Raw genomic sequence first — 110,870 nt, forward strand, 5'->3', positions numbered from 1 at the left:
CATAGCAGCGTTGGTCTGTAGTTGATCGTTCCACCGCTCTAGTCCAAATATCTCAGGCACTATTGGAAGGCTTTCTGCGTGTTTTTATTTGTACAGACCTTCACGGTCCCCAGGTGATGAACTCTTTTACCTCTAGCGTCATGAAGCGGCGTATGTGAAACGTCTCAACAACCATTTATTTTCTCATTTAAATGAACAGCAGCCAAATGTGTTGTTAAACGTTACATCAATGGGTTAACGGCCCCGTTGTATAACCTCAGTTGTTAACTGGTTGCTCTGCTGGGAAAGTTGATTACTATTTAAATAAAAGACCTTCTCAATGATAAATTGGAGCAACTTGTTTGACTGTGCAAGCGCTTTGAGCGCTTTCTACCTCCAATACGTCACACACATGAAAAGTCTCTCTGTGAGGAAACTGGGAGCGTCTGCGAGGTCTGAATGTCTAGAACACGTTGTGCAATTTGCTCTGTGGTGTGGCAGCCCGCTTATCAAAACGCTACTTGCATCATGATTTCAACATTTGATTTTCTGGAGTGACACACAAGTCAGTGTGATTCATTACAGCAACTGCTGCACATTAATTACTCTAATGACTCTATTTTTCCTGCATTCGTATTGCAGAAGCATCTCATCCACAAAAGGTAGTCGAGCTTTCACAACACGCTCGGCCTGCTTTGACTTCTGACTCGCGATAGAGGTCCGTCTCTGGCGTCATCTGGCGGGTGAATGACAGGAGCAAACACGGCATTGTCGAAGGAAGGAAAGTCTCCTGGGAACCCTCGGCAGACTCACACACACGCACACACACACACACACACACACACACACACATTTACAAGCCTCCTCAGACACAGACAGGATTGTGCGCCGTTAGTTAGCATTCATTTCCCCCGCTGCCTGATTGTAGGCTCCGGGTGGCCTTTGTTCAGGTTGCGTGCTGTGCTTTTAGACGATACGTATTGTGACAGTTATTGTCAACGTAGCTGAGTGGAGTCTGGCAAAACGCCTGCTAAGGAGGAAATAATGTAAGGTTTTGTATCATGAGATGAACACAAATGCCACAAGGAACTAAAGGAGCCCCCTTTGTGCACTGCTTATATAATTAACGCACATTGGAGCAAAACAACCGCAGATTTGTCTTCGTGCTCACAGATCCAGTGTTCTCTGGTGAAATGAGGAGCGATGCTATTATGCAAGGTGTCATAGATGTAATGTTTATAATGACAGCTTAATCAAACCACAACCTCCCCACCGCCTCACCATCTCCGTGGTTGTAGTTTGCAGAGTTGGTCGTCCTGGGTGTCGTTTTTACACAAAGACGCTGGTCAATAGTCATTGCCTATATTTTCAATAAACATCAGTGAACTATTTGCCATTTTATAGCGACACACTTTGCTCAAACTACTGTAAAGTTAGAAAGAAGTTTTTCTAGTTGTATTTTCGATTGTCATAGCACAGTTGCTCTTTATCTGGTTTAAAAAAAATGGGTTACCACCCTCCACAAGATTCGGCGCCATGATAGTTGTGGCTAATGTTGACAGCGAGCTGTTGGCCTCCAGCAAAGGTCTCACTAGATTCCATCTCAACACACCCAGATGTTTCTCTTTTTTTAAATGGTTTTAAAGTCTTCTGCCCTTGACTTGTGAGGCTTCACTCACTTTTTTATACTTCTTTCCTACAGCAGTAATCTCTGTGAACATCCATCAAATACACCCATGTCTATTACATGACAGTAGAAGAGCCATTAAAAATATGGGTTCCGCCACCGGATTTCCAACATGACCACTGTTTTGCCGTTTTCTAGAACAAATTCAGCACTCGTTTTTCACCAAGGTGAGAAATTTGAGTTCTTCTGCAGGTAAAGGGTGCGATAATATTGTCTCGAGTGTTTCAAAACATTAATGACAGAAGAATCGACTCAACCAGACCATCATACTTGGCAGTCCCGACTTAAAGATTGAGAGAATGTTGGACCTGGATTGACAGAAGGAAAATGCACCTCGATGCCAGAATGGCTTAAAACAATGCAACAGCAAAATAAACGAATATCATACGGTCAATGTTAAATGAATCATTACGTAGCCAAAAACCTGATTGGATCCCCAGAAGAGGCTCCGGGATTAACTGCCAATCCACCACTTCACGTCAGCAAGAAAGGTTCAGTGAGAATAAACAAGAGTCCTTTCTAAGCCACTTGTTGCCAGCAACTTTTGCGCTGCCAGCCATTTCTCAGGAAACTCCAGCTTCAATGGGCAAATGTACACTCATGAATCCGCACAGCGGCGCTTTCACTGTTGCATTCTTGAACAAGATTGATACTTAGTTAGGAGGGGAGGCAAACGAGCCGCTTGGAGAAAAAACAAAACAAAACCCCCATCTGCATAATTGCATCATTAATGTGAATCCCTTTCAGGCCGAGGAATAGTGGCTGGTACCGGGTGCAGCTCCCAGTCAAGAAAAGGCTCCACACACAGCGGGTTGTTACGAGCCAGAGAATTGCCTGCTGCCTCATTAGTGCTCGATCCCCACAGCCCCCCCCCATCCCCCCCTGTATACGGACAAGGGGGGGGGGCTGTGGGGATCGCCTGTGAGGGGGTGTGGACGCCTGTGAGTGACAAACCCTTGGTGTCGGGTAGAGTGGAGCCATTCAGGTGAAAGTTATTACACTTTTCTTCCCACACTCAGCCGCATAACTCCGTTTTAGTGCCCCCCCCCCCCCACAGGGACACTCCAAGGCCGATTGTACCTCTTCCCGAGCAAAGACGCTACCGAACTTGTGCTTGAGGAACTGTTCCAAACTGGTGTCTCCCCCATAATGAGGACACTCTCCCGGCATTCCTGTGCAGAGAACGTAAGAAAGACTGTTTGAAGAGGATGAATGAGTGAGTAATTAGGAGTGTGAGGCCGATCTTGAATTGGCAATGGGACGACAAATGTGAAAGCCGGCTCTTTATTTTAGCACATAAGAGTAAACTAGTGAGTGGGCAGAACGGGACTCACAACAGGCAGAGCCAACTGCATTCAAGGCACAAAGCAAGCATGTGTGAAATGCATAATATTAAAGCTTCAGGGATGTTCTGATTGACACTAAGTGCAGTGAAAGGAACAGGTTGAAATTGAGCCAAATGTGCATAATCACGTTATCGCTCTGGGACTTTATTCTAGATATTTGGTGCATAAACATAGGGGGAAAAAGCTCCCCTATCTATGTTTCTGAGTAGGAAAGGTGCCTCAATAGATCTTTTTTTTCTTACCGCTGCTAAACCACGGTGTACAAATGCGTTGTTGTCACGGTGCACATTTGGGAAGGAAAAACACCTGCAGAGTGACATAGGAGCAAAGTTACCCACATTAAAGCGTTAATGTTTAAATAATTTAATTTAATTTTCCTTCAGCTTGTGGTTTTGGAAGCAGCAACACGAAGACGAATTGTCTTGATGCCCTAAAATGCACTCTTGAACTCATTGATCTGATGATACGGGGTTGTTGTGATGTTCGGTTCATTATTCATGGCTGATAAATAATCCAAAAAGTATCTCAATGGGTCACATGCAACGCAGTGTGTTTTTTCCGTTTTCATTTCACACGGTTTGCTTTTTTGATATAATGTGGCTTTCAGTTGTTCCGCAGTAAAAATGTGCCCGACCCGTCACGTTGATGTTGGTATGAAACGTGTGCGAGAGGAGAGGCTTGTAGTGCACAAATATATTCATAACGAACAACGACCACATGGCGATGTGGCCTCAAATTCCTGGAAAATCAAATTCACTAAATGGTTTGGCTGCGTCTTCTTCTGGCGTCAGCGATGAATGACACCAGAACCATGATTTAGTGCCACACATGTGTGGTTCAGAGATAAATCCCTGAAAAGTGTCTCGAACCGCTGTGTTTGAGATGAATATGTTACGCTCCTTTGTTTTTTTTAAAGTTTGTATTGTAAGAGTTAACATAATTGCATAATTTGGCTAAATCCAAAGTTTCTGTGGACCAGGTTTGTTTTGCATTAGTGTGTTACGCCTTCCAAGCCATAATAGCCTGCATTACACATTACAGGCACTCTGGAACCTTGGATTTGTGGTTCTTCAGCAACAGCTCACACTTGTTGAAAAGGGAAATAGTTGGCAATGTTTACGATGATTCATAATGAATATTTAAATATCGCATTATTTGGCTTCACAGCAATTGCATATTCTGTGTTTCAAATTGGTTCCTCAGTATAATTATCCATCCATCCATTGTCAAACCGCTTATCCTGCACACAGGGTCGCGGGGGGGCTGGAGTCCATCCCAGCCAACTTCGGGCGATAGACAGGGTACACCCTGGATTGGTCGCCAGCCAATCGCAGGGAGTATAATTATCATCATGACAATTACATTTACTTGATTTTGGACGGGTCTTTATAATGAATTAAATTTCTCCCTAAAAAGGTGCCAGTTTTTATGTTACTTCACCCGTTCAACTTTCTTTTTGTCGACCAAGTCTCACGCCACTGCTACGCAAAGCTCGACCGTAGAGACACATAAACACTGTGTTTGGATGTAGCTCATCCACCCACTGATCCACTCACCACCCTGACGAATATCCCGGTGAAGAAAGGAGGAAGATCCATCACGTCGGCGTCTCCAGGGTCGCAGCGCGGTTTGATGGGTGAGTGCCTCTCTGCACTGACAATCAGCTCTACTGTTTCATGTTTATATCAAATGGAGGAGCACGTCAAGCTGCATTTATTTTTTTTTCAAATGCTTTTCTTTCTTCGTTCAAAAGCCTCGGACGTCGGGTTCAAGCTGATTATAAAACCAGACCTGTATTTTCCTCCCCGTGTCAACCTTCAAGATTATTTGACAAAAGAATGATGAGCGGTGAAAGGAGCCATCCAGCGATGGGATGCACGTGATAAAAAACAGATGGTGAAGCACCTGATTCTTGGTGAAATCAGTTAGTATACAAGGGTGTTCTGGTATTGGGTGAAAGGTCACCAACACATTTTTTGCAATCAAAAGTTAAAAAGAAAAGCGTATTGTTAGGTACAATTAAGTAGTAAACAACAAATTACAATTTTTTTTTAGGCGACCAAAATGTTGTGTAAAGTGTAAATAAAAGTTCTGACAAAAACATGAACTACTCCGAGACGATGCTGTGGCTCATGAATTACAAGGAGGCCGTCCCCTGAAGCATATTCTGCTTTCTAATCTATTTGACTCTAAATGCAACGAGAAGCATCATGCTGCATTGACAACACGTAGTGATCAAGGCTTTAAACATGTTTCTACTGCGGTAATAAATCAAGATACTTCAATACAAGAAGTCACGAATCAGGAACATTTATTACCAAAATATGTCAGACGTACAAGAAATTTGACTTATCATCAGACAAGACAGATTTGTCTAAGGACAACTTAGTGCAAGAACGTCAATAGGAATAGGAATCTAAATTACAAATAAAAAGTTAAGAATAAAGTGCACCAGCGAACTTCTACTGGTCATTAGAAAGTAGCGGTGTGAAGATTTCAAAGAGTCAATGCTGCGGTGAGAAAACGGTTTCATCTCCTTCTTTGTATTCATTCCAAAATATGTTTGGCCTTTTTAAAATAGGGGGTATAATGTTTTTTTTACCTTTGTCCCTCTAATAAACAGAAGTCCCAAAACCATAACCATCATGCAACAATATCTACCCACCTTCTCTGAGCTGAGAGCAATAAACTATTTGGCAAAATATAAAGCCTCTATGAAACATAAACACAACCTAAACTCACATTTCTTGTGTACAAACGAGCTCTCAAGGATTCAACATTCGACCAGAAAAGTAAACAATAATTGCGTTTAAGTATGATGCCTAAAGTAGAGAGGCCTATCTTGTGATTGGGAGAGATGATTATACGGGGGGAAAATCTGTAAACATCTCCGCACACCAGCAGCGATCCATCTTGGATGAGCGCTGAAGTTTAAAACAAACTCATGCTCCATAAATCGACCCAAACAAAAACCTTCCCAGACAAACACGTGTTTTTCTTCGGCGCTCACTGTTCCCGCTCGTGACGCGACCTCGATGCGATCGCTTCACTTTGTCCTCGGATGAGCCGTTGACGTGGCGGCGTGAGCGGACGGACGCTCATTCAACATGTCACCGAATCATAAAGAACACCTTCTTTCTCTCCTTCATCTTTCCCAACGTCTCTCCCTGGATCTCGCGTGCCCACCATCACAATGTTTGTGTTTACCTTACAGATTTACACTGTAATCTTTTCTACTAAATGTGAACCATTTGAGTTGGATCGTGAACATGAGTTGGTTTGGCAGTGTTTTCTTTGCATAAAAGCAGACAGTATTGGCACATTGCATTCGCAGACAGCGCACGACGTTTATAAAACAATCAACTTGAGTCTGTTGTTACTCTCGTTTTACACTCGTGTGATTTGTGGAATTCAAAATCGCAGAATACGTTCTCTGACGAGGTTTTTAATGTCCCATAGATGTTTTTAAAATGCTCGAATGAGGAAAATTACAGCTACACCAAAATAGCAATTCGCCACTTACGCTTCGCACGGATCTTAGAGATCAAATCAATGTGTTAGAACCAAAGAAATGTGTATTTATAGCGTGCATTATCCTTTCCTCTGCCTATGTTCAAAGCTGACCCACAAAACTTTAGATTTAGGTGTGTCATGCTAGTAGTGGCTCATGTAGACTCCACCTTTTGCAGAAGCCAATATCGGACCCCTCGGTTTTTCCCAGTGGGAAGCCGTAATGTTATAATGAATAATAAAGTGTACGGAACAAGTCCCCTCCCCAAGGCGAGGCAAGGCAAATTTACATGTAAAGTACAAAAAAAATATAAAAATAGGTAAAAACACACATTCACAATACACAAGAATTAAAAGTTGCAGTGCAATTTATGAATGAAACGGTAAAAAAAAGCTACTTTATGCTAGAATCCACAGAAAGGCCCCCGCCCCCCTCTCCCCCCCTGAAGCGCTGTCACTCAAACCGATGCAAACAGACAGCCAGCAGCTCAGCGGAACAGGAACACAAATGTTAACAATGAACCGACCGCTTCAAACTACAAAAGATAAGAAGTAATAAGACGTAAAACGAATGTGAGTGATGTCTTTTTTCAAAACAATTTATTGTCTGTAACTCAGCTACACGAGTCAAGCCAAAAAATCACCGTCCGCCAGGAACACAGTAAATTCAGCAGCAGCAGTTTAAGCAGTTTTTTTTCCTGCTTTCTGTCTATGGCTTGTTTTTTCAAGTCATGATATGCAAAACAATACAATTGTGTATCCGTGGCAGGAGAGCAAATGTCTTTGTGAACCTTTAAATGTGACAGGTGCTTTCATTTCGTCACGCCGCCGCAAATAGGCTGTCTCAGGGAATGTCATGTGGCTAGAAGATGAGCGACTAAGTCAAACAACATCTTCTCTCTGCTGAAGCGCCGAGGTTACATATTTTTGTCATTAACAGCTGCTGGCAAAAATGTATTAAATATACATTTAAACACGTTTAAAATATAGTCTCCTCTTGAGGTTTAAAAATAATTCATAAAGTCATAGAAACTGGTTGGTGCACACTGAAATTCAGAGTTTAGTCAGTGATTTACATTTCCCAACTATATCGTTATATCAGAATAAATGCATGTCAAATAAAAGCTAAATTGTCTCCTTTGACTGGATGGAGACGAGGACGTCAAGGTCAGGAGAGATGAGATGCAACGGAAAAACACGCAGCTGCACACAGCTGGACAGTCGAATGACATGATTATTTTATTTGGAGGAGCTTGTGGAGGACCACAGGGAGGCTCGTTAGAAACATCTCAGCTGCTTCCAAGACGAGATCGATGCTGCACAAACTCACCTAGTGATGAAGCAAAGCATCCTCTTCACAATCACTTGTTTCAGATTTCGATTCTTCGTTTGACATTGATTCAGCATTTTAATCATTTTTCCTGAACAGCAAACAGTGTGGATTTGAGTTAGTTTGTATCAAAACCACTTGCTCACCGAACCATTCGTTTGTATTTTTATTTGGATATAAATGTATTATTTGTTGCCAAATTAATGGAATGACACAAGGTAAAAGTCTCCATTTGTCATTTTATGATTTCATTTAATTAGATGTAAGTTACTTTTACATTTATTGTCATCATCACACAAGGTACATGCTTTTTGGATTACCTGACTACCAGCCAAAGTTTCTATTGAATCTGTTTTTTTTTGCAGTTATTTTTCATGAAGTCTGTTACGGTGCAGGAGAGATTGTCTGTGTTTCGTAAACGTTGATCCCTGTTTTCTGTCGAGACTGAAGGCACAAGCAGACTCGACGTGTCAGAGGGATTTCACCATTTAAGCAATTGGAACAAAGTTTTGGTAACTAGCACATCAACTCGTACAAGCAGCTGTTTTAGTAGCTCCAATAGTTGTAGTAGTAATTGAAGTTGTTGAAGCCGTAGCTGTCGCGTAGTACGAGCGGTGATATTTATTGTAACGTTACATCATAAAATGACAACGTTGTGAAATGAAATATGAATGAATATCATAGTGTGCCATAAAAGCATAAGAAGCAATAAAATCTGAATAGTACGATATAAAACATCATAAAATGTCACAGCGTAGCTTGCAATAAAGAAAAATAATATAGTGGGTCATAAAAATTTTTTAAAATATTGTGCTGTAAAAAATGTAATAAAAATATCAGGTAATAATATGCAATAAGAGAGTAATACAATTAGGAAACAACTCTCCTCAAATATTCCCCAAAAGAGATAAAAACAGTTTATCTAGGAAACATTGGTTACATGAAGCATCACATCTTATTCTTATAAATTTGGTCCTTCAGGAAATGCATGCAAATCAGTCCCATCCGACCTGGCGCCCCCCACCATCCAGGGGTTACGTCCATGTTTCCTTTAGGGATACTCATTATGGTCACTCCAGACTTCCTGCGCTTGGAAACTTGAAGGGGGAGAGACGAGGGCAGAGCCTGGATGCAAAGTATAATCTCCGAGCATATTCTTCATTCCCGGTGAGTTGGCTGACCGGCCGATGTGGCAGCGGTTGGAGCTGTGAGGTTACAAAGCTGAGGGCTGAAATGAAGGTCTATTTTTCACCTGTACTTTTCAGCTCAATAAGCTGTGAATCACCAGCAGCTTTTCACACGTGGCGCCCAATATGGCCCCCAGATGTTCATGTGAAGGGTAATTTGCTGTTGATGTTGTATTAACGCAAGTGTTTAGTTGACCGTTATTAATTAACAGTTATTCATGACCCCCTCCCGGGAATATCAATAAAGCTCGCAGTCCGCTGGACATCGCTGTCCGGTCTGGAAAACAAGAGATGAGCCTCAGTCAAAAAAACGATTGTTGGATCCCTGTGATGCCAGATCTTTAACTCATTATTTATATGATCTTATTTGGTTGGAGTGACCAGTGCAGTTTCATATAACTGTTTTCCTTCTGTCCAGTAGTTTATTCAGTCCGAGCAGGGCCATGAATCACACAGTAAATCACAGGGAAAAAAGAGGGAGAAGTGGAGTCTTTGAACCACAGAGCCGTCCTGCCTCTGAACCGCCTCCATCCTTCCTCGCCGTTTCCTCCAGGTGTTCATGGCACAAAGAGCCGCTGTGTGAGTCAAACCATACTGCGTTGTTACAAAGCAGCGCTTTCCACAATAAAAGTCTTTGTCCAGGTGCCGCACGTTTTTGGTGGATTTAAAGAAAAAAGTTATAATAAATTTAAAAAAGGATCAATTTGAAATTCCCTGTTTAACCTCAGCAGGAACATCTTAGTTTCCTGTGGATAAAAAAAATCCAGAATCCACATTAGCAGCAGTTTTGAATCACTTTTTCATTGACCGTGCTGCTGCAAGGATTTGGTGCTTGTCCTTGGTTATGTGACAGCTCAATGTTGAATTTCATTGTAAAAATAATACGTTCCACCGCAACTTGCATTTTGATATCAAAGATGCTGAGGTTTGTGTGGCACCATATTAAAAGCCCCCCCCATCTTTGCTTCACATTGAGGTCATAAAATCAATGTGCTTCTTCCTTGCGGCTGTTTTGTTGCAGAGGAAAAGCTGAGTGGATCCCGCTGAGGTCCAAACGGTTACTGCATGTTTCTAACTAACTAAGCCCTCCGGATTGGATGTAATTTATGTATGAGCTGATTCACTGTCTTTTGAGACAAAATACATCCAATCCAAATTTTTCAATTCAGACCCAGAAGGTCTGAAACTAATCTGCTCCTGTAAGACTTGAAGCAGGATTCTGTCTTGCTTTTAAGACCTTGTTAAGTGGTTAAAAACTGAAAACAGAACTTTTTATGTGTACAAACTCTGCAAAAAAAGTGACTAAAACGTCCCAAATCTTTATTTCATCTTCACAACCCAACACTAGAAAGGAAAGGAAGGAAAGGAGGTTTAACACAATAGATGCAGTATTTATTGTGTGATCTGACAAGAACCTGGTAATTCTTCTGTTAATTTAGCAAATCAGGAGATAATCAACAAGTAATGACTTGGCTTTATACGCCCTTGGGGAGGTTGAGTGCATCTACATCTCTATTTAATTTCCTAATTAGGCCTACAGCACGACTACGGTGTCACAGTGTATTTAGTGTAAACTCAATTAACTCCATCTGTTCATCTTAGATACATGGAAAAAGTAGAAAGGGATTCATGCAAATTCCTTAACATCATTAAGCCTTCGCACATGTGTTGGACTCAGAAACAGAACTCCAGATAACTATAAGCAAGCCAGTAGACGATTATGTTCACAACGTACCAACAGAGGAGTTTCCAAAATGAAGAATAAAGTCAAATCCACACAAAAGTAAATGTTTCAAATGTTTCAAGACTGTTAAATCAGCTGTGCTAAATTTATCCCGGGGCGTCCCGTCCCGTCTCAGACTACAGCCATCTTTAAAATGAACCTTTATTTTTCTTTATCGGTTCTGATTCCAACGAGATTCCTCAATCTCACGATGGCTTCTGTGGTATTTGCTGCTCACACATGCACACACCCAAGGACACACACACACAGTCAAAAGGTGAAAACAACACCAGCCACAAGCTGTCACGGCTGGTATTAAGCACTGAGGCCGGTCATGATTTACATATTGGCCGAGGCTCATCATTAAAAGCCTTCAAAGGCCAGTAAAGCATTGTGGTTTAAGCTAATGAAGAAATATGAGTTGGTTCAAACCGACAGCCTGACGGCTGCAACAGCAGACAGTCAACCACCAGCCGCCCCGCTTCCATCTCATGCTCAGCATTAAGTAAAAAAAGGATTTTGCCATCTTCTGATTACTTCCAGAGCTGCTTTTTGCTCTTCTTCCCCCCGCGGAGTGAAACAACCCACCAAATCCACTCAGTTGACAAATGGTTACTGTCTGGTGGCTCTTGGGTAAAGGACAGAAAAATACGTGATCACTGCAGCAGCGGAATCAATCTCTGCACCAAACAGCGCTTGAATCCAAAACGAGTGTTTTTTTTATTTGAGAGGAATAACACATTCAACATGTGCGCTTTGCTTGGCAAAAAGTTTTCAAATGTACACGCCTGCATTATACTGCATACATGTGTCACAAACCTGGGGGATGTTTACGAGGCTTTTCCTCATCACTCTTACACTCTGAAGCATATGAACAACATTTTTGTTGCTGGTCTCAATGAAGACTTTGTTCGTTTTTTTCTCCTCTGTCTGGTTTGATGCACAACAGAAGCAGTTGCGCGTGCTTTTTCTGCTCGCGTGATGAAGGTCTCTGGCCTCGAGCTAGCGGCATCGCAGTGTACGGCGGAGCTTGACACAATCAAAAAGCATCAATTACAATCAGGCGCGTAATGAGGCCGCATTTAGGTTACTTGAACAGAGGCAGGTCTTGGCAAACAATGAGTCACAACTATGGGGCGCCGTTTGTAAAATGTTGCACGTTTCAAAATCCTGTGCAGTTTTTCCACATGTAGCATTATCATATGAACAAAAAAGCACGACAATATTCACATGTCACTTTTTCAAACATTTAGAGAGAAATTCATGTACATTCATGCAATAACTTTTCCAAGGCTAATGTTTGGCAGTAACAAAGTTGTTAAATAATATAAATGTTAAATCTAAATCTAAATGTAAATCCATCCATCCATTGTCAAACCGCTTATCCTGCACACAGGGTCGCAGGGGGGCTGGAGTCCATCCCAGCCAACTTCGGGCGATAGACAGGGTACACCCTGGATTGGTCGCCAGCCAATCGCAGGGCAGCACAGAGACACACAACCATTCACACTCACATTCACACAACTACGGGCAATTTAAAGTCCCCAATCAACCTGATCCCCAGAGCATGTCTTTGGACTGTGGGAGGAAGCCGGAGAACCCGGAGAGAACCCACGCAGACACGGGGAGAACATGCAGACTCCACACAGAAAGGCCACTGGGCGGAATCGAACCCAGGACCTTCTTGCTGTGAGGCAACAGTGCTAACCACCACGCCGCCCCCTAAATGTAAATGTTAAATCTAAATCTAAATGTTGAATGTTATATCTAAATGTTAAATGTAAATGTTAAATCTAAATGTAAATGTTAAATGTAGAGTCTACATTTAGCTCTACATTTAACATTTAAGACTTGACGACTGAACATTACAATAATTACGGTAATTCATGCCGCGGAAGGACAAGCTGTGCCCCCCTTGTGGCCCCCACACCCTGTGGTATGTGGCCCCCTTCCTAAAATAAGTTTGACACCCCTGCTCTATAACAAGAGCTAATTCATCCGGACTTGCCAGCTTGTCCTGCTGCGGCGTGAATTACCGTAATTATTGTCATATTCAGTCGTCAAGTCTTAAATGTAGAGCTAAATGTAGACTCTACATTTAACATTTACATTTAGATTTAACATTTAGATTTAGATTTAACATTTAGATATAATATTTAACATTTTGATTTAACATTTAGATTCAACATCTAACATTTACATTTAGATTCAACATTTAGATTTACATTTAGATTTAGATTTAACATTTATATTATTTAACAACTTTGTTACTGCCAAACATTATCCTTGGAAAAGTTATTGCATGTACATGAATTTCTCTCTAAATGTTTGAAAAAGTGACATGTGAATATTGTCGTGCTTTTTTGTTTATATGATAATGCTAAATGTGGAAAAACTGCGCAGGATTTTAGAACGTGCAACATTTTACAAACGGCGCCCCATACACAACCTGGTTGCGACTGGTAATTATTTTAACAGCACTGGACGTATTTCAGCCAAACAAACACTTCATTATTGCAACAAAACTAGAACCTCGGCCGCTATTGTACTTCATCAGCTAGATGTTTTTGCATTGAATGGATTGTGCGCGCTCGTCAGAGGGACCAGAGCCAACGGCGTTATCGGGAGTATGTCACGTAAGCCGAGTCCGAGGGAAAAAAATGTTGATGGTAAAAACAAATGCGTGAAAGACTGAATACAGAATTCAAAACCAATCAATGGCCTATAGCTGTGTGTGTGTTTCGTTGCCTCGGATACATTAATAACCTTTTCTTGTCAGAGGACAGATTTGTGTCAACGGCGTAATCTCCAATTCCACCGTCGCAAAATCATCGTGAAGGGAAAAACACACTGCTTTCATCAGTGTGAGCAGTCCCGGGGTTCTTCTGCAGCTCCAAACCGCAGCTTCCACAGACTTTCCAGTGGAATTCGTATCGGACCTGTCGGGGGGGGGGTGGCGAGGGGGGACTCGGGGGCCTCGGGGCTCGAACCCCGGCGCTGCGCGTCCTGAAGCCTATTTGCAAATGACCTCCTCCACCAGAGGCGAGGCTAGAATAACACACAGCGGCCTGCTCTCTGGCCGAGACCCGGCTACCGCAGAGAGAAGGTCCAAGATACGGGACCAAAGCGGGACAGGAGGGACGGGGGGGGTGGGGGTGTCAAACCTGGCTAACCAACCCCAACTGATACGAGACCTGTTGCTCCATCTACGCTCACCCATCGGTGTCTCATTTCTGTTATCATGGAAGTTTTTTTTTTTTAAAGAAGGAAGTGTCCAGAGTTGTTAGCTGCAGACTTTTTTACTGGTTTTTGACACGAGGGTGAAGCAGACTGAGGTGGAGCTGAGCACGGTGTTCCTGTTCGGGTTTTTTTTGCATGATGGATGGTGGCAGCGGCTGAGCGGGACAGGTTGCCACGTCTAATGGGTCTCCGAGGAACTTAATCAGCCTTTCCTTGCAGCACTGTGGATAAATAACAAGCCGGACAACTCCGCTGCATTGGGGGTCCCGAAAGAAAGAGCTCGACTGATGGCGCTCTGACAAAAAAAACAGCGTGAGATCCCTTCAGCGAGATAGTGATCTAAATCACCAGTGAAGGATGAGAAACCGAGACGCGTGCTCTTAAAAAGCGTCTATCTGTGTGAATCAAGCCGTGTGCTTTCCAGAAGTCTGCCGTGAAGGAAAGTGTACGGCTCGTCAGTTGTTTGTCGGGCCGCATGTACCGGCAGTAGGTGGCTCGCGCGGCAAAGTAATACTACAGTTTCCATTGAGCGCTGACAATACGATACGGCCTGTCTCTAAACAACACAACGCCACCAGGTTTGTGATATACATGCTCTCATGGAGGGAGATTAGCACATTCCCGTGGCAGCGGCTGCTTGAAACACGTGCCGGCAGCTGTCAGGGACGTGTTGATTGGGTGTTTAGGAACGTTCTGCAGCAGAGTATCAGTGCACTGAACAGTGTGGATCATGGACTCACTGTGTATGGGCTAAAAGTGAGAAATGCAATGTGCAGGGGTACTTAAAAGCTGTAAAGGAGTCAAAACTACTTGCAGCATATGCAGCTTCCTACTCAGGTAAAGTTAGTCCGTAGAGGATGTAATGTGCAGATGTTACAGGTGTTCTTCCTTAATAATGCAACCAGAAAAGAAATGGAAATGGTGGAAAGTAAAATTTAGAAATCAAAGGCGGATGTGGAGATAAACTGTGAATTGTAATCCAATTGTTATTGTAAATAAAACGTCTTTGTGGAATGACAATGAGGTCAAACGTGGTCCAACACTAATGGGATATTTGATAAATGATTAAATCTACTGTGTAAACTGCACATGAAACGAACCACACGTGTTCGAGTGGTTTGATTAAACCAAGCTGTTCCCTAAAATGTGCAATCCGTGGTTTTCTGTGTGTTAAAATCAGCCTCTGTGGGTCAAATGAATGATTCTTCTCTAACCTTATATTGCAAGGCATTGATGTTCTGGCCGCAGAAAGTGTTGCTCAACAGAGTTTCTGAGCAGGAACTGGATCGCATTAGAACCTCTCTATAAATAGTGTCCCGTAGAATCCATGTTGACCACGCGGTGGTCTAAATGAGAATCCAGCTGTCTGTTGTTTTGTACAGTTCGCTGCTGGATCTTCACATCTACTCTCCGTCTCTGTGACTAATCGATCCCGAGGCCGCAATACGCACACGCCGCACCTTCCCCCAAACACACACACACACACACACACACACACACACACACAGCAGAAGCACAATCTTGCATATACGTGATTCTACCAGTGCACTAATCTCTATCCAAGGCAGGAGGAAGAAAAAGTACATTCTGAAAATATGGAGCCGTTTCCTGAGATTGAATAAGTCCCAGCGGGCCAAAAAAAACACCAAACTGTGTGTTGAGAAGGTCTCAGGAGTTGGGCTGTTAATAGCGCTCAGTACGTCCTCTGGGGTGGCCATGTTGGGGAGACGGGGATCTGGGTTGTGTCTCAGACTCTTTTTTTTTTTTTTCTTCATGCTAACAGCACACACCTGCACAAGCACACGTGACGGACCGGACAAGATCACACACGTGACTGAGGCGGTGGCCGCTGCGTGCGGGATTTAAATCCGAGGAGTCCTTCACCAGCCGTTGGTCAGAGCCAATAACGGGCCGCCGAGGATTCCTACGTGTCAGCACTGACATTTGGGAGAGCGTTGGCACGGCAACTCCTAATTTCAGTTCTGTGAATCACATGCATCAGCAACTTCAGTTTCCATCTTTTCAAAACCAAACACATAATACACAGTGTGCTCTTGTCAGTGAGTTGGACTGAAGGGTAAAAACCCCAAAATAGAGAATGCTGCAGCGTTTAAGGGAAGATTTATGGCACGGAAGACAGCGAACCACCCAATATGTTCATTTCCTGTGGTGTGCCAGAGCGCTTTCTCTCTCTCTCTAGACAGGCACACACACACATTTAAATTATATGATATATATAACCATATAACAATTCTGGTTGGGTACTATTACACGTTTAAGTAATTCTAAAAGCATTTTTAAGAATCTGTTCTAAACTTAACGTGGCTGTAATTCATGAGGAGGCGTTATCGTGATTCTTTAAGGCTTCTATCTTATCTGCACAATGTTTAAACATATCATATCCCCCCCCAAAGTGTGTGAGCAGAATGCTAATTCCCTGTGTAACCACATTTCACAGTGGGGATTTAATGGGAGGTACAGAAGCTCAGTCCAGAGAAAATGTGTGCTCCAATTATTGCCACGCTTTTAAGTCACATTAAACTAATTTGCTGAGTTACCCAGTGGGTTTTGAGGTCATTGTCGACATATTCTAAATACATTTATAAAAGCATTACTCACAATTAACTGACATTACATTACACCTTAATTTGATAATTGTATGATAGGCACAATGGGTTTGTATAATGCCTATAATGCCTTATGAATGTATGTGCTGAGAAGTCTGATGAAAACATGCAAGATTCAATCTCTTTGCAAAGTTGTAGCGAACCCTTTGTATTTTAAAGAATTATCTTCTGTAACATTGGGCTGGTAGCAGATATTGCATTGGAACATAACCTGAAAAGACAATTTCCTTTCTGGACATCAAAACACTTCAATACTGCGAAGCAGTTTTATCGTAATGCCTCTTCTATCTAGTAATAACAGTGGATATTGGGTCCAGAGGGGGAGACTTGCCGGCATCACGCACAGCCGTCCACTCTGAAAGAAAGAAATATCTTCACGAAATTCCTTCAGATGACTTCCTTTGAGCTTTTCGATAGAAATACAAACTGGCTAAATTACATTATTTCATAAAGACTCACAAACAAATCGTAGATTGGTTTGAAGGCAGATGAGGACTGAGGAGACATTGGTAACATCACTAAACTCATGAGCTCATCCGGCCCAGTTTGTCTTAGGAAAGCTGGCACACGTGTGGGTCGACGGTGGCGCATGGAGTAGAGACACCCAACCTCTAACTGTAAAATGTAAAAACCATGGGTTAAAAAATAGTCACTTTGGATAAAAGCTCCATTCCATTCTTCACCCGTGTTGAAGACATCTCACGCTGCTTCTCAGATCGGCACTTTTAATCCATTTTTTAATTATCAGATGAATAACATTTCAGTGTCTCTCAGTGCGTTCAAAGCGTTCCTCTCCGGTCTCCATCGGCAACATGTAAACACGCTCTCTTGTCTTCTATAACAGCACCCTGTGCTCCTGTCGCAGCCACCATGTGCAGTGTGTTATAATATAATAATAAAGTCACATTGCCTCCGTGTAGCGTGACTACGCAGCCCGACAAGCCAGCAAGCTTCGCTGTTTCATCACCACAGCGAGCTGCGATCACGGGAGCAGACCTTTCCTCGTAGACACGCGAGAAACATCACACGGCAGCCCGCTTCGTTCTGCAGGGAAGCGACGCAGTTTCAACTGTGTGTGTGGTGAGGTGGGGGGGCAGCCATGTGTAGACACAGTGCTGCCCGCTCCATGTGGGAAAACTTAGGGGTCGTCTCTGTTGTTAAAAGATCAGAGGCGAAGGAGGAGATTCATTTGAGCTGATTTTATGACACATTTTAGCAAATTTGGAAGGAGGAAAACATTAAATGCCCCATAAAACCTGTTCCACAGCATGCAAGGCCGCCCCATTAAGTCTGCTGTCCCACAGGAATACAAAAGAGATCTGAGTCAGTACTGTACGTGTTGCTAGAATGGGAAGTTCGTCAGTGGCGTAGCTTAAATCTACTACAAAAAGATGCTGCACAGGACCCCAAACAAAAGGAAAACACCATCAATTTATTGTGGAAAAAGAAGCAACATTGTGAAGAAAAAAAGTATTTCCTGGCACATTGTTCATTTCTATATTACAAAAAAGGAGAAAAAGGCTACAAATCTCGATAATTTATACAAATACGACAACTTCCAAAAATAAATCTTTAATTTAGTAAACGCTCCGTGAACGAGTTTCTGCAATAACCCACCGCTTGAGATCCCTGAGCAGAGACACAGAGTGAAACACCTTATTCTTTTCTTTTTTTTTTACATCTTCACTCAAGCAATAACAATTATCAGTGTTTGTTCATAAACACCTAATATACACGGGGGAAGTCGGCGAGCTCTTTGACAAAGCGGTGTGTGTGTGTGTGTGTGTGTGTGTGTGTGTGTGAGGCGTGGTTATCTTACTGAACATTTCACTAGTGGACCATCAGTGTGCCTGCAACACGTGACAGATATACTCAACGTCTCTGTCCTCCATTAACGGCGTTATTCTGTCTTTACCAACAATGAGCAACTCAACTGTATTCGAAACTTATTGACCACATCCGCTAACTTCCCTCATTTTACATTTAAAAAAAACACAGGTCCAGCTGGTTCTGTTGCTAAGGTAACGCAGAGCAATAATTTACAAAGTTTAGATTAACACACACACACAAAGACCAGGAGGTTTGTGGCCAACGACAAATACTGTACATACTCATACGTTCATCACGCAAGGTGCCGTTTCACTTAGTGTATGTCGACAACAACAAAGAAACGAGACTTTAAAGAGTGAGTTTTGACAATATGGGAAATACCTCACGTGACAGACCAAACTTGCTCAGTGTCTGAGATTCCACTTTAAGTTTGGCGGATTTTATGCCGTGAGTGTTTCTGTGTACTATAGACAGTGTAGGTATATATTAGGATTCATCTATACAAACGCAATGCAATTAGTTTTATTCCAATAAAAACGTGTGCATCTAAACATTTCCCTTTGTCATACCGAGCGCTTTGCTGCGTGATGAAAAGGTCGGCATGGCTTTTGCATTTGATTAGAAAAAGGTCTGTCATCGGTTTCAGCTCCTCACGCTTGTTTGTTGTGAACTTCAGACGTGTGGAGAGATTTGAAGCAAACTACTCGACCGGCCGCTTTGTTTTGTTTCCGTAGCTTTTATTCCTGTTGCTCTGCTGTGTTACCACGGCGACACGGCGCCCCTTGCCAGTGCAGGACGACAAGCAGAAGTGGTAAAATCGCCACCTGAATGCTGCAGAAGATTCACACGTTTTGTAAGGCATTCCGACGTGAACAGAGTCACAGCTTTCTTGCCCAAACATTTTTTGTATTTGGCAAATTGCAGCCTTAGTGGAGCTTTTAGAGGCCAATATTGGACTGGCTACCAAATAAAAATTCCCTTTTATTCACCAAATATTCAGACATCTGCTGTAAGTGGTTTGCAGTGACGATGGTAATTTTCATATCTTCATGAGACGAGTGAGGAATCTCATGAGAAAAACAAAGTGATTTGTGGTAATTGGTCGGCGCTTTTAGTGATTTCATTTTGGTGACGCTGGGTGGTAAAACCAATTATTTTTTTCATTAGCAAGATGTAAAATGAGATCAAACCAACAAGCGTATTTAGCAAACCCCGTGAGTGCAGATTTTAAATCTTATTTCACACTGCTCACGGGAGAATTTAAAACCTTTGAGATAAGATTCTTGATTTGGGAAAAAACAACTCATTTATCCCAAAGCAAATTAACCTACTCTATGGTCTTGGTTCAAATCCCAGTGCTCTAGTTCTAAAAAATAAAAAATAAAAACAAGCAAGTGATTCCTCTGATCCGAAGAAAGTTCTTAAGAGTCCAAATACCACGCAGCGGCCTCCCAAACTGAGCGCCTGTGATGACAGCTGCCGGCCCCCGAGGTGTACGCAGAGCTCAGGAGCTATTAGAAGGTCCGAGCGCCACCGTCACGGTCTCTCCGAGCAAACTCTTCCACCTTCGAAGGACCCGGCGAGGCAACGGGGAGCGTGCGGTGCGGCTCACAGGCGGCGAGCGGGGAGCTCAGGGGCTCGTGGTCCTCAGGCCCTGCTTCTCCATTATGTTCCACAGCTTACGCAGGTTCGACTGGGTGATGGTGTCGTCCGGCTTCAGCTGAAGCGCTCGGAGGTAATTGGCTTCGGCCTCTTGCAGCTTCCCGTTGAGGTGGAGGATCGCCCCGAGGTTCATCAAGGCGGCGGGATACTGGAAGGGAAAACAGATTGGGGGCAGTTTAAGGCTTTGTTCCAAAGAAGCGTGGCGTTCTCTACCCTTTCCGGTATGAGAAGGGTGCACATTTTAAAAGTATTACATTTTACATCACAGGGCATGATTGGAAAACGAGGAATAATGCTAATTAAGTTTGACTTTTCAGTTCAGAGAATTTAATTTGACCAGAAATGTTTTATATATCTGAGCGACCTGCAGTTAATTCTAATCCGGGCAATGGACTGAAGCCATAAACACACAATCAAATATCAATACTATATATAGTCCATGTTTTACTTTTATTTAAAACAGTCCCTGTAAAAGCAAAAGGGAAGCTGTGCAGCAGACCCGCACGGATCACACACACACACACACTGTGCTGCAGTGTTTGGAGTCTGGTGACCACGCCGCCCTGCGTGTTGCCGTGTCTTTTTTTTCCCGGGGGCCACACATGTCAGAGAGATCAACCAGCCCTTTGAAGTTGGTCCCGATGAATATACGCCAAATTGCGAGGGGGGCGGTGCGGGTGAGTCATGAGGACATAAGTACGGGAAAAGTGTCCCGGGTGCAATCACGGCCAAGACCATGAAGCATCTGGGCCGAGGGAGGGGCCACATCTGACCTCCATGTTAGTAAAGTAAGAAATGTGGAAAAGATGTCTAATCCCGTAGAACCGCTATGGTTCTACTCATACATTTAGTTAATTGTCATTCCCAGAAAAGAAGAGGTGCTCAAATAAAAATAAAAATAGTTTATTGCAGAGTTTGAGTTTTTTCTCATGATTGCACATCAATGTCACATGGGATGGCACCTCGACACATGCTGAGAGCTCTACCACAAGCCCAGGCCTTCACTTCTCATGGTCGAGGAATAATCACAGTCAATCCAGGAGGAGCAACTCTTGCATGACAGATGAGTGTTTTGAACGTTTTGATAAACCATCCAACAGCAGTGAGCAAAGTAAGACCGTACTCACGTGCTTTGAGGTTAATTCAACTGATGAATAAATCAAGAGAGAATAAATCTGTTCTATTTCTCACACCACCCGTATGAAACACGGCCCTAATGTCATTACCAAAGTAAAAGGCTGGTAGAAAGTTACCAGTTAATAAAACGTGCTGCGTATTGTACAAACGACATTAATCCCCCTTGCGGTTCAATTATTTTTCACAGTAGCAGCCACGGTTCTGGACTTTCACGGTCGAGGAAAATTTAGGGTGTTTGCGCAATAAATTACCTCCTGTTTGAACCACAATATGAAGGTCAAACCACAAAACACCGCTGGGGGATCGATTTGCAAGTTCAGGGATTTTTACAACTCAGAATAAGCCAAAACATACAAGTGTTTATACTTCTGCACATACATGGAAGTGACAGTTAAGGGGCCACGCACCAACACCTATGTTGGAAGGTGGAAGCTTGTTATTTTTGTGGAGAAAGTAAAGATCTCAGAGTTACGGCAGTTGCAATTATCAATTATCTCAGTCAGTGATCTGGTTTCTGAAGTTTAGGTACATTATTATGAACTTGTTATTGTACATTATCATCACATTAGTATGGGGGCCCTTTTAGGAGAAATGTCTAAAAAAGGAAAATAAATGGAGGAGTTAAAGGACTTTATTCTGTCAGGATTCACTTTTCAGCGTCTCTGACAAAACCAGCATGAGATATTCTACTATCATCAGTGTCTCGACCCTAATTTCAGCTAATGAGCATCAACTAAATCCGTCTCCGCCGGCGGGTCTGTGTTATCTCAGCCGGACAAATGGGTAATTCCAGGTTAATTAAAAGCGGGACGTACGGGTGCTTCCCTTCTCATTTGAACTCAGTGTTGTGAGGGCAGCAATGTAGCCGTTTGCCTTCATCAAGGGTCAGTTTTAAGTTTGCTTTTACCGGGCGGGTTTGCTTCCCTCGGCCCGCCGACGGGGGGAAACAGACTAGAGGCGTTGGAGCCAGTACTCCTGCGCTTGCCGCTCCACTTTTCACCGCTACACAGTTAGTCTCTGCCTGTGCAAGTTCTTCTCCTCCGGAGACCAAGGAGTCATTTCCCGTTATTCATCACGTTAGCTGACTGGTTTACTGCCCCGACTGCGATGTGATCACCGTGCGTGCGTGAGCCAAACTAATCGATCGCAAAAGATTGAGCGTATACCTTGCAGATTGGCGCCAATGGGGAGCGAGCTGTTAATATTATACAGTTGGTCAAGAGGCTGGTGAGCACGTGTGCCCACGATTCTCAAAAATGGGCTGGAGATCCCTGGATGGAAAGTTAATTGACTCCTGCTTTTCCTCTCAGCGCAGCTCAAAGGGTCTTTACTTCTCTCTACTTTCACCATTCCTGAGTTAACTTTCCCTCCACAAGGCTCCCATCATTCCTCAACCCCCCCCCCAACATTATATAACAAAGACTTTTGTGATTTATAACCTTACTCCTGCATTCTTTGTCACCCTTGCAACACTTGCAACCCTCTGCAAAACGTTCCCATGTCAAAAGCTTTCATTTTCTTCCCCTCGTTTCCTGCTGCTCTGCAACCTCTCTGCCTGCCCACCTTTCCCTTAACTGGCATGTAAGCAGCAGCAGCACGGCCAGATGTGCAGCATTTGAGCCAGGACCATAAAGAAACACGTGCTATGAAGGTTGCGCGCCGGGCCTAACAACGCCCTCGAACATTATTGGACGATAAAGTACAGCCTCTCGTACCTTACTGCTTAAGTACCCAATACAAATGACAAAAATGTGTAGCAAAAGTGACCAAGCTTCTGTGTGGATGTGGCCGTCTATTTTGCGTGTTTGTCACGCGGCAGCCCCCGTTTCCTCACAATACCGCCACCCTTTGTAAAGGCAAATTTCCACAATTTTTAACTTTAAAGTTTTGACGAGCTTTGGTGATTGGAGAAAAAACGTGTGCAGTTACTTCGTAAAAGATCATCTGTGGAAACAATTAAAAAGTCATGGTTGTCACTCGTGTTTGAAACAATATGTGGGGGTTAATTAGATATTAAAAATACCCTATTTTGACACTGACAACCACGGAGGTGAGATAGCGGCTCATTTTCATGGTTCCAGTGAAAAAAAAACTTCATTGTGTGCCTCTGTTCTACTCAATGTTTGCATATGTTCTGCTGGGGTTTTGTAAACATTGTTTTCTGTGTGACATTGTCCAGATATATTTAGATCATCAATCCCGAACGTGATTTATTCAAATCACGACGCGGGAACAAACAGGCTGACCGCGTGGCAAACATATTTTTGCTCCCTATGGGGCCCATCGCCTAAACAACTCGACCCCTCCTGCTAAAGACTGCAGCCCATTCATCTTCAACACGTCGCAGCCCCCTGACCGAGTGTTGTTGTCATTATTCTTTTCAATCTACTTGCCCTTTGAAGCCGGTGATGGATTCTATACAAACAAACCTCGGAGCTTAGTGAGAAAAAAAAAAACGAACCCTCCCATTTTTTTTTGTTGTGACTCCCTGACAACGAAGGCCGTTGTCTTTCAGCAGCGATATTGGAAAAGCCACCCAGGCCGTAATTGCACAGCGTCCGTCGGGGGGGGGGGGGGTAAATGGTAACGGGGATGATCAGGCAGTTGTGGTTTTTACTCACATTGGGTCTCAGGCTCGCTGCTTGTCCGTAATACTTCTCGGCCGCCTCGTTTAGGCTGGCTTGTCTGCAAACGGGGGGGGGGAGGGAGGGAGAAAAAGAGAGAGAGAGAGAGGCAATCGTTACTCATCGTTATTGCTCCTGGCTCCGGCCGAGGCCTCGAACCCCGCGTGTCTAAAAAGCCACTCAGGGGTCACTGAGGAAACAACCGGAGGGAAGCGCATGAGGGATGAGGGTAGGTCCTACTTTGATAGAGTCTTTCACTTGATAAAATGTGTGCTGAGCACGGCAGGCACTTTGTGCCAGAATTGAACCTTGATGTCGGGATTCTGGCTTATTGGAACTTCTGGAAAAAAAAACTCACCAACAAACCGAGTCGGATCGGGAATCCTCACAGTAGTGTTGCGTTCGTAGCTGGGCGGGCGGGGGGGGGGAGAGCGTGGTTCGACAACGCACGCGCTTTGTGTTTCAGGACATGCAACTGCAGTCGGGACGGGGTGTCTTACATTATGCTTTTTTACCTTCTTTCATACTCCCCGGCTCTGCCTACTTAACAGGCTAATTTCGTTCTACGCAAACCTGTGGCTCCACTGTCACAAGGCCTTTCCTGTTATTAAGGCTCCGACACCTCAGAAATCACCCCGACCACGCTGCACAGCTGCAGGCTTTTCGCTGATGGTAACAATTGTCTCATTGCAGACAATTTAACGGAGTCAAGGACGGAGTCAGCGATGGCTGGCAGCGGGGCCCTTAAAGTCGGAGTGATCAAAGGAGGCGAGGCCGTTGGGACCACAGGTTCATTAAGCTGTCGAGGTCTATTAAGGGATCATCGTGCATATGGTTCCAGATAAAAAGGCAAAGCTTTTATTATAGGATTACCAGATCAGTGGCCAAAGTAAATACACAGTATTTATGTTTTGTTATAAAAGTCACCGTCAAATGTGTTCGGAACTGTTTCAATGATAAATGAGCAGACAGTCAAGTCTTCTGCAGTAAGATACAATATATTTTCTTATTTAAAAGAAATATATTTACAGAAATCATTTGTTTTAAGTTTACCAAGAGCTGTGAGTCAAGTGAACCTAGAAAATTCTATTTTACACTTTTGCACAATTGCTACCAAAGCAGCGTGATATTCCAACACCGGTGACGGGCCTGTTTCTTTAAGCCAAAGAGCGGGAAGCCATGAACGTCTGTACAGGATCCAACGGTAATCATTCAAATAGTTGCTGAGACGTTGTTATTGATATTGTCTGTGTGCAAAGTGAAGGCCCAAACGACACCGCCATGACTAAAACACAATTCCTCCTGTGTATTATTGATCTTGTGTGTTATAACATCATCCCACCGAACTGCATTTTTCCAGCCGGGGTCGAAAAAAGCTTTTTACATTCCAACGGAGGCCCAGACACCGACTCGAGTTACTCAACTGTCCTGAGATCTTAAATGTGTGTTTTACGCCTGACCGCAATCACATGTTTGTTTGCCAGTATAATATTCAGAAGTCACAACCTTTGGGAAAAAAAGGGAAAAGTATCTTATTGTATAATATCATTATCACATGATCGGAGGAGAAGTGGAGAGCGTTCACACATTGACCAAAGAGTGAGAGGGCAGACTGGGGAGGCCAAGTATGTAAACCACTGCTTCAAAACCAAAGGAAGGGACCGTGTGCGGAAAAACTGCTTTTGACCATACTTCAAATCAGCAACTCAAGTTTTATCATATTTTATTTGTGCTTAACCGGTGTCATCCCATCTGTTTTGAGGTATATTTTTTTATTTTAGCAATATTATCTCAGGGTATTACTGTATGTGTAGTGTGATGGAATTGTTATTTTTTTAAATTTGGGATGCATAAAAAGGCACAAATTGCCGTATCTAACATTATGACATGCAACTAACATGCAATAGTCTTTTAAATATGGTCCATTAACCTGCTGGAGTGCATCTTGTCTGTCTGCGGATCTACAGATTTGACGTTACAATACAAAGTCACTGTTGGCTTTCACATATCTGACACATTGAAGGGAAGGATAAACACATCTCCTTTAACCTCATCTCGCTTTCCTGACCAACATTCAATCTATAAACAGGAAGAAAGAAAAAAGCAAAAACATTGTTCAAAAGAGGCAGAAGGAAATTGTTAGTTTGAAACGGTCAGAAGACCAGCAGCGCCACGAAAGACGGAGAGCGTCTCCTTTTAATCTCTTTCCTCCCCCCCGTGTACATCCGCCGGTGCCCCCGCCGCCAAAGCGGAACTATAACGGTGAGGTTTTTACAGCAGCTGCTGCTGCAAAGCTCCTGAGTCAACGGAATTAGCAAAGACAAATCAACTGTTTGTCCAACTTCAGAGCGTGTGATATTCAAACAATCCGTCATTCATGCTGATTAAATTGGCTGTGATTTGCAAGCAAAAGTAGGCAGCCGGATGGCAGAGGGACGCAGCGGGTGGGTCTAATTTCAGAGCTGCTGATTGTTGGAATAGTAGAAAAACTAACAGACTAATATTTTGGGGAGTTTTAATTAGTTGCACAGCTATTTGAATGAGGTGTTTTACAATGAGTTAACAGGGCAATTAAGCCTTTATTTGTGCAACCATTTGAATTTCTCAAGACGTGGAAAACTTGCACACACGGGCAAACCAGCGTGGCTCCTCAGCAGGAGAAATGAGCTTTCTCTGATAATACAGCAGGGAACGGGGACTTATTTCTTCAGTAGACTCTACATTTCTAAATAGCAATGACACTTTAATGTAGCTGGGCCTTTCCCGCCTAATTCTCTGCAAGAAAGACAATGTGCACGAATCCCCAAACGTCAACTATTCCCAGAGGAGCAGAAGGCAATCTCGTCCCGTCAGCTGAACCCGCGCAACGAAACGGAAGCCGTCTCTCGAGCGCGAGGGCGCTAAGAGGAAGAGCGAGACGGAGCGAGAAGCGGGCACGTGGACTCGCCCGAGCTGCACAGCACGCTAAGACAAACCAGAAGCTCTCCGGTTGGCGGTGCAGCGAGAAGAGAGGATTACGCAGGCCGAGGCTGAGGAGCAGCGTAAAGCCCCCCGGATAAACCGTGCAGACAGTAGACCTCCCTCTCTCGCACGCGGCCTTCCTTTCTACTTTAACCACGAAAAAAAAAGAAAACCGCGGTCCTGCCGTCTCACGGATGAAGAATTGGGTCTGGAAATAGTCACAAACGCTCACCTGAGCATGTGGGCCGCACTGAAGACCACGTCGAACTCCCCGCTGTCGAGGCGAGCAGCTTTCTGCGCCATCTCCGCAGCTTCCAGCAGCCGCGACTCCTCCAACAAAAACTGACCTGGCAGAGCGGGAGAGAACAGCGCTACTGTTAGAACGGCTGCGGGATCCCCGCGGAGACACGAGAGGGATACGCAGTCTGCGGTCTACAAGTGTTGCCTTTGGCCCTGGTCGAGGAACAGCCTGGTCGGCCCCTGAAATAACATGCCAATGCTGCATATGAGTGCAACATATCATCACTCCTCGACCATCGCTCAGACTCATTTGTTCAAGTTAGCCCGAGCCTTCGCGGGTCGGGTTCTTTGGGTCGAAAATGCCCCTGGCGGGAAGGTTTGTGGCTCGTTGAGCGGAGCCCTGCGGACCAGCAGAGTGGGAGGGCATCGGGCAGGTCGGACTGCTCGGTGAGGGGGCAGGTTTGGAGAGGAATTAATACCATGTTGACTTTGTTTGGCCCGGCTACTGTACCGGGACGCTAAAACCACTATGGGAACCTCGGCATATTTTCCTCAATAACTGTGGATGAAACTGAAGCCGTGAGCACGGGCCTGAGGTGAGAGACGCATCCAAAGGGGAGATTTCAGAGAGTCAATCTATAAGTAGTAAAGGAAAGACAAACTGTATCAATACAGTTAAAGCTTTGTTTAAATAATTTGATTCTGTAATCTTAACAGTGTGACTTTGAAGGACATGTTGGACCCAGTAACGTCGCTGCAGACTGATCAGAGTAATAAGTACTGGAACGCCTGTGTAGCCATAAATAAATCAGCTTGCATAATGGGGATGCTCCACCTTTATTCGCATGTCATTTCTATCACGCTCTTTGCCGCTGAAATGAGTTTTTACACCGGAGGTGACAACTAGAGTACTTTGGGAAATGCAAAAATCAAGTCAGCTGGTGCCGTGCCAGCGAGCTGACATCTGCACCGGCTGTTCATCTGTTGTTCTCCAGCTGTCCATCATAACACAGACAGGGTTTTAAATAAAGAAAGTAAGTGACTTGTCGGCTTATTTGAAATCAATCTCACTAGTCAAGTCATGTGGGGGCACAAGGGCAAGACAAGGGATGCTGAAACTGTCACGTTCTATATTTTCATCGGGCCAAAGAGAACAATGTGAGGAAATGGACCCCCCCCCTCCCCCCGTTGGGATCCCGTGGTCACCACGTGCCGACTGACACACGGGCCGATAAGGGGGAAGAGAAGGCAAAGGGGTCACCCAAGTTTGTGCTCGACTCCGTGGTGTATGTGGCAAATATACATTTGAGGATGTCAAAAATAAAGGGAGGATGTGACAAATAAAAGGATCAACAATAACAACCCACCGTAATGCATGTAGCAGTTGCCTTTCGCCGGGTCGAGTCGGATGGCCTTCAGGAAGTACCTCTCCGCTTCCGCTTTCTGCCCCTGAGGAGAGAGACGGATTGAACGGCGTCAATATATTTTTTCGACTGCTCCTCAGATGTGCTCACTGTTAAAACCCCCGCGCGCTTTGCCCTTTCAAGCTCTAGTGCCGTCCGGCTGTGCACAGCGGCCGGGGCTCCTTCGTTACACACTTTTATCTGTGCAAATAACACTTCCTGAGCACAACCACACACTGACACATGACAGAGGAGGCGCAGGGAAATGAAGCGAGAGCAGAGGTAAGAGGCAGAGTACATCTACGGGGATCTTCAGGCACACGCACATGACTGAAGCCCCGTGGACGTGGAGAGCTCCCTCGGGTCCTCTAGACTGTGACACCGGGCCAATTGGGGCTCAAACGGGACGGAACAGATGGGCGATGGCGGTGCCAGCTGGGACGACGACACATCCCCGCTCTCAGTTGGGCGCCAGATGCCGTCTGATCAACAATTAACAACGCACACTCATCTATTAAAGGCTGATGTTTTAGCATTGACAGCGCGGCCAGCAGTGTCACTACAAGACGATGCCGTGGCATGAATAAAACATCAGGTATTGTGTTAAATCGGAGCCGTGTCGAGTCTATTAAGGCTAGAGGTTGTTTCTGGAAAAAAAAAAAGGTTTCGCATAAAACAGGATAAATAATGTTTAAGAACTCAGCGTGAAGTACAGCGAATGGCTTCAGTCTGATAGAAAGAACGAGCTAGAATACTTAGTCAAGTCACACATCATTTTCTAATCTAAATATACGTGTGGGGTTTCCCTTGATGCTACGGAGAATAAAGTGCATGTTTAATAGACGTGATGGTGTCCAAGCGTAGATCACAGCTCGAGGCTGAGCAGCATCCTCTCTGTGTATTTTTATACTCATATGCACAGATGTGGGAATGTGGATGTTCGAGGGCCAGCTGGTTTAATGATAACACCTTTGTCTTTGTCTGTTTATTAAACCCCAGAATGAAGCTTTCACACGCTGAGGTGAGTTGAGTGGTTGTAAGTGGTTTGAGGAGTTGCACTTTTTTTGCATTAAGGATATTAATGGGTGCCGAGGGTGAGATGCATCACAGTTAGGCCCCCAAACGTAAGTCGCTCTATTTTAATGAACAACTAAGTTGAGATCACATTGAGGACTTGAGGAGGGGGGGGGAAAAAAAAAATAATAATAATATGGAAAGTTACAAACAAAACAAAATCCCCATTTCAAACCACACTTTCCATTGACTTTATCCACTTCTCATAGTCTGCTCGTTGTGTGGACACGCAATCCTGCCTCCTGCAGCACACGTGCTGAGAAGATCGGAGCCTCAAACCTCCTGACGGCCTCAGAGGGTGAGTGGCAGACGCAGACGCGGGACGTGGCTCCGTCGACTCTGAGGCGATCGCGATTGACGCCTGCGTCGCATCAGCTGAGGAAACGGCGAGAAGACGACTGAAGGCAATATCTCAGGCGTCGGGGGTCGCCGCGTCCGTCTCTGACCTGCGGCCCGCGCCGAGGCCGGATCACATCGGTGGAGGTGTGGCAGGCGGGGGGTTATTAACTCACCCTCCCCTTCCTCCCGTCAACAAATCACAGCAACTTGTCACTCTCTGTGCCTCGGCAACCAGCTCAGCTCTGAACCTCAGAACACCCTGACAGTTTCTTCATCACTCACAGTGGTGCCACAATCAGAGGAGAGGAACAGGATGGGGGGGGGGGGGGGGGGACACTTCCTGCACTGGTTTTGATTACTTAAACGCTGCTGTCGCACAGAGGACGTGGCTGCAACAGGAGGAGGGAAACGTTGAAGAGGTTCCTAAAACTTTTAATCGATTAACTGCAAAGCTCTAAACTTGTGCAGAGAACTAAGTTCCCTTGGCATTGCTCATAACGCCTGCGTCGTTCACCACGGTCACGGACCGGCAGAGATTCTCTCCATTCTCCTCCAAAATCAATAGCCCTTCCTCGGATAAAATGAGTTACTGTTAACGGCCCGATGCGTCCGAGTCCAAGCACTCCTCCTCTGAAGAATCATGTTGCTCTTGCCGACTGTCGTCAGCGACAGCGTCTGGTTTGGGGTGCGTTTTGATATCCGATGGCGTTAGTATACAGGGGGAGGCAGTTCTTGACAGCTTAACTCGTGGTGTCAGCGGAGCGATTCTTTAGGCTGACCATTAGTCTGCCTACAGATGGCAAAATCAATCGAGCGTGGCGCAGGAGCTGAATTACATTTGAAAGACTTGGAAGACATCTTCACAAGGGACACGCCATGCAATGACATCGTTGAGCCACACAACGTATGATGCACACGAGGGGGAATCAACACAATTATCCAATGACAGGACACGTTTGACATTTAAGCTTTGCAGAGAGAAACTACTGTAATACAACAGTGTCCGTCTCACTATTTTCCGATACACAAACGGAGAGAAATGGTTAAATCTTGGATTTCCCAGCTAGATTAAGTAGGTCTTCCACATTCCACATGCAGTGTTGAAACACAAACCTCAGACTCTGTTTCCACCAGGGAAATGAAAAGGACAGGAAGACTCTAAACTCCGCCGCAGGCAACCGAACACACTGACTTTCCTTTGGGGCCCCAGAGTCAGAGAAGCGTAAGAGCTGAAGAGAAGGCCTCCACCCTTCCTCCGCCCTTCCTTTGACCTTCTGTGCAACTCTTCTTCTAATTTGTTTGTTTCTCTTCCTGCAATCTCTCGCTCTGCTCCAAATGCGCTTATCTAGCTCCAATCTCTGACCGACCGCCTGACCCGACCTCTCGTCAACCCGGCGACGACCAGCGCCGCTTCTTTCTTTCCGCGCAGACGGCATTTTGTTCTGGTTATTGAAACGCAGGTCGGCTCCGCCGTCCTGAGAGGATATTATCTCTGACCCGGAAGATGTTTTGCTGTTTTTGTGTTGGCTCAAGCTACTTTTTGAAAAAGCCTTGTAACAAATCACAAGGTCCAAAAAGCAGGCTGCTAGGACGGGGTTTTTAATCCCAGACATCGCGACACCTCTCATGCTCACGGCCTTCCATACTCCCCCCCCACCTCCCCTCTCTCTCCCCCAACACATTGATTAACTGTAGAAACTCGAGGAGGACATTACGAACTATCAGCACAGAGCTGAAGAGGACTGATGAAAAGCCCGGGGAGGTGAAAGAGAGTAGTAAAAAAAGAGGAGGACTGGTTCGGGAAAACAAAAACAGTCAGCCGGCGAAAGTGTCTAATGAACTAGCAACATAGAAAACAAAAAGCTTAAAAGCTAAAAGAAGGAAGGATGAAATTTGAAATCTCACCGTCATAGCCAGCAGCTTTCCGTAGGTGAGATGTGCTGGAATGTGGTCCGGCTTGGCTCGCAGGGACTCTCTGTACCAGTGTCCGGCCTCGGTCAGCTTGTTCAGCCTGATGTAGGCCTCTCCTGTGACGGCAGGGTCAGGGGTCAACTTTCAGAGGGCAGTTCTTCACGTGAGCGACTTTGCACGCAGCCTCAAACCCCATATTTTTATTTTGATCTAATTATATGTTTACTAGTATAGCTCCACAATGCAAGAATAAATATACACACTTTCTGTCCTTCAGAGAAGTCAACTTTAATACGCAGTGAGTAGTGAATACCTTCATCTGATTTGAGGTTTTTTAAACTGAGGTGCAGGGTGTGTCTCACAAACTACCGACTGTCTCACTCTCGCTCATCTGTCAGACATCATGCGATACCTCCCCCGTCGGCCCGTCTGACCCTGCACCTGAAAAAACAATATACCCGCGCTCTTTCTCTCGCAGACGTCCAATAACACGCGTATTAGCGCAGGAATTTGACAACAGCGGCCGGTCACTGAAAACAACACCGTAACATATTTAGGGGAAAAGAAACCGAATGAGTCTCAGTTGTTGTTTGGACTGGAGTGGACCGGCACTTTAATTCTGGGAGGATTAGGTCTAATCTCTCGCCTGATAGGAAGCCGTGATAAGCAAACAGGTGTCCCACGCTTAATCCCAACTCAGGGACCTTTTTCCATTATTTGAATAACACACATTCTCCTTTTCCTGCAAATGAGCAATACTGCGTGTAATAAATGATATCATAACCCCTCCTGAGATGAAGAGAGATACATGGAAATATATTTTCAAGATGATCTCTATCAGTGAACTTTATGTTTCAGATTTAAGCGCTGGAAATCCATCAAATTCTAGCTACATTACTACTAATGTCCTTGACACCAGCTAACATCAAACAGAGGAAAGGAACGGATTAGACGATCTATATTAGGTCGTCATATAACTTTTTAAAGCTTCCTATATTCCAATGTAACTTTGTTTCATACAGAATTACTGAGTCACTTCGTCGTATTTAATGGACAGGCTTATTTGGCTTATAGAGATTTACCAGCAACGCGAAGCCAAAAGCTTTTCCCCCCAAAAATGCACGTGCTGTTAAGACACTTCATCAGTTCGCGGGTTTCCAAACGTTGGCCCGATTGTCTCGCGCGCACGGCAGCGGACGCCTGCGTGAGATTAGCTCAAACATCAACGTGCAATTAGGAGTGACATCCGAGTGGCTGAAAAGCAGCTCATTCCTCGGCCCACCGGGGAGAGAGCTGGAGCGAGACCAGCAGGGCCGCTGATTACCACCCGGGTGCGACTGCGATGAAAGCTCCCGCGGCTTGGCGTCCGAGCAACAGCATGAGAGGAATAAAAAATTCAAAAAAACGGCAAATACGTGCAGGCGGGTGTGTGCCAAACGGGCAAACGGGTTCACTGAGGAAACGACGCCACGCTGCAGAAACCGCTGATCTCTGCTGCTCAGCGCTGAACTGGAGCGCTCGTCAACATTTTGACATAATCCCAGAAGCTTTGTCAGATGGCATTTTGCCAACATAACAGCAAAACCAGTGCAGCACCACGTCTGGATTAAAGACATCCCAGGTTTCGAGTGTGTGTGTGTGTGTGTGTGTAGGCAGCTGCATGTGTGTGAGTGACAGAGAGAGAGAGAGAGAAAATCAAAAGCTAAAAAAGCAAGAAGAAAGCGGATTTAATGAGCCTGAGAGCAGCTGTTCCACAGCTGTAATATAACAAGACGGCTTGTTCTTGTAGTGAAAAGCAAATTAACTTGAACATGATATTACAAAGCTGACTACCGTCTCAAAACGCTGTTTAACAGCATTCATTCGGGTTAGATTACTTAAAGAATGATTTCACTGATGGTTGTCTGCTTGATGTCCGATTTTCTTTTGACAACCTCCTTCATTCTTGCGGTTTTTCAAACTTTGTGCAGAGGCTTAAACTAAACACTGGGCTGCAGAAAGCTACAGGCGGCTTAACCTAGTTTTCATCTTCATATCTAATAGGCAAGAGCTTACGCTAAGCCCCCGCTTTCAGATTTACAACTGAGAACGTGAACCTCGGGGGTTCATTTCTTGTGAATTCTCACAACACAAGCGTTCTGACACGTCTTTGATTTCTTGAGGATATTTAATCATCAAACAAACAACAACAATCCTATTGGTTTTGCATCAACGTTTCCTACTGTTTTTAACCGTAGCGTTTCCAGAGGTCTGGGTGTCTCTCCCTCGCATTGGGTGGAAGTGATTTTATATATATATATATATATGATTATGTATGGCTACCTCACATTCAAGTCTGCAAGAGTGAAATGGCCAATGGGGCTTTAAGCAATGGTCTTACTTGCAGTTTTGTTCAGTTAAAACACTGTCTGTCCCTGAGGAAATAAAATTGGTTTGTTTGTTTAAGGGACTGAGCACAAAAAATGAATTAAGTACAGCGGGAAATTGCTTAACACTCCTCCAAAATAGCCTGCACCCCGATTCCAATGTGTCATATACTCGTTCGACTTAAAAACAACAGCTTTCATGCTTGTATACAGTGAAAAAAACTGCTCCTACCCATCATGTTGTAGAGGCTCTGTGGTGCAAATTGTCTTGGCATTTTCTGTATTGCTTCTTCAAACACGGCGAGGGCCTCCTGTGAATGAAACAAATGAGATAAAAAAAAAGGTGGGGGATGTTTGCATTAGGGCGGAGAGCGCGAGCCAAAGAGAATCTGGCGCTTTGGTAACCAGTCATCCCTCCCCTGCAGCCGGGGGGCCGTGACACTGTGAAAACACAGCGTGGAATTGGGGGGCGCTGGGTGGCTGGTTCACACAGAGCCCGAGCAGAAAAAGGGTCCATCCTCGGCGTCACGGCTGTTAAGGCGGCCCGGAGCGGCCGTCCCACGTGGACCCTGGGACGTATTGAGAGTAGGCTCTGCGCCGTCCCGTGAGGGTTTAAATGGTAGAAGGAGCTGGAAGTGCTTTATAAACTGAAGCGAATGTCGCGGTTAAAGATCGGAGGAAGTGGGACTGCTCGCATTGTCCGGCATGCCAACAGTTTACAAAAGCCCTTATTGAATCTGCGGCGCTGCTGCTTCAACCCTGATTGAATCAGCAGCACCGGTGATTTAGCACAGAATAAATGTGCTTTATTTGAAAGTGTAGGTCTATAGAGGCATGAAAAGAGAACACATTTGTTAGAAAGAGCCTGAGGATTGTCTGCACAAAACTCCCCGATGACACAAGCAATGCTGGATCGTGTCCATTTGGAACTGAGAATAATTAAAACCATCTTATCCGAGTTGTTTGGACACAATACGGTTGTGCATGTAAAATACAGTACATTTTATTCCGTATTGTGGTGATCTATAGGTCCATCAGCAACAAATAGCATATTGATTGACTTGAAACATACATTACAAAACGTATCACGTAGGAAAATGTAAATTTGTCTGCAGGCCAGGTGCTCACCTCCTGCTGTCCCTGTTCGTGCAGCAGCTTGCCCAGGTTGTACAAGCAGCTGGTGACTGAGCTCTTGTGGGCGTGGGGGTCCTTCAGGTTTTCATCTGGGATGTCTGCGCAGGTCAGAAAGGTGCGCTTGGACTCATCTAGGCGACCCTGGTTCATCAGAATGATGCCGGTGTTCAAGTAGGCCGCTGTTGCGGAAAAAAAAAAGAGACAAAACCCGGACGACATTGTTGAGTTCTGGGCAGAGCACTTACGTCCAATCGGCTGATTTTGGATTCGCTTTTTTCCCCCTTGATGCTAAAGCCAAGTGGCAACAACCAAGCCACTGTAACCCGACATCACGCCTGCATCCTCTACTGCTGCGGCTTCATTCCACGATGCCGACCTCCTGCACGTCTGCTGCGTCTTTTACTGAGAACCTTTTTTTCCTCCAAATCTGACTGCACAAGCTAACCCACAATCAACGGTGCTGAAAAGTTGAGTAATTGCCGTTTCTACAATACACATTTGAGGTGGAACCGTAAACCCCCGTTTCTCTTTTTAATGCATTAATCTTATATAGTATATTTGGCGTTTGTGTGCATCCTGGGGGATCCTTTGGACGCTTGTTAAACTTTTTTTCCTTTCCGAGACAACGTCTAATAGTCAATACGGAGCTGGAGAGTAATTAATCTCTGTGGACCTGCCTCTCTAAACAAGCGCCTGTCATGTCTGGTTGTGGGAATAAATTAACCCGCTACAGGAGATCAATCTCTTCTATAGGGGGGGTTGACGTGTAATCATGTTGAAGGGCGGTGACCAAGCAGCCTTTTATTCTCCAATAACTCTAGTGGAGCTTTTTCCTCTTCTGTCTTCAGTCTTTGCGATTGGTTGATCTTGAAAGCTCATATTTTTTTATTCCACATCCTTACAGCTCACAGTCTTATTGTTATTGCTACATGCTGTTGCATTAGATGAATAAATTATACCTTTTTTCTGTTTTTTTTCCATACCATTTTCCATGTGGAAATCAATAGCAGATTTCCACAAAACAGCCTTCTTCTGAATATTGAATATAGGAGTTAAATGGTAAATGGCCTGTACTTGTATGGCGCTTTTCTAGTCTTCTGACCACTCAAAGCGCTTTAACACTACATGACATCATTCGCCCATTCACACACTGATGACAGGAGAACCATACACAGTGACACCTGCCATCAGTAACTACCATTCACACGCTGTAGTCGCAGCTACAGGAGCAATGTTGGGTTAAGTGTCTTGCCCAAGGACACATTGACATGCGGGTTAGCCGGGCCTGGGATCGAACCCACAACCCTCTGATTGGAGGACGACCGTGCTCCCCACTCACCCACAGTCGGGAGTTGTCTCCTCATTATTCAGTGACTAATGCTTCAACCTTGAGAAGCGCTTTAAACGGTCACATTATGATCCTGTCGTCAACGAGTCTGCTGCTCATTAAGCTTGTTATCGGCTATAACAGATCGGATAATTGCACGTTAAGTGGAAATCTTCTAGTCTTACCGCGCGATCTTGATGAGGTGGATAATTAATCCAAGGAAGAAAGAAGGAGTCGTCGACTGACGCCTGGAACAATGGGGAGCTAATTTACTGCATGATCAGGTAAGATTGGGGGGATTTGTTCTCATCAACCCGCCGAAGGTGACACGCATGTATGACATATTAGTAATTCCAGCAAAGCAGAGAATGAGGGATGGATGGAGAGGAAGAGTGATGCGAATAGAAGAAGCAGTGATCATAGGAGCGATCGGGTGAAGTCTAAATAAATGACATTATGCAGCGGCTAAATGCCTCGACTTTGAAAGGTTGCACCTATTTCTCTCCCTTCACACGACCGCGTCTGTTGTTCACTGTTGCGTGGACACAGCGCGGCCGCAACCGCAAGAGCTGCCGATAAAAATAAATGAAGAGCCGTACTTACAAGCCAGAGTTGGCCGGCTCCCAATGGCCAGCTTGTAGTAGTGGAGGGCCTCTGAGAACTTGTTGCTCTCCTGTAGCAGCAAACCGCTGAAAACAGACAAAAGGAAAGACGGCACAGGCGGTTTAGGGCTTTAAATAAGAAGAAGAAGAAGGAAAAAAAGGATCTGGTGAAGAAGTGAAGAGGAATATTTAGATCTCAGACAGACGTGAGAGCACACACGGAGGGCCGCCTGTGGATGCTTTGTGCTCCCCCCCCTCAGGCGTCATTATTAACCTTGTCAGACAGAACACCCCTCTCGAGAATACAAGACGAGATGGCACTTCCTCCGAGAGAGCAGCTCTGATCAATGGACCCATGAATGTTAAACGAGAACGTGCCCATTTGTTTGCGTACACACAGTAAAAACCAAGTAAAAAAAAAAGCTCATCCGGAAAACAGCAGAGGAAAACCAAACGTGCACATTAAGGATTTGAAAATGTGATTTATGTTGAAGTGGAAGGACACAAACTCACAGGTTATACAGCATGTCGGCCATGTTGCTGCGGTAATAGAGGGCGTTTCTGTAGGCCTGTTCAGCCTCCTCCATCTGGCCCTGGCTCTTCAGGACGTTTCCAAGGTTGCCCCATGCTGACAAGTTACAATAGGAAAGCTTAGTCACACAGAGTGAACACTTGTGGCAACCTTCTGAAATGCTTTTCGATCAAAGTATGAGGAGATTCCTGTGGCAGGTATTCATTTTCACAGGGTTTATTTTATCCTCAAAAGTGAAATAAATTAAGGGCAAATACAGAAGGCAGGTGATAAAAAGTTGCTAAGAGCTTTAATACATTTAGCGAATAGTGCAAGCATGAAATTAAATGTAAAGGGGGAATGGATATAAAGTAATAGCTAATGTCAATGTATCATAATGTCACCGTTGACCTGTTTTTTTTTAAGGTCACTTTATAGGCTGCAGAATAAACATCTAAAAATAATCATTAAAGGCAAGGAACAGGATGTTATATGGTATACCTTTGCATCTCCACAAGTATTATTTAATACAAAGATAAAATCCTGGCTCGGGCCCTTTTGTGGACGTTTTAAAGTGCAGAAATATGCAGCGTGCAGCAAGCAATGTTTTTAGTATTTTGCTGTTGAAAATCTATGGAGCTGTGCTCATTTGTGCACCGATGGAATTTATGAAGCTCCTTTTGCAGGTCAGCTTTGGACAGTGGGTCCGTTAGGCTGCTCTCATATTAGCAACGATGGAGTTGAGTTGGGGACATTGCTGCCGCTCGATGGCCTGCCAAAACCAACAGCTGTCACGCGTCAGCTGCGCTCACAATCTGAAAGGGAAATTAGCGAACACAACATGCACCCTGCCTCCCCCCCCCCGACAGCTCGGAGATCTTTGCCTCGGATGTAAATCAGTGCTCGATAACCTCGAATGTGGAGGCTATAAATTCATTTTTATTGCCAATAAGAGACGGGTGGGACAGGGCAATCTGGTGTCATTTAACAGATTGCATGCTGGGTAAAAGAAGACTAACGATAAAGGGCTTCAGCTGTGTTGCAGCCCTCGGAAAAGAAAAATCCAAAACGTCGAAATTAGGCCTTGAGTGGCGCAGCGGTCTCATTTTGCTTTTTGGGCACCGTCTCGTGAGCACATGCTTATGGGGCTGCGTGATGAAGAGAAGACATTTTTCAAGGGGTTTGACTTTGAATTATTCAGGGCAGCAAAGAGAGACAGCTGCACACAGTATTACATTCAAAAACCGTGTCTGACAGCTCGCTCACGATTTAACAAAATGAGAGGTTTTAGGCGCTGGTATGTGCACGAAAAGTACATAAAAGTCGCCCTTTTTGTGCCTCACCTTTAGCGGGATTGACATAAATTCCAGACTTGTAGAGCATCTCCTCGTTCTGCCAGTCTCTGTTCCTCAAAACGGTCTTGACGCCGAACAGGAGAACGACGCCGGCGCTGCAGGACACCAAGAAGGTCCTGGCAGAGCCGCGCGGAAGACGCACGTACAGGCACCTCATCCCCACCGCCACCAGCAGGCAGAAGCCCATGCTGGGGATGTACAGCACTCGCTCTGCTATCACGAAGCCCACGTAGAAGAAGAGGTTTGTGGCGGGGAGGAAAGGGATCGCCAACAGGCCCAGTGAGAACACCACCACGTTTTCAGTGGTGGGCAGAGGAGTTCTGCTCTCGTGGTGCTGTCGGGTGCCGTTCTGCTCGCCGCTATTAGTGTGAGCGTCCGCGTGCGAATCGTTCAGGTGATCGTGGTTGGTGTATTGGCAGCTGTGCCCGTTGCTGTTCCCGTTTCTGCCGTTGGCGTGCTGATGATGCGCTTTGCCGTTGGTCTCCTTGGCTTTCGCCGGCCGGCGCGCCCGCAGGCCGAACCGAGCCAGCGACAGCAGCCCGAGGTAGAAGGCCGCGGTGTGGGCGTTCCTCCAGTCGGCGAGGCTCCTGATCAAAGGCAGGGCGTCCATCGACCAATCGAAGCTGAGCCTGTTCGGGCAAAGCAGGAGCCAGAAGTTGACGGCGGGCAGGTAGGAAAACGTGAGCGTCCTGGTGAGGAGGGAGGGGGAGTCGGCCGCCGGGTTGTCGGAGTTGGAGAAGTTGGGGGGTTTGTTGCCCATCCAGTAGAAGCGGCAGGCCAGCAGCACGGCTCCCCAGGCTGCCAGCAGAAACACGTTCAGCAGCAGGCGGACGTTCTTTCTCTGGAGGGTAAAGAAAACACAGGACCAGTGATCAAACCTTCCACCCACAGTTTTCTGGGTGGTTGTGATATTTATTACTTTTAGACCTTTACATTAAGGAACCAGGGCAGTGAATTGGAAAAGAAAAAAGAAAAAAGAAAAAAAAAGGCTATGATGTTGTTACAATGGAGAGCTGCATAACCAGATGCCGTCTGGAACTAAATGAGCGACCAAGACTCATTAAATTGGCTTTGATATATTTTTTTTGTTAAATTTTGGCTGCTGTGTTCCAACAACAAAAAGTGCATGCTGAATTATTTGATTAAAATTGAATTATTTTCACTATGTGAATGAATCATTTTAAATCAGATGACTTTATATCAGAAGGCTTTGCTCCATTCATTCCATTGACATATCACAACAAACAAAACCACTTGACTGTGGAAATACAAACTTAAAATGTTTTAGGTTTCTGTCAAATCAGCAGCTTCAGCATGCAAAGCAACGTCCAAGTGTCCAATAGCGTCCTCCGTAGACTTTGCAGCCATTGGTGGTTCCATTACTCTCAGGGGTGTGAATCTAAATCTCAGTGTATCACATTCCTGGAATTCTTTAGACAAATAGCTGTTTGCTACTTTACATTTAAACCCGAGGCAACACCAGCTAAGCTCACATTACTTTTTTTCCCCAGTAAATGGGATATTTTTTCAACTCATAGAAACCAAATTACACAAACGTGTCTCCTCTGTGATCGTTATCCTCATACCACCACTCCTTTGGGGGTGTGTTATTGATTACCTCGCCTGTCCCTTGACAGAGCTTTGTTGACTGCTTGTGATCACTAGCAATGCAACAAGCTGCTCAACACTCAGAGAACTGGAAATGACAACAGGGGAAAACACCTCGATGGCTCATTACAATATTTGCCTTAGTGCAGTAGAGGAGGTAAACAACGAATGGAAAATACGACGCAATCAAACACATTTGCATGTTCAGTGTGTGTGCCGACGAGAGAGAGGAGAACTACTCGTCAAAATGTTTGCTTGGTTTTGCAGCTGAAGAAACTATATCACACCAACCATATTTTATCAAGTGTCCCTCTGAAGCAAAAGACTGGTACAGAATGTTCATGGTACTATTAGAAAGATTAAAAAAATACTTATATATATATAAAAGGTCAACTCCGTCAAACCCTTTGCTGGTGGCCTGACGACAACCCGTGCAGCACAGCATTTTATGATAATCAGCCACTGCTGAAGAAGTTATTTGGTTGCTTGGCAACCAAAGGTCACTGTTGTTTCAATCAACATCCCCACGTTTTATTAACATAAGCAACTGGCAATGATATTACAGCCAGCTGGCCGTGAATTCCACGGGGAAGACAGGAGAAACAAAGCTAAACAGGTGGATACAAAGCCATGGAGTCAATATCCTGATTGCAATGATATCAGTGCTATTAAAGATTAAAAATAGGAAGGCCGTGCCAGGTCAAGTGTAGGCTAGAGCACAAATCACATTGGTCATGAAGCAAGACACTAGTTGAAATGGTCTAGTAGTAAATCTAATAAATAAGCCCCGTTTCCTCCTGGACAAAGAACCACAGAATTCCTATGTATCATTCAAATTAGCCCGCAGTGACATTAAAGAATGCAGAAACTATGTTCCTGCTTATTGTGGGAATAACTACAGAGGCCTGCTTGGACTAACGTAACACATCCATAAGCCTGCATGTCACAGACCCTTTTATAGTCAAGAGAAGAGTTTGGCATTCGCTCCCATTCCAGCCGAGAGTTGGAATAAGAACATTACCATTCTCATAAAAGCAAGATATGTGAACAAATATAGTGGCTGATTTGCTTGATATCACAAAAATAATTAGGATAAGAAAACTCGCTGTGGAGTCACACCTCTCGATTTGATATATACGGTCTGAAATAATACTCTAAGAGTATCAGTGGCATGTATAACTATCGCCATGGCCTTCAGATATAAACCGGCACAAAGTGCAGCAGACACTGAAAATCCGTCATGCGAACTCCACACGAACCCTCGGTACGGACGGACGGACGCACATTATCCACTTCAAATCTCAAACACCGGGTTTCAATGTACACTTTGAGTCAATCCCTAAAATCACTTGAGTGGTGAAAACGAAGGTCCTCGTTGGAAGATTTTTTTTTATTTTTTATCTCAGAGCATAAATTCTTCAGAGAAATGGAGCAGGTTAAAGAGGTCTGTGAGGCCCAGGGACTTGGACTTGCTGAGCAGGGTTAATACATCTCAATGACTGCTTCAGGGAGATCCGGCTTGGATTTATGAGGCTCTACTATAAGCTTTCAAGTCACCCTCTCTGGCCAAAGCTCCTGCTCACAAGAACCCCCCCCAAAGTTATCTTAGAGCACCCTCGGGGAGAGACTGTAATAAAAGCTCCTTCTATTTTTAGAGCGAACAGGTCATCACAAAATTGTCCGGTTTGTGAAACCTTTGATTCTGCAAAGCAGCTTCGTACAATGCCCCTTTTTATTTTTAGTGTACACACCTCTGAAAGTGCTGAGGAGAACCTGGCACGGGTCCCATACACGTGCTCACACCTGCCCCCCCCTCTCTGAGAGCGAAAAGATACGTCATCCGTGAGTCTCCGCAGACACAGCGCACGCTCGGACACTCGCCGCCGTAACCACCTCCACATGTCGACGCCGGGGGGGGGGCTGCGCTGCGGGTTTCATTCCACGTTCTCGTGCAGCAGATTGAGATCTCCCCCAAGTGTACGGGCGGTATTGAGTGCTTTGATTGCACCTCAGTGCACATGTGTGACCTCACTGCTCTGAAATCCTAATGACAATAAATGTGAAAGCAAAGACGTGCACAGGAGGCGCTCTGGAGATGATCTGGAGATGATCTGGAGGACACGTCACCGTTGGGACAACAATGAACCTCTGGTCTGTCAGCTCTTGAGTGAACAAACATGTGCATCCTCGTCTAATATGCACGCGGCTAAAAATTGGACCATTCAAAAGTTGAATTAGCAGCCGGCGTCTCCCTGGTTACTGCAGCTCTCTTGTGAAGGGACGACCAAGGGATTCCAGCTCGGTGTGTTTTGTCTATAATCCAGTTTAGTTTGGAATAAGCGGTTATAGCGAAACCCTGTAGGAGGCTTGAGGTGGGTGTTTTTTGTTTTTCCTTCCCCTTTGTGTTTCAGGCGCAATCAGTTAAGAATTAAAACAATTTTAGCTTTTATAGGCCGAGCATGTGAATAAAATGTCCTTGGAGATGAAATGCAAAACAGGCCAATTACGGAATCCCTATTTGTGCCTGAACCCCCCACCAGAATTTGATTAGGTTGAATTAACTGAAAAAAAAAACCCTTTGTCTTTCTTCTTCTTTTTCCTAACATCCGCTGGTTTGATGTGAAAGAATGTTTGTAGAGAGAAATTCAATTAATTAGTTTGGAGAAAGTGCTCCATTCTGTGGCTGCACAGAGACCTTTTTGCATAATTGGCATTTAAAGGAACAATCCGTCAGACGACACATCTAACGAGCCCGTCAAAGTGAAGCGCCGTGACTGCCCCCCCCCCCCCCCCCCTCCCCCTCCCCCCAACGAGAGAAGCGCCGGCGTCTGACCTGTTCCCCGCTCTTCATCATCATTACTGAGAGCAATTGTCGGAGGAGGGCTTTTCATCAAGATCGGCCTGCACATTGATGACCTTGTAATGGAAGTGAAAATGAGCACCGGGTACCAATCCAGAGGAAATAACCACCTTCAAAAGCTTTCTCGCTCGCACGTAAATAAAGCTGAAGTTTGGCAAGAACCCCCCCGTCCCATTAAATATTCAGCATGAATCGCTCCACGGGTTTTGATGGATGGACGGACGCACGCCGCAGGTCCTCGTTCCCTGACCGCTGCAACGACGAATCAATGAACCACGATCTCCTCCCCTTATCAGCTGCAGCTGTCATTATGCCCCCCCCCCATACGAGACAGTAAAGAAGCCTCGGTTGTAAAATCCTGATGGTTAGTAGGCGAGACAAGATAAGGACTTGAGTATTGCACTTCCTAAGAACGTGTTACGGATTACCAACAGCTGGCTCGTGTTTACAAAATGTGATTAAAGTGACGCCGGACAATTTGCTCCCACACACACAGAACTGGATTTGGCCCATTTCACAGACGCTTCTGTGACAATGAGATAAATACATTGGGTAGCATTTTCTGGCTAAATATACAGAATGGGGAAAAATACACTTTCAAGTGAAATTACTGTAAAATGAGAATGAAACCAAAGCCAGGCGCCTGATTTAGCATGAAGATGTCAGCCCGTGAGGAAGATAGGAAGCAGGCGCAGGGTTCTCAGGTAGGAAAGGAGATCTTTATTTATGCAGCGAAGGTCCTCCAGACAGAGTCTAAAGCGGGCTATGAAATTATCCTAGGTCACACTTCTTCCGATAAAATAATCCAGGAAGAAGTGTGGCTATAAAACTATCAAAAAACAAAATCACTCCGCTCTAGGAGGAAAACAAAAAGGCTTTTAAATTTATCAAAGTAACCAACGCACTCTATTGACGGAGGCAACGTCTCAAAACAAAATCACTCCTTATAGGAGGAAAAACAAAGAACTATGAAAGATTAATGTTGCATCTAACCTAGGAATACAAAACTTAAGCAAAACCAAAAACAACCTGCGTGGAGGTGAAGGCACTGGGCCGATCGAAGATCCTGAATAACAACAAAAAGGAACCTGTGACGTGGCAGAACGAGGTAGAACACATGGGTAATGACGAACACACTGGCACAGGACAAAGGGAGACGCAGACTATTAATACACATGGAGGGGAATGGGGAACAGGTGGACACAATCAGGAATCAGGGAAGACAATCAGACTGGTGACACATGAGGAAGGGTAAGTGACCTGAAACGAGAGGAGTTATTATTTCAAAATAAAACCGTAAATGACAAGACAAAATGCCCCACAGAGTAAAACAACAGACAATTTCACCGCGGTGTGACAGAACCCCCCCCTCTAGGACCGACACCTGACGGTCCAGGTAGCTCAGGGTGGTCTCTGTAAAAGTCCTGAATAAGTGAAGGGTCATCTATGTGGCGCCGCGGGACCCACTGTCTGTGCTCAGGACCGTATCCCTCCCAGTCCACTAAATACTGTTTACCCCTGCCTCTATTGCGTACGGCCAATAGTCTCTTGACTTTATAGAGTAAGCCTCCGTCGGCTGCTTCCAGTGGCGGCGGGGGCTCAGCGATAGGAACCATGGGGCTTTCCTTGGTGGGTTTGACCTGACTGACGTGGAATGTGGGGTACGCCCGAATTGACCTGGGCAAACGGAGACGGACGGCAGCGGGGCCAATTACTTTGGAAATGGGGAAGGGCCCAACGAACCGCGGTGCTAGTTTTTTGGAAGGGACTTTGAGGTGCAGATCCTTGGCTGATAACCAAACCCGTTGTCCCGGTTTGTATTCTGGTGCGGGACGGCGTCTTCGGTCGGCTGCCTTCTTTACTCTGTCCCCCTGTCTGATGAGCACTTGACGGGCGGCGGCCCAGATGCGATGACAGCGACGAACCAGGGCATGGGCGGAGGGAACTACAACTTCCTGCTCAGAGTAAAAAAATACAGGAGCCTCGTAACCGTATACACACTTGAAGGGTGAGAGACCTGTGGCAGAGGTGGGCAGCGTGTTGTGGGCATATTCCGCCCAGGCCAGATAGGAGCTCCACGCCGTCGGTCTTTGTGACACCAGGCATCGGAGGCTTGTCTCCAGCTGTTGGTTGAGACGTTCGGTCTGGCCGTTGGCCTCCGGGTGGTAACCTGAAGTCAGGCTGGCTGTGGCACCGATGAGCTGACAGAACTCCCTCCAGAACCGTGAGATGAACTGGGGCCCCCGGTCTGACACGATGTCCTTGGGAAATCCGTGAATTCTAAAGATGTGTTGCATCATGATTTGGGCAGTCTCTTTAGCTGAAGGTAGCTTAGGCAAGGCAATGTAATGTGTCATCTTGGAAAAGCGATCCACCACGGTTAAAATCGTGGTGTTACCTTTTGAAGCCGGGAGCCCCGTGATGAAGTCCATCGAAATGTTCGACCACGGCCTGGATGGGATGGGTAGGGGTTGCAGCAGTCCCATGCGTGCCCCGGTGGCCGTTTTGTTCCGAGCACAGACCGGACATGCGTCGACGTATTCCCGGACCCCTGATTCCATGGATGGCCACCAGAACCGCTGAGATATGGCGAACATTGTTCTCCGGACTCCTGGATGACAGGTGAGCAGCGAGGTGTGGGCCCACCGAATCACGTTTGGGCGCAATTCCACTGGAACAAACAAACAATGCTCTGGGCACCCACGAGGTGGAGGCGCCCCCCCATTCGCACGCTTCACCTCTTGTTCTATCGGCCAGGAAACTGTTCCAACCACACAGTTCTGTGGAAGGATGGGTTCTGGTTCTTTGGCCACTGGTTCCGGGTCGTAGATGCGTGACAGGGCATCTGGTTTAACATTCCGGGACCCCGGCCTGTAAGACAAGGTGAAGCAAAAGCGGTTGAAAAACAATGCCCACCTGGCCTGGCGTGAATTTAGTCTCTTCGCTTGTTTGATGTACTCGAGGTTCCTATGGTCTGTCCACACGATAAACGGATGTTGTGCCCCCTCCAGCCAATGTCTCCACTCCTCCAAGGCCACCTTGACCGCTAGCAGCTCCCGGTTGCCCACGTCATAATTCCGCTGTGCAGAGTTTAGTCGCCGGGACAAGAAGGCGCAGGGGTGCATCTTGCCATCGGCCGCTGACCGTTGCGATAAGACGGCCCCGATCCCCTCATTGGAAGCGTCAACCTCTACCACGAACTGGCGCTGTGGGTCTGGCAGAGTAAGGATGGGCGCCGAGGTGAAGCGACACTTGAGGTTCTGAAACGCCTCCTCTGCATCTGGGGACCAGTTGAACCGCACCTGGGGGGATGTCAGGGCGTGAAGGGGACCAGCTATCGCGCTGAAGCCTCTGATAAACCGCCTGTAAAAGTTAGCAAACCCCAGGAATTGCTGAACCTTCTTGCGGCTATCGGGCGTAGGCCACTCAGCCACCGCGCTTACTTTAGCCGGATCCATCTGGACTCTTCCAGGGGCTACAATAAAACCCAGGAAGGAGATGGTGTCGGCATGAAACTCACTCTTCTCTGCTTTCACATACAGGTGATTGCAGAGAAGACGTTCAAGGACTTGGTGTACATGGCGTTTGTGTGTGTCTAGATCTGGTGAGTAGATTAAAATGTCGTCGAGGTAAACATAAACAAAGTGGTCAAGAAAATCTCTGAGGACATCGTTAATCATGGCTTGGAATACGGCAGGAGCATTGGTGAGGCCGAAAGGCATGACTAAGTATTCGTAATGACCGCTCGGTGTATTGAACCCAGTCTTCCACTCGTCTCCCTCTCTTATTCGGACCAGATGGTACGCGTTGCGCAAGTCCAGTTTTGTGAAGACTGTGGCCTGCTGGAGCTGATCAAAAACAGAGGTCATCAAGGGAAGTGGGTAGCGATTCTTAATTGTGATGTTGTTAAGTGGACTATAGTCTATACATGGTCTCAAAGACCCATCCTTTTTTTTAACAAAAAAGAACCCGGCACCCGCAGGTGACGATGACGGCCGGATGAGCCCCGATTTCAGAGATGCATCAATGTACTCAGTCATCGCCTGACGTTCGGGTCCCGACACAGAATACAAGCGACCCTTAGGAATGGTGGAGCCGGGGATGAGCTCGATGGCGCAGTCATACGGTCGATGTGGAGGGAGAGACGTGGCCTTTGTTTTATTAAAGACCTCCTTGAGATGATGGTAGCAGGGGGGAACGGAGGTCAGATCTGGGTACTGGGGCTCTGTGACGGGGTGAGCAGAAACAGTGTTTATTAAAGTGGTGATGGGTCGGTGAGGCTTCTCCCGCAAACAATTCCCTTCACAGTCTTTTCCCCATCCCATGATCTTGCCCGTAGGCCAGTCTAAGTGGGGGTTGTGGCGAACAAGCCATGGGAATCCCAGTACTAGGGTACTTGTCGGTGAGTGAAACAAAAAAAAATTCATCAGTTCTGTGTGATTGTCTATGGAAAGTACAGCAGGCTCAGTGACATGTGTGATGGTGAATAATGCTTCCCCACTTAAAGCACTAGCCCTGATGGGACGTGCGAGAGTCTTTGTCTTTAACCCCAGTCTGTTTGCTAGTCCCCAGTCCATTAAGCTCTCGTCAGCCCCTGAGTCAATTAAAACATCCAACGTCACGACTGTGGTGTTGTGTTGTACCTTAATGGAGGTCAAAACCCGTGTCGATGAGCCTGGAGCCGTGGGTCGGTTGCCTAACCACGGCGTCTTGGCCGTACATGCGGCTACCAGGTGACCGAGCTCCCCGCAGTAGAAACACCGACCTTCCCTCAATCGGCGCTGCCGTTCTTCCGGGGTGAGCCGAGCACCACCCAGCTGCATAGGTTCGTCTCCGCCAACCGGGGAAGAAGACCGGCGCTGATCTGGTGGCGCCCGGCCGGGAGCCCACCCGGAGGGGGCGGGGTAGTGCTGTGAGCGATGTGGAGCGTCCAGGCGTTGTCCCTGGAGAGCCCTAAATTCCAGGAGCCGATTATCCGTTCGGATAGCGAGGGCGATGAGGGAGTCCAGGTCTGGAGGAAGGTCCAGAGGCAGCAATCGCTCTTGGATGGGCGCAGCCAATCCTTTAAGAAAGACGTCATAAAGCGCTGTGGTATTCCAGCCGCTCTGCACCGCCAAAGTCCTGAAGCGAATGGCGTAGTCACAGACGGATTCTCTTGTCTGCTTCAGCCCACTGAGCTCTCTTGCCCGTTCTCGCTCTGTTGTGACCGGATCAAAAGTTTTTCGGAGCCCTTCTTTAAAATCCTGAATGGAGTCGCAGATTGAGGATCCGCTTTCCCATTCTACGACGGCCCACGCCTTCGCCCTTCCCGACAGGTGGGAGATTACGTAAGCCACCTTGGCTCGATCTGTGGGGAAGTGTTGAGGCGAGAGTTCAAAATGCATGTCGCAGTCTATGAGAAATGCTTTACATTGTCCATGGTCTCCCGTATATCGCTCGGGAGGTGCCAGCCGAACCCCAGTTCCTGCGTAGGGGAAGGTGGGAGGGGGCGAAGGTTCAGGTGCAGGAGGTGCCGGGTCCCTCCTCTCAGAACCTCTGAGAAGCTGCTGAAGCTGACCCGCGAGACCCCCTATCTGGTCAAAAACAGCAGCCTTGAAGTCCTCCTGACTACGGGCCAGGCCTCTGAGTCCCTGGCTCAGTGAAGTCATCTGCTCTTCCTGCTGGAAGAGACGCTCCCCCTGAGAGGCTAGGGCCTGCGCGAGAAGGTCCTCCCCTGCTGCTTCCATACTGGCCAGTGTGTACTGTCAGCCCGTGAGGAAGATAGGAAGCAGGCGCAGGGTTCTCAGGTAGGAAAGGAGATCTTTATTTATGCAGCGAAGGTCCTCCAGACAGAGTCTAAAGCGGGCTATGAAATTATCCTAGGTCACACTTCTTCCGATAAAATAATCCAGGAAGAAGTGTGGCTATAAAACTATCAAAAAACAAAATCACTCCGCTCTAGGAGGAAAACAAAAAGGCTTTTAAATTTATCAAAGTAACCAACGCACTCTATTGACGGAGGCAACGTCTCAAAACAAAATCACTCCTTATAGGAGGAAAAACAAAGAACTATGAAAGATTAATGTTGCATCTAACCTAGGAATACAAAACTTAAGCAAAACCAAAAACAACCTGCGTGGAGGTGAAGGCACTGGGCCGATCGAAGATCCTGAATAACAACAAAAAGGAACCTGTGACGTGGCAGAACGAGGTAGAACACATGGGTAATGACGAACACACTGGCACAGGACAAAGGGAGACGCAGACTATTAATACACATGGAGGGGAATGGGGAACAGGTGGACACAATCAGGAATCAGGGAAGACAATCAGACTGGTGACACATGAGGAAGGGTAAGTGACCTGAAACGAGAGGAGTTATTATTTCAAAATAAAACCGTAAATGACAAGACAAAATGCCCCACAGAGTAAAACAACAGACAATTTCACCGCGGTGTGACAGAAGAAAAGGAAATACCGGAAAGGAAAATCTGCCTAGCAATAATTCTAACAACTCAACATGATATATATCTTATTTGCTTGATCATGTTTCATGGAATTATTTCTCTGCTCGACAAGTGAAAGTCTAGCCAGCAAAAAAAAACCAAAGTCTGTTTTATGAACTATTATGTTTTCTAGCAAATCAGACCTTGAGTCATCTCAAGGCAGATGCAAATAATCCACATTCCTCCTGCAGATAAGATAAGCTACACGGTTGCTGTCATCACTTCAAGCGAGATAATCCTCTGCACACGACGCATTGTTTACTTAAAAAGGAAAACAGACAACTGCTGGGACGCCCGCCGTCCCACATGGTGCGAAAAGGCCATGAAGTCAAACCCCACAGTGGAGCTCCGTGATCAACGCTTTTAACCCGCGTGAAGCCATCTGAGAGCTGCGACGGCAGGTAGCACGACGACGGGGGGGGGAAGGGGAGTGCATCGAGAAAAGGCCGGTGATAAGTATGAATCCAACCGGAGATGAGAAACAGACTTTTATTGACTGTGAAACATTAAAGATAAGAGCGGTTTCCAGTAGCGAGAGAGAGATACAGTATGTGTGTGTGTGTGTGTGTGTGTGAGTGTGAGAGAGCACAAGAAGGACAAAACACATCGTTTTGCGGTGCTGGATGAACGCCGTTGACAGGTTCAGTTTCCGTGCTGAACGTGAGGAAAGAAGGAACATTTTCCCTTTCAAGTGTTGCTGAACCATTTCCAAAGACCTACTGTGAAATATTCAAACGTCCGTGGAAAAAGCCAACGAATTGTTACGAGAACATTTACCGACCGTGATCATTGAACCAACGCGGGGTCCGCTTCCTTTTTCAAACCTTTACTCGACATTCCAGCTCGTCTCAAGCCGACTCACTTTAATACGCAGTCATTTAAGACGTCCCGATCGCGCTGCAGAAGGTCTCGTTTTCATGCTGAAGCCAGATGATCCGTGCTTCGGGGTCAGAGACGCCCCCCCCCCCCCCCCCCTAATCAGAGTACATTTATTTTGTCATCAGTGGCAATCAGGCATCTATGGATTTATAATAGCATAGGAAAAACAAATTCTCATTCTGTCGACCACGGGGAGGGCAGGGTGCAATTTGAGCCGCTGGTGGAGTTTACATGGAGAAGTGTGTTCTAGGTAGGCGGGAAGAAGATGAAGGGGAACCAGAGGCAGCCGGGACATAAACAGCTAATCAATGGAAACTCGTCCACTTTGCCAAGTTCTCAGCGGCTGCCGAGACACCGAGTTGATGCGACGTACGGAAAAGCAACACAACTTCCCCGTGTACTTTCGGAGGGTGACAACAGTTCGAGGCCGTCTTGAAGTTTATTTAAAAAGCACCAAAAACCTGTTAAAAAAAATCCCATTTGTCATTTAGCTTCATGAGCAGAGAAGTCTTAATGATAAAAGGACTCTAATAACACCTGAACAACACATTTCTTAGACCCTCGTATTCATTTCAACTGTTCAGCTGTGACAAGATGCGGATTGGGGCTCTGCAGAAGGATGTGAAATGTGGGCTGGAGGGATGTGCCCTCTCCGCCGCGCTGGGAAAATGGAGCATTTCGCCACTTGTTTCCAAACGAGATTAGTCCCGTCCACGCGTTGGATTTCGCAGTCATTACTGTGCGTTTGGGAGGAGATCAGCGGCATTGCACTGCAGGGTTTTAGGGTTGGCAGTAAGCTCGATGAACCCAGATCTGGAGTCTAAGGCTCAGCGGATGAAACAGAAGTGCGGAGAAAAATTGCATATTTTTTCCTCTGAACCGCTTTTTGAAAACAGCGTTCAGGTGTGTGACGTTACGTTAGCTTTATTGCTGTTTATCAAGCATAAAGCAGACGGGTCCCAGATTCATCATCAAATCTTTTACCATTGCAACCTTGACATTTCTTTCATGGGTGATTAAAAAAACAGTGCGTCTCTGTAGGAAACAAGAATGTAGCTACAAGGCTATGAAGCCGCTGTAATTGACATGGTTATACAAAAACAATGAAAATAATGTGGGAGGCTTCATTTGCAATGACGATCACATTCTGTCTTCCCGATTTCATAAAGCTTTATACTGAGTCATGGATTCGTTTTTTTTCGCCGAACAACACCTGAATTCAACGCTAAACTTTCTCATTGTGTTCGCCGGCTGTTTTCAGGGAAAAAGGCTCCAGAATCCCACCGAGGACTTCCTGTTCAGACAGAAATAAAGAGCACACTCACAAGGCGCCATTCTTTAAACCCAATTTAATGTTTAAAGTCTAAGACTATCCACCAGGTAAAGTCAACTAAGCCCAAAGAGCCCCGCTTAAAATGTAAAGGGTGGAGCCATGGATCAAGCCCATGGAATTTGGAGTTTTCAGCATAAATCGATGAATCCAAAATGGTGAGTGAGAAATATAAAGAGCCCCCCCTGATAGAGAATGATAGATATGGGGGCAAAAAATGAAAAGGAGCCTCAGCGATCCAGCAGAAAGCGGAGATGCCTTTAATGTTGTTGCAGAATGCTGGCAGACATCCGTCCGTGGCTTGAACTCACACTAGGGAATGAAAACTCAATCCCACACCGGCATGCCCAGAGATTACCAGCGAATGTGGGGATCGGGAGGAGAATCTCCCGCATGCGCTGGTGCAGAAATCCAGAGACCCGTATGTCTCTTTTTATGTGCGACACTCAGATTTCAAAGCCAGAAAATTCATTCATCACTAGAAACTGTCCATCCGGCGAATATCATTCATATTACCGGTCTTGATGACAACGTATCGTTCAGGTTAATATGTCATTGCTTAACCTTGAGCCCACATAACGGCGGGAATAATCAACGCGAGTCCTTCGGCACTCCCAAACTTGTCTCTTTCAGATCCTGTTGCCGAGGAGGATTCTTTCCACAGTTTGGCATCTGTGTTTACAACCGGCTGATGGTCCCGTGCGGCTCCGCTTCACCGCCGCGATCATCGCTCCAACGTGTCGCGGGGGAGAATTTAGACCCGGGCGTCTATTTGGTCCAGGCGGTCGACTGAATGTTTGAAGACAAAAACTGCAACTCGGCAGCTAAACAAGGAGGCATTTGAAAACAATTAGCAGAAAGTACCGCTGGAGCGCAGATGAGGGGGAAACTAGCTGCAGCGCACATTTGTTCTCTCACGGCTCGCGTGTTCTAAGGGTTGAAGAGTTGGAAGAAGAAGAAAAAAAAAAGTATATTCTGTGTATATTGTTCTTCATTATAACACGATGCCTGGATATAGTGGATAAAATGGCACAACGCGAACTTCCAATAATTCCTTCGACAACATGCTGAAATGGTCGTCTTTATATCATTGTTTTTCTTGAGAGATCTTCCTTGTTAATGCATATTGAGCACAGATGGGCATTGTGACCAATAGCAAAACCAACACTGATTAATATTACTGGCTTACAATAACTGCAAGCGACACAGCTCAACAACAAATACACTGCAAAGAATTCATTTTGCAACAAATAAATCCGTAGAAAATGAATTATTGGAGCAACCACAGACTTCCCGCATGCCGAGAGAAGAACTCCTGTGACGAATCAATACGCCTGTTTAATAAACCATCAAAGCGACACGCTTAAATCTTTCATCCAATCCCTTTTCTAACCTAAAATAGAGCATTCGGTGACTCAGAGGCCGTCTGACGTCTACAGCAGACTGTCCTCCTCGCCACCATCCATCAAAGGACCCTCCCTTCAACGCACGGACCGTCCTCCTCCTACGCTCTCGCCCTCTGAGCTGGAAGCGCCCGCGGTGATGACAGGAAGTGTGTGCTGGAAAATGCAGCAATCCTTTGTGGGAGCACGCACAAGAGGGGGGGGGGGGGGGATTTCTGCTGGGACTGAACTTATTAAGGCGATAGAGCGGAGCGCTGTGCCTCTGTGAGTACAGGACGCGATGAGATGAGATGATGAGAGTTGGACGTCTTCCCTTTGTTTGTTGAAATGGGCGGCTTGCCTGTTCCTCAAGTGGATGATGTCATTTCTCTTATCAATCAGGAGGCTTTTGCCGGCATTTTGTCCGGTTATGTTTGCTTTTGAACAAGATCCCCCAAAAAAGGAAAGTACTAAAAATACAAACAACGAGCATGAGAGAGATCACATGACGACCTGTCATAAGCCTTTGGGCTTTATTTACAAACCACGACACAGCGTGTGATCTGTAAAATTGGACATTTTATTTCAAATGAAGTACTAAGGAATAAAACCACAAGGAAGAAAGACAAGAAAATGACAAATGTATTCAAGAATGACACAACATTCCATTATGTGGAAGTCTGATTGATTTCTGACTGATTTTTGTTTGCAAATCTTGATAAGCATCTAGGCGAGATTGGAATGAGAATGTCTCCGCTTGTAAAATGAGGGGATTTCCTTCACCGTGATTCTTGGCATCGATTATCCCCTCGTGGAAGTTAAATGATTCAGGGAAAAGCAGCAAATCTATACGCGTCTCCATTAAGTCATCCCTGATGCTGCGGGACAGCGGCGCCGTGAGACGCTCCCTTTCTGGACTGACGTCTTACGTGTGGGTTCACAAACACCAACACGGCTGTACAATCACGCGGAGAAGCTAAGAAGGGACGGCATGCTGAACGTACTCAGGCCACATTGCTTTTTCAATACCTGCGAGAGGCTTTTTTTTTTTTTTTCCAGCAGTCCGGGGGTCACTGTCGCTGGCACCTTGGCTGTCAGGTTCACTCATGCGTGATGAACGGCTGGCTGAAGCACACGCAGCTCCAGTCACTTTCCATCACCGTGGCTGCACTCGCCTCATCTTACCCCCCCCCCCCCCCCCCCTCCCGAGGAACCCGCTCAATCTGTGTTTGCAACGTCTTCCCCAAAATGCACGGCTTTTGTACGTGAAAAATCCAAGTACAAGTTTAGAATCTAAGTTGCGGACGTTTGGTGCACATCGAGGAAAATATTCAACAACTCGACAATGCAAAAATGGCGCGCAGAGATGAGCCGAACGGTCTCCTCGGGTTTATTTTCATGCAGTTTCCACTCCAAGCGCTCAGCCGGCTAAGTAACCTTTGGGTTTTTTTTCTATGAACGTGTCGTTCCATTATGCATGCCGCCCACCGCTCGTTTCCATGTCCAGACCAGGAGAGGTGGTGTGTATCCCCAATGCGAGAGGCAGGTGGGCCGAGCTCAGCCCACCAGGCCCGATCCATCACACGGTGACGGGAGGCATTAGAGCACGGAGGAGCATCTGTGGAGCCCCGGGTGAGAATGTACCGGCTGGGCTGTGTTTTCTTTTACCTCATCCAACACACAGCAAAGGGTGGGTGAGGGTGTCGTGTTTTGTGTGTGTGTGTGTGTGTGTGTGTGTGTGTGTGTAGGCTCCGTATCTCAACCTACACACACACACACACACACACACACCTTGGAGTGTAACCTGGCATCGGCACACGTGCATCTCACCTCTCACAACTGCCCTCCCTGAGTTCAGACCTCTCCGACCTCACCAGCTCCACGACACCTGAGCTCTCTCAACCTCCACACACACACACACACACACACACACACACACACACACACACAGCAGCAGCAGCAGTGACCTTGGACTAATAGCCAAAGTGTGAACAGAAAATGGGAGGTGTGAAAAGATAAACTGTGTAAGCTTGACATTCGCCAGAGGCCAGTTGGGTCCCGTCCCAGATTTGGAAAAATCATTTTCCCAGCGGCAGCTTCACCGGACGTGAACAAAGAGCGACCGTCGAAGGAACACCTCGAGTTTCTCTGAAGGAACGTCGGGGCCTTTGTGGAGTCAGGGAGGTACTGATGGACACAGTGCCTCGACATTACATCACCACCATTCTGCCTTTGGATCCACTTCACACTTTCAAAGCATCGGATTTCTGCATTGTGTTTTCCAAGGCGGGCGACTCGTCGTGGGCCTGTAAGGGGTGTCGGCTCCGTTGGGAGTCTGTGCTATACGGAACCTTTTATTTCTCTGCAGAACATTTTCCAGGGAGGGCTATGCAATTGATTTCAACAAACATCCCAGTGTGATTTAATGCAAAACTATTGAGCTGTCGAAATTGCATTGCTACTTTGCAGTTAAATATTTAACACGAAATAACACTTTGAAAATCTTCTTTTTGCACACAAGTCAAAAGTCTGGACACATTTTCTCATTAAATTCAATGAGGAAGTGGGTTCAAACTTTCTTTGGTTTGACAGATATTTTTTTCACTCAATAATAATAATAATTAATGCCCGTGACTAAATAAAGCCGCACATTAAAATAGAACAAGTCTGTGCCTTAATATATGACCAAATCGTGTTACGGTCAAATATACCGTCTTCAAATTGTCCAAACGTTTAATTTAATGGGAAACAGAGTAAGAACGCCCCTTTCCTCAGGACAGACAATTTGTTGCAGCGTGCCACGTAATAAACCATGTGAGATCTTATTAACAAGCATTCCTTCCTATAATAAATTAGGAGCTGTAATTGTGTTTCACCATCTCTAATTGAAAATGAGCCTATTACAGTGTAGGAAATGGTCTTGTAAAAAGCACGTTTTTTCCACATTAATCTTAGTAACACCATCACCAACTATGTTACATTTGCATGCTGTAAAGCCGTTGCGTGGCAGTAGCTCTTTGCATGGACAGAACTTCTTTGAATCAGGCACAAAGACAACTTTAGGATAAAACCGCTGTAAAAGGTCAGCGTGAATAAACTATTGAATCATACGATCTTTCCACACTTGAAGACACCACATGTCTCTGGAATAAGTAACTTCAGGACTTACGCTGTCAGTGGTTATCAGGCCTCTATGTGCTGGACAATAAACGTACACACTAATGACCGGAGGAAGAGCGATGACTGTTGAAAAGTATGTAGGAGGGTTACGGGTCAGAAGAAGCTCAAATCTAATGCAAGCTAACGCAGGCAGATTTCGTAAGAACAAGGCGGTTTTTGTGTGTGTATATATATATATTCATCAAAACATAATCTAAATGTGCAGTGACATGCATTTATCTAGAAGGCACTGTGTTTTTCAATTTGAGCATGCAAAGGCTGCACCAGATCTCTTAATAAAAGCCTTTCCCCACAGTTTTTGAATCCAGAGTCACCCGCAAACCCAACGTGTGCGTATTCTATTTCTACTGCACTATTGTTTCCCTCTCTGTGCAGAAACAAGAGCAGCAGCAGTCCTCAACTCTCATCTGCTGTTACGCAGAATGCACTCTATACTCTAGCAGCAGAAAGTTGACACAAATTGGTCTAATCCCTTTTTAGAACGTTTTATTATCTGGGGACTTTTACATTTGACGCAAGAATGGGATCCACGTCATCTCTGAAGATGGCATCACACCAACGGAAGCCTGCGAAAGTCACTTGATCGTACCCGGGCATTACCCCGCCCCCTCTGATTTGCATGCAGAGAGCTTACATTTAAAAGGTCTCGATGAAATGATTAAATTAATTGCCGGGAACCTCCCAGTCTCGCCGGCGTACAACGTTTCAAACCGCACACAGAAGCCGTCGCGGCAACAGCGAGAGATTTCCAGCAGATATAAAAGTCTAATGTAATTGACTGTGCGCCACGATCAGATAAGCAGGCCCATTTCACTGTTTCCAGCGTTTTAATGTGAAAAGGCTGACGTAGCCCGCTGTGGCCCGTCACTCACGGCAACAAGCCGGACTCATTAAGTCCCGCTGCAGAATGGCGCTTTATGTCCTCAAACAAAGAAAAATGTTCCGCTTTTCCTATTCTCAAATGACCACAGTTTGGTTGACCAGACCACGTGTTCGGCACCCGATGGATCGCGAACGTCCCCGGGGAGGAAACCACTTCACTTCAGCGCGATCGTTATCAGCACAACTAATGCTCACACGGGCGGTCGAAAGCCCAACGTGCCCTGAAGGGAAAAACTCCCTTTTCTTATCATAAGTCAATGTGACGCCCCCCCCCCCCCCCCCCCCCCCCCCTCCACGGGCCTAGACAAAGGGAGAACAATATGCACGCTGTCGCAGAGGCCTGTTTGCCCTGCAGGACGATAACGTATCAGGCCTCACCGCTTCATACACACGGATCTACGATCAGCATTGCGTCGCAGGCCCGACAAAAAAACAACATTTCTTTTTTAAAAGTAAGCGTGGTTGACGCGATGATGACAGCCCTTGTGTTTGTGCTTCCTTTTACGTCGTCTGTGGTGCGACTAAATGACACGCTAGGACAATTGTCAGCTCGTGGGTTGCATTTAATTGTGGAGTCATTGTCTGTTTCCCAGTGAAACGAAAAAAGCTGCTCTGCCCGTCTTCTCTCGCCGGAATGAGACGCGGTTGTTTTGCAGATCGTTTGCTTAAGTGTCTCTCAAAACCCACGCAGCTCCTCATGTGTGCTCTCGATGCAGAGTACAACCATTGAGAGGTTTTCTCCTTTTTTTCCCGAGACTAATGTGTTAGTTGGAATGTGTCGTTGCGCCAGGGAAGCGGCCAATTCACTTGAAACTTGTTGAACGTGATGTCGGCTTTTTTTTTCTTCTCCCCGTCGTTCAGCTTGTGTGTGCAAATATAGATATTTGATGGTTGGAATTTGGAGTGTAGGAAATGTGCCCCGTAGAATCTATGTTCAGTCAAAATTGTTCCCAATGCAACCACATGAAATAATCTGTTCTACATGCAACTGCCAAAAACATCCCCCAAGTAACATTTGAGAGACTTTAGCTTTAATGTTGTGTCTTGTTCCGTCACTTTTTCTTTTCTTTTATTTTAACCCCTTTCCAGTTCAGTTAACCACAAAAGGCAAGAAATGAAACTAATTTGTAGGGCTTGCTCAACGCCAAAAGTGTAACAACCCCCCCCCCCCCTCTCCGCCCCCCCCCAGCCCCACCCAATACCAATTACATCAGCAGACTTTTCGTTCAAAAAGTTCACAAACTGTCAGCTATGAGGCATCCTCTCCCTCGGCCCCTTTGGCCCCCTTTTCTCTTCAGTCTAGCCGTGCCTGACAAGCCATTAGAAGGCCCGTCCGCCCGCGGCAATGGATGGACACTCCAGAGGACGCGGGGGGTCAGAGACGCCTTAAATCAACAGAGGACGGCGCAGAGGAGACGTGGGCACAGGGGCCTCACTCTTCAATTTCCACACTTACGCTGAGCGACCAAAGGGACCGACTGGATTTGCTCTTCGATTCACAGTTCCATCTCTGTGTTTCCCTCTAAGATCAGGCTCCTTTCTTACTGCCCCCCCACCTCCCCTCCTTTCCTGTCACGCAACACATCTAAAAGTGTTGTTCTTGGTTGGGTCGTGCTGCACTGGAGCCTTTCATCACCTTTTTTTGGAAACGTCTTGTTAAATTTGCTACGATGGGCCGATGAGTTGTGGATGTCACTTTGCCTGGACGGCAATACGAGAATAGGCCACTTTAGAGCTGAACACTTCAAAAGCTAAAAGAAAATAGTCACCATCATCATCAAACGCTGATTATTATCTCAGGCGTTTCTTTACCTCGTAAAGGAGCGCGACGACCTGCCGCAGCTTGAGCCTGTGGAACACGCAGACGTCGTACAGCGCCGACACGGCCAGCACGGTCACCCCCAGCTCCTTCCACAGCATGCCGCACGCAGCGCAGCCCAAGCTGCCCAGGAACCAGGCCGCCAGGCGCCGGCGCCCGGCTCGGCCGCGCAGCCGGCAGTGGCGCGCGTAGCACAGCAGGGACAGCAGGAAGAACAGGGCGGCCCCCTCGTCGGCCCGGCCCACCACGCCAGCCACCGCCTCCGTGTGGATGGGGTGGGAGGCGAAGAGCAGGCCGGCCAGCAGGCTCCACGGGCCTCCTCCCAGCAGCAGGCGGGCCAGCGAGGTGAACAGGCCCGTCACGGCGCCGTGCAGCGCCACGTTGACCAGGTGGTAACCCCAGGGCTCCAGCCCGCCCGCCGCGTGGTTGAGGCGGAAGGAGAGGGTGCACAGGGGCCGGTAGGACTTGTGGCTGCCGCTGTGCGTGAGTAAGGTGCCCCAAAAGTCATCGTAGAAGATATTTGTCCAGGGCGTCTCCGGAAGCAGGTCCTGATTGGTCTTGACCGCGCGGCTGGAACGAGAACAAAAAGAAATAAGCAGTTAGGAGACGCTTTGCTGCGGTTCCTGTCAATTCAAATTAGCGCCACGCGTACAGCAGCGCGATGCCACGTTGAGTGAAGTGCAACGTGTGAGTCGATTCCCTGAGGAGGATGTGTAGCTATTCTTCAACACTGCGTGCTCAGAAAACACACAACTGGCTGTAAAATTAAACCTTTTGCATGTGGCAGAAAAATTAGAGGGCGAGCTTCAGTGTCCGGGAGGCTTCGCCGCAGCTCGTACAGCTGTGGAATCCGCGGGGGATTAAGCGAGAGCGCCACACCCTTTGGACCCGCCTCAAAACTCGGAGGAACGCCGCGTCGGCGCAATGCAGCTTGGGAGGGAAAGTGGCGACGGTCGAAGCGGCAGCTCGGAGCTCGCGTGGAGGGCGAAGCAGCGCTGGCGCTAAATAGGCAAGCGACGCCTTTTTCTTGGCAAGAGGCGAGTTTGACCTCCGCTCCGTCAGGGATGAAACGGCGTGACCTGACCTAATGCTGCTACATCAGCCACAAGCTGGGAGTGTCAGCGGCTGAAAGGGGACGGACAAGGGGGGGTCAAGGGAAGGGTCTTTCCCTCCGGGACCCCTTCATGTTTTTCCCATCTTTTTTTGACGTTTTTTTTTTTTTGGGACTTGAAGCCGTTTGTTCTGGTGCTTTGAGGGCAACGGAATGAGCCTCCGCAGAGACGAGGTGTTGTAATTAAAAGTGTGAAAGACGGCACGTGATGACGCGCCATGTGCAACCGGGCTTCAATGTGTCTTCCCCGGCAGTGACAATTAACACACTTAATCAGCTGAAAGAGGTGACGTAAAATGTGTGTAAAAGTAGCCCATCTTCTTCTCATGGATCTAAAGGGAAATAAATACTACCTGGCCATCGGGATGTTGGCACAGAAAGAGACAGTTGATCGGGTTTCTCCGGCTCCCCGCCGGCCAGCCCCCAAGCTCAGCCGCTGCATGACTCAGATATGCCGGTTTATTTTCTCTGGCCCATCTTGTCAAGCGAGATCTTCATTGTGCCGCAAGATGCTCACATAAGAGGCATTATGGTTCAATTATGTCCCAAAATCCGCCCCCCCACCTCCTTGGAGACAAGTGCGCTCTTTTTCCGCCGCACAGCGCCTGTGGAGTCGGCGGGGGAACAGATACATTATATATTGCCTCAGAAACCACACAAAAGTTTTCTGGCAGAGGGGCACAGACAAAAGCCAGTGCCGCTCACCCAGTGAGCCCCCTGCGTTTACGGCCTTGGCTCCCCAGGTCCACCTCTCAGATGGTCTCCTGCTTATGTGTCACGGAGGCCGCCGTGCACCCAACGCACCGGGAACGACCAGCAGGGGGGGGGGGGGGGGGAAGGGAGGGACGCAGAGAAGGGAGTCGGGGTGCGTAACCCCTCAATCACTCCGCGTCAACTGCTCAAAGTGGTTGAATGGGGAGAAAAACACCCACAGCTGAATTAACACATTTGCATCACAGACCGACCAGTCGTGGGCAGTCCCCCCCCCCCCGAATGTGCGGCTAATCATTAATCCACAGCGGGTCTCGATAATCCTCCACCAGACCCCCGCGAAAAAGAAAGGGGGCCAGCCGGGGAGGCGGATTGAGTTTCTGCGGTCGAGTCCGGGCCCATTTTCTCCGGCGAGGCGGAGGGGTGGTGGGGGGGGGGGGACCCTCTCCGTGCACGCCAAACCTTTTCCAGCCCGGAGCACATTCCTCCCCCGAACCGCGCGCCCGCTCGACGACTCCCTGGGGGGGAGCGCGTGGCCGCTCGCCAGAGGGGGAGGAGACCCGGGAAAAGGGTTCGTCTCGATCGTCTGCCTCCTGCCGCTGGAGCTTCACTCCTCCACGACTCGTCCGGATGGCAGACACTCGCGACGGTGACAGAAACCAAAGTAAAAGGCTCATTGAGTCACGTAGCTACCGAATAGAATATGCAAGGAACATGTGGCTTTGAATTATACTGTGCGCAATACTGCTAATATCAATAACTGCGAGGGGGGAAAAAAAGACAACATGGCGCATATTAAAGACCCTCTAACACATCAGAAAAAACATTTCAATGCCCTGCTTTTGATACTGTAAATGAGCCTTTAATGAGGCACAATTGCTCACGCAGAGCCGTCGACGACGTAATCATGAAGATTTCCTAAGTGGCTGCACCTCCAACCCTTTTTGTGGAGTTCAAATTGATTCCAAAGCCTTCGCAGCGGGTCCACACGCAGGAGGTGGGAACGGAGATTGAAAACCAAGGGCATGTCTTGGGGATTTTCCCCTTTTTACAACTGACTCCATGGATTTGAGATGAAGCGGAGGCATGACCAGAATAAAACTATTTGGAAACCCTCCAAAAAGCCAGACTATCCTCAACAAAGAATGCACATGCCGGGCCGTCACTGCGCAAATCACACAGGGGAAAGCGTCAGGCCGCCTTTGGAGAGTCAGACACTTGGTGGGGCTGTGAACATCAGAAGCAACTACGCGACGCTCCACGCTGGCACAAGAATAACCTCCGTGTGCCACTTTTTAAACGTGACCCACTGAAGAGAAAGTCAGCCCTTTCCAATACACGCAATAGAAAAGATTTATATTTTTATACGCGACGGCATATGAAAAGAAGATCATCTCTGGGGGGAGAAAGTGCTGGAAGGGCCGCCAACTAAATGTCATCACCCGGCTTCAATATCTGAAAGAGGCACAGTGGTATTTTTAGACCCCCGGGGTCGGTGCGCTCGCCGCTTCCGGCCGGCTCTTCTGTCTAACGTCTCTTCTCCTGGACGTGCTAGCAGAGCATCTCCACTGCACTTATATGCCTAATAATGGAGAAACAAAGTGGAGTCCCAAGCCTGAGGGCGTGCGTTCTCTAAAAAGTTGCACGACTAAGGAAAATGCATAAAAATAATATCACAATTGCAACAGCTTGTTGAACAAAGTATTGTTTTTTGTTTTAGGGAAATGAAGGAAAGGCCACTCTGAATTATGCGCTCATTGTCATCAACTGTTAATTCAGAGGGTGATGGAGAGGAAATGAGAGGAAACAAAACATCCCTATTTTGGGCCTCAGTTACTAATAGCCTGCTAAAGCTCGGGGATATGGATGAGTCCCGAACGCCAGGCAAGATAAAACTTAATCGAGCGTTCACATTTTTTCAGCTCAGACAAGGGAAAAAGTCCAAATAGTTTTTGGTTTATATTCACAAATATTCTATATTTCTGGGGTAAAATGTGATTAATATCGCAGACATGACTGGGCCACTGATTGTCTTCGTATTCCAGCAGTGAATGAAAGATGAGGGAGGCTCCAGGGGACAAGGAGGGGAAGCGGCTGTGAAGTCGCTCACTGTAGCCACCACATAATAAAAGTAAAACGGCCTCACGGAAGCCTCGAAGAGCACATCTTATACACTAGATACATTATTTTTGCATGACAATTGTATTTTGCAATTATAAGCAGAGGAAATATATCATCCTACTTCCTAATTTATTGACCTGAAATAGATCTGTTCTGCCAGGGAGAGAAATGTAACATTAACCAACATGATATTCATTTATAGTACTAGAAACAAATAATTAAGCGGTCCTGTCTAGCGGTGTGATGCCTCCTCTCCACTATTGTAATTGATGAAAGGCAGCAGAATAAAGACGGATGACGTTGTTGCGATGGACAATCGGGATAAAGGTCATTAATGAGTGGTGGTGATGGCTTTCATGTAGTGGACGTCCTACTAATGCAACTCTTTTTAAGCGCGTTACCGTCGAGCAAACCTGTTAATACACAAAAAGACTGAAAAGGATCAAAGTGTTTGGTGCAACACGGAACACTGTGTCCAATTCCTGCAGCATTCCCTAACTGGGAGGGTATTTGCATTGGCCAACAGGGCCTCGGAGTCGGCAGCGAGGCTGTGCGCCGCTCCTCGGTGAGCCGCCCGTGCCGGCTGTCTAGCAACGATCAGCCCTTTTGTGCGGGGACGGGCACCGAAAAGCGCCGACCTAAATGCTTATCCGCCAGAGCCGACCCGGGCCGAACCCGGGCGAACCGACCCTCCGGCTCCTATCCGGGAAACCGCGCTGGGCAGAGCGGGAATCCGCCCGGCCTTGAACGTCACGTCGTAGAGTTGCCAGGGACACGAATGAGTTCTGCTGGAAACATCTGACGTCCAGCAAAAAGGCCTCAGGGCCACTGCTCTGTTTGATGAGTCGGTTTCTATTACTTCCTCACCGAGCAGACATCAAAACTATTTACCGAGGCTCAAATGGCATGTCGAAGGATAAAGAATCCCAAACTAAATTGAAATAAAATATGTTGGGTATATATATATGTATGTTTATGCAAGCTTTGAGGAAAGCCTTTTGATCGCTGTCCAATCGAGGAGCCTTGTGAGCCGATGTCAAAGTGTAAAGTCGTGCGATGTTTATGGGCGATTCCGCGTGTGAGAGGCAATTACAGGAGCAGCCTGTGCTCAGCACAGCGCGGCGATGCGCGCCGATCATCGTGGCCAGTAAATCTGTCGGCATGCGCAGGGCTGCCGGGTCACTCCCGTCGGCCTCCCCCACACGCACAACTCTCTCCTTCCTCTTGTTCCTCGTAGCCGTCACTTCTTCAGCAGACTGCCTCGTTGGGAAAGTGAGGTGGGGCAGTCAGAGGTAAGAGCGTCTTACAACAAGGTATTTTCACACAAGAGTTGGAGGATATTTAAATGGAACCCTGCACATACCGATATGCATGCAGCACGCACCTGCTTTCAAAGATGCTGAATGTTAAGATATCCCAGTAGGGACCTAAAGCGCAGAACCATTCAACCAACAAACTGACGTATAAATCAAACAAAATATAATACTCAGGTTAAATGATTATAATACCAGGAAACAGAACGAAATAATTAAATTGCCAACCTGATTATACAATAACATAGCAGTACCTTAATGTTCTTATTATAGGTTTGCCATTTGTTTGAACTTTTTAAAATGGTCACTAAACAGTCAAACACACATTGAATGAATTTCTCTCTCTCGTTAGGCTTTTTATCCACTTTCACACTTAAGTGGAAAATTTAACCACAGAGGTTTTTTTATTAGATGATCGCCACAAAGAATGAAGCGCAAAGGTCTTTGTTCTCAAGCTGGTTGTGCTTCCGTGTTTCCCCTCGGCCTGACCCGTGTCTAATGCCGCGCCGCTCACCCGGGCCGTGTTCAGAGCGGGGGGGGGGGGGGGGCACTCCACAGCACTCCTCTTCACAACAGGGGGGCCTTTGTCACACTCTGACCTTTTCAGCCATGTGGCAATAAACGTGTTTGATTTGTTCCTCCTCTCGTGTTTAGAGTGCTTCTCCTCCACGCGGAGTAGGAGATCAATGCCGGGGAGGCTACCCTTCCTGGGCTTGTGGCCATGTAGCATGCGAGACCCACCCGGGCTGCCCCCCCCACCCCACTCGGCCTTTTAAGCTTTTCTGATTTAGGCTCGGGAACACGTTCGAGGCGGCTCAACGAATTTTGCCATCCTTCCTACCGAACCTTTCTGCACGGAGGGGCTTTACGAGGCACAGCAGCCCTGAAGGATGAGCCTGAATCATGGCGAGTCAAGGCGGAGGCCCCCCGCTCACTGATGTTTATTGCATGGGGGGCTTAAGTGCAGGAAGAGCCTTTGACAATGCTACGGACAAGAGAGGACATCTTTAATGACCCGACCATCTTATATCTGCAGCATGCATTTGAAACAGCTGCGTGTCGTCCCAGTTCTCCTTTAAGGCCCTTCTGTTTAAATATGAAGAGGCCTGAGTACTGGGGGAGGGGGGGGCCCCTCCGGGAGCCCGTCTCCCAACAGGCGTCGCGATTGACTATTTTCTATTTGCGCAGCGCAAACAATCAAACCAAGGAGAATGTGCGCTTCGCCCCGTTAACAGCACAAGAGAAACGCAGACGGGATCACGGAGAACTGATGACGTCCCTCACATCCGACCCTCGTTAGCGATGTATAAACCTCTAATGGAGGCGTGCTGTTGCTCAGCACAAGGCAGCAGCCACAATAAGAGCACGAAAGCTTACTTGTACAACAAAGAATCATTACATTAATGAACGGCAGCGATCGCGGATGCAGCTCCGAGTGATCTCATTAGATCTCAGCCTGTGTTCTCACACGGCTCTCAGCCCGGAACCTTTTTTTTTCTTCTTCTTCATTTTGCTCTGCCATTTGGGCTCCAGTTCCAGGCCCTAATTGAAGACACATGTAGCAGGGCCCCCCGTCGACAGCCCCGTGAGAGCGTGTGGTGGTGTTGCTGTGGGGGACGATCTGTAATTAAACTTTGCTTGATCGCAGATAGTCGGTGCCAATGTTAGCGGGGCACGTGTACGTGTGAAAGTTAAACTCTGAACAGACAAAGCGTGAGACTGCTATTGACGAGCAACGCTGCGCCGCCCGCCATCGCGTGAGACACCGACTTGTTAACCTATAAACATGTCTAAGTGGAACCCAAATAGCCTCTTACGTCTTCGATGCTTTTGCTTCCACATGGTGTCAATTTATACTTTTGCAAAGGCGCTTATTTACGCCTTTGAAAGTTTATGGTCACCAATTCACACAAAACCGCACCTCCATAAGCAGCCTGTGTGCTCGTTGCAGACTTTGGACTAGTTTTCCATAAAGAAAGTGTAGGAACCCCCTAAAATACCTGAATCAATACGAGTAAACACAGAAGTTGATTCCATGTGTTTGAATGGTTAGCGTAGAGCTTTTTAAGTGCTCGCTATCTGCACAAACACGGCTTCTCTTTAACGTCATGCAAACCCTTTGCCCTCCAATTTTAGCCGTGTGCAAAGCTGCACGACTCGCGCACACGGTACGAGTAGAATATTCAACTGATGACTACGGAGGGGAAAAAAAAAAGATGTCTCCTTGCATCCTCCCGTGTCTTCATGTTGTCCCTCTATTGTCTTGTCAGCCGTGTCACTGCACCACAAAAGACTTCCCCCAAGCTCGTCTCCGAGTCAATAACATTCAGGGGCAATTTTCTCCAGTTCCCTTTGGAGCTAAATTGGATTCTAAACTGAGACACAACATATACTGCAATAGTCAGCGCTATTGGATTTAAAAAAAAAAAAAAAAAAACATTTTGGGCACACACACGAATGCCACATTGTACAGAATTCAGGATATTACGTGTTAATATCGACATCCAGAGAGTCCGAGAGCAGGTATCAATACAACAGGAGCGATCCATAGTCTCCTCTGTGTCCTGAGGGCAGAGCTGGTAGTTAAACAGACAGCTGCTTGTTTTCCTGGTTTCTAACTGGTCTGGACTTAATGATCACGGTCACATGAGTCCACGGGGAGAGTAGCACGATTTCGATATTTCCCTGAGTGGCTGGTGTTGAAAGAGAGAAACAGTCCCAGCTGGCGATAAAATACGTAGCGCACGCTGCCATTTAGAATTTATCCTGCGCCGCAGAGTAGCCAAACATTGTTTCAAATTCCTACTACAAATCTGGAAGTATGGGCAGCTCAATGGGCCTCAGAGGTTCTGAAGCTCGTATTTTTTTGATGAGGGGTTGTAAAAGTTTGGCACGGCCGAGATCTGATGTTACAGAGAGTTAGCGGCGGTAAAATGACGCTCGGTGAAGACGGTTGAAAATGTTACACGGGTCAGATAGATATTATAAAAAAAAAGGACCCACGCCAGCTCTGCAGAGGGAAACTTTTCAACCCAGCAGAACCCCCAAAAACTTGGGACAGAAGTAACTTTTCAAATACCGCACTGACCTGGGGGAGAGAGAGAGGGGGAGGCAAAATAATGCGAGGCCCCTGGTAAGGCTGCTAAGAGGTACCCGTTTCCCTTTGATGTTCCTGCGTACTGTATTCCCGTCTGGCAGCAGAACAACAAAAGGACCATGTGGTGCTGAGAACTTATTACTTGAGCAGACCGGTTGTGCGCGCAGCAGCACCAACAAATCAACGTCACCCGCGTGGTCAACCAGAGCCGAGGGACTCCATGAGATGAAAAAGTCTTTCATGGTCACAAATGCGGAAGGATGGCGATGTCATTATATCATTACCGTCCAACATGCCCCATGTTAATGAAGTGTCAGGGTGGTGCCATCGCCCGTGGACCTCGGCAGAAGTTTCCAAAGTTAACCAAGGCTCCAGTATAATGAAAGAAAGAAGAAAGAAACTTCCCTGACACGTGTGTCAAACATCAAAAAGCTTCACTACGGATAAAACTTAATAAGCCTGGCATATAAGAATATATTGATGCAAAGTGAGACATGTCGGTGGACGTGGAGACAGAGGGACATACACTATATTACGGTTTTCGTGTGGTATCCAGACTTGTATGACGCATGTTTTTTTGGCTCTGTGATTTGGTGAATGATACATATGTCTTCAGGTCAGTGGTCCACGTGGTCGGTGATGGAGGCAACTCAACAGATGGGGACAACCGAGACCGGGGTGTTCTCTTAGTCGATGCCATCAAAACCACACACGAGGCTTTGACTGACCCACGTAAACCAGCGACAATGAACTCCTTAAAGCTAGAATCTTGTTTGATTTTCTCTAACACAAATGGAAAAGGGAAAATAATGCAGGGATCTCCATAAACTGCCCCAATCGTCAGCGAAACCCTCCCAAGCAACCTGAAATAAAAATAACAAAAACATTCTCCGTCTTTACTTAAGCACATTCACGCTGACTCGCATTCATTGCATTTCTGAAATACTTGTTGGTGGCATATTGTAGGTGGTTTGAACAAAGCCGGGAGAGAGGACGCTGAGGCACCGGGCCCCCACGTAGGAGGACAAAGGGCCCCGGCAGAGCCCAGGCTAAGTGAAAGGGCCCTGACAAAAGGCTGAGAAGAAGAGATCTTTATGGGCCGGTTTGGGAGGGAGAGAGGATGCAGGAGCAGGCGCCTTCGCCCACGCACGCCGAGGCCGCGGGTCTTGGTGAGCCGCTGGAGCACGACCATGTGTGGTCCATTATCGCAACCCGGCAAGCAGCGAACGCCACGCCCCCCTCAATGAAAAGACGGACGCACTCTTGCTGATTGCCCCCCCCCCCCCAAAAAAAAAACTGGTAAGAAAGGCTCCAGGAACAAAGGCACGGGTTGGTTGAAAAAAGGTCGCAGGAGCATGCCTGGATGGGTTTACTCGTCTTCAGGGGAGGACAATGGAACTGACAGGTGCTGGGAGGAAGACAGACAAGAGGACAGAGCACAGAGAAAGGGGTGGGGGGGCGGCGGTTTGGAGCGTGGAGGTGGGTGGAGGGGAGGCGCTGGCTTCCTGTGGAGAGCACAACGAGAGCGTTTATGTCCTACATTTTGAGTTGGCTTGTTTATTGAAGAGAGGGAACGTGCCGATGTCGAGTCGGTAAACAGCCGGGGGAGAGAAACAGTCTTTCTTCTGGTGCTCATCTGCTTATAATGATGCCTGATCCCCCCCGACCGACCAGTCATTTAACAAACGTGCCAATATTTCCAGGCCCAGGCACTCAAGCAGAAGTGCTTGTCATAACATTTTGGGAAAAAAAAAAAAAAAGAAGCCGTGACTCCTTCCTCGCTTGTTCATTTGTCTTCATCCGATGCGAACGCCACAGCCCTCGGGAGCAGGAAACAGATGGAGCCGCGTCCTTCATCAGATCAAAAAAAAAAAAGCAAGGAAGGCAGTCGGAAGCCTCCGTCTGCGTCAGCCGCTCTTTGCGCCTTTTCCAGGTCAGCCGGCAAAAAGGCAGGAAACCTTTCCTTAAAGGAATTAAGGTCAGCGGCCCTGCTTCCGCCAACCTCCGGAGAGCATCGGATCAAGAGATCGGGGGCAGGCGGGGGAGGCAGGGGGACGGGACGCGAGGACACACTTGCGTCATTCCCCCGTCCCCTTCCCGCCCCAGTCTTCGGTGACCAGGTCTCTTACACAAGAGGCTTTTGGAGCTGCATTATCCGCTGCTCAGCAGCAGATGAGAGGAAGCTTCAGAGAGACGCGCTCACTCATCGGACACCACAATCCCTGACCTGGATGCCCAGCAGGCCACATCCTCACGACTGTCACTGCGTATCTGTCAGCGCCGAGCACGCACGCCACACCAAGACGCACGCTCCACAGACCCCCTCTGCAGCGCTTCGCGGGCTGAGATGGACGCCGGGGGGGGGAGCGGCCGCCGTGCGGTAGAGGAGCAGCGCTCTTGTTTCCATGCAAACAGGCCACGTTTGACTGCAACACAGGGCGTGCTCTTTGCTCACGGACAGGAGCAGCGAGTCTCACTGTTGTGAAATGCGTAAAAAATGATTTTGGGGGTGGTGGTGTTGTGAATCCAGGCCTCTCCCACGGTAGCTTTGATTAAAAAAAAGTCAGTCTAACCGTGCGTTCACACTGTGAGTAAAAAGCCAAGTATTATTTTACACATACAGGAGTTTCTTCTTAGGGGTTGGGTGTTTTGCTCAGGGACACCCCGGCACGGGACTTGGTGCAGCCGGGGGTTTCGAACTCGAGCCAAACCCTGTCCGCTCCACTCCATGCGCCACGGTCGCCCCTAGAACAGGACCAACAAGTCACCAGAGGGCCGTTTATTACTTAAAAAGAGCTGAGACAGTAAAGAGTAAAGAGAGTAAAAGAGTAAAACCAAAGCCTGGCAGGCTGAGAAAAGTCGGCACGCCTGAACCTTCCAAGCACATCAAAGAGATGTTTCAATGTAATATCAATAATGAATAAGTGCACCTGAACAGCGGAAAATAGACAGGATTATAATTCATTTCTAAAGAAAACGCAAAAGGTTTTTTGTTGTTTTTTATAGTAATGCTGTGTAATTAGAGTCAATATATGAGCCAATATAATACAACTAATACTGATATATCTACAAATAGTAATAATATTGTAAGTGTCTATTTTTGGCGATACTTTAAATCCCGAGAAATTACAGAGAAAATGCCCAAATTTGAGGATGTTTAGGCTGTGGCTGGACTAGCTAGTGGTCTGTTTATATGCCTCCTCCTACTACACCTTACAAAGAATGACACGGCCACACAGACACAGACACACACGGCCTTATATTCCTGTCAGTGTGACAACATAGCATTTCCCCACATCCATCCTGCTGCACCAGCTCCACCCACAAGAGAGCCACCCGTCTAGCTGACATTGGGAACGCTCTCTTACTATTAGTAACATCTGGAAAGGAAACATCCCTGTGACAGTTTAGTGGCTTTCGTCAACCAGTTAAACGCCTCTGTTCTGTTTTGCGTGGCGGATTTTTTTTAAGACTTTGGAGACTCACACACACACACACACACACACACACACACAGAGACAACAGTTGGTTAACAAACAAGAGGCGAGTCAGCAGTCGTTGTGCAGCATCGCCACCCAGGTCCAGCATCTGGCAGTGGAGCGCTGAGCAACGCAGAGACAGCCCACATGTCCTTCCTGCGGTGCAGAATCAAAGCTCTTCCTTCTAAGATAAATATTGTCCAACAACGAATATCCCACAATCTTTCATCGCCAGGCCAAATGTGGAGGGGAAACAATCCTTCCTTCAGTATGTGAAAGCTAAAAAGGCTAATTGCCAACCTTCTAAGGAAGTCCGGGGTGGAACCATAAACGTGATCACTGCCAAAGAGGCTTTTAATACTTATCCGTTTCCACCGGCGTGCAAAACCTCCAACTGCAGATAATCCCCTTTTGGCTTATTTCTCCTCGCACCGTTTGAATCACCCTGCGATACGTCGTTATCGCGCCATCAAGACAGGACCATTTAAAACGCGTGAAACAGAGCCAGCTAAGGTGTAACCCCCCCCCGGAAGACAAGGCGATGACTTCATCCTCGTTCAGTCACTCCGCTCCCACCTCGCCGGCAGATAAGGACACGACGTCCATGTATACACCGGAGGGGGAGGAGGACATCAAAGATGTTTTGAGTTGAGCGGGCCAGAAATACCATTCAGGGGTTGAAAGTTGCTCTCCAAAAGCGTTTGACCAGGTACCGAACTGTCACTTCTGGTATGTGCTACTGAATGGACCTGTCTGGAAAGCTCTTCACCAAAAAGGCGTATTTTCCATCTCGCAACACCTCCAGCTGTATTTCAGGCCCGACCTTCATTCCTATGCGGTGTATTAATAAATCTACAGGCTAGAAAATCATCAAGACTGTTGCTTTTGGATGTTTTTCCTACACACCGGGGAGTCGTTTGTTATCGACTTACGAGCCAAGTGATTCTTTCCAAATAATGAAAACAAAAGGCCGTAAGGTTGGAAATGCAACGCTTTCCTACTTTGCCTCGGATGGTAAAATAAAAAATAAACGATGCAAATGTCACTTACGTATTGTTTTGCTTTCCAACATGACGCTGACGTCGGGGCTCGTGTGGCAAACACTTTGCAAAGGTACATTTGCAGAATGAGATTAGTCCGTTTTACCCATAATCCCTTTGTTGCCCAGAGGAAGGGATTTGCGAAGCCTGGAGGGGCTGGATGGGTTCACTCCATGACCATCTACGGCCGCGTGGAGAGAGAAGCTAGAGCTAGAGCTTCAACCAGACAAGCCGGAGGACAAGCCTCCGGGCCTCGCTCCCCCTCCCCCACCAACACGAGCATGCTCACATGCATATTCCCTCGACGGAGCAGGGGAAAAAAAAAAAAAAAAAAACATAATGGCACAATGACCTACAAACCACAAGCCCAAAGGGATTATTCCCCTGCCTCACATTCTGATTTCATTTAAAGTCAGATGCAAAGCAGGAGGCGGGAGGGGAGGGGCGGGGGGGTGGGGGGGTCTTGCTAAACAATGCTGCTTTGTTTCCAAAATACTGTATATTGGTCTTCCAGTGTGGGGATTACAACACAAGAAGTATGATGCCAAAGAGTTGCAGGCAGGACCAGAAGAAGTAGAAGACATAAGCAGCAGATAAAGTCTTGTTTGTGCTACAGTATTTATCTCTCTTTCTGGCTGCGTAACTGGCAAAAGAATAGATTGTTTAAGTCATACTTAGAATCATAATACAATCAACCTAAATAAACCCAATTAAAACTGTGTAATGAGTGTAATTTGAGATAAGGACCTCGCTGGAAAAGAAGTCCTGGGATTTTGGTTATTAGGATTCATCCACTGGGGAACAGGAACTAAACTAAGATGTGTTGAGACATTTCACTCTGTACCAAAGTGATGAATTTACTTTCATTGCTAGCAGGTGCACGATTATATTACACAGCGAGATGAGAACTTATAGTTATACAGTTATTGTAACTTGTGACAATAAGTCTGTTTGGAGCTTTCTGGTTGCAAGTCAATTCTCATTTAAAGTAAAAGAAATGAAATAAAAATACAATGGATTGGTGCCAATAATGTTCATGTTTAACTTATAAAGCACTGGGGTTTTGGAAAACCCCATTAAGTCAAGTTCTGCTAAACACCATGCGAATGATTTTCACGACGCTTGTAATGCACCCATGTTGTGTACATAACGAAACCAGCAAGCCGACTGGAAACAATTAACACTTTTACAGACATTTTAATTCCAGCCGTTTAAATTGTGCCCCCGTTGAGGGTCGTAAAACAAAGCAGCTTTTTTATTGTACAAGTCAGACAGTATAAGGTCATCGTCCTAAAACCATTCAGTAAACTACGAGCAACTCACAGTTTTTCTCAAATTATTTTGCTCATTTTCACCGCAAACGACGGAGCGCCTCAGACTTGCAATCTCCTCCTGATAGAAGAGAATGGCTCTGTTGGTGTAAAATAAAGCAAGTTACATGCAAACGGCCTAATTCCTCTTTGATGGACCACCAGCTAGACTTGACGCTCATTAGGCTGCATACTTGGAGGCCGCCATGGGGCTTTTCTACCGAACAGTCACACTCATCCTGGAGGAATCCGCCTGTTAAAAACGACTCTCACTGGGAAAACCACTCAGACGAGCACGTAAAAAAAGACACACACACAGACACACAAGCACAAAGCCTCCGCGCCCATAACAAAACACACAACGCTGAGTTTGAGCGTCTAATGAACGCAGATGCAATCGCTATCGGCAATCCGAAAGGATTCAAAAGAGCCATTTCCCAGCGGGTCGGGATCCGGTTTTCCCTTCAGGTGGCTCCTGTGTTGGAAATAGATGATCTCCCCGGGGAGTAAGAACCAACGGCCTGTAGCACCAAACAGACGATGTCATGTAAACATTATGCAAAGGCCTTCTTCTAAAGGGGGTATATGTTTTGGGTGTTTACCGGTTTGTGAGCACGTATCCATCAGAGACATCACTTCAAAAGATGTCTATTCTTACCACCCTTAATCATGCCTTATGCCTTCAAATAAGAGGAATTACAATGTAAGTAAATAATGAAATATTGCACCGCTATACAAGTTTCTTTGTCTTCTCTAATTGTCCCTTATTCCTCAACAGAAAATGTTCACCTCTCCTCAGGTATTTATAGGTGTTAAACAGGCACACGTTGTTTCTTTACATCTTCTGCGCTTCCGTTTCCTATTTATGTGACACGTCTTGGGACCCGGCATCGCTTCCACCAGATCGTTCCTCCCGCAAACTATTTTTGAGTCCCGGGATCAGGTTACACTGCTTCACATGGAACAGGAAGTTTTTCCAGAGGTAATGAGAATCCGTGCCAACCCAGGAAAAGTGCAAGGCGCACTTAGTGGGCCCCAGGGGCAGACAAAACAGCATTAAGTATTAAGGCTGCTTAAATGGAAAGAAATTCACTGTGTCAACCCAATTTCCTCACAAAAGGAGCAAGGGAGCCGTAATCTCAAAAAATAACATGTTAGCAGGAGGTGTGCGTTTGTTTTTTCTACCAGCTCTGTGATGATGACCACAACGATGAATTACGCTGCAGCTAAATAGTAGAAATAGGATAAAACAAGCCTCCACTTAGGTAGTGCAATCGGAGAGAGAAATGTGATCAAAAAAAACGTCCCGCTTGACGATGAAAGGAGCGAGAGGCGATGGCAGCCCGAACGTGCGAGACGCAGCCGCATGCAGATGTGAGCGGTGGGGTTTAATCACACGAAACTGCTCGCCGGTCAAACCCCTGCTAACGGAGTTCAGAGCAGGACGGGCCTTCGCGGGGGGGGGGGGAGATTTACCGCCCGGTTTGACCTAGAAGAAGTCAGCGAGTGGGAGCAGCTATTCATTTCGGATTCCTACCTTGACGGCCATATATAATCTAGAATTATGGTTGGGTTGACCATTTTAGGCTGTACACTGAGCAGCCTAGTCCACCTCTCCTTTAGATTTTGATGATTTACAGCTCAGATACAGAGCAATGCTCTCATCTTAATAATATTAGAAACTTTTATTTGGCTCATACAGCTGATTTTGTGGAGGGATTGCATGATAATTGCCACAAATATTCAAAGCCCCTCAGGGATTAATTGTGAGACTGTGGCGATTTTCACCTTTTCTCTCTTTGCCATTGTAAAACTTTCCCTTCAGCCTCGGCACTTTGTGCCAGTTAGCAAATCTGTTCCACGTTAACAGGCTATTTTGATATATAATAATATAAAAGTAGCATTCTCCTTGTTGGAGTTAATATTAAGTTGAACACAATGCTGATGAATCAGAGTTGCTGGCGTGACTTTCGACTCTTCTAGCTTTCAACATTATCACCAATCAAAATCGACCAATGAATGAATCATTCCAGCAATAAAGGCAAACCTCTTCACAACAATGACGCCGAGCCATCACAGTGTCATATGTTTCAGTACGAATCACATTTCCTGGTTTTGTCCATCAAAGCAAAAGATAATCAACACAGCTATTGTGTTCCAGTGTAATCAAACGACGAGAGCCCACACAGCAGGTACATGTCTGTTGAGGGACGCCGGCCTATCAGTTAATTCCCCCGGTAATTCATCTACTACGGGTCAGTTGTGTCCTATCGTTGCCCAACGGATCCAACGGAGAGCCGCGCTCTCTCTGCCACCCCTGCGGCGCCGGCGCAACAAAGCGCGCTCCTGGAGCTCAGCAGATATAAAAAATTGAAGTCATGCAAACTGGGTTAAAATTGCCACACAGTGCACACATTTAGCACAGCTCAATAGCCAAGGGTTCAGGCCAGACCCTCGTGGCAAAGAAACACACTTTAGCACTTTTGGAGTGTCGACTCGACGCTGTGGCTGTGCAGTGGAGCCAGAAGAAGAAAACGAAAACAAAGTGAATGGAAGAAAGGTGCTCATGATGTCCCGTCGTTCCTTTAGGACACTTGGTGGTTCGGGATGAGGGACAGTGGGAAGAGGACAAAGTGGCCCCTCCCCTGCGCTCTCTATCGTGCTCGTGGACTGCTTTGAGGGGGCCTTTCGGTGAGAGGCCTTCAGCAGCGGCACTTGAGGTGTGCTCACAGGTTTTTTTTTACGAGGTGCAAAGTGAGCTATTATTCCCTCCAACCCTTCGGGCGTCTTTTCCTGAGGGCGAGGAATTCTCTCTAAACCCCGAAGAAAAATACTTGTATGTGGGTTTTTACGACTTGAAAAGTGTACATGCAATTGACCTTTCCCCTCTTTTGGCTGGGGGAAAGCTGGGTTTATACTGCACTGCATTCTATATTTATATGCTGTAAAAGGCAAACAGATGGATGAAGCACTACAGCTGGTTTCAAAGTCGGGTCCACAACCCAGGAAGAAAAAAGAAAACATACCCGCAGTGATGTTTTGACACTACGATTGCATTATTAAAACATACCCGCAGTGATGTTTGACGCTATGATTGCATTATTAATGTTATACCAACAAATTATTTAGGCCTTGCCCCAAGCAAATGTCAGTATTTGGTTGGATTAATGGAAACCATTTTTTCCCCCAACAGAACAGGTATTGTACTCTGCAATCAAGCAAACATCCCAAAAGATGTGAGCTTAGCTTTTTTCAAAAGATCAAAACTGTGGTTATTAATCTTCGGAGCGTCGTCTACATACACACGTAAGTAAGTAAGTGGCTGATTTGATTTTTCCCTTTCTAAAGGGACTATGGTATACCTGCCTTAGTTTGGCATCCCCATTGCTTTTCCTGTCCTTGATATTGCTTCCAATGACAGGCAGTTAAAAACTAGTAGCTCTGGCCCGCTGTGTGAAAATCCGCATGGTCAAACATATGGCCTGTAAAAACAAATGGCTTGTGTCACCAAGCTGTGTTTTTTTTTCTCACAACATTTTGTAACAAAGTGTAGTGTTACAAAATGGTTGGTTTATAGCGAAGACGTGGATGAGAACAAAAGGCATCAGCACCATTTCCACGGCCATGTGCTGTAGTATTGATCTCCCTGTGGGTCGTGGACCCCCCACCCCATCCATCCCTTCCCACGCAGCTATGCCTCAGGACTGTTCTTGTCATCTAAATTCAGGGGGGCTGCAACAAATAAATCACCTGTCTAATGCAGGTTGCCACCAGCCCCTGATTTTAGCGTGAAATTAAATTGTCCTCACGAATCGTCCCCTACAGACCAGAACCATTAACGAAGTGATGCAGCTGACCTGTCCGTGTTGTTGAACCACATGCAGATTATTCTTCTGTTCCATAAAATGGACTTCAAAACCGCACCGCTGCACTGGGTGACGTGTTCCATCATCTTTATTAGCACTGTAATTTACTTTCAATTCTATGCACAAATCGGGATTAATCCCCCACTAATAGCAGTGGATGCAAACGTAGGTAAGACATTTACTTTAATGCTTAGAATGCAACCTGCAGTTTACAAAAATAACAATTCATGATATTGCAGATATTTTGGTTCAGTTTCAGTCTTTACTCAGAGAAAGCTGGGTAAAAAAATAATAATTACCGTGTGCTAAGTCAGGCATACTTGCAGTTCCTCACAATCAGACAGCATTCAGGGGGAAATCAGCAGGTACTTTTGGTTCATTCATAAGCGTTTCATGGTTTTCTGTAAAGGTAGCAGATGTTTCAGCTGTGCAAAATGTATAGAGGTAAACACAGCTGAACACTGAGCTGGTGTTTCATTTAGCTCATAAATCTCCCAATTATCTGACTGGGCCCTGTATACTGCAGAAGCTCGTCCCAAATAAACATCCTTAAATCCTGCTAAAATAAACACAGCTCCAACAGCCATAAACACTTCTGCAGCTGAGCTAATAACCCAAACCGAAGCTGCTGAAAATAATGAAAGTACATGCCGTCAATGCCTAGCATACTTATGCTGTATTCTTTTTTTTTTTTTTTTAATATTTCCTTATTTGGTGGAGTGATGCTGGAGATACGTCAGGATGTTTGTCCATCGCACTGGAGCGAGTTATGAATGATTTATATAAGGCTGAGTGCATGTTGATTTGGCATTGGTGGACTGCCTCATTATCCTGCATCATTTGCACTAAACACCACAAGGCATCAGCTGATATTTCATATTTCATTTTCCTTCCATCCAAGGAATTTGCTAATGAGGACATTATTATTATAAAAAAAAAGAAGTCCAAGAAAATGAGGAAGGCGGCTCAATACATTAATGTGTGATCGGCGAAGTAAAGCTGGTGTCGGCTGCTGGAAAAAAAAGCTTCCAGGGAGATGGACTCAAATGTCTTTCTCACAAACTTGTATCGTAGTGGCATTATTGGATCAAAGAGGTCGGAGCTCTTAGCTGCTTCACATTTTTTCATCATGGCCTTGTCATGCTGCATCATTATGGCACTCGATGTACAGTAATACAATGCAGTTATTTAAGAAGAGAGTGGCTGCCTCTTATTTGCTTACAGTTAAGGGTTTGCCATCAAAGACGCAACAAACGCGCTATATCATCTGCAGACATGTGAGGATGGTTAGAGCTCAGCATCCCGGGTAGACATCAAGTCAACCGCTAATGGTTCATGAATAAGCAAGTGGCCTCTGCTTCAAGGTCTAGAGCTGTCAGAAGGTGTGAAAGTGTTGAGGTGAAAACATTGTTCATGCACTGGGTCTTGTATGCAGCTGCGACGTGTCGATTATTGGACCAATGTTTGAAATAATATCAAGATGTTTGACCAGTTTTGATGCACTTTGATGTGAATAATCTCATTAATTCTCTGATCGAGGTCAAATGCACATCACCTTCAACGTTCTTTTTATCTTTTGATCCCTTTCATGTCGCTCATGAATCAATTTAAAACAAACTATTTTAAAGATGCAGAAGTTTGGAGAACAAAAACATGCTATAAATATCTGTGAAATAGTTTTTAGGTACCTTTGACAAGAACAGTTGTCAATGAACATTATCTGCAGCTACTAACCAAAGCAAAACTGAAAACCCAGGAGGTAAAAGGAGCCACGGATGCAAATGTAAATCGTCCCTAACAATACTGGCACAGCAGAGAAAGGGATCGTTTCATGGATACCTTTTCCCCAAATACAACCCCAACACTTTTTCTATTGAACATTTCCTTTAAATAGTCATTTTGCTTTCTTACAGAAAAGTAAATTAGTCACTTTGTCAGTAGTGGGATACACCAAAATCGCCTGCATAAATCTGAACTGTATTGGATCACAAGCAAGTTTTTCCATCCTCATTTTCCTTTGTGTTAATACTCAACACGGAGAGAATATATATCTACATAAAAATGTATGCTACTATAAAACGGTGGGCATTAGCCACGTAAGTCTTTCATTTTCCTGTATTGAGTCATACTTGATTGAATGAATGGATGTTCTTTGCTACAGCTGCAGGAAGAAATGAATGAAATTCATATTCACGTAATAAAAGGTCCAGCCAGCTGCGTGCTCCCGGGGAAACTATGGTGGATTGTTCATTTACTAGACATAAATAATCTCCAAATGAGCTGCTGGTGTTAGTCACTGGCTACTGAGGAGAATGAGAATATGCGCAGTTTGGGAGGCGGCACAATCCCACAGCGGGCTATCGTGCTCCATCGTCTCCCAACGTAAAGGGGCCGGGTCTCCAGGGGCCGTGCGAGCCGACGCGGCAGGTACCCGGAGGCCCGCCCGATCTGAGTCAGCCGCCACGAGCAAGAGTCGTGAGCCCCATCAGTCAGCTGCAGTGATGGCCACGCTAAATGAGAAGCGGCGGCAGGGAGAGCCAGTCGTTTAATCTAGTGTTCAGTACTGATGATGGGGGGGGGGTTTTCTGCACACAAGTAATGGAAATCTGCCAGCAGAGTAACGTCACCTCACCCCTTCGCACACAGAAATCGACTCGCCTTAAGAGGGTTCTTGGTGGAAAAGTGTCATAATGGTCGTGCATGTCTTTTTAAAAGGTCTTAGCACAGGGCTAAAATACTGGCGCTAAAGGTAAACACTGTTCCGAGGGAAAACGAAGGCTTGAGTGACAGCGTGTTTGAACAGCCGTGAGCCTCCTGTGACTGCAGGTTGGGGTTTTTCACCTGGCAACCTTTGCGGACCCTCACACGTATGAAAACAAAGCTTGTGAGGGAGCGAGGCCATGGAAAGGATCTACCTTGAATTGAATTCTTAGTTAAGGTACCCGCTGATGTTTCTACCACAACAGGCCGGACGCGCTTGGATAAGCCGCTTGGGCGATCCGCTGTGGTTTTGAGCCCTCTTAACATCCCAATCAGGTAGACGTTATCCCAAAAGCAGCTCACGGTCAGGACCAGTCGTGCTCACCGCAGAATGAAAGATCAGCCCCGAGGCCTTGACGGTCACACTTGAGCGATCGAGGATCAGACCTTCCATCTGATTCCGTAATGCTCCATCGGTCATTCTTTTTCGCCAGCTCTGCTTTCTTCTCATTTGTAAACCCTCGAAAATGAACTTTTTTGTGTGTGTCCAGCATCTCCAGCGATATAGAGGAAGACATCACTTGGCGAAATAGCCCCCCAAAAAAAGTCAAAGACGAGGGGAAACCCCGCAGTGAGAGATAGTGAGGGTCAGCGCTCAGCCGAAACAAACCGGTGGAATCAACCTTGTGGAGCATCATGATTCCATCAATCTGTCAGTAGTGTGATTTCATAAATGGTGACAGAAAGAGAAGGAGAGGAAGAGAGACTGCGAGCGGGAGACTTGGCTCCGTCTGTGAAACCCAATACAACACAAGCTGTTCTCCATCTGGAGAGATGTCAGACACGTCCTTCTCACCAAGTCACGACAAGCAACGTCAGCGCACAACCCATTCGATTGGACTTGGTGACACCAAATGAACGTCTCAAAACACAAATAAATCACAAAAGCAGGTAAGGAAGGTACTCAGAGACAATAGTGTGGAGCCTGCACCAAAAGGTAGGAACTCAACATATAACTGCTTTCAATCTTTCATAACCCGCACAGCAGTTTGGTGAAAAGCCCCCTGAGGCTGAGATTACGGCTCTGGATTGGAGTCAACGCTTACCCTCTCTCAGGGTCGCTACTTGATGAAAGGCTTGGCAAGGGTCACATCCAGGTGCGGTAGGTACTACTATTTTTTTTTTTTTTTTTTACGTACTTAAATAAAAACTATGTGAGGACCTGGAGCCAGAATGGTTGCCTGGTTGTAAATAACCTGCGGCGTCCCAGAGGGGGGGCACACTGCTGGATGTTGTGCTTCGCACGCATTTCACAGAGTATTAAAACCACACACTGGGTTCCCAGGGCCCGGCAGTATCAATTAGAGGCAGCTTGTGGTCTGGTCAGAGGTAGGAAGTGTGTGTGTGTGTGTGTGTGTGTGTGTGTGTGTGTGTGTGTGCAGTTTATTGTTGGGATTCACAAGACTTCCGTCTTCCACTTTGAACTGTCAGCAACAGAAAACACACCTCACGAGTCCCTTCCTGTTTCCTTTTGCTCATCTGCAGTGTACAATATTGTTTCCTCTCCAGCGATACGTCAACTCCAGTGACTGGAGACGGAGTGAAGGCCACAGGGGGCACATGTCTTATTGTGTCCCAGGAGCACATGCCTGAGGGGAGCAACAGGTTAGTGACTAAACTGTCCGGACCGCAGGCCCTTCTGTGCTGCATTTGACTCGCTAACCACACTTAACACCAGATCCTGTAAATCATACTTGAAAACCGCTTTAACCACAATAATAAACACACATCACAGACTTTACAACACTTTTAACGATCAAACCCGAAACTGAGAATAAAGGGGAAAAGTCCTACCAAATGGTATTGTCATTAATTCAAATGCTTGCACAGCATCTTGCATTCGGTGATGGATCGTTGAGAATTGCAGCACTTAAATTGTACTTATAATGGCACTCATCTATAGCAAATTGTAAATTGGCTTACTTGATGAAGTTGCACTTTCTCGTTTCTTGCTCTTCTGAGTTTGTATCCCTGTGGTTGAATGCACTCATTGTAAGTCGCTTTAGATTAAAGCGTCAGCTAATTGACATGTAATGTAATGATGGCCACTGTATTCAGAGCCATAAGTCTGTACAAGTTTCTTCTACTGGGATCAACATAGTGTTTGCCACTATTTAGCTCACTGTCAATACATTTTAAGATGCAAAAGAAATGTGGTTGATGGATTTGGCACAACAACAAAGTGTAGGGAATTAAAATTAAAAACCTTAAAATGACTACGTTGTTAAGTAGGAAAAGAGGAAGCAACAAATGGTTTCGGTGAAGGGGGACGTTTCTGTCGCTCTTCTTGGGAAGACCGTCTAAAAAGTCCTCATTAGAGGCGAGAGCTTCCTTAAGTCCAGTACTGTCAACAGCTAAATGAAAGAGAAACATCCCCGAATCTCAAGGGGCAGTGGTGCACGATGGCACTTATGAACAAGTAAGTCAGGTTTTTGACAAACGTTTCACAGTGAGGGCAAGAAGTTGCTTTGGGTTATGTAAAATACGTTTAAGCATATTCTTGATTTTAGTTTGTTATTACTAAAATGTGGCTTTTAATTGGCCATAATATAAATACTGCAATCCTAAATTAAATATTCTCATTCTGGAAACCTAAAGCGGATATCTGCTTTCCAGCTTGGCAGCCAGCTCTAAAAACATGTCGGGCCGCATTTCTCCAAATGCATCTTTGAACCCGTGCCACTCAAACAAGTTGAGCGGATACACATTCATAAGACAAAGGAGCTTCTGTTAGCGCAGCAACTGGAAATCTTTTGCGCTCTGTTCTCCGTCTCACCGCTTAAAAACCCCAACCAGAGCGCGTACGACCGTAATAAGTTCACCCGATTGGGTCGGACAGGTTCGGGTCGGCAAATCGTTTTCTGCTCAGTCCAAAAGGGGAACACTGAGGTCTTGCTTCTTTGTCCTTGAAAAAGGCAACAGAGCAACACAACCAGAGCTTAATTCCCCTCTATGTAGGGACAAATGGCCTCCTTCATTGGGTGCAGGGAGAACAGAGGGACCACACAGCCCCCCCCCCTTCTTCTCACAATGGACAAAGGCATCGGCCTCGAACTGGCCAACTTGTGTCATAACCCGTTCGAAAAAGGGCCAGTTCTCCTTGTCGGGGAATAAGGCCACCGAGATGGAGCGGGCCGGGGAAGAGGGGTAGCCTTCGCCTCTCGATAGCATCCCCGTTGGATACGGGAGACAGACAGGGGAGTTTTTGTTTCTAGCAGCTCGGGCTTCTCTGCTTACACGTCGTGCCCCCTCTCATCCACAGTCCTGCTAATCCCATTAATATGAAGAGGGCCAAGAGCCTGTGAGTGGCCACGGCTTAAGAGCCATCAGCCGGCATTAGCCCCCGAAATCCAAACCCTTGTCTAGACCCATTAAGATTTTAGCCTGGCAGAGTCAAATCATTTGAGACCCACATCTAATGATGGGAGCATAACCTACAGGCAGCGTCTACCCGACACCGCAGGTCAAAACTTTGTTGTCCACACGCCAGATGCATCGTGCTATTTGATTAGAAACCCCACTGATCTCATTCGGTTGGTCCAACGGCACCTTTGACCCATCATTTTTTGACTCTGTGTGTTCCGGTGTGAAGCCTTTCTCACGTCATTGAGTAGCTGCGCTGAACGGACCGTGTGAGTTTGTTGGTTTGTTTTTCTGAAGATTTGGTATTAAACATCCTTGCCACTTTAAGGCGATTATTATCACGTCTGCCCGTCTGTCTGTCTCTGTGCAGCATCCTGTTGGTGTGTGTGCCGCTATAACAGCATGATGCATTCAAAGAGATAATCTGACGGTCTTTAACAACAAGCAGGACTACGGTCAACGTCTTGTGCAGTGGCGCCAAGATGATCTCCAATGCTTCAATCCCCCCCACCGAGGACCAAACCAGACATCAACATATGGTTATAGTTCTCATCCCACCGTATACCAGTTTGGTGATTAAAAAGCATTAAACCGCAATGCAGCTTTGAAGCAGCGTGCCATTGGCCAGCCTGGAACCCGAGGCCAATGGCGAGCAACTCATAATCCCGCAATGAGAAAAGTGACCTATGCAGTTAGAGTATCACAAATGACAACCAAAGCTGACAATCACCTTGGTGACGCAGCACGTATTCAGTTGCATGCACTTTAGAGAGCAGCTCGCTTCAGCTCCCCATCGGACCATCACAGGTATTTAAGTCTCAGCTATGTATCACGTTTCTCCAAAGTCTAGAAATCATCTGGACCTGGAGGTTATGGGTGTTTTCTTTTGTTAAGTCTCGTTCAGGATTACTGTGACAAAGTGAGAAACTTGAACGGCGGCTTAGGGGTCCCGCACTTAAAAACCCGCTTCTGTTCACACACACTAGTCAAAATTTTAAGCCCGTTGTTTAAGACATGTCCTTCCGCTGCACAGAAGAGTATATAAGCCATATTAGTCATTCTCAAATACTGGGTCAGGACACACTGGTGGGTCACCAAAATAATTAGTAGATTTGGCAGAAGCATTGAGTCACATGATAACTGATAACAGCAGCCTACATATCATATGAATTGCTTGTAAAGTTATTAGAAACCTATGTAAAAAATACTAATCACATCTTCATAATTGAGACCAAATTAGTTCGGTTGGTATCTGGCCTGGTTAGATTACCTGATAAAGGAACTTGAGGAAACTAAGTAGTATTCTTCCTATGTGGACCACGGATGTCGGTACAAAGCTCAATGGAAATCCATCAGAAAGTTGGTGAGATAATTCAGTCTGGACCGAAAGTGCTGAAGGAAGGTCATACTGAACAATCGGGAGAGCCGTGCTGCCTGAGAGGCTATGACCTTGTCAGCGTAAAGGTGTCGCTGTTTCAGAGTATATCCAACTCGTTTCATCATGTGACCGTGATATTAAAAATCGTAATTCTTGTACTTCAGTGCTCTTGTCTGCAGTTCCATTTTGCCAAACCATCAGGAGCACCTGCTCTGTGTTCCATTACTTTTAGACCCCCCCCCCCTCGTCTTTCTCCTTGTTTTTCCAAACACATTTCTATACAGCAGTTATGTGTTTGCCAAGATATCGTCTGGGCTGAATTATAGAGCGTGATACAAAATATTGCATGCATTGCAAACCAACATTATTTCTCTGTTCCTTCTGAAAAAAAACGGACAGTCTCGACATAGAGAGGTTATACTGCTAGGAAGTGCACCAATAAAACACCTTCACAAATGTAATCGCTTTTGCACATTTTCCAAATAAGCAGGTGTTTTAGGATTTTTCCTTTTTACCTGAACACAGTGAAACGCAGCAAAAAAAGGCCAGCATTTTTACGAACTTTACGAGACTCAATAACAAAGTCACAGTTTGACGTAAGCCTTTTCTGGGTCTAGTAAGGTGTTTCCTATTGACCTGAATATGAACTCGCTCTACCCCGAGCTCGGATGTTTAAGTCACTCTGAAGGGTTTTGGGTCGTGAAGGAAGCAACTCACAAACACGTTAGTTTCCCTCATTAAATGGGATTTTTAGAAACAAATGGAATTCTGCCAGGATAGCTTATTTTGCAATGTTGGCACGGGTGAAAATAACTATTTCTCCCCTCCGTTGGCTCTCTGTTGAAGAACGATATCTTATGAAAAAGAAGATGTGATATTTTCGGGGTTTCATTCCGGGCAACTGGAGTTAAAGTGAAGACGGTCACAGTGGCAGCACATTAGGAAAATTGAAGTTGAACTGGGATGAAAACAACAAAAAAGGACTTTCTATGTCAACGGTCAAGTTGGAGCGTGCAAATTGGGGTTCAATCACTAAAAGTTGGTCAGAAATCGTGTGAGAAAATCAGTGGGATTGGACCGAATGTCTCACACGCGTCTCCTTCCTCTCCTGCAGACACCAGATTGTACTACATGGGGGATTTGAGGGAGGAAATGCAGGAGCATCAAAGTCCCCTCCGCTGGACAATGAAATGAAAGGCTAACTCGTTAGCGCTCAGCCTTCACGTCGAGCGTACACATCATCAGCATTCGGGCGGGTACTTTTTTCGCTTGAAAACAGCAATGAGAAATCTGGAAGTGAACCATTCTGGCCTTAAAACCAATTAGATAAAAGATGACGTAGAGGTAATCCTCTGTAGGTTGTTAAATGACTATTACGGGTGACCCCTTTCATATTACTCGCTGCCATTAGGGTATATATTTCTTATAGCATGTGTTTTTGTCCTGAGGTCCTCTTCCCCGGCTGCATTAGTGGTCACTTTGATGTCTCCATCCTGGCAACTACAAGCAAACGAAACATCCTCCGTTTGAATCCTTTTCAAACGTCCCCCCTCAAAATGCAGAAGGGAGAAAAACCCTAAACTGCTCACCAAACGGGACCATCTGGAGGCAGCCGTCGGTCGACCGGGAGCTGGAGTGCTAAACGGCTTTGGGAGGGAGGAAGGGAGCTACGCCTACCAAAACCATGTCGTGAGTCCCTCTGTGCACGCAGGACGCTAATTACAGGGAGCAGACGGAGGGGGGGGGGGGGGGTGGTACTCAAACTGCCGGGTTGCCGCACCCTTGGGCCCCTCAACAGGACCGCAGACGGCCCATCCTGCAGCACCGGCCATGAGAGAAGGGTTCCACATCAGCGCACCGACAGACAATAGGGCTACTTTTGTGTGTTTGTGTGTGTGCGCATCTTTGAGGAAAACTGCTGATGGAATAAATAGAATAAAATGAAGACTTGCTAAGGTGTTTTTTTTTTTTTTAAGTGCTTGGTGGATCATTAAAAGCGATATGAGTCAGTTCCCAGAGCGCTGCGCCGCCATCGACCCGAAACTCCCATCCAACAGCGCGAACCATCGGTTGTGTCCTCCGATCACGAGTTCTCTAAATAAAGCTCACGGGGAGTGCGGGGGGGAGGGGTGGGGGGGCCAAGCGGCAGCTCGCCACCTCACCAACTGTCTTGAGCGTCATAAATCATTGCCCGTGAGCCAGGCAGGCGGCGTCCTCCGGAGTGACCTTCGCAACCTTCACGCATCGTCACGCAGTCGAACCGTAAAGACGTCAGACCGGGGCAGAGAAAAACGAGATGGCCGCAGTTCGTCACATCCGTCAGGCTCGTGACGGGCAACGATAATCCATAGCGCTGCCGTGTGTGTGTGTGTGTCTGAAATATACCTTGAGGACAGCTCAATTTCCTTTTTGCTGTGAAATGGAAAAACAGAATCTTAATCATTCAGGAACTTCAAAAAAATGTGTTGTTTCGACATCAATCCCCCCCCCTGGAATCAAGCTAATAACGCACCGAGGCCTTCACCTGCTGTTGCCGTTGGGCCGCAGGGTCACGGCCGGCCAACGCCATATTGCGCCACTATTTCTCCTCTGACATTTATCTGGGCTCTTTCATTCCTTTGCTCGGCTCTTAACTGTAGACGTTGCAGCAGCAGAGATATGAACTACATGACGTATGAATCCCATTCTCCCCTGCAGGTGTCGGAGCTGTGGATGCGTTAGCGATGAGGTGTTTCCAGGAGGGAGAGAGAGAGAGAGAGAGGAAAAGCTCCCTGGGAGGTTGTCGTCTCTTTCGGGATGTAGCTTTTAAATCCACGGAGAACGCCAGGGTCACGATTCAAGATCAAGATTTCTTTTAACAGCTCGGACTGTTTCTCTCCACACGTGGAAACTTTCCTTCCCCGTCACCTTGTCGTGGCCCCTAAGGTTTGCTCCAATGAATGAATGAATGAATGAGTGTGTGACCGTGTGAATGAGTCACTGATAAGAAATAAGAGTGCCTTTTACGGCTGTGTACTCAGGCGCTCCTTTCGCTAAAAAAAGAGGAAGCGACACATCGTTACTTATTCCGCCGCCATGCGAGACTACCAGCCGATCGATGGCAAAAACCTCCGGTGTATTTTCTAAGCTATTTGCTATTTTACACACACACACACAACTTTGGATCATCACTTTTAATCACGTCGCTGAGTTGAGTCAATGCATCGGTTTCACAGCCAGGAGCAAAGAAAGTAGCACAATCGGTCTTCTCAGAGAGAGAGAAATCAATGCTGCACCATGACAAATATCCATATTTAATACTTCTGCGGCTATTAATCATGCACATTCAGAGGAAGCCACAGAGTTTACTTTTCCCTATTAAATGAACACCAGAGAATACATCTACAGTTAATCCTTATTTTTGAAGCTAGAGGCCTTACGTGCTTAAACAGTTGTGTATTTGAAAACCATTATACTGAATGATCCATAAATGAACGTCGGACTCACGGATAAAATGAATCGTGCCCATACGAGCTGCAGGGTGTGGAGGTAATGGCAAGTTTGATGGCAGTTTGATTTATGGTCTCCACACGTTCAGAATTTTCAACGAGGGCGGATTTCTGATTGTAAACTTGCTAATTCTGCTCTTGTGACTCGGCGATCGTAACAGACTCTTCCCTCCGTTGAAAATGCGATATACACTCAGGACCCCTCCCTCCCCCAGCGGAGCCCCGAGGGGACAGGAGACGGCTGCTAATTGCAAGCCCGAACCGAACACATGGTGTTAAGAACAGACAGCGCTGGGTGAGCGAGAAGCCGCGGGAGACAGAACACGTCATTGAGGCGGGCATCGGAGCACTCGTCGGGTTTAGGGAGCCTGCTGTGACTTGGGCCCAAAGCTCAAACGCAGATACATTTGTTACCTTCCCTTCACAGGCTAAAATCAGAATGCAATCAGGGTTTGGCTTTCCGTCTTGCACTAAAACACCGGGGCTGTGGCAAACCTGCCGCCTGATGCACCTGACCTTAACACCAAGTACAAAAGGAAGCAGGCGGCTTTTACTAGAGAGAAGTATTTGACTTTTAACGAAAGAGAAAAAAAAAAGGGCCTTTGGGGGACGTGTTGGGCAGGAAGCGTTCCATGTACAGAGCTAAGCAATGAAATACACCTACAGGTAGATGTGGAAGATGTTTATGTAGTGTTACTTGACTAAAGTGTGTCCCCTGGGTGCACCCGTTATACACAAACCAGGGGTGGGGGAGTGAGTCACATACAACAATATCTTTAAATACAAGCTCATTATACATCAACATGTACAACAGCAGCAAGTTGCCTCTGACCTACATGAGAGCCTGGACGGTGCAGAAACAAGCCCGAGGCACTGACAGCCACTCGGCCATCAGACGCCAAACGGCCAGCTATGAGTAATGCATCACTGTGGGTGAGAGCAGCGGGCCGAACCGAGCATCACGCCCGCCGATGCGCTTTAAGTGCACGGTGGCGACTAAATTAATAATAATGAGAAGAAAGAAAAAAAAAAAAAAAGGACACTTTGCACAAAGTTGTTTGCATGGCTGCACACGATCAGATAGAGCGGGGGACTTTTGGTGAGAGTCAGGAGACATGTCGGTCCTCCAGAGATCAATTATTTCCTTGAGCACGACTCAGGACTTAAGTCCAACGCTCCAGAGACTGCAACGCGCACACTCCTATTTAGTCGTGCGTTTCACGGTGTTCACCAGGAACAACGATTCTAGAAAGATAGCTGGAGGGGATGCTGCAGGAATATGACAGTTTGGGAGGGCACTGGTTTGGTCACTAGACCCTCTAAAAGCACATACATGTTAAATGTCTGCAGGATTTGTTACACTGACTTCAAAGTTTCCCACAGAGTAGCTACTGCAGATGGGTGAGGACAACCAGCGGGGCAGATGGATCACTCCACTTGCCCCTGAAGGCACCACCCTCTATTGATCAATGGGTACTTTTCGGGGGCGCGCAGACTGCTTGTTTTGACTCATTCGGAGTTATTGCAGCATGATGGATGAAGCCCTGTATGACTTTCCAGGGTAGATCCAGGGTGTGTGTGTGTGTGTGGGGGGGGGTAGGTGAGGGGAAGAAGCCGACGTTAGCAGCATCGGAGCCGGGTGTCATTCATTCACTCGCGTTACCTGTCATCGTAGCAGAAATCGGCGCCCAGAGTGTTGACATACAGGAGCAGAGCCACGGCGCCGCACAGCGATTCTGCGAACATCTCTCTGCCTCGCGCGCACGCGGGAAAGAACAGAATTCAAAAACAAAAAATAAAAATAAAAATAGGGGGGGAAAAAAACAACAACAACAAAAATGTCAAAGATGCCAAGCGGGACGGAGAGGAGCGGTTAGTCCCGGTCGCTCTCCCCTCTCGCTCCCCGTCTTTGTCAAGGATGTCTGAGCGAAAACAAGTCCGTTTCTTCCTCTCGCCCCACCGCCAACCGAACCCCCATCATCATCTTCATCATCATCATCCCCGGCGAAGTGCGCAAAGTGGCCTCCTCTCTAGCCCATGTTGGGGCCGGGAGCGCTGCACGTTCCGGCCGGGAGTCCGGTAGGAGAGAACGAACGAGCTGCGGGTCGCGCGCCGACGCGGAGGAGGACCAGCGCTCTGATGCTCAGCGGCCAATGCTGGACGAGCCCGAGACGGCGCTCAAAGTCGGCCGGAATGGCAACCGCGACTTCTGGTGGCGCTTTCAAAATAAAGCTCGCGGCTTTGAGTTCGCGCATTAGACGAGTGCATGTGAAAAATAATAAGCTCCACTTTGTTTGTTTTGAATCCTATTAGGACGTAGTTATCAACACAAAAAATGTGCAGGGTTTTTTGGACACACAAAAAATTAAAAGTAAAAACATAGGCCCTATGAATTATATACATATACTTTAATTTTCAATTACTTGTTACCGGATTTATTCATGTGTTTGGACCCACGTTAATCCCGTTTTCATAAAGCCAGTCTTCCACTTCGGCATATTCTCGTCCTTGATATGTGTTGTTTTATTCTCACCGAAATAGCAATTGGCCAGGGTATATTTATCAAAAACGGTACATATGAGTTCATTTATATTATCGCTCATACACATATTTTGTTTCCTCGGACTGGGTTTTTATTCAATAATCGATATCATGCCTTAATACTGAGATTCATTTGAACAACTTCCGCTGCGGCTCTTCGTGTTTCTGCTAAATTGATTCAGGCGTTATACAAACGCATGTGGTTGGGAAATCTGGTGCGCATGCGCACTGCTCCTGCTCAGGCGACGGGAATAAATCACAGCAAGTGATGCCGAGACGCGTCGGTAAGGGTCATTTACTACCACTAACAGTCCATAATATTGAGGTGGTCCTCAGAGTGACGTGCTGACAAATGAAGGAGTTATTCGGTCTGGTAGCATAATGACTATTTAACTTAAATTTGACAATATATAAAAATCGTAAAAGCACTGTTATGTAAAATACAACAGCATTGATATAAAAAAAAAACTTTTCTAAGGCTAATGTTGCTTCAGTGATACATAATCAAAGCTGTTCTTTTTGCTCAAGTAGCAATGAGAGGAACATTATATGCGCTGTGGCTTATATATAAGGGTGGAAGATTCTTTTTGTTTATTCAAAGTCTGTTTTTAGAAGGAAGGCTTCTGTCTGTCCACTGACGGGACTCTGTTAGAATAGAAACTTGATCACAAAGACTGGTTGTCCGATTAAATTATAATGCGGAAAAAAACAAATTCCATTCAGTTGATGTGAAGAATATGTGACATTTATCACACTGGCTACGGCACTTCTTGTCACTGTCATTCTAGTAATCGCTTTCCATTGCTTCAGGTGGGACCACAGAATGGGTGTCTGTGTGACCAGTAGAGGGCTCACAGTGCATGATGCCTTTGGGGAGACTCAAACACACAATACTAGTTTCTGCTGTAAAACTACTTGCATGGTCCTTGGATAAAATAAAATAAAATAACCCCTTTTAAAACACTGATGTAGTAACATTTCATTTTACATGAGGTGCAGCTTTGTTGTCTGGTTAGTTGGCCTGTTATACTCTGGCTTCGATCTCTTCTCATCAATTTCGTCATGAAAAACCTGGTCTGATTTCCAAAAGCAATGTACAACAGATTAAAATAAAAGCCTTCCACTGTTCACGACCATCGAAATGGTCTTTGACTCACTTCCATATTGCACAATATAAATAAGCAAGAGAACGGCAGCAAAGGAAGGGAAAAAAATAATTCTAAATGTGCTCCACAGACAAAGCATGTAGCGTGTCCCACTGCGGTATTGAAAAGTTATTTCAATAGTCCAAATCCATCTGTCAGAAACAGACCGCGGTGCAGCCTTTCACAGGACGGCAGCAGGACACTGCCATGTCAGGAATTAATGACACTGACCAGAGGGACCGGCACTGGGTTTTAGCTTTGGGTCCATAATTCACTCAGGCCTGTTAATGAAAACATGAATGACCTCACCTGCAGGTTCAAAAAAGGTACATGTGCTGCACTGTGTCACTGTTTTACGATACAAAAAAAACTATCTTAATTGCCTGCGCTTGACTAAGTACATTTAATTTGGTACTGCCCCAAATAAAATTCAGAGGGACGCGTTTGCCTTTTACTCCACCACATTCTTAGTTGTAGTTTTTTTTTTGTCGATGAATCATAGTTAATCCTTTTTTTCTGTCCAACAAAAAACTGATGATTCAGCTCATCCTTTTATAAATATCACACAATCATATTCAAGTTCATCCTTTGTTGACGGGCCGGGTCACACCAGAATATTAGGCAAACAAATCCCAAAGGGTAGGCCGCAAACGCACAAAACAATCCGGGCAGGTGAGTGTACCTTAATAGCGATGGGACTGATGCAGGAATGAGCTGCAGGTGAGGAGGCCGTGAGTATCAGGTGAGTGTCAGGTGAGTGCTGATTAGTGGGAGTTGATGAACAAGGTGAAAACAAACTGGCATGACATGAAATTCTGAACAGTACTATATTTTATTCCACATTGTGTGATTGGTACTTTTACTGAGATACACTATCTGAATACTTTCTACAGGATCCTTGAATTAACTGTGTTAAATGCATATTTCGTAGATTCAAGAATTGTAAAAATGGCATTTAGAGCTTCTGTATGCAGAAATCATGGTGACTGTACTTTATGAAGACAAATTTACAGGCTCACATGCCTTTGGATCCTGGACGGTTTGAAGGCACCACAGGGGCCACTGCTTCGGCTTCGGGACTGACATTCCTGCAGGATACTGCAAAGGAGAAACTTTAGCAATTGGGAAAAACACCCGAGTGTTGGTTTTCGGGTCAGAATTTTAATTTGAACGCAGCTTACTCGGCAGTAAACCCTCATCAGCTAATAACTTTTCACAGGTTTGATGACGCAGTCGGAGACAACGAAACGCTTGACGGACAGATCGGATTGGAGGTGAAAGAAGCACATGTCCGTCAAACAGGACGTTGTGGCATTTCCATTAATATAATTTGTCTCCTTTTCATTAGAGTAAGCGAGTCGATCCGCGTGGCAGGTCAATTAACTGTGAAGACACTGCGGGAGCACGATGTTGGATGGACGTCTGCAGTGTAGAGAAGGGACATTCAAAAGCCCAGATTGAACCTGCTCCCTCTGAACATATATATATATATATATATATATGGAGATAACATGCGAACGTGAGCACTCTCATTTCACTCACATTTATCTTCCCACATCAGTGTGCAATGGTGCGTTAAGAACTACATTTCCAATTTAAAAAGCAATTAAATTGTGAGCAAAGAATCAACTGTATCGTCGAAGCGCCCAACCTGCATTCTCTGGCCTGTGCTACTTTTTAACCGCCACCATTTCAGAGGTCCGTCAGCACAGTCTGCGTCCTTGCTTTCAGACCCGATGTCCCCTGCCGAGGCGGCCATGCCCAAATTAAAGCAAGCTAGAGTGGGTAAGCCATGGATGACCGATTTAGATTTTTCACCTTATTTAAATTGACACGTCATCCGCCACCTCAACTGATGGAGCAGGAGAGAATTCAGCCTGCGTTTGCACTGTCAGCCAATCACGAAGGAAGGCTCAGAAGGACCAGCGCACACGTTTCACAGCAGAATAAATGGCGGGCATTTAATAGCAAGACGGAAAATGGTAATTATTTACTGCACAAAGACAGAAAGGAAGGCGAACAATAAAAACTGCCAGCAAGAATGGAAAACCAACCCGTCATCCACAAGATAAAGGGGGCATTTCAACGCGATTCATGAAAGCTGGTACATTAAATGTCCACTTTAATTTTTGTTGTCGTTAGCAACAGAGCTCTCATTTACTTCCTCTTCGTTAAAAACTAAAGTCTCCACGGGATGAAAATGCCAACGAAGCAGCAGCCCGCCATAAACGACAACAATGAGATGTTAGAGTGACGTTAAGCGGGGGCCTTAGAGCCAACAGCTTCCATCTGTTCATGCTATACAGACACGGGCATTGTCAGAGGAATGCTGTGGCTTTTCTTTTTTTTTATTTTTAGAATGCTATTTTCCCCGTTAAAGGAAAGGGGATAACTGCGACTGATGAGGAGATCACTGCGGCGGTGGCCGGCTTCCCACAAGTGCGTGTGGATATCTGTGCCCATGCGCGTTCCTCCTCAGCCCGGTCACAGGAGCACTTACTGTCGTCTGCATAGTGAAATCACCCGGAGCGAGGTCTTTCCACGGATGAATCAAGCGCTCCACTCCAGAGGAACCTCCTGTTATTCCTCACCTCTGCCTTCATAACCCACACGCACAACCTGCTGCTTCCAAATTCCACTGCACGTTGGATCATCGCGTAGCCTTTTGAAAACATTTTTTGGAGGGAAATTGTTTTTTCTTATGGCCATTTCCTCTGGAGCAAAATTACCCTCTGCTGCTGCAGGATTTGTTTTTACTTCACCTTTAGTGTATCGTGCAGATATTGGATGCAGTCTGACGCTCTTCTCGGAAATGTACTCCCCATTGCATACTCTAAGGGTTGATTTAATATTGCGCCTCACTGTATAATTAAGTAAATTAAAACAGAGGGACTGTTAAAATACAAGCAATGGAGGAACAGCTCCAGTAAAGCATGATGATTATCTGTAAAAGCCTAATCTTTAGCAGCAACCTGCAACATAAATGATGATTTTAATGGGACTCAAGGGGCCATTAGATCTCTCTCTTAAACACCATGAAGGTACTTTTTAACTAACACTCACTGAATCTGTCACTGCAAACATGAGCAGGCTGTGACTCCCAGAGCTGTAGCTGTGTGTGTGTGTGTGTGTGTGTCGGTTTCAGTGTGTGCGTGCCAGAAAAAACAGGTTGAGTGCAGGAGGGGGAGGGTTTGTGCACACACACACACACACACAAGGCTGTGAGTTTGTTTGAGAACGTATGTTTATACATCCACGCCAGTCGTTTTTGATGTGCGACATTTGGTCCTCAGCCTGTCTCTGTGAAGTTGTGGAGTTAATGTGTTCTGCAGAGGACCGGAGAGGAGAGACGATGGCAGGGATACTTTAAACGCCAGCTCAGGTCTCCTCCGCCGGCTCCTCGTCTGGTGACAGCGCTCCAGTGGTAAAAGGTCTCGTCGATGTTCAGGAATTGTGTTTTTTTTTTTTTGATGTCACGAGTCTCCTGTGCAGTTTGGCAGATGTTTGAAGCAGCAGATGAAACAGATAGACGTCTAGAGGAAGGAAATGAGGGAACGCATTCATGGATTACCGCTTAGTAAAATGACCATCAAAGAAAAACACACACACACCTTTTATATTGTATTACAACAGGCGTTTTTTTTGTTTTTACAGCTCTTGTCATAGCAGGAAGAGCACGGGTGTTACTAATCACATCATGACGCCTCCCAATGAGCCACAGCGTCGGCGTGAGAAAGCACACCAGCATCCCTACAAATGAAGCAGCTGAATGGAATGCAGGCATCATTTTTATTTATAGCTGTGTACTTTTTCTACTGTGAGCAGCAGTCAAATAGCTTCCATGAGTAAGACAATGTTTAATATCTGAAACATGCCTGAGATCACATGCGATGCACACAGGTTTTTTTGTAGTGACTTAGAGCTCTGTTCAGGTCAAAGTTGCAAAATCCACGAATGACAGTTTCAAAGTCTCTTCCCAGGTTCTGAGGAGCTGTAGTAATTCAAATGAAGCAGAAACACCTTTTGTGGGTTTACTGAAGCTTTACAGAGCGTTATAGCTTATTTTAGTCTTTTGGTTTTGGCTTCTTGAACCTTGACTTTGCGTCGTCTTTTGTTCCCCCTCCCTGTTCGCACAGCATCCTTTTTTCAATGCAAAAGAAACTGTACACTATCTGCTGAACGCCGAGCAGCACACCGACACGGTTAGGGTCTTGGTGGGGAACGTAGCGGAGCGTTTCGCAGCGGCATTTCCCTTAAGAGACCAGAAACAGAGTGAGAGTAAATATTGGGCCAGAAACACTTCTGCTAAAGTTACTGTAGTGTCTGTAGAGGTATGTTGGAATAACAGCTTCTTTTTACGACCCCGAGAGAAGGTTATTGCAGGTTTGGGTATTCCTCGGGAGTCAACACATCTGATAATCATTTAGTTGCACAACACCTCAGGCCAGCTAATGCTGAAATCCAACTATCATCAATAACTCTCCGATGTTCTATAGAAATCCATACGGGGACTGAAAGCAACAGCGGGACGGACTGGGAGCCCTGCGTGAAGAACAGTAAGATTGTGTTAAACTGAGTGAATGGGCCGATATAAGAGCAGCCATGTATGGAAATCAAGCTGATGGAATCGGATGAATAAATGCAAGAAGTTACTGACAAAAGGAGGTTGTTTTGTCTGTCGGATGTCAATTTTAAGTCGCGAACGCCGTTAGCGGACTTTGCGCATGTAATCTGAATGAAATGAAAGAGATCAGAGTGGTCTCACGGCGTGCCGGGCATCAGCGATGACTCCCCCGTCGGTGCACTGCACTAAACATGCGCTTTGATTTATGGTGGAGAGAGTGACCAGTCACTGAATGCTAATGTGCCAAAGTCAGGCCTTGCATGCAAATATCTTCCCCCCCTCTCGCCTTTGCCAACACACTTCTCGCACAATTCCTTTCTTCCGTTTTTTGCTTTTTTCTCTTTTCCGTGTCCGGCTTCGTTTAGGGACACGACGCTCGGTTGACAAACTGATATCGGGCCGCTATCGTGCTTTCCACGTGGTGGAACAGTTTCAGTGGTGAAGAAAAAAACATGCAAAGGAAAAGCAAAAAGGCTCCAAAGTTTCCTTTTTGTTTTCTTTCTGCTTTCTTTTCCCCTCAACTGCAGGGGGGTTCAGAGCCAGATATTCACATGGGGCCTCAGTGTCGGTGGAGACACACACACACACACACACACACACACACACACACACACACACACACACACACACAGACACACACACACAGACACACACACCAGGGCTTCAGACTGCAGTGATATACAGGAGACACACAATAAACTCGGTTTGGGGGCTAAAAGAACTGCACTCAAGCTGCAATTTGTCCATATAATGTGGTTTAGGGGATTATGTCTTATTATACATCAGAGAGACCCAACATCTTCACGCTGGTAATAATGCCATTACATGTATGACAGAACAGAGACCACTGATAAGTTGAAGGTGCCAGTGCTTTAATTCTGGGATTTAGAAACATGTTGCACTGATTTGGTCCTGTCCTTGTGGACACGTCTGTACGTCATCCAAGCCACTACTCAGAGTCCTGATCAAACACAACTCCCTGTAATACCACTTCAATTTGTTGCTCAATGATCAAAAGAAAGAGCCGTGCCAAATGCAACCCGAATGGAAGTGACGTGACAACATGCTTCCCGAGAAGCCCCTTTGGTCCGTGATGACGGGTCTCAGTCACGGTGGCGTTGGTGCTGGAGGTCCAAGAAGGATGAAAACGTGACCTCTCTGCCTATCGAGGGAGTGAAATGAGATCAATGCTGTTGAAACAGGATATAAGCATGCAGGCCTTTTTGCATGCTATGAAGATGTCTTCAATGTAAACAATCAAACGGTATTTGACAAGTTGGAGTTCCATGGTGCATTTTGTAGGACAGCAGCACATGGCGCTTTCTTCTTTGCCAGCTCACAAGATCTGTGGAGGAGAGATGACGGATCCTAAACAAAGCCGGAGCAATGGGAATATCACAACGCCACAAGCAGCCGCTACATATTTTCCGTCAAGTGCAATACGATTGGATTTAAATGTTGCACGGAGAGAAACGTGCGCAACGTACTTGGGCATGATGGCGGGGATTCAGCAAAAAAAAAAAGATTTCAGTAAGCTAAGCTAAGCTTTTCAACTCTATTTTGGCAAATTCCACTAACTGAACGTTATTTTCCACCGTTATATTTTCAGATTTTCAAGGAAACAGAATGGGGCTCAGCAGATGCTGTTTGCCACCGGTGGCTATTACTCCCAGTGCACCCAAAGCTGGTGTCTAAAAATAAAAACGTTGTGTGTGCCCCTGTAGCAGATATTAGACTGTATTGCGGTATAATTCCAGCACACTGCTGGGACGAGTAGCAGTAGCCCATTATTGTTAATCACGACTGAATCGGTGACATCCAGTAACATTGTAAAAGGGAGAGAAGGCGTACGCAGACTCACCCATCACCAAAGCCGGGGAGATAACGATGCTTCCAACGCCCGTATGAAATTACAGAGAGTGCTCTGCTGCCGAACAGCCTCATATCACAAATAATGACCGTGAGGGAAATTTCTCCACACGCAAAATGATGTCTTTTGTCCGCCTCGGGGCGCCAAGCTATTTAAAACTGTTTATATCGTCAACTGGGAATTTCGCTGTGATATAGGATCCGGTGTCACTGAGGCTCTAGCGGGGCCCTTTAATCGGCACGTCCTCTCAACAGCGCAGCCGGGCGCGGCGCACATGGGCGGAGACAGATGTGGAGGAAAATATTTTGACTGGTGATAAACAGCGGCTTGATAATGTTTGGACGTTTTCTGCAACAGTTCAATTTTGAAGGAGATTGTGTTGTGCAGGTCGATGTGTTTGTTTGACTTTGTTTTCGTCCTGCACATCTGGAAGTGACTCAAGGAAAGTTCAGATATTTTATGTGTTGAGATCAACAAGTTCTTGTTTTTCCAGTTCCTTTGAATAAATAAATAGTTTTAACGTGTTCAAATAAAAATGGTGATTTGTAAGCAGAAACGTCACCCTACGACTTTGTTTTAAAAGGTCACATTCCAGGCAAACAAAATCAACATACAACCGGCCGAGACCGTTTTCACTCACCTACGTGAAAAGCCTACAGAGGTTACAAGGGGGAATTTCCCACGGGGAATTTCCCTGCCACTCAAACAAACCTCGACTGCATGTCCAGTGGATTTAGCTCTGATGATAAACCACCTGGAAAGTGGCCCTCTTGTGGAAAGGAACATATTTGGAAAAGGAAGATGAAAGCATGCCAGTAATCAGTCGGATCACTGAAATGTACTTGGGTCATCATTCAGCATTTATCCAATTACAAAATTCAGATGGAAAAACTCTTCTCCTCTGGTGCTCCTCTGCGTCTCCACGCTCGCTTTGGTAAGACCTCGATTGACAGATGGTTCATCCAATCACCTGCCAAGCAGTTTCTTTGAAAGTTCTGCTGATGGCCTCTGGTTCCGTGTAACACACAAACCAGCAGGGCGGGTTAGGAATTGTAGGCCAAAAGGATATCGCAGAATCAGCTGCTACTTTTTTGACAACCGCCTTTCTCTCTCCGTCCCGATAAAACAACATAGTTGGAAAAGCCTTTCAATATAAATAGGTTAACTGGAATTTTTGAGAGCTATTCCGGAAAGCTGTGATTTAAAATTGGTAACAAGGGTCACCGTGGCGATAAATGCCAAATAGCAACAAAGCAGAGGCACCTGATTAGAATTAGAGGTAATAGCGGTTGCTTTGATTCTCATTTGGAATAAGCTGCGTCGTGTTGGGACGGACCCAAACGCAAAACACACAGCAGGGAGTGAGAGAGAGCGATTGTTCATTTGAATCCATTTCAAATTGGCGGGTATTAGTTTTCTCTTGAGGTCTGAGTGTCACCATTTATCACTGTTATTGCTGCTGCTAATGGCAGACTGTGGAAAAATGATGAGGTTGATGCTGATGAAGATCTGTGGGTGGAGCAGCCTTGAATTTCTTATTCTTATTGAAGAAAATCTTCCGAGGCATCTTTTCACCTTGAAGCACAAAAGATAAACTTTAACAAAGAAAATAAACGGGGATCTAATTCTACCTCAGAAAAATGATGTACATTACTACTCGAATGTCATACACACACACACACACACACACACACACACACACACACTGTATTTGGCCAAAGATGTGTTGACTCACCTGTTTTGAAGCTTTTATCATTGTTTTGGCTTTTCACCTCCTATTAAAAGAGGATAGTAGGAATGAAATGGATAGATTACATTAGAAAGAAATATAATTAATACAGCACTCCAAAGCGGGAACAGTCCGGGAGTTTGTTGACCTTTCATCACTGCTACTTCCCGCTCTCTGTTAGTTGTGGTTGACGTCCTGTGCTAACCGCGGTCACGGTCCGCAGGCCTCGTGCTCTAAAAACTCATTTTCACTCGCAGCGTGCAACAATGCCGGCCGCAAAGAAGTCATTCGAGTTGCCCCTTTTTTACTGGAAACGGAGAGCGGTAGTGAACTTTTGCAACGTCAAACTAAATGCATGCTGTTAAAGAAAACTTTGGCGGGACAGAATTCAGGATGCAAAGTCTCGCCTCAGGCTGCGTGAATATACATGCAGTGCGCTGCTTTGCGTGCCTGAAATGATCCAACCCCACCACATTTGTTTTGCACCATGACTTTGATTTGAGGCCATGAATTTCAAAATATGGCCTGGAAACTTTTTATGTCTGGAGCAGGTAGCTAGGTCTCATTTTCCACTCTTTAACTTGTTTCCATCTGCCATATACACTCTTTATACTCTTCCAATATTTCTACCTTTTCTTTTATTCATGTTTCTGTAGGCAGAGATTGTTTACTACTGCCAGACTCACACCAAGACAGTGCTGTCATTGTACATCAGAGAGCGCACAACATAACAATCAACAGGCGGTGACAATGCAATGCCCCCGAGTGGCCCTCTCGCTCTCCTTCTCGGCTACAACCAACATGCCAACATCTTGAAGCTCTTAATCCCATCAAGGCTTCTTTCTTCTCCTCATGCAGCCGCTCTCCTTCAGAAGTGGCGGTCCGGCGGGACTCAACACACTCCGCCCACACGCGGCCTCCGAGGAAAAGTGTGAACTGGCGGCTGGCGAGAAACTAATTAGCCTCTGGCCAAGTCCATTTGATAATAAACACCGTGGGGGGTGTTCACATCGTAGGAACACAGCGGAGGAGCACTGACTCTTCCACAGGAGAAATGAAACAAGGAACATTAGAGTAAATGCAGTTGTGGACTTTTGGACTGCAGAGAAAGTGCTCCACGGTGACAAAGTGAAATTCCCTCGCACAAACTGAAGCGTGGCTTTAGAATATATGGTGGATTTATTTCTCGCTGGCGTTACAACCACTGCCAGAAGTGTTTCTCTTTCCTCGCAGAGCGGAGCTTAAGGACAGGCACTCAGGAGGAGTCCGAGGCAGAGCGATCGCAGTGTGGAAGCAGCAGCGCTGAGGTCACACGCTCACATTACAAAGCCACTGTTCATCGATAAATCTCGACCATCCAGAGCATCTGGAGCCCATCTTCACACTCCCCTCGCACAGACGTTGACCTCGATCGCACCAGTTGCACGTACAAGAGGCTGTGAATGATATCACCGCGGTTTATGTCATCGTGCAAACAGGCTCATGCGTGCACACGCGTGGACTTTCTACTTTGTGAGATTGTTGATGCACGTGTACAGCAAACATGCGATGACAGGGTAAGGCGTGGCCAGCAAAACAGGGGCAAACAGTGGGATGACCGAGTTCAAGTTCTGCAAAGCCAAGCATCCCATTTCTATGCTTCAAAGAAGAATTTGAGTGAGTTGTGTTCGACTCTGTCGGGTTGGAGTAACGCGCTTGATGTCGATCAGGAAGATTTTTGCTCATCTCAGTTTCAAAGTCTCCTGCTGGCGAGCTGCATTTCACGCTGACGGATTTGCGGGCCAGTGTTGTATATCGTCGAGAAAAGGCAAACAGGTGCAGGACCTGGCTTTACAGCTAGACAGAAAATGATGCAGGAATGTTTCACTGTTGCCATAAAAATGAAAAAATAAAACTCTGGAGTTTTTGTAAAAGCAGAGCTATGTTGACACGTGCACAGTGAGGTATTTTCACCCAACGTCTTTGGTCTCGGACATCTACAATAGGAGTTAATTAACATCAACGGCCTCCATACTGTTACTGGGCAACTGGAGAAGGGTTTAGGATCCGCAAACAAAGTCAAGTCAAGCATATTTATTTCAAGCATTATAATACAATACAGCTATTTTTCATAAAATAACACAGACCCAGAAACAGAAGCAAACAGAAAAGCACATAAAGACAACGTTGTTCAGCGGCAGCATGAACAAGTTGTTTATTGAAAATCAAGCAACATGTCATGTGACACATTAGAAAGGCAAGTACACCTTTTTCCTTGTATTTATTCAGTATTATTGTCATTACAGAGCTATTTATTGATGTAAATGACATGCTAATTGCCACACTGACAATTGTTGCCCCTCTGAAGTGAGCTTATCTACGTTTGGAACGGAACCACTCAGCCCGCGACGTACAAAGAGGTTGTATCTCACAGAGAGAGCGGACGCAGCGACATTTAAAGGACACATGAAGATAGGATTCAAGTGAAAGTACACAATTTCACAGCAAGGCGTATTGATAACAAAACTATGGCCGTGGTTTGGTTACGGCTACAAGAAGGTTTAAGTGAGAAAACTGCAGTTACACAGCCCCATACACACCATACTGACTGCATGGCATTTACACAATCTGCAAAAAGGAAAGAAAGGTGTTGACATTGCATGCAAAATGACCAACATTTTGTTGTGTCAATCAGAAGCAGTGAGGCTGATGCTATTCCGCTGTCAGTCTATGGTGTGTAAGTAGCGTTGTCACAATGGTAGCAAGTTGAAGGAGCAGCTACTAGATAGTTACTTTCTTTATACACAGCCAGGTGGTCCAGCGGTTCTCAACCTGGGGCTCAGGACCCCTTGAAATGGTCAACAGATGAATCCGGCGATAACAGAATTATTAATGGGACATAAGGGGAAGACATTTTGACCTTGCAGGGAAAGGCTGTTTAAATAAGACCATGACAGAAGTGGAAATCACTCTCTGATGGTGGAGTAGCAGTATAAAGTAAAGAGAAGTCAAAAACTCATTTCAGCAGTGTTTGTAGGGTTTGTAAGAAGCTCCTTTTGTGTCAGGCTTCATAATCACTACAGGAAGATGCGTCTATAATAGTGAGCCATTACGGTGGAGTTACATCTACCCAGAGAGACCAGCCTCACTGCTCGTAGCCGAGGGCCCAATCCCGAGGACATGCGGACCCTGCAGCCGGCTGAGGAGGGCCTTTTTAATCAGAGGCCATGTGGGAGGCATCTCCTCTCTTTGGCGTTGCACCGTGTCCATAACTCACGACACGTACGCCCACACAGCAATCGCGCCGTCCTTCTAACCGCTCGGGAGATAAAGTATGAACTTTAATACACAAGGATGTTCAGCTTCTCTCACAGACGGTTTGGAAACAACCAAGGACCCATGTGTGAGTGCGTTTGTGAGGCAGTTATGTGACAGAGTGAATCTCCTTAGTTTCAGGGGCCCTGTCCAAGTGGCCTTAAGACCAGCAAGTTGTAGGTCACTCGAGCGGTCAGCTGCTCCCTGCTGATTTAAGCTGCGGTCACGAAAAGCGTCCGAAAGAATTGTGTTCAGGAAAATGGCAGGTACATATTTTGTCAACCATGGGGAATCGATAAGTCCTAAAGTTTAGGAATATTTTTGCCTATGTAACATAAAAAAGTTTTACCTATTATAGTTTCAGCTGTGGAGTTGATTTGTTGCAGCTGAGCCATGTTCAATGCATTAGCTTCCAAGAAATTCGACACAATGATATCCATGAGACCGTCAGCAGTAAAAATGAAAGATACTGTAAATATTGAGATCATTCAGAACATCTGAACTGAACTGCAAAAAAAAAAAAATCTGGTCAAAATGTACTGCACCTAAAGAAGAAACCATACATGCTATGATGGCCATGCTGATCCACATGGAAGTGGTTCAAAGGTCCGTAACCGTGAGCATAAATGTAATTATGATGGTGTTTTTGATGTATTTTATTGATCCACAATGAGTCAGAGGCGTGCTCGTTAGATGCACGTCAACCCCCGGACACTGGGGAGATTCTTCGATGCTTATTTTTATTTTTCGGTTGTCTTTTATGAAGGGTAATCTCCACAGACAGTCGTGTAAATCACACAACTCTGCCGCTGTGTGTGTTGTGAACTATTTCGCAGTATCTTTAATGATTGATGGAGGTGTGGCTATGAACCTGCTGCATGGTTTTTACAGGAGGCCGAAAAATAAACCCATGAATAAAAAAACAAACAATGCTGTTTACTTCTAGTAAAATCCACCTGCTGGAAAACTGCTGTTGTTCAGGAAATATCTGATACCCGTCAGCCTGGGGAAGACAGGTCGGCAGCTCTTTTGGAGCTATGCTGTCAAGGAGACAGCTGGTTCCTATCAACGATCGAGTAGGGGTGGGAGGCAGAAGTGTTAACATGCAGCTCAGACATCATTTCTAAGGCAGAGGCCCAGTCTATCGCCATGCAAGTGGCCCAACATTGCTTGGATGACGATGCAAGGGTTTATTTGACCTGTCACGCAAATTTTTGCTAATTAGCACCTAACACACGGTGCAATTAGGAAAATAGTAAAAGCCCTTATCTTGAATGGATTGTAATTTAAAGATTTAAATCATTTAGATGTTTGATTTTGGTGATGACCACAAAAGTTGTAATAATTCATGAATACCTGAAGCGAAAGACCTTTCAACCAGAACCTCAAATTTGAAGTTCATGGAGGTGAAGTGACTCCTTATCATCTGGGGACCATGAATATCTGTACCACGTTTCGTGCCAATCCATCCAGTTCTGTTATTTCACTGTCTATGAGAGAGCCAATGATCCTCTAAAGGAGAAATAACTGGTAAATCCCACGTGCAAAGAAGTTAATAAGTGACTTAAGCAATGAAGAATCAAAATGTGCAGATATATAATGAACGAACACCAGTGGGGATTCTGTCCCTTCTGCTGAAAAGAACTGAATCTGACAATAACACGTTGATGTTAATTAGGTACAGGAAATGACTCTAAGATGCATAACTAAAACATATGTAGGTGTTTCTTTCCCCGGGGTATGTACCTCAGGCCCGTTGGTGCAGGTAATCATGTGTTCTCTGTGAGAAACACAAACCTCATAACATAAATAATAATAAGATGCCCGGTTTCATTAGACACATTTTTGACAGCAGCCACCAAACCTCTGTTGGAAACGTATGCTTTAATAATCACCTCATGGAACCAAAGAACGCCATCTGGTAGAGTACTGCCGGAGCCGCACGCCGTCCTCTGCTAAACAAGCTAAATCACACAGAACCATCCACAATATGCTGCTCGAGCGTTTCTGATTTGATTGGCTTGCATGCCGAATTTCTTCCAAGCCTTTAAAGGAGAGCTTTTATTTGACAGGGAAAGGAAAGGGTTCTGCTTTTGCAGTTGTGTCTGTTTATGTCATACAAAAGGCCCGAATATCACTTTAATTAACGGTTTGCAGCATGACGGCCTCCCAAGAAGACACGCATCATTTTCTCCCCAGTTCTGAGGACATGCGGCCTCATCCGTTGGACAGGTCCATCCGTTGCAGCCCACTCGCACAGCTGCCCGTGCACTCATCAACCCGGGGGCGGGGCTACGGCCCGCAGGTCGTCATGGCTGCGAGTCAGCAAACTGGTACTTTCCAATGCAACCTCCCTCCGTTCGTACTCTTTTCTAGCTAAATGGGACCAGTTTACGGCGTAAAATAAGCCTCGATGGTTCCTCTGCTACGATGTTTCAGTAGCAAATAAAGAAGCACATGTGGATGCCAGAATGTCATGCATCGGATTACATGAGGATAAGCTAAATGGCAAATTTTCCACAAACTAACAAATATACCATCATAATGATAATCTTATTTACATAGTAGTTTTCAAAACAAAGTTACAATTTGTTGAGGCTCCAGCCATGTAAGACTTAACTGAACAATGAATAAATAAAATGCCCTCCGGTAGATCCAGAGAAGGGAAGAAAATTAAAGCAATTTTTTAATGATGGACGTGTTTTTGCTGTAAAGCCAGATGTTTGTCATGAACGCAGAACCGCAACCCTCCTTTCACGCACTGACCGAGTTGTGAGCGAGTGATACAAAGAGCAATAAAGAAAATGAGCAGCAGTTTTAACTTTCATCCCGACAATTGTGCGAGAAGCTGCTTTGAGTTTCAAAAGCAGTTGTTTGGTGGATCCCTAAACTCCTCAGTGACATTTCTGGGGTGAACCACGAGTCTCAAATGCTGTTATCCAAAGAAAGAGGATGTCAGTGGAGATCTATTGTGGCAGAAACGTCTGGGTGAGATACAGACAAATCACTTTCAACCTCAATGTGAAAAAATATGTTCTGAACCGACAACGCGTGTGTGTGTGTGTCATCGCAGCAGTTTTCATGAATTTAAAGCAAGAAAAGTCTTATTTTGAGAAGAATGCCTTGAAAGCACATGTAGAATATGTTTGACACATCTAGTCGTTCTACGTCTATTCTGACACTTTGCTTGAATATTTACAAAATACAAAGGTTGAGCAAAAGATGCTACCGGGACTTCTTGTTTACACACATGATCGATAATAACACCACATTTGTCTCCCAGTCTTTACTGAGCAATTTCTTGAGTTGTGATTGTGCAAATTTATTTAGGAGTGCAGATAATAAAAGATAACATCAACTGCAATACCTCAATACAATCTGTTTGAACCTTTTGTATATATTTCATTGTAAAAGATTCATTAAGGCAGTGGACTAAAATGACCAACCCAGTCTCACAGCAAAACGTGTAATAGCTACGTTGTGGAACAATGTGGTACTCTCCCGCTTTTTGGGTAAAAACAATAGAACGTTTTATTTGCAACCAGGTCACGTGACTATCAAGTTTCCCTCAGCTAAGAAAAAAGAAAATGGCGGACTGTCGGTCTATTATCTGTGAAAGACACATTAATTTTAAGAAAGCATCAGCATTTGTATGCATTTCGATGGCATTTCTAGCGAGAAGTTATATTTTCATAATCTTCTATCAGAGAATGTGGAAGACCTTCCGTTTATTAGTTTCTAGTGACGTAGTTGCAAGGCAATGTAAATGAATGGGCCGAAATGAAACCTAGTATTGACCCGATTTTGGGGAGAAAGAGTGAGAATACCATGTTGGTCCACAACTAGCTATTAAAAGTTTTGCTGTGAGACTGGGTTGAAAATTACACATGAGGATTTAAAAAAAAAAATCCAAACATAATTTTGGCAGAGTCACAGAAGATTTGGTACAAGAGTCAGGAGGTGTGGAGCTCAGATGATTGCACCAAAGGGAGAAAGCAATGGCTCATAATCAGTCAGTAGCCGCCTCGCTCATGAGCTGTATGTGCAATACATCACAAGTAGAACTGTGTACTTAATCTTGCTCAAATGGTTCAACTTTCTCCGTTTAGGAGAACTTAATTTCACAATTGAGGGGGGAGGTTTTTCTGTGTGTTTCTTCTCTTTTTCCCATGCAGCTTTTGGTTGAAATTGCGATGAAAGCCGTGCAAGGAGGAAATCATCCACGTGTAGAAGGGCTTTTCAGCTGCACCGTGCTAGGAATCCTTTGTGTCCATCGGGAGGATAATGCTTGTGAAAACTGCATTCGTGTGAATTATATACAAAGCAAAGTAGACTCCCAGACATGATTTACCTTCTCACCTCCATCTTTCATTTTACTGCACGGCCACATGCAACACATGTCAACCACTCTGGTCACCTGTCACAACAGCTCCCTTATCGTAAAACATTTTGCCGCGAAAACACAGAAAAAACGTTCACATGTGATCCATTAAAACGCTGGACTTTTTCTTTGAGCTTCGAACAGATGGCAGATAACAGAAACATAGAAGAATCCATATTTCCCCTTTTGCTTGATACTGAAGCATTCCAACCTCATTCTGTAACGAGACATTTAAAATATATATATTTTACTTCCATCCACTTAAATGTGACAGTGGTAATAAATCCGCTGTAAAAACGCATGCCCTCCACAGAAACTAAAATCCAATGCATAAAAAAAAAAGATTATTCATGTGACTGAATAAAATGTCCATTTTTTTCCTTTGATCTAATCTCAAGCAGAGCTCTATACACATGCCTACAACATTAAATCCAATTATGGGAAACCTGCAAACAGCTATTTTCAAAGTTCAAAATACCCTGTGGATGTTGGTTGATTCAGACATTAACTCAGGTTGTGTTATTAATCTGATCTGTTGAGTAATAAAAACACTGCATTCTTACCAAAAATATATATATGTTTAAAATTGCTATTTGTTTGTTGATTAGATATTGTCACCGTGCTCTTCTTTCTAACGTCCATGTCTGGTTCAGGGATCACGCACGTTAACCGTCGGTCACAACAAAGCAGTCAGACTTAAAATGAACTACTGGGATAGTAACGACAACCTTGAGTGAGACAACAACTGCTTGTCGCATGCACGGTGGCCCTCGGGAGCGTTTCCTCTTCTGGGGACTCGAAGAAAAGCCACATGACCTCAGCGTTACCATCTGAGACTCATTGGCTTTCAAACTCACTGAGGTTTCGCTTGCGGTGACCGACATCTTGAAAGCCCAAAAACCCTTTTTCTAATGATCAACCCATGCATGGTAGCTGCAACACAATATGCAGCTTTGGTGCCTATTAGAGCCGCAAGGAGTCTTTTTGAACCTTTAACTGTGTTCAAAGCTCCCAGTAACCAAAGTAAGGCCTTTAATTATGTGTCTGCAAGGAAGGTTGGCTGAAAATAATCAAAAGTGATTGTGAAATGTTGAGCTGGTGTCACTGTACACAACCGTCCTACAAGAGCACGAGCCTTCTTCCAATGTGATTGTTGTCTGGGTTTCAACTATAAACGCAATCTTCACTACACGGTCAAAGCATGTTTAGGTCAGTTGGAGTCTGGCAAATATTGCACAAAACTTTTATATTCCATCTGGGGTTTTTCCTGATTGTTTATGCAATGATCAGACTGCAGCAGCGGATAGTTGTACTTCGGTTTACTTTGGTGTAGAATCAAAAAGAATACGGCTGTTCTAACAATGCAACATCCTCAGGGGGGTAATTATTATTATTATTATTAACAGACAGTGAACCATGTGCAGAACTCATCACCGGTTAAACAACAGAGAGCCTGGAACAAATCCACAAACGCATAAAGGAGCTTTCCATCAAAGAACTATGCAAACATTAAAGAATGTCATTTTTTGTTGTTATTTGGAAGAAATTAGGGCAACAAATCATATTCTGCACCCTTCAAGTACCTGACGCCTCTCCACCCAGGCACTGCGTACACGCCGAGCCTCCTCAGGTACACTCGGAGGATTTATCTACCATGTGGTCCGCAGATTCATACAATACTTTATCATTGCGCTGGAAAAGAAGCTTGATTCATGGGTTTTCTTTCTCGGCTTTATGACTCTTATCTTTTGTTCTGACGGCGGACTTTGCTTTCCCAAATCAAAACAATATGAAGTGAAAACACATGGCGAGATGGACCGAAACCAAAAATGACCTGCTGTGCTTTCCCTTTCCAGCGGCTATATAGCATTTGTGTTCTTTATTTATTTATTAAATCACTGGTTGCAGTATATGATTGGAGGGGAGGTGAGAATAAGGTCATCTTTGTGAAAAAAAAATAGTGGATACAAAGTGCTTGATGGAGCAGTTTGGTTAAAAGGTGAAAAAATTGATGAGATAAACAACTTTTAACTAAGTGCCTGGGATCCTCCGTAAAATGTACACTCTCTCAATCCCTCTAACGCGTGTGAATGTGCATTCACTTTCAAAAGTCAATGAGAAGGATTCTATTTTATTTATCCTTGGAAAAAGAAAGAACATTTTTCCGGCAATTTTCCCCTATAATCTAAGTTGTTAAAATATGGGGAAAAAAATGAAGAAATGGCAGTTGAATCCGTTAGAGGCCGTGATTAATCCCATGTGTATCCCTATTTGTCCTGTTTTGGTAGGTGAGTATCATTACAAAGAATGAGGTAGTTTCAGTTATGAACTGTGATTATGGACGTTATGGAAGAATGGTTGAAGACAACACCTCAGCATCCAGACAAACACTGTTTTTTTCCATTGTCTGGTGTTTATGAGATTGAAATAGTCCATTCGGCTTTGGACCATTTTAATAGTTCAATTTCAAAAGGAATGTAAAACCGACACGTTCACCAACTTTCCATTAGACCACCGGCATCTGCATTTGCTGGGAAAGAATCATGGTTGAGATTTCAGTTTTTGTTCATAGAATCTTTGGTTCCGGTGCGATTCGTCCTGATCGAAGCCAAAGCCGACTCCTCCGCCATCAGATTATCATTCCCCTCTGTTTATCTCACAGCATTTGCGCTTCCACAGCCAGAACTAAAGCTTGTTCGAATGCAGCTGCAAAGTGATC

The 110,870-nt window shown here is 45.8% G+C and overlaps 1 protein-coding gene across 3 annotated transcripts; it reads right to left on the bottom strand.

Moving 5' to 3' along the window:
- Positions 1-18,042: 18,042 nt before the first annotated feature.
- On the bottom strand, positions 18,043-90,762 carry LOC120809385 (protein O-mannosyl-transferase TMTC2). 3 transcript variants are annotated; one of them, XM_040163140.2, is made up of 12 exons: positions 90,231-90,762; positions 59,524-60,100; positions 39,094-39,946; positions 37,753-37,867; positions 37,241-37,326; positions 35,305-35,489; positions 34,409-34,487; positions 31,805-31,926; positions 28,451-28,532; positions 27,076-27,185; positions 23,880-23,943; positions 18,043-20,269 (listed from the first exon to the last, which is right to left on the bottom strand). In XM_040163140.2, the coding sequence occupies exons 1-12, from the start codon at positions 90,311-90,313 to the stop codon at positions 20,139-20,141; spliced, it is 2,487 nt and encodes an 828-aa protein (XP_040019074.2). In that variant the 5' UTR covers positions 90,314-90,762; the 3' UTR covers positions 18,043-20,138. The 3 variants fall into 3 exon arrangements, with proteins under 3 accessions (XP_040019074.2, XP_040019073.2, XP_077938142.1); XM_040163139.2 differs by having other exon boundaries at positions 27,076-27,190; XM_078082016.1 differs by lacking the exon at positions 90,231-90,762 and adding an exon at positions 72,413-72,671 and having other exon boundaries at positions 27,076-27,190.
- Positions 90,763-110,870: the final 20,108 nt, after the last annotated feature.

This window comes from Gasterosteus aculeatus, chromosome X (assembly GCF_964276395.1).
Source record: "Gasterosteus aculeatus chromosome X, fGasAcu3.hap1.1, whole genome shotgun sequence".
Classification (NCBI taxonomy): Eukaryota; Metazoa; Chordata; class Actinopteri; order Perciformes; family Gasterosteidae; genus Gasterosteus; species Gasterosteus aculeatus.

What these genes read in the sequence shown, in the direction of transcription:
- LOC120809385 (XM_040163139.2), bottom strand. Translation starts at nt 90,313, where the DNA reads ATGTTCGCAGAATCGCTGTGCGGCGCCGTGGCTCTGCTCCTGTATGTC. An exon ending in GATTTCTGCTACGATGACAG is followed by an intron (nt 60,101 to 90,230) that starts GTAACGCGAGTG and finishes TTCTCGTTCCAG; the next exon opens with CCGCGCGGTCAAGACCAATC. An exon ending in CAGCGAGCCTGAGACCCAAT is followed by an intron (nt 20,270 to 23,879) that starts GTGAGTAAAAAC and finishes TTTCCCTTCCAG; the next exon opens with TATCCCGCCGCCTTGATGAA.